The sequence below is a fragment of the Falco rusticolus genome, chromosome 5, assembly GCF_015220075.1.
Source record: "Falco rusticolus isolate bFalRus1 chromosome 5, bFalRus1.pri, whole genome shotgun sequence".
Taxonomy (NCBI): domain Eukaryota; kingdom Metazoa; phylum Chordata; class Aves; order Falconiformes; family Falconidae; genus Falco; species Falco rusticolus.
Genome location: NC_051191.1, coordinates 12,290,124 through 12,434,302, shown reverse-complemented (window position 1 = coordinate 12,434,302; position 144,179 = coordinate 12,290,124). Strand labels below are relative to the sequence as shown.

Here is a 144,179-nt window from a genome sequence, read left to right as displayed (position 1 = left end):
CAATGAGAGCACACCTTTGTTAATAAATATGTGTATGTTTCTTTTGTAGAATTCCAATATTCAGCTTAGAATTACACGCTTCAGATGGTGGACAGTTGCCAGTGCTCTTTACACCTGAAAAAAAGCTGACTGAAACCACTGTGACAGAGATTTCCTTTCTGATTACAGAAGACAGTTACCAAATTCATTTTCTTCCTTTATTTGGTGGGCCAGGAAGAGACAGGTGGCATACAGTATGGTTTATGTTAACCTTTCTACTCTTAACATAGTGATTATAATTTAAAAGAACATGCAATGAAAGAATTACAATAGAAATTCTATGGAATGAGCAATAGTCCATCTACACCAGCCTTGTATCATTGCTGCTGATGCTTTTCCAAATGAAATTGTATTACAATTGTTCTAAAAAGAAAAAAGCCTGGTTTGTAATACTGCTTTTTCTATTTTAATAAATAGATAAGTCAAGTCTTAGCCAAATTATTAACTATAGCTCCTGATTCATGAATATTATCTGACATACATTTACATTCATTCTTACTGTTAGAAACCTTTGAAAAAAAGAGGTTTAGAAATCATGATTTTGATACCTATTCCTTTCACAGGAGCAATTGTTTATCCAGAGTAAAAACCATTGTCATTTGCCAGTTTACTGGCATTTTTATAATTACTGGCAATCCTGGAGCCATTCTAGTTGCGAGGTTTCTGCTAATGACACCTATAACTTAGAATAATTATTTGATTTACCAGTATCTTCTGTCTGCTAGTAGTCTCTCTAAATATCCTCAAGGAAGCTTTTTTCCAGTAACTGCACTGTAGTATGCATCTTATTTATGAAATTTACAGTGGTCTTCTATCCCCGTCAGCATATACAGCATGCCACAAATTTAAATAATGACATTCTATGTAGGACTTGTTGTTGGGCTGAGGTTATTTGACCTGGAGTGCCATTAACTTAACTTATACATTTTAAAATCATGTTTGAAATGCTGCAAAACTAAGATTGTAGTGAATTTAATTTCAAAGTCATTTTGGATGTCCTTTCAAACTGTATGTGGTAATCCTTGATTTTTGCACTGATGCTAAATGTTAATGAACAGAGCCACAGTGTACCATTTCACCTAGAGCAATGAAAACATTAAAATCTCTTTAGAAGACTGAATAAAACTTTATTTTATAAATATAATCCTTGTTGAAGCTCTACCATTTCACTGTACTTTTGAAATAAGGGCACATGGAAAATATGGAAGAGTTCCTTTGAGATAGCTAACTAAAGCTACAAAATGAGCACGGTACAGTATTTCCAAGGAACACGGTTCAAAAGTTGTACGATTACTACTAAGGTTGTTTTATTCTTTACCACATTTGGAACAGGAAGTCTGTGTTGTTCTTGAAGAATTCTGAAAAGCAATGTCACAGTCTGATGACCTCTTCTCCTCATTAAAACGTTCCCAAAGACAGCTCTCTGCATGATGTTTTGTAGCTTCAGCAGCCATGAACTAATTTGTACCTCTTATTTTGATCATGCACTGGTGAAAGAACCAAACAATATTTTTCTTTAAACACAGAGAGGTCTTTCAACAGCTCAGCATGCACTTCTACCCTCTTTTTAATCTTGGAGCACCTATTTATTTGCTCTTTTCACCACTAAATCTTCTTTGCTCCTTTCTGCCCCCCTGCAAAGCTGCTAGTTAAAATCTTCAGTGTTTTTTCTTCATAGGCTTAAACCATTAGAAGGGTATTACCATAAAAAGAGAGACAAGGACTTAGAGACATGGTGCACCAGAATTTGCATTTCTAATTTTTAATCCAATTAAACTAAAATAATATTTATTTAGCTACAACCTTTCTATAATGGTTATAAATTCACTAAAGCTAATGGAAAATTTTCTTCCTGGAGGAAATTAGTTATAGGTGTTCACTGCAATAACTGATTGGTTCTGCATACTGAGTGTCTCCAGATTTTGCTTACAGGTAATTAATATTCAGCTGGTTGATGTGTTTTGCATACCTTCTTTTTTTTTGGGGTGTGCAATTCATATTTTTTGCTCTACACAGTGGATTCACTATATGCAAATTGTTAGAAGGTACTGTAAGGACGTTAGCTTTTAATACATAGGGCATATACGTGGGAAAGAAAGGCTGTGTGGGTTGGCATATTTGCATTACAACTCAGTGTGTTTTGTTCCAACAGCTATGGAATAAAAAATTATGGCGTTATTACTTGCATTTCATTTTCAATCACTACATTTTAATCAGTAATGTATACTTTGCATACAAAGTATAAATTTTGTAAATCCAAACCTATCTAAACCCACAGAGAGCCTGATTCTGCTCCCATTGATTTTGGTCCAAGTAATGAACTCAGCACTTCTTTTACCCTCTCTCTGGCTTTTCTAGTACGGAGAGAGGGCAGACAGGGACCTCTTGGAGAGAAAGTACTAAATCTTGCCTTTTAAGCAGAGAAAAGCTCAGTGTTCTGATTCATGAGTCGAGGGACAGCTGCAAGATGGGGAATTCCTTCCCCAGCAGAACGCTCCCCTGTGCTGCTGTGCCTTCTGTGAGCACACATCCATCAGGAGCCACCCTACGCCTGAGCAGATCCCCTGTCCATGGAGACCACCAGCATACTGCTCCTGGAGCACTACATATGGGCTTCTGAAAGGATATCCACCCTTCTTCAAGGAAGTCTGCTATAAATCTCCATTCTTCCTCTCCTATCCTGGCTATGTCTGTTTACAGAACTCCGTGGTCCAAACTATTCAAAATAGTCATGGGCTGTGGGAATGATAGGACGGCAATGATGCAGAAGCAGCATTCCCTGTAGCCATAGCTCCCAGTGACAGCTACTCACCTGCAGAAGCAGGTGGGAGAACAGGGTGAAGAATTATCTCGCTCATTTGTTTGATATTGTACTGGATGTTTTCTAGAAATACAAACCATTCTGTTATCTGGAAAAAATGAGGCCAAAGACAGCTAACCATTCCTGGCTGCTGCTCTATATTCTACAAAGCAAGGAAATTCCTGGATCTAGGATATGATGTTGCAATCTAGAAGATGCTTTTTGAAGTTTCGTTCTGATTTCTGGGACTGCAAAGAGTTTCTCTACAGTAATGGAAAAAAAGTTGTCACCCAACTCTGGCACTACTCTTGGTGTAAATATTAAAATCCAAATGATCTTAAATTTATAGGAAAACCTTCTACCTTGCATTCTAAGAGGAACAGACATGTAAATACCAATTATATTTTTCAGTATTCCAAATAAATAGGCTGAATTATATTCAGAACATCCCTACTTATTTTAGAATATACTGTGTACATGTATGGATCAGTGAATGATCATCAAGTACTCTCTTATTAATATGTCTTGCTCGGTATTTCTGCACAAAGATTAATGTTTAATTCAGCCCTGTTCAGAATGAACTGAATGTTCTTCCACCATATTCCTCAGGAGACAATTTCATATTATAATATCACTCCTCCTGTCTTTATATGAATAAACAAGCTTTGTTAGAGTATACAATTTATTCATTTGACTTTGACTGGCCTTATGTTTTTCATAAGAAAGGGAGAGATCATTGGATTGAATTTTATGGTGGGTATTTCTGTTTTCTTTTTTTTAAATTAAGGCTGAAATAAACAATATAGCATATGTTAAAGTGAACTCTAGACAAAAATAAAGGCTGCTTTTGCGAACACATCTCCAGTTGAAAATGGGCTGTATACCATTAGACTGGTCACCCCATCACATTCTGGCAGCTCTTCTTATGGCTTTTTTTTTGAACAGCAAGTCTTAATCTTGTTGGAGAAGGATCATATTAGGGACCATTTTAAAAACTGGATAAAAATAAGCACATGTGACTTCTTAGTATGTAATTGTGAGACCATTCTTGATTATCTTTACTGGAAGAAAGCAAACGTCACTGTTACTTTCAAGAAGGGCGAGAAGGAAGGTCCAGGGAAAAAGAGACCAGTCAACTTCACCTCGATCTCTGTGAAGCTGATGGAGAAAATCCTTCTGTAAACCATTTATAAAGAAGTTAAGCACAGGAAGCTGACTGGGAGTAGGCATCATGGATTTATGAAGAGGAAATCATGTCTGACCAACCTGATAGACTTCTACAGTGATATGACTACCTTGGTGAACAAGGGGAGAACAGTGAATGAATAACTCGGCTCCAGTAAGGCTTTCAAAACTGCCTAGCATAGCATGCTCATAGAAAAAAGAATGAAGTTCAGACTAGACAAGTGCACAGTAAGGTGGCCTAAAAAGTGTCTGAAATGTTGGACTCAAAGTGGCACAAAGTCCATCTGGAGGCCAGTCTTTAGCAGTGTTCCTCAGGGGTCATTACTGGGTCCAACACGATTTAACATCTTCGTTAACGGCCTGGATGATGGGACAGGCTGCACCCTTAGCAAGACTGAAGAACGTACAAAACTGGGATGAGTGGTTGATACACTCAGAGGTTGCACTGCCTTTCAGAGGGATCGCAGCAACCTGGAGAAATGGGCCAACAAGAACCTCAAGTTCAAGTAAAGGTAAATAGCCCTGGGGAGAAAAACAGCATCTACTAGTACAGGCTGGGGGATGACTAGCAGGAAAGGAGCTTTCCAGAGAAGGCCTGGGGGTCCTGGTAGATGGTGAGGCAGCAGCAAGCCCTTACAGCAAGGAAGGTTAACGGTCTCTCCTGGGATGCACCACATTGGCTGAAAGTGGAGAGTCTGGATCTGCAACTGGAAAGCCCACAGCTGGAGTGCTGGTTCCAGTCCTGGGCTCCTCAGTGGAAGAGAGACACAGGCATACTGGAGGGAGTACTGCAGAAGTCCATGAAAGTGATGAAAGAATTGGAGCATATGAGCTGCTTGAAAAGGCTGAGAAGGCTGGGACTGGTCAGCCTGGACAAGATTAAATGCCTGATGGCAAGGAGTAAAGAAGATAGAGCCAGACTCTTCTCAGTAGTGCCCAAGGATAGGCCCAAGAGACAGTGGGCACATACTGAAATACAGGAAATTCCAATTAAATGCAAGAAAAAGGTTTTTTACTGTTTAAACACTGGAGGAGGTTGCCTGGGGACATTGCAGAATCACCATACTTGGAGATGTTTAAAAGCCAACTGGACATGGCTATAGCCATGGGCAACATGCTCTAGCTGATGCTGTCCTGAGCAGGGAAGGTGGGCTAGAAGGTGATCTCCAGAGCTCTTTCAAGTTCAACCATTCAGTGATTCTGTGTTTTTTCAGTGCAGGATTATCAAAGACACCAGGAACAACTTCTAGGGTGATGATAAATGTTCTGAATTAGTTTCCACAGTCATGGAATAATCCCAGAGGAGCCCTGTAGCTGGCATCACTTGATGTTTGGATTAAAACTGTTTACCAGACAGGGAGAGGCTGTACTTTCCATCACGAAAACATAAAAAACTCTTTCAGCATTGGGAAGGGTGATGTCAGTGGACTGGTGTGCTTGTTAATAGCCTAGGTAATCCAAAAAAACACTACTAGGTTAGAGAGGTACAACAATTTTACAAAGATTTCTGTAGCTTTGCAAATAAATTTACTCACTGCTAAAAAAAGCCTCCTGCAGCGGGAATAGGCTGGAATTTTGAAAGGGGAAAAAAAAAATTCAACCCTGCTCTGCTGGAAAATGACCCTGTCTCCATCCCCTAAGATCTGGTGTTTATATAACAATCTCTGCTTGTTGTATGATCTTCCAGCCAACTAATACCAATTCATTCTAGATTTAAGGTAGGAATTCTGACTGATTGTGTATGGTATAAATAGTTAAAGGTATTTTGCTCAATAAATTAATTTTTCAACTTTACTAAGCCTCAAACTTGTTGAAACCTATTACTCAGATGAAAAAACACATATAAGAGCATGGCAAAACTGAGGAAGTTTCTGAAGTCTTCTAATTCCCTAGAACTAAGGTAGTTACTGAATGTGAGACAGAAACAGTCCCCAGCTACCTATGACTGCTGTGTAATGGTCATGTTCCCATGCTATTTCCTCTAACCGCTGGGATAAAGGAGTACACTTTGTTTATGAAAGACAGGCTCTGGGGGAAAAAAAGATGCCACACTGTACATCTAAAATGTAGATCAATGTCGCTCAATGGCCAGAAGAGGTGAGAGCTGCATTGAGCACAAGGAAAAGGTAAAAGGAAAAAAAACAATATAAAGGCAATGTCATAACAAGGACCTGCTAGAAATACCCTCATCAGAAGGACGTAGAGGAGTGGGCTTTGGTGCTTTTTTGCATAGGTTTGGTTTGGGGGTTTTGTTTTTTGCAAATAATATAATCATCCAAAAGGTGCCCTTTTATTTGTAGTAATGGGAGACTCGAATTATACACAGGTATGTGCTGGAAAATAATGTCAGGATGATGTCCAATAGGCTTTTGGAACATGTTGAGGACAACTTTCTTTTAGGAAGATGGAAGAAGGTACTGGGAAGCTTGCAGCTTTTTCAGAATTGATTCTGACTGATAGGGAGGATCTGGTTGAGAAGCTGGAGGTAGAAGGTAATTTAGGTTAAAGTGATTACAAAACTATAGCGTTCACTAATCTAAAGAAAGGGAGGAAAGAGAGCAGCAGAATAAGGACAATGGAGTTCAAAATAGCAGACTTCATCAAACTGAGGGAACTGGAAGGTAGGGTCTCTTGGGAAGATATTCTAAGGAAAAAAAGACTGCAAGAGAGTTCACAGTTACTGAAAGGGACTATATTAAAGATACAATGGCAGACTATCATGATGCAAAGGAAACATATGGAGCATAGTAAGAGACCAATATGGCTCCATCAAAAGTTCTTTAAGGGCCAGGTAAAGAAAACCCAGAAAAATATAAATATAAATACAAAAACAGGAACAAGGACCTACAGGTATAGATGTAAAAGAGACTATAAAGGAATAAGATAAAGCATAAATCAAAGTGAATATGAGTTTCATCTAACAAGAAACATAAAATGCAACAAGAAAAATATTTTAGAAATAGGAAGACAGCAATGAAAAGAACGTCTATTCCTTAACAAGGAATGAAAGAGATCAGCAGTATCATCTTTGCTTCAGCACTCACAAAAGGTGAGATTTGATCAGATATTTGATATACACTGCACCTAATAAGGCTACTGACACTGTTTTAAATACCATTCTTGCCAGCAAGATACACAAATAGAGACTACATATAGATAAACATCATGAAATACATGCATAACTGCCTAGGAAAAAGAAAGCACTCACACGTTAGTTATCAAAAATTATCTGCCTGACTGTCAGAAGTTATCAGGTGACAGGCTGCAGACATTTATTGCAGACTGCATTCAGTATGTTTCTCAACACCTTGAATGACTGACTAGAGAACATACTTGTAACATTTGCAGAGAAGTTAAAACTGGAACAGGTTGCAAATGCTTAGCAGAACAGGATTTAAATTTTAAGTGATGTTAATAAACAAAAGGCACAGTTTGAAATCAACATGATGAAATTCAATAAAGGCTAAATAAAGTGCTTAGTAAGGAACATTCAAATGCAAAAATACAACAGGGGAAGAGCTGACTAGTCAACTATACTGAAAAAAAGGCTCTGGGCTTTCAGAGAATCACACATTTAAGTCAGCAATGTGATATTATTAAAAAAGGACATTCCAGGACATATTTTGGGAAGCACCATCTACAAGACATGAGAGGTGCTCAGCATGGGAGACATGTCACCTAGAGTGCAGTGTTCACTTTTGGGCACTGCAATGTAATACAGAGATTACCTCTCCTTTGGGAGGCAGACCAGCAGATAAGAAGAGTGTAGATTTAGAAAACACGATCTGCAAGGTATGTTAAAAGAAATGTTTTGCTTTAACCTCTGAAAAAAAGAAAACATTTAGAGGAAACTTGGGAATATTCTTTCAAGGCATGAAAGGGGTTCATAGCTAGTATAACACCCACTGTTCTTTATGCCCTCTGTAGATCTGATGAAAACTAAAAGGATTAAGGTTTGCTATGGTAAGAACCTTTTAAGGATGTGTAGTTTAATATTTGAACAGGCTACTTGGAAAACATCATTGGAGGTTTTTAGGAGGAGGTTTGATAAATAGAATGACATGAATAAAAATCCCCAACACACTACCTGGTTGATCTCTCCAGTATTGTCCCATACTAATTACCTTGATTCTATTATATCAAGATTTCATTATTATTCTTCCAAGAACTTTTCAGCATCTTCAAAACCAAACTACTTCATGAAATGAGAAACATGAAGAAATTTGCTGTAACAAAGGCCAGCAGCTAAAATATTAGACGTGTTTTAAACAGAACAGAGGGCAAAAGATTAGTACCTAGAAAAAAAAAATGGTCAGGCTTCCCATCTATTAAAGAATCAAAAATTTCAGGGCCTTCTTTCTCAATAGTTACAAGTATCTTCCTTGGCAAGCAAGATTTCCTTATTTTCTCAAGTACAGAATTGGTTATCTTCCTGCCCTAGCAGTACTGTGCATCAGCACAGTACTTTGATAAATCTGTGACTGAGAAGTTTCTGGAGGTTTAGTCAAAATCTGTACTTACCAGACCTCGATTTCTGTGTTGTGCTACTCTGAGTGCCATGTACAACTTCTCACATTAATGGGTTCAGAAGATGTTGGCTTTTTTACTACCTAAGCCTACCAAATTTGAACCGGGCACAGACCTCTCCTACAAGTCCAATATTTTAAAAGGGACCAGGCATGCTCCTGGGGTCTATACCAACCCTCAGCAGGTCCCGCCTATGCTACCAGGTAACTTTATATGAGCGTGTGTCACTTTTATAAACCAGTCCTAATAATCCCACTTTATATTTTTCAGTTTTTGCAGTCCATACCTTATCTTGAAGGTGATCCAACCCACCCTTACCCCAGTAAATATATTTTTCTTTTGTTCAGGCTGAAATAAGATGCTAGTAATATATCCCTGGGCAAATACCTTCATTGTCCTCTTTGAGTTCATTCATCAGATGCTGAAACTGAGTCTAGAGGCAATAACACTTAAATAATATTCTTCCACCATGCAGCTTGTCTAAGATCTCATCACTCCTAGAGTGAGAATGTAAACCTTTCTGTTTTCATGAAGACCCACTAGCATTAAGTCTTAGCAATACCAGCAGGGGAGTGCTATAGACTGAACAGTTTGTTTAGCCTCTACCTTCACAGTATCTCCAATTTCATGGGTAGTTTCCCCAGTAACTCATATAAGTTAGAAAGTCTGGCCTCGGTCATCACCCAGAGACAACCACCTGCTTATAGGACTGATCTCTGTTTCCTTTGATAATGGAAAGACAAACTCTTCCTATTAAAGAGGTCAACTGATCCAAAAGGGACTCTGCTTACAGCAAGGAAACAACTTCTGATGCCATTTGGTCTAACAGAGGCTGATTATTTTTTTTCCTAATTCACTGTGCAGACACCACTAGGTCCAAATTATTTCCTGTTCAAATGTAGTTTGATCAGAACTATAATGTGAACTGTCTCAGTGTGAAATATCTGAAAACCACCCCAAAAATATAGTTTGCCTCATTTAGCTACTTGGAGACCCTAAGGAACTGGTTCTCCCTGGAGTAAAAGTTGGACTTCAGTACTATGTGATTTAGCTATGTGCTGCATAATCTTGGCAAATCTTACATTTCTTTTAAGTTTAAAACCTTAATTACATAACTGCCAGACTTTCACTACCAATTCTTCCTCCAATGAGGCTTTTACTACCCCTTAGCCCTTACAAAATGCAGGGTGCAGAAGGGAAGATTTCTGAGAATTCCTGTAAACAAACAGCAGAAAAGTAATGGCTTATCACAGTCCCGTAGATTCCAATAATGACAATTTTAACCATATATTGAGTCTCTTCCCTTGCTGATCTTGCAGTAGAACTCTGTAGTCCAAGGGCCTGCTCACACATTTTGCTCACAAGTCTCTGGAAGACAGTGGTCAGGACTGGTGGGAACCTGGCTAGTGTGATCCATTTTGTGAAAGAGAGGATTAACATGGTGTTTGTCTGGAGAGAGGAAGGCAAATGTTTTAGGGAATTAAGGCAGAAAATTTTACCCCTGCTTACAGATAACTCTTCCTCAACCTACCTGCCTTCCTGATTACTGCTTTTATAATAGCACCCACTGGGGAAGGCTCAGGGCTCCTGTACATTTATTTGACTTTTCCCCTTTAACAGTAATTGTAGATTTTGCCATTCTGAAGAACTATCTTAAAACCTCTACACTAAAATAAAAAGCCTTGGCAGCATTTCTTTTATCCAAAGATCTCTTGATGCACTGAGAATAATATAGTATAGACTGAGTAGAATAGCTTGAACAATACCTTTGAGGAAGTGCTATCTGTTTCCTGGTCCTCTCAAGTTTCAGATCCAAAGTAACCCAGTACTTCATTAAGGTGGTTGTCACACAACCTATGCTTCTCTGCTTCTTTACAGAGGCACTACTCGATGTCCCTGTCTGAAACTGCTGCTGCTGTTGCCCCAAAAATGTAACTGCCTTTTGCCAAGAGAAATGCAAATCAGCATGTATTGGTGGCGTCCTGCCTCCCTGCAGGGCCTTGGCATAGCTCCATTTAGCTACACCCCAGCACTATATCCCGGCCCACAGCAGGGGAGTCAGAACTAGATGCTCTTTAAAGCTCCCTTCCAACCCAACCCATTCTGTGATTCTATGATTATATTGTAATACCTGCCCTCCCATGCTTTCTAGTCTGAAGCTTTGCTGAGGACTAGGTGGTTCTGTTTGGCTTTGGCTCCTGAAATCAGTCTCAGGCTGCTCCCATAAGCAATGATTCAGCACACAAGCCTGCATGTATGCATTGGTTTGTTTGTAAGTGAATTCGATATGTAAGTGAAGTGAGATAGCTGGGAAGATGGTTACTGTATGTATTAAATATTATTTGGCCCATCTGTAATCATAATGGCAGGTCAGCAATTGTTTCAATACTACTTCCAAGTAATTTCTAAAACCTGCAGGCTCCTTCAGTTCACCAGTGTGTACTGGTCTCACTGGAGCCCACACAAGTCAATACGTCACTTCCTGGAGATTTGAAATTATTCCTGACAAGGACTCAGGGTTCTGAATCTGTGGTGAGGGCAGTCAAAAGAAGCATTTTGCTCCCTAATATGACAGTACAGGTCCAAAACCAACTTGAGTTGTAAGGTCGTATATAAAATGTCAAAGATGAAATGCAGTAATGCTGGTAATGGTAGTGGTACCAAACAACTCCTTGACAGCTTTAATTCTGACAAGAAAGGAATATTTGAGCTACCGGTATGTACCACTTCTAACATCTTCCACCCAAATGTCTCAAAATTAGTTAAAATAGTTGGCAACTAATATTTGGTAAGTATTATGTTCGCTTTACTGAGGCAAGGAATCTGAGATAAATGTAAAGAATTTACATGTCAACTAAATATAACTACAGAAAAAATGTGAAATAATGTCCCACATCCAAAATGAAATTAAATTAATTATAATGTATTATTTAAAGGCAACTACAAAGGCATAGTTGGCTCCTCCAGAAATAGAAAAAAGGGGTGGGGTTTTGTCTGGAAACATTTAATTATAGATAGAGGGAACCTTTGTTCAGTCATGCGAGTCCTGATTATGGTTTTGCGGTAGCAGCCGGCAACGTTCCTGTTGTATATTTTTAGTATTTTACTTTTTCTCCACTAGATGTCCCCGGCATGTCACAGTGCGTTCGGCTGTCACTGATGGTATCTTAGTAATCTGAAAGGGTATATACTTCTTTTGAAGTGCCTGTTATTAAGATATCATGATTAATGACTTTCACTCCAGAGTTCATTTTATCTGGAAGATTAGCAAGACACAGATCCTCAAGAACACAATAATTTAATTCTCTGCTTAAGATACAGCAGCTTCCCAATTTAGGAAGCAATTACGAATCATGTATGCTTTCTTCTCTGAAAATATTTAAGCAATCAAAGCCCTAAAACTAACGAAAATCCTTGCAGTAAAAATCCTTCTATATCAAAAGGGAAGCCTTAGCAGGTTTTTTTTCCTGTTACTCCATTACTTTCAAAGGATGTGTAACAGTTGCACAGACCCATTCACAGTTGACTGAGCTAACAGCAGGAGTCTTGCTTAATTTGTGCTTTAATGGATCTTTAAAGTAAGATGAGAGCAAAATCTGGAATGATCACAAATATCATTTTAAGCCTTTCCCACCTCCCCAGAACGGCCCCTGCAAGAAAACATAGGAAGCTGGAAACAAAGCTGTAATATTACACTCTTAAAGCAGGTAAGCTGAGCTAGAACTAATCTTGCAATACTTTGGCTTTGCTGAAAATGCAGTAAACTTTGTGAAGCTTTCGGGTTTTATGGGCACTCAGCTGTAAGTGCTACAACAGCAGAACAGTGCAGTGGAGGGCTCTGTGATCCTTCCTTTCGGGGATGCAATAAGGATTTCTAAAAGGTGCCAGTGGGTCTCCCAACTGGAAACACTCTAGCAGCATGTCTCTAATTCTCAGGGCATCAGGTAAAACGTTAGTGCTGTACAGATGAGCAGTTCCTGTCCCAGAGAGAAAACACAACCCCAAAGCAAGTACTCAGAATGACCTTTTACTCTGCAGCTCACACACATCCTTGGAACAATGGTAAACACTGGCTGGGGGTCCACAACCTCCAGTGGTTTCACAGCACATCAGCAGAGCCATCAGGGCTTACAGCAACAATAAAAGGCATAATTGTGCCAATACTAACAAAGAATAGATATAAGAAACGGTGAAACAAAGCCAGGTGCTCTTGTTACCAGCATTTACTACACATATTTAGGTATTTCAGTTTCCAGAACTCAAGTGAGATGCTATTTCCTACCAGAAACGGGCTTTTTTGTCTTTTTTTTTTTTTTTTCCTTTTGTGTAAAAGGCTTTAAAGAATTTTACACTCAAAAACCAGCAGTCTTAAAAGTTAGCTGGCTGATAAGGCTGCTGAGAGGCTTTTTCTGATTTTTTTATGAACAGGAATCTTGGAAGGCTTGTGCAAGGTTTGCTTTTGGAAAGGCAATTAAGTGCCTAATTTTCAGCTTGTTCCTCTCAAAATAGTTTCCTCTGTAGCCCAGACGATCGGTGCTGTCCCAAAAACTAGTGAAACAACAACAGTACAAGATTCAGGAAACCAAAAACTGAGCAGTCAAGAGTGGAATAAAAGAGAAAAACTTTCTGCTGTTTGCCTTGTCTTCACTAACATGTAAGCAAGGAAGGGATTTCCCCACGCCAGGGCAAAGCTTCCCCGACCCAGTTACAGCGGCTTTCTGGTCCCCTCACGCATCAGCGGGAGCTGAGCATCAGGCCCACGAGACATTCTCGATTGCTGTCATTTGCAGCAGCTTGTGCCTGGGGTTGGCTACTAACACCTCAAGAATCAGCCTGGATTTTCACAATCTTAAAACTTTTCCACACCTCCCCACTCAGCTAGCCCCACCACTGGGGCGGTGGGCGCCATGTGGGCCAGGCAGAGCTGAGGCCTGGGGTGTTTTTGGTGTCTGGCCACCCCAGCGCTGAGGCAGGGCTGCCATTCTGCTGCTGCGCTGGGCCGGGCCTGGGAAGCCACCAGCCCCACCACCTGCCCCTGCCCCCGCTGGTGTGGGGACCAAACTCCCGCCTCACCACAAGCCTTTTCTCCAGGGAAGAACTAGGCAGGGCAGCCTGTGCCTGCCACCTCCAGCTGTGGGTGAGCAGCCTGAGGGGCAGCAGGCGGCCCTGGGGAGGAACGGCCATGCTGCTGCCCCGCCACGCGCTGGAGACAGCACTGGGCACCTGGGGGCTGCGGCGTCCCCTGTGCCTCTGCCATGGCGGGGCCAGGCTCTGGCCTCCTTGCTGGGCCGGGGACAGCAGCCAGGGCAGGCTGTGCCGCATGGGGCAGCCGGCACGGGGGAGGCAGGAGTGGCAAGATGACACAAGGACAGTGAGGCCGGAGTCATTTCTGTTCTGCTTGCCCTGTCTCACCAAACAGGGTGGCTTCTCCCACCCACAGCAACACGTAGCCCTGACTGCTCCTTGCTTAGGCAGAGAAATCAAACACAAGAACATCAGTATCACAAATACCTTATAAATAAGTAGCCAACGTTGGCCCTGGTTCTTTGTGTTTCATCCGTTTTTTAACTCGGCCAGCTAGAGTGGTGTGTATCCTCTTCTGCTCACAAACAGCTGGAGGCTGCACCTTGTGAAAGGTCTACATGCAGCAGAACTAGTTTGGTACTTCTTCACTTAGGCCTCAAGCAAATTAAGCCAAACAAATTGCAGTACGTGGGCAGGGCATTAGGCCAGAAGTCTCAAGAGCCTGCAGTGGAGTTTTACTGCTGTCTTCCCATGTCACCTTCACGTCCCTGAAGAGCTGCCTGCCTGAGCATCCCCATCTCAGAGATAGTGCTTGACTGTCCTAACTCTGTGGGAGTGTGTGAGAGAGTACCAGCTTCTAGGTACTAATGTTTTTTATACATTCCGCATGCTCGTTGTATCTTATAAAGGCTGACAAAATCTCACAGAGTGAGGTAAGTTACCACAGAGTTAAGGTTTCCCTGAATAATGTACAGAGGTTTACTTTTACCTCCTCTATACCCTAAAATTCACAAAAGCATCCCAATACCTCCAAAACTGACAGCTGAGGAGGTCTGTGATTGGCTAGATTTTCTTCAAAACTAGGACAGAGTATCTGAATTGACACAGTGCAAAATTTCTCTGACTTTTTTATGGCAGAAATACCGTTCAGTGCTCAAGATGTAATTTGCTCACAAGGGATGTTTGACAATGTAAAAGGAGAACATTTCCTCCCTAAAGTTCACATGGCAGGCTGAATAAAGCTCTCTGGGAGTTCCCCTTCTACAGACTTCAAGCAAGGGCAATATCACCAAATATATCAGATCATCTGTTTTCTTCTACTCTTTCCTGTCTGCAGACAGAACTCCTCTTTGATACTCCATAAAGTTTGTCTGGTGGACAAGGTAAAAATCTCAGTTTTTCTTTTTGTCATATGCTGCATTCATAAATTTTTCCCTCCTGCTTCCCAACTTCTCTGCTTTGACATGTCCCTATTAGAAAACCATATGCTTTCTCCATTCCTGAAATGTCCTGATGTCATAAAGCAGAGAAAGTTCATTGACTACACAAGCCCACTCATTATCCTCTTCTACAGTGTTGAGCTCTGCCTTATTTAACCTTCTCATCCTTTTCCAGACTACATTCATCTTGCTGAAAGTTCATGTGTGGTCTAAGCTCGCCATCTAGGCTCCTTAATGGAGACTTAGAAAATTATTCATTTCATGTCTGTTTTTAAACTTCAGAGAATAAAATTACTCACCTAGGAAGGCGTTTTTCTACTTCCCTCCTCCCTCTCTCTCAAGAGGAAGTCAGGACAACACGTTTAGACTGAACGTTTAACATTTCTTTAATGAAAATGAGATAGAATGACTTTCAGTCCCGCTTACCAAAAGCTTCCCCCAAGTAGCTGCTTTCCCCATCCAACTCCTAGTACTTTTTGAAATTGCAAAGGCTTCTCAAGGAGCCTCAAAAGGAGTCATGACATGATTTATAAGGCTTGCTAAGCAGTTGATCCACTGAGCCAAAAAAGGACTGGAAACTATATAGTCTTCTTTCCTGGAAAAGGTTAGTGTTGCCCACCATGTCTGTGCCTCTGCAAAATACGGGATGTTTGGAAAAACAGGATACATTACTTCCAAGAACCTCCACCATCTCATCACTTCACCGCTCAAAAATTACAAACTGGAAACTGAGAACACACTAAGTTAAGATGCACTCTCAAAAAGAACACCCAAATTACTGTAACTCAAGATTCTATGCACAAGCCAAATATCTAACACCGTAATGAGTTTGAAGTTACGCACAAACTGACAAACATCTATAGCTCCAGGATACCGTATGAGGAACTACCAGTATGAGTACTGTTTTGTATGCATATGTGACACCTAGGTGCATACAGGCCTAAGATTTATTAACCCTTTCCTGCAGGAGACTTACACAATGTTTTACTGGATCCAGACCTCAGGAAATAGGACCAGGTGGTCTGTCCTTACAATTTGCTGAACCAGAATTTTTTTTTTCTTCTGCAGAGGCAGTTAGAAATATCATTCACACTTAGCGATTTTTAATTTCTCATCTTTAAACAGCATAAACAATTGAGATAAAAATGTAAATATAAAAATGCAAAGAAGATAGTAAATATTTTGTTATATATATTTTTGTAATAAAAAGTCATGTTTCATCCCGTATAAGCACTCATATAGAGAGTGTTTTGAGAATTCCCAACTATACTCATAAATTGTACATTATCATAAAGCCTTCTAACTACACAAGACTAGTTTGTAGAATCTGTACTATTCTTGTGGTTAAAAGCAGTACAATGTCATGATATTATGAGGCATTAGTATATATGAAGACACAGAGCTCAGATAGGATTCCACAGTTTTATGTATCTTTGTATTTTTTTTATAGCTGTTACCGTTCTTGCAAAGTAAAACTCAGAAAAATTTGCTGTGCCTAGAATTTTAATAAAGTGTTCAGAAAAGTTGTTATTAACACAACCTGATAAATGGTCTGAACCAACATGCTTTCTTCAGTGAAATGTAATACTTTTCCCAGAACAGACAGTGTTCCTATCATAAAAATAATAAGTGCAAATTCAGGAAGATTCTTCATCTGTTGTCCAGAATAAAGTTGGTAAAGTTATTGTGTTACATGCACTCTCACTCTTAACTATGTGTTTAGGTGTTGGGGAAGCTGAAGCATTCTGAATAGTAATTTCTGGATGAAATACTAATTTAAATTTATTTAGCTTTAAAAAATTAAATTTCCCTTAAAAGTTCAATTTCAACAGGTACGTTAGGTTACCTTGCTAGGAGATCCTTCTGCATGTAATTCTCTCTTCTAACATAAAAGCTGCCAAACCATTCAGATGTTCTGCTAGACCTTAGGCAGGTCTCAGACCCTGTATTAAATCATTACAGTCTAGGAGCACACCTTTAAAAGATGCTCATTTTACACATTTTTTTTTCTTTTTTTTTTTTGATGGAGATTAAAATATTCCCAAGAATTAATAGCAGTGAAGAGGAATTGTCAGTAATCCTCTGGGGGTCCCTAAAAGCAGTCCTCGAAGACAAAATAAATGCTTTTCTGAAAGGCATGGCACTGGGCAGAGAAAACCCTTATGATCCTTTGGGATCATAATTGCACATTTTAAGGAATGCAACACAAAAAAATCCACAGGAATACTGCTAAAATCTGCGAAGTGCAATAGAATAGAATACCAATAACAACAACAATAACAAGAACAACAACTGAAAACTAACTTGAGAGATGTATAAAAATCAAACTTGGGAAGGATGGTGTTAACATTTTATCTGAGGGAGCAGCAGCCCCCTACACAAGCCCACTATTTGTTGTTGTCTATTTGTTGTTGAGTAAACCAACAAAGGCCATAGAGCTCCAGGTTTTCCTAACTATCAAGGAATAGGAACACAAAATAGCAGCATCTCATGCCTCAGCACAGAAATACAGAACTGCCTGATTACTGTCGCGTAACATCAGCACCTCTTGGACAATTGCTGGGAAAGTGGAATAGTAAAATACTTACCACTAAACCCTTTAGCATTCACAGAACTCTACTCACTACTGAAAAATCTCTACTGAACTCTACTATACTGAAGAGTATAAAGTAGCCAGCATTACAATCATAAGATAAAATGTAAAAAACCAACATTCATCTACTTTTACAGCAGACCATATAGATTAAAATGCGTTGCTGCAGAAGTACTTCAGGTAGCAACTGTTCAAAAACCATCTTTATCAAGGGGAGTCTCTCCAGCTGAGATTCAGTTCAAGATTAAGAGACAACAGTTTGGGTGCCTATATGTAGAAATGCTCACTGTGTTAGGTATCTAAGCTGCCACTACAGTCAGAGGGTATCAAGGCAGCAATCAAAGAGCAATTCAGTTCACCTTGGAGTAGCTGGGCAGTTGAATCAGTCTACAGGCATCTCTGACAGTATTGACCAGATCTCCATTGAGTTTAAAGGAGTTTGGACAGCTAGCTAGGTGTCTGAACCCCAAAACAAATCCCATCTTTCTAAAGGATTTAAAGCGTGATATTATGGCACTGTCTGAGTACAGCAGTTTCATTCTGTTCCAACCTGTTTCCTCTAGGATTCAGCCCGGTCCCTGGCTTGGAAGAACAACTTAAATGCTGCACTCCAACTAGGATATGCAATTGCTGTTCTTCTACCCTTTGTGTATTTGACAGGATATATTATTTAATTGAAAGATCATATGCTGTGATTTTTTCCTACAAGACTGTTTTATTCAGTGCAGAAGCCTGATGGTACATGTAATAAAAGGAGAATATCAGGCACAGAAAAAGAGGACACCGGACACCTATTTGAGATCTCCTTCCACAGTTATCATACGATTTACAGAATCTTGTTCTGGAGTATTTATCATGTTATTTGCCATTATATTCCTCAATGATTACTTCTCTCTCTCTCCACTTCTCTCTCTTTTTTTTTTTTGGGGGGGGGGGGGGGGGGGGCAGGAAAATTATTTGATTTCTTTTCTGTCTTTGATTTTATTCCAGATCACCCTGAGAAACACTTTTCATGTAGAAGCTGCATACCTCAGTCCAGCCAGAACATTATCAAAAACAGATAGGAAGGAATTGGTCTGTGAGGCATTCTTACTAGAAATCACTGACTTCAATGAAAAATCACAGTAGTCACATTGAGAGAAGCATGAAGACGGCCCTAGCAGTGATTTCTTATATTAAAAAATTATGATAGTGCTCCAAGAACTGTGAAACCAAGCTTTCAGGGACCTCATCAGTCTGCTGAGGCTGAAACCTACAACCCACAACTTCCAAGGAGACCACATTATGTCTTAAAACCAGGCCACAGCTCAGCTGGAAGCTCCTGATATAGAAAGCAAGTAATGAGTAGTTTGATCTCAAAGCCCACTGACTAACACCACGAGAGGGAGGGGTCAAGGTCTTGGGACCCCACTCAAAGGCCTACTTATGTATCATGGATTAAAACATCAGCAGAGAAGTTGTACAATTGGCTTAGGTAGCAGGGACTAGACGCCACTGTTGCAGCCAGGAAAACCAGATTTCTGAACCCTGGCCAGAGACACTGCCCTTCCATAATTTATAAAATGCATTTGGCTCCTACTCTAAAGAACTTCAGTAGCTTCTGCTGTATCAGAATGATTTCATAGAGGTTTTCTTAATCCCTTTTTCAAGTAAATGAACACAAAGACCTATAAATAGGTTTCAAATTACTGTCTCTATCATACACAGTCATAGAGGACATGAAATCTCCTGGGAGTTTGATCTGTGTTAATTAAATAAAACAAAAAAATCTCCATAAGGTCTAAAGCATGCTTAATGAATTAACATGGAGGCCCCGTTGAGCAAAAGCCTTTTAAACTCCAGTGAAACAAATCAACTCACATTTTATTATTATCCACTTAAATTTAATCTGTCGCTTTATATCATGTGAAACCACAGTTTTTCATAAATGCTAATTGAAAACATTACAACCAGAAATCTTCTTCTAAGGGGCTTATACCAAGTGTGAATATTGATGCGAAGAGATAGGCCTGTTTGTCCTTATGAATGAAAGATGGTACTTTCGCTATAATAAACTGTACTTGAGAAATCTGCTGGGAGTCAGCCAGATGCCTAAAAAAATTTGAGACAGGGAGGGGATTCAAAAAGCACCACTTAAAGGAAACCGGTACTGCCATTTCACTGATGCAGTGCCACCAGTTTTGAGGAACGCCGTCACACTTGAACAACAAAAAGCTGGATAAAAGAAAACAAGCTATAACAAAAATTAAAGCATCTCCTCATTGGAATCCTTAGAACCCATACATATTGAAGCCGATTTAGTGATCATCTATAACTTCACCCATGAGTTATATATGTAGGGGAACAGTGGTGCTTATAGGAAAACAATGGAACTGAGTCTGGTAGGATGCTCAGAGCACTCTAGTGAGTAACCCTACTAGCAAGCTGCAGGAAGTGAGGGAATTCACATGCATTCTTTAGCAACTGGTTTTACTCTGCCAAATTTTTTCCAAGCATGCACTGAGGAGAACAGGCACATGATTGCTGCCAGATTTTCTGCTCTTAGATCCTAAACAGGATGGCAGATTAGTAGGAAGAAACATGAAAAGTCCACAGTTTAAGAAGCTGCTTAAAGTCCATATAAGCAGCCTTTAAATCTTGCTTTCTTTATACATTCATCTGACCTGTTTGTCTTGCATATACAGAATATTTTTTTTATTATTTTTTCCTGAAGATTTTCAGACTAATTAATTTCCCAACACTTCAGCATAAATCAGAAACAACATTAGAGCCTCCTGCACAAAATCATAGAAATAACAATTTGAAGGGTCATCAGGAAATCACTTCATCCATTCCCCAGATCTGCTGTGATAAACTGTACCCACATCATTCCTGATGGATGTTCACACGCTATGAATTTTAAAGGATCCAAGTGGTAGAAATTCCTTCACAGAAAACCAGGCACGTCTTAGTAGAGCACATGTGGGCCTTAGCAGAAATCAGTTTTTACTGTTACCTGTTTAGTAATATCTGCTAAATCAGAAATCACTTACTTTATTTTGATATTCATGTCATGTTTATGTTATACATTAAAGTATATGCATATATACATATATAATATTATATATTATATAATAGCATAGTTCTGGTTATAATCTTTACAGTCATATTTGTATTTATAACACAAAAATTCTCCTGGCTATTTAATTAGAAAAATATGTCTCACTATTAGAAATGGTAAGAGTTTTTTTGAAGCTGCACACCATAATTTTAACACAATGACTGCTTTCTTTTAATCTCAAGTATGCTAATTACCAGGGCTGCAATTCTTCAAACAATATTATTCATCTATAAACGACAGTTGCTGTCTAAAAAGAATTTACATTAACACATACCACAACATAGAATAAATAAGCTAAAGTTTACCAAAAAAGGCTGGCACCTATTACTGGTAAATGTGATGGTATTTTACTCATTTGAGGAAATTCAAGACAACTCTGAGTCACTCTCGCTCACATGATGTTCAAGTGCCCACACATGAAAAAGAATGTACACAACTTTTTACCCCACAGACTTTACACCTCAAATGTCTTAGGTGCTTTCACTCTAGTTTCACTTTTTCTCAATATAACACTCCGAAAATGAAATCTTGCCAACATGGGATCATATCCTTAGACCTGTTTCAGGAGGCATCGTTGGCTCAACCATTCCATCACAGGATTTTTCCTCCATCAGGGGATTCCTTACATACTTTTGAGCCACGATATTGTCTTTACCCTTTTTCCTAAAGCTTAGTCAGAATGGGAAAAGCAAAAAATGAAGGAGCACTGCTGTGGTATCTGCAGTTACAAAAATAGCTTCCAATGAATGGGCTAGAAACAGGACAGTGGAAAAGTGACAAAAAGCCACCTTTGTCACCTCTCTCCAATTCTGTGTCATAAGCAGGTGAGAAACTTGCGGAGACAGAAAAAATCATAGCAGTAAACCAGAGTATTTAGGAGGGGAGAAAAACAAGTCATTTCTGAAAAACCAGTACTCAAGTTCTCTCTTATTTTCAGGACTGCTCAGAAGGTGGCGGGGGGGGGGTGGGAATCAACATATTGTGCAGCAGCAGAAATAATATGGTAAAGAAGGAAAAAAGCCAGATAAGGAGGAAAAAAACTAGAGAAAACAATGGGGCATTTCCAGACTTAGAAATCTAACTATGGGTATATTCATTTTAAAAAAGCCAATGGGAGTCTTTAGGCAAGAACAAAATAGTGATTTCTAAAATGGCAGAATAATGGGGAAGTGGCAAACTGAAAAAAAGCCACAAGTTAGGGCAAACATTGAAATTGCCCCTAAGCTGTAGTGAGAAAACCAAACTGGCATGGGTGATTTCTCAGTTACTAACAAGGGAGTGATCAGTAGACAGTTACTCTATTGGGGTCACAGCATTGAAAAATCCCCGTCAATTTCCACATTGGGTAGGAGGCACATGCAACATGCTCAGGATCTAGTGAACATAGTCTCAGATTCAACAAAATAAATGAAACCACAAAGAACAAGGAAAAATTCATATTCGATCAGAAAGGAGAGTGACATGCAAGTGCCAGGCTAAATGCTTTACATTAGAAAATTATTCATATCTTTATTTATGAAAACTGAGTGTAAAAAGAAACCAAAGCAAAATGGTAACATTAAAATCTGACATATAAGATAAACCTGTCTTGTGCATACGTTCATAGTTTATCATGATATTATTTTGTTGTGTAACTCAGGCAACAGCTTTGCATTTAATGAACACTTTCCTAGCCATTGCTACTCTATGTTTTTCACTTTTCTATCTTATCACCCAACAGCCTTAGTCTTACTAAGAATGTGGCACCTTATTTTTTCATATATCCTCAGATAAGCAACGCAAATGCAGAAACTTTCTGTGTTAGGCAGTAGAAGTTAGAGGGAAAAGAGTCACAAAGGTCCCAAAACTACAGTGAGTCGTTTGGGCATGACATAGAGAAAATCTTACAAGAATTTCGGCTAGACAAAAGTAGCAAGGAAGAAACACCATTCTGGAATTCAAAAAGTCATGAAATCAGACAACCTTCTTAAAGCTACAGCAGGTTTTATTTTTAAATTAGCTGTATACATACTGCATGTATACACGTATGTGGATTGTATACACATTCTGTGCATGTACACCTATATATTGCCTATATGCCTACGCAGTTCCAGGTACTCCATCTACATCACAGCTTGGGTGACACTGGACTCTGCACTTACACAATGTGCACACGCACAAAACGAGTGCACGCAGCACAACATCAGTGCAAGCTGTGCCTCCGGAGCCATGGCGTGCACATTTAGGGGCATCTCCTCCACAGGAAAGTCAAGCCCTTGGATGCAAGACAGACATTTCCTTTATGGAGGCCAAGGCTCCAACTTGGCCAGAATAAGGAGGAAAAAACCCAGATAAATCAATAGTTTAAAATAAATAATAATATAAATTATAAATACTATTTTATACAATTTGTAAAATTATAAATTCATAATACTGTATATAATTATGTACTTTATATTAGTTTAGCATAATTTATTAAGTATAATAATGTAATTATAATGTATATAATTAATATCAGGAGTCTTCAACTTGCACAGAAGGAACTGGTGGAGAAGCATAGTTGCATTTAAGATCAATGAAAAAGGGCATGCATGGTCTCCTTTTTAAGCATCACATGTTTTGCAATATGTTGAAAGAATATAGATCCCCCTTTCTTTATATCTAAAAATACATAGTGACATTTGAAAGAAGGAAGTGTGGTCCAAATATAGATGTGGGAGATTTCAGCGTTGTCATCCTGTGCTGCTAAAAACTGTCATAAAATTACTGAACACCCATTGTTCCATATATGCAGAGCCATTACCAGAAACTGAGCAATTATAGGACACTGTGTATTTTCCATACATTCAGGGCATGATTTTGATGTCTTTGCTCATACTTAAAAGTGCTTTACTTCTTGAGTAGCTCCATTTATGTCAGTGGTAGCACTCATGCAATACTAATAAATGCATTCTACAATTTCATTATTTCTTAGTAGTTCTTTACTGTTCTCTTCAAATGTAGGTAAATATAAGTACATCCTTCCATTTTTGTGGGTTTATTTTTGATGTTTTCTTTCAAGGATAAATGGACAGAAAAAAATCACCAGTATATTTTTAGCAGAGTAAAATAGTAAAATGGTTACTTCGAAACTTAGGTAAATCACAAAAAGATAATGGTCTGCAGATAAATTGAAAAGCTAAGATTTTTTCTATTAATTATGATTATTAATTGAAAAAAATGTTCTAAGTGCTTTGGAAAATATGAGACAAGTGACTGCCATTAGGAAAGAAAAAGTGTCTTAGATTTTTGAGAGCCATTCTAGCATTTTGTGATAAATTGCTGAACGCACCTATTTCTATATGACATCTAGTTGTACAGACACCTCGGGGGCAGTAGCACATGAATAAGCTTCCTACCTCCATCAGATTTGTAGAATTTGAACACCAATAAAACATCAGCTGTGGGGGTTCTTTCTTTTTTTAATAGACTTTAAACATAAATTGACCATAGAAGGGATGAAAAAATCAGGACCTGGTTACCTCCTTAGTGTCAGAGATTTTAAAGAACACACTGTCATCTCATTTTTTTTCTCAGTCTTTCATCCAGCTTCCTTTTTCTTGGTTTGAGAAACCTCTGACAGCCTGTCAGAGAGGAGATTACTTTCCTACTACCTTGCACCAGGCCAGCTATTCCAATTAGAAAATAAAGTTCTGGATCTGTCACTGTGCTATTCTAAAACTTCTGACAAAAATCAGCAACGATGATGCAACTATATTGTCCAATGCCATTTATGCATACTTCTTGCAATCGAGAGGTGAGAGGAAGTCAGTGTGAAAGAGTTTAATTGGGTGTGAGATCGTGACGTTACACCAAATTCTACATCTTTCCAAATCCTGTACCAGATTTGCTGCTCTGTCTTTCAACAAAAGCACAACAAAAAGCCAAGAGAAGAGGGATCAAGGCCGCTAAACTGTTCTTTCACCTCCACACATTGGGTTTTGCATGGCTAGAAATCTTTCCTCTAGAAAAGCATGACCCCGAGGGAGGCACCACAGCTTGAACAGGACGAAGCCGTGAGTCTTGACCCAGCTGCAGGATACACCAGACAGCAGGAGAAGGACAGCCACCGCTGCCTCTCCTGTCTCTCTTCCCTTTGCCCTGCCACAGCACAGATGTGGGGATGCACAGCTGGAGCACAGGCAAGAAGCTGCTTCAGGTGAGGGCATCAGCCAGCACCAACAACTGATGAGTGCTGCACTTGCACACGCTGCTGTAACAGTGATTTTTTAGCAGCATGCAGCCAAGAATACGTTTCAGCCAAGAACAGGAGACCTGTGCCTAAACTTAGTCCCAGTCTCATGAAACACTACAATAGCTGGGTAATAACATCGATGTACGCGGTATATCAAATGCAAAATTTTACACAGAATCATGAACTTCACAGCATCTTTGAAAAACAGATAAACACACTGGTATTAGTGTTACTCTTCCCCTTTACACATTAGTTTTCTCATTTCATTAACCCTTCAAACTATGATAGAAAGCGGTTTATGGTAATTAAATGTCTTTTGCTGTTTGTTCAATACAATGATCCCCAACCTGTTCAGAATGTTACTGGGCACCACTGCAATAACAAACATATAATTAAAAAATATTTTAGTTCTCACAGCTCACTGCCATGAATTTAAGTCTTGATTTTTTTTTAAATAAGTAATATATTTCTATCAGTAGCATCTGCTTTCTTGTTTCTATTTCCTGAAGAAATATTCTGAAAAACGTTACCTTCAGTAATGCTGCAGGCACATGATTTGCTGTATGTATTTTCTGTATTGGCTTTTCAGACACAAATCGTGTTCTCCTTCAGTTCTAAATGAGCGACTGTGTCTCCCCTTAGACAAGGTCATGCTATATAAACCAAAGTCGCTTCCTCTTTTTCACAGAAAACTCATTTCCTATTTATTAAACAGAAATGTTAAGCTGTGACTAATATAAAAGCCTAACTATAACTATTTTGACTACTCTCAGCCTCTCAGAGATATTTCACAAGATTACTTTAAAATAAGAAACACCAGGTATTTCTAAAATGCTGTTCCTCTAGCATAATTCTACTAAAGAGGCTATGAAAAATGCTGCAGTATCTTCTAGTAAGTGTCCAGCACTGCATATGATAAAAAACCAAATACATGTATTTAGTCTGATGACTAACAATACTATTCAATATCAAAAGCTAAATGAAAAAGAGCACAGATGGTAACTATTTTCTTGTATGGTCAACGGCATTTAGAAAAAATGAATATATGTAAATATTTTAACATTGACTTAAACTATGGGTATGATTTCTCTCCTTATGCAGTTTAAGCATTCCAGCAAATCAATACACAATTTGTATTACATTTCGCAGACTATAATATTTTATAGATTTTTTTGGTAATATTGTGAGTATATTTGATAAGCACTGTGATGGTTAGATTCAGAAAATATCATGTGGCATTTTATTATTAACACTCGGGAAGCAAAACGTATTTCCTGTCCTGAATATGGTTCTGAATCCAATTTTTATTCTATTGCGTTTGGTATTGAAATGTATTTTTTGTCTATGAGTTTTAGATGTTTTTCTGACCCATACAGGAGCTTTTAGGAAATAAACTCTTTGTCAAATCTCATTTCATCATTAATGTTGCATTTATTGTACACAAAGATGGCATCTTTGAATGGAAAAAGTACTGTTCACTTCATGGAGGTTTACAAATCATTTATTCAAGAGTTTGAGGCAGTCTCTTCCAAAGTTGTTGTGCATATGGTTTTGCCTTGGGCCTGTTCTTTTTGCGTAAGAAACCTATTTACAGGCAAAATTTTTAGGATTTTTTTTGTCTTTGTTTAGAATTCTAAGATGCACTTCAATGTATTCAAGATGTAGTCAGCTCTGGATGTTTCTGAAGTACATGGGCTTCTTTGAAAGATCAGGTGTAGTATGATCAGGCCAAATTCATACCTGTGAAGTATGTTGTCACGTTAGAAAATTTCTGATATGTAGATGTAGGAACCACCATCTGCAGGTAATTGAGTGCTCTTCAGAGCCTCAGACTTTATAACTTCTGAGCTTAGTGCATGCTCATAAGTAGTAACATATCTGTCCAGGAAATCTTCCACGCAAGTGCTCCTACTCTTCCTGTAAATAAGGATCAACATTTAGGTTTTGACATTCCTAACACCTACACACAACTTCCAAATCCAAAGGACAGGCGTATGTAACTACGAAGTTCAGCAACTCTGTCCTCACATTTGGTTTCTAAATTCTTTACTGTAAGCAGTTTGCTTGCTATTTCTGAGTCTTGCCATTGAAATGCAAGTGAACTATATACACATTGACAGTTTACAAAGTGTTGGCACCGCTGTTAGTCCGGCCAAAACCCACAGCCCTTTTGCTGGCCGAGAAGCCATACTGATACCTCACGAGCATACTGGAACCACCTGGGTTCCTCCCGCCCCTGCTGAGAGAGCACTGAAGGCCACATTCCCATCTTAACATTAGGCATAACAAAATCTGATCAAATGTGGGTTATAGACCCTCAGGATGTCATTTTAGTTGATTTCCACCCACGCTACCCTTCACTATACTCCCACAGTTTCATTATATTGCTTCACTTGAAATTCCCTGACTAGATACCCTGCTCCCCACCCACGCATACAAATGCTGCACCTCAAGATGCCGTTCAGTTCGCACACTCTTGTGAAGGAACTTTAAGGGAAAGCGTTCCTCCCCAAAATCTCCCTTTTCCATAGTTTAACTTCACTGCCGAGTAAATCTTCATACCACAACAGCTGTCATGGGAAGCTGAAGAGTAGTAACAGCAAACGGCAGAAACTGGTAAGTCGCTGTTAATAATAGTTAATAAATTTATTCTTTGTAATGAATACAACCACTTTTCGTGTCCAACCCTTCATTCAGCATCAGTAGCAAAATCTCCTAAGCCTTTAAAGACGAACCAGACCTTCTAGCCTGTAATATTACATACAGTCTGCTGTGACAGGCCATTCTAGAGCATCCTCTAACAGCCAAAGCTTCTGACCACTTTGTGTCTCTCCAGAATTTTCAATTGTCTTGACAGTCATGCTGAAGTAGGAAAAAGGAAATATTACTGGCATTTTAGTTGCTATCTATTTTGTTATGGGAAGTTTTTCTATGCTTCCCTACTTTAGTTAATGGTTACTTCCTCTTTATTCAATATGACTAATTTATAAACTAATAACAAAGTAGTTCTTGTTAGAAACTCCCAGGAGGTGTTGCTGCAGCAGATGCTTGAGTTTAACTGCTGAGTCACTGTGTCATCTGATCATTGCAAAAAAGAACTTCTGAATTTACAGGTTTATAGCAAAATTAAATCAAAATCACTAGATAGGATTCTTTATTCTGGATCTATATTTGTAAAAAACTACTGTAAAGCATTCAGGATTAAGAAAATTTACTGCAGACCTTTACAGTGGACTGTCACGATCAGTAGGACAGAGTGTCTGAGCTTCCTATCCACCACCCAGCAGGACTGCATGTTCCTGTCACCCTGGAAGCATCCTTATGCTAGAAAATAGTTTTTCTTAGAGTTCAGATGCAAAAAAACCTCCAGACACACAGCCTTAACTGACAGTCCTCAATGTAGAGAAACATCATAGGTTGTGTAACATTTTTTGATACTCATTTCATTAGCAATCTATGCAGAGAGAGATATTAACTTATTTTTTAAAGCTAAATCAAATGCATAGTAATGACAGTAAACAGGAAGATGGAAATGAATAAAACAATATGATTGCCAAGACAAGGAGATGACCAAGATGGCCTCTGTCCCTCCTAAAATATCCATAAGAACATGAAATTCAATACAGATATTGCAGGCTGGGTGCTGTCACAGGCTGTGTCCTCAGGAGAGAGGCAGGCAGAGGGGAAACTGAGGCAGGGGGGTGGGGAATAGAGAGAGACAGGAATATAACCTGCAATATCTGAGCATTGCCAGTAGTACCTACCAGTCCCCGCTAATTATATGCTTGCCCTAGGCAAACTAGTTGTTCCACTTTCCCCTCAAAGATGAAAACCTAATTTCACCAATGATGTCCTATATAGGTTCCCTTGACTAATATATGCCCCATATGTACTCTCAACTGATTGCCTGCTATCTGAATGCACAAACTATCCAAGTCTGGGAGAAGAGGGAACCAAGCTATAAGGGAAAAATTAGTCATTTTGTGTTGGAGCACAGTCAAACTAGTAGGTTGCAACAAGGCTTTACCATTGGTCAGATTCTACTGTCTGTGCTGTAGCTCCTTCCTCCAGAAATGAAACCACACTGCTCCTGCTCCATCTGACCCCCTCTCTCACCATCCTCAGGGGTATTTAACCACTTAGTGGGAACGAGCTACACCTGCACATCATCCATGTCAATCAACCCACTGCCGCTGAGGCAAGGCCACAGCTGCATGTTATCAGTGCTAATCAACCCACTGCCTTCATTCCTCTACAATTTTGTACTCAGGCAATTCTATCTTTGGTCATGTATCAAGAAGAAAATACTGAATGACAAACAATAAATTATGTCACAAATTAAAAGGTTTTTCTTTGTGGTAAATAACTGCATGTCATGCTAGAAGAGGAACAATATTTATTTCTTCAAAGTCAAAAGGAGAGATTCTTGGAGTGAGAGCTACACAGTGACATACATGTTGTCTTATTCTGTCGTGCAATTTTATTCGTGATGCTTATCACGTGACAGACATACTTTTAAATTCCCTGAAAAAAACACCTGATTCCTGCAATTCATACAAGTGAAGAACAGCTGCACACAAACCACCTACCCCACTGCACCTTCCTTTAAATGAGTAGCCAGGTAAAGAAATGGGAGAACATTAAATAGAAGAAGATATTTCTATAACTAGCATGAGGTCCATGATCCTTTCAGCTCGCTGGGTGTATTCGATATGGGCCTTACTGAGTGAGAGTTTGGCAGCTTTCCTCTGGAGACAACAACCTCCACTGCTTCCTAACACCACTGTCCTCAACAGGCACAACCTGCTGCAATGAGGAAGACCGTAAAAATGCAGAGTGAAAAGGCTTAGGGTTCTGGCTTCAGTAGCGAACTGACACAGGGAACAAGGTGTTACGTACTGAAAGATATGTTGGAAGAAGTCACTGCTGCGGTGTGCATTGCTCCAAGCCCCAGCAGTAGCCATCCCTAACCCACAGTCAGCCACTAGAGGGAATGCGTACATTCTAGAATCATTAACATAGGAAAAACAGATGTTTGCACTTTCCTAATTGTTTGTATTCCTTTTAGAATTCTTTTATCAAAATTGTCATGTACGTAATGATTCTGAAATGTGCTCTACTGAGCCATTTCAAGTCAGAGAAAGTACAGTATTAAGGTTTAAGTGAAAGTGAAATTCCTTGAAGTAAAAAATTGTTACCTGCAATTCAACTTTTTGCAACCCAGCCTGCCTCATTTTCCTTCAGATTTGCAGAAAAACCCAACAATATCACTGTTTCTGAGTAAATCTAAGTGAGAATTTTTCAAGGAACATAACCTAACAGAAAATGCTGACTCACTAAAGAATAATTTTTTTTCAGTAAGTTCCCAATTTCAGTCTCCATGGAATTTCCAGGCAGAGCAGAAGTGTGAATTACAATACCGGAGAAGCAGCTCTCCCCTCCTTTCCAGCTTTCTTGCATCCCAGGTGAGGGGCACAATGAAGCAGCTCTTGGATAACACTGAGTTGGCCTATTTTTCAGAAGCTGTTTCAGTTTGCATAAACAAATGAGAAAACTTATTGAAGCAGGATTTCTTTCCTTTCCTTATGAGGTGAATGCATTAACTAGAGGCAAATTTGCTACTCTGGAACCTGTTTCTCCACGAAATTCTAGTTTCTGGTTTATTCCAAGACTACACAGGACTTTTTTAAGGTCAGAAACTTCTGTATAAAAGAAGATCTTGGCCCCTTTCAGCTTAACACTTCTTCATAGCTGTCACAAACAGTACCATGTTTTGGTTTATTTTCTTTGATGGGAAGCACACTTACAGAAATAGAAGAATTAAATTCTGCCTATAGCTGACCTTCTTTCCCTTTTACTTAAAAAGTCTGCAATTTTAAATCTGAGCTTGTCTGACTTACAGTTTCATCTGGACCAGTTACTCTTATGTTAAAACGGGTAGAAAATCATTACATGAGTATTTGCTTTTAAGATTTAAAAAGTTTTACACAGTCTTGACCCCTGGCCAGAGAGAAGAGCATTCCCTATGTACGGCACTCTAGAGTATGTGGCAAGACTGGTATATCTTCATCAGATATATAAGAAAACTCCTTCAGCCATCAACAGGCAAGCCTAGAAATGTAAAACAGTATAGCATGTAGAGAGCTAAATATCTATCATCCAGACTGTTAATAAGGTTTTAAAGCTAGTAATTTAAAAGCCTAAAAAAAATTCCACAAAATAATTAATAGAAAACAGACAAAAAATATACATAAGCTGCAAATGATAAAATATAAAAATGTGTAATTGGGGTGGGGTGTTAATATCTGCTGAGAAGATTGACCTCTAAAGCACCAAACGAGGCAGTTAAATAAGGCAAAAAATATAGAAGGTCTGGGTTTTTTAATGCAATTAAAGAATAAAATTAAAAATTTGGACTAAGGACAGGCTAGGCTCTCACAAGATCATCTACACATTAAGGAAAATAATTTTTTAAATATTCACGACAGTGTTGCATTACTTGTAGGAGAAAAATACTTCACAAACCCATAAGGTGGCAGCAAACCCCTTTTTAGTTGAGAGTGGGAACTTCTGTTTTGCACAAAGTTGGTGTTTTTGATGTGCTTCAACACCGCCCCCCCATAGTCCAATTAAAAAAAAAAACAAACACCACCAACCAACCAACCAACTAACCAAAAAACAGCTTAGTACACCAGTCACATACGTATTCCTCTAATTTTAAAAGTATTATTTCTCACCAGGAGCATCAGATGCTTTCATACAGTAAAACCAAATGTCATTTAAATCCTCAGGAAAAACAAACAAACAAAACAAACCCACCAAAAACAAAACTCCCACAATGAAAGGACAGAACGTGCCCCACTGTGAACTGACTGGTAACTTCTTTTCATGACAAACCAGCTGAGCTTGGTGCTCTGGCTATTGAATGAGAGTAACTAACAACGTGGCTTATGCAACGGTTCACTGTGACAAAATCCCCTTCGCTTACATTTTCACGTTACTGAGCCCCATGCCATTTTAATACTCAGGATCTCCAGAAAGCATATATTTGCAAGCAGCATGGAAAAATATGCTAACTTTTCACAGTCGTGTTTAAAGCTAAGAAATATCTCCATCTGTGCACTAGCTTGGTTCAGCGTCAGAAATAAACAAGCTGTATTGTACGTGAAATATTCTCATTGCTACTACAACCCAATGGCTGCAACATAGTGTCTGCAGTGCTGACAAGTCTGGAAGAGTCTTATCTACAAGCCCTGGCCTGTCTTTCAAATCTGCTTGATACTGGAAACAAAGTACCATGTGTTTGGGTTTCCCCAGATATATTTAATCTTTTTTTGCACTGAAAATGTGTCCAGGCAGAGTGAGTGGTGCTGTACATCTGTCAGGGGGTGCAAGGCACAGGATTACGGCTAGACTCCTGACTACGCAGAAATCCCAGACACAGTTACTCTGCGTATGCATTTCTAACGTCAGTACACACAGAGTTAGCCTGGAACTTGGGATTTTACACACAGCGGAACCTCTATTGCAATATGTTTGATTTTACACACAGCTGAATCTATATTGCACAAAGAGTCCCATAATTTCATGGTACTTTCTGATTCCATACAAACGCTAGCCTACAGCACCCACCGTACCTAGACCAAACTAACAAACACATGCAAAAAAGTCACAGTTCAGTGTACATATCCATTTTAATTTTGGTCATAACCTACACAAGCCTAACCCCATTACTGGAGTCTATATTTAACAGCAAGAGTTTGTTTCCTCGGTTTCCAAATAAAGGAGTTTTTTATGCTTGTTACCCTGGCAATCTCAGCCTGCAGTTTTGCAATCCAAGCTATGTTATAAGCTGTTCAGTTTGTAAAACAGCAAGAATGAAGGCTTGTATTTCTGAGTTGTTAGAGCCTTCCTTGGCTTCACCGACAAGCTAATGGATGAGTGACTTGTGGCAATCCATAACAGCGAGCCAAAGCAGCCTGCAGAACTAGACCTGAACTAGATCACACTGCCTCATAGTCTGCAGGATTTACAGCTACAACTTGAACAGCTGTCACCTTTTCCTTGCCTGTGACAGAGCGAGGAGAACTGAATCTGCTGTTTCCTGACCTTCTCACAGATGTTTCCTACTCCTCAGCCTCTCCTAACTTAGTTCTTGTACAGTTCAGTAGACACTGTTTTCCCTGCGTCTGCTTCCATAAACAATCACTGAATGTTGCATTTCGTCAGCTGAGACAAAAGAGGTCAGTGCGCGCCATGCTGCTACACAAACACCCAGTGTCAGGACATTCCTCTGACCTTCAAATATGGCATCCTTTTTTATTTGAATTTCATGCATTACTGTGAGTTTTTATGCTTTCCCGATTCTGTAAGATCATATATTACTCTGTCATAATTAATGCACCAAGATTAAATGGCTATGCATTAAATTAAAAGCAGGAAACAGAAAAAGAATGAAACAAGTCCCACATCTGCTCATTAAATTAGTATGATATCAGCTGTGAGCTAAACTTGTCAGAAAATTGAGCTGTTTTACTCAAGAAGATTTATCAACAAAGCTTTTACATGGAAGAACTGTGACCTTTAGTTAGCACTATACTTTATTCTTTGGACTATGTTCAGGAGCTAAACTAACTTTGACTCTTGGGGCAAAACAAAATAAGCAATAAAATATCTTCTCTATGTAATAAAGAAAAATTCTTTGGGCAGCTGGAAGATGTTAGTGCTTTAACACATACATATTTTGGGAATGGTTTAATGAACCATAAAAAAATACAGTGGTCTAATTCTGAAAAGTTTAATATATTAAATACACAAATATTTATACATGGAATAAAATCATGGTATGGGAAAGACATCTTAATTCAGCGCTTATTTAAAGATCTATGAATCAATGACAGGAATAAATTCTCCGATGTCATACAGTTATTCGGTTCCTTTAGAGCTAGAAACAGCTCTCAGGATTGCCTTCTTGGGCAATGGAAAATATGGGCCATTCATACCGCTACTTCTTATACCAGCCGCTCCCTCATACCTTTCCCTTTTCTCCATGTAAGCTGTGACAATATCAAGCTCATTTACATTACCTGAACCCTTAGGAAAATTGAGCTTTTTAAGCAAGACGCATCTTGGAGAATTTTTTGTTATGTACTTTAGTCTAAATGATTGGTATGAACAGCACTGCTGGAGCTGGATTTCTTACCGCGGTAAGAAGTTATCAGCCTCACCTTTTCATTCCATTTCACTTTCTGAGATGTCTGCTGAGTTGTGCCAATTAAATTGTTTTCAGAGCCATGTAATAAACGAGGCTGCTGTGATCCCCCCCACATCAACGTGGGCACAGAAATATGCACATGGGCACAGCTAAGAAGGAAGGGACTGCTTTAGGGGAGTCAGTGGTGATTTAGATCTATCTCAAACTACAGCCTGGTGATGGTGTTTTGACAGCTTTGGCCTAAGCCAAAGGTGTCACAGTTCCCTCTGGTCACTTGTTTCCTCCCATCCCTTGATGCCAAAACTGGCAGAGTGAGCTAATTCCAAGAGGTAAACTTGCAGAATATGACCTTTGTCTAGGTTTCCTGCTGGCTTAGGAAGGCAAGAAAGTTCACTGCAGGGTCAGACCAGCAGAAAAGAGGTTGTAAACCCCTGAAACTAGGAGCCAGAAGGTGTGGGGCAGCTTCCTCCTAACATCAAGTTTGGTCAGCTTGAACTGATGTGGAAAGGGAAGTGCAAAGGGGCAGCGTTTCACTGGGAACAAGTCTGTGGCTTTCAAAAGGCAGGCAGTGGGTAGGGGTCAGGGGAAAGGCAAGCTGTTACCTTACAAAATTTTGACTGATTAGCTGGGAAGCTTTGGGGACCAACAGTTAAATGTAAGTGACTAACTGATGCCTATGATGTTATTTCTTTGGTTTTCTGCTTCACGTAAAAGTAATTACATTCTAATTTTATTCCATTATTTTGTCAAAGTGAAATGCAGCTTCAGTCCTTTAGTACTATGAAAGGGCAAAAGACCTTAGTATTGCTATCACTGATTCAAGCATTGATTAAAATTTGGGGGGGGGGGGCGGGGAAGGAGTTAAGCAGAATGGATTTGAGGAAGAAGAGGCAAAGAAACCAAAGTCATCTGTGTAAGATAAAACCCGCTGGCTAAACTCCTTTGCATTATGTCCACAGCTACATAAATCAAAATTCTACTGACTCGGCACCCAAGTTATCTTTGGGTCCTGTGAGTAACTTGGTTAAACTATTTGGTTAGGTTTCTACAACGCAAAGGAGCTTTCAAGGTTACTTTCTTCTGAGTTTCTACAAATAGTCTTGTGTTTGATGAAAAGCTCTCAAGAGAAACTCACATGCCTAATAACATCTGAGCTAGCCAAACTAAAAAACATTTCTTGGAATCCTATTTAATGGTTACTCCCAGAGAAGATGTTAATTTATACAGTCCTCCTGCCACCTTCGGCTCTCACCAAAGTCCAGAGACCCTTCCAAGCTCAGCTGTTCTGTGACTCCGTCAAAATGAGTTAAACTACTCCGGCCTCAAGGCTGCAAACACCACAGCTAGGGGTGATCTGACAAGAGTGTGATTAACTAAACATCAAGGATAAAAAGAAATTGCTGTCTCTGAATAACATCACCCTAAGCCTGGGGTCTAAGCAAGCCAGATGAATCGCCCACCAGCAGTACTTACTTCCTTCCATAGACTCCAAAGGGAGCTCACAGGGACTAGCTGTGACTCGTACGTTTAACTCCTACACATCTGGAACTGAATGATGAAAAGCTCTTGCTTAGTAATAAGAGACAGCTGTATCTGTCTTCAGAGGGACTACAACAAGTTGTGGACAACCCTGCAATCTGCGTTTATACCGGAGCAATAATCATGATTGGACAGATTTCAATTAGCCTCTGTTAAAGTGGGTACTATCAGTAGCAGCACTGCTGATACTCCACATACAGCTCCCATTGGTAGCTCTTTTCTCCCCTGTAGCTGGGTTTTGTTCTTTTATTTACTTATTCTGGTTTGGGGGTTCTTCTCTTATTATTATTATTCAGATTGGTGCTTCTTGTAACTTCTTGTAACATCTACCAGTAACAGTGCTCTGACTAGGAGGTTGGAGTAGATGAACACCCTTCCATTCTGAATGATTCCGTGCAATATTCTTTTTCCCCTCCATCATTTGTAGGCAGTGACAAATCATGGGTAACTCTGAACGGGAGTGAATGTAACTGAGAATGGTGAGGCTCCCACTCCCATCCGTGCAAGCTGTTCCCTGGAAATCCCATCTGGCTTGCCACATTCATTTCTTACTTTTCTTTATAGGTGGGAACCTTAAAAACATTTAAAAATACAAAACATAGTATTTTGAGAACAGCATCACCTCCCCTTCACTGACCCCTGAGGCACACCAAGATTACGATCTGTGGTATTCTAAGATCTCACAGTAGTTTGATGATCTGCTTCTCACAAGATTCACCTTCCCTTCAAATGAGAAAAGAAAATAATGAATGATTTTTCCCACAGAAAAAAAATCATACCAAAATAGTGATGGCAGCCACGGCAGAATTTTATCCTTAGTTCTATTAGAATTTCAAAGCAGAAGGTATACTTGTGCTACACTATACTAAAATAGGGTTTACAATTTAAATCATAATTATCCCTGAAAGCTAATTCAAAATTGCTGGCATTTTATAATGATCATCCAAAGATGTGAAATTCTGTAAAGCAACTAGAGCGTTCTCAGACTTCACAACAAGACTACTTTTAATGTAATTATAGCAATTAAGACCCTTCTATTAATAACTTTCTTTTCAGATTAACAAGCCACTAATGTAGTACAATATAAAGAGGTTTCTAATTACAGTGACAACATTGTGATTTTTGAAAACTGTTTAATAATGTGAGATAAATGACTGCCAACTTGCATTAAGATGTTTTAGGAATCCTGCATAGACCTGATGTTTGATAATTCTGTTTTGAAGACATGATTTGAATTGCAAATTGTATTCAAAGGAAAGTGTAGCATTCTTCTGCCAGAAGGAGTAGAATCTTTACTTGCAGTGCTGAGCAGACCTTTAAAAGCATAGCAGCACTTGATAAAACAAGTCTGTAATTTGTTGTTATTTAATGTAGCTGGCCATCTGATGAAAAGCACGGTGATGACAGAAAAATTTCTCTTCATAATCTGAGAGGATCAAAATCTTAAGTGAATTATCTGGTTTAAACACAGTATTCTCTCAATAGGAAAGATAAGCTAGTCCACAAGAAATAAATAAATATATGTTATTTGATTTAGCATCAGGAAATTGTAAAGTGTTGGAACTGAGTTTCTGTTTGATTGTTTCAGAACACTGTATCTATTTTTGGTATATACGAAGTTACTCACTCGCTGTATAGGAAGCTCCTGGATTCTTGAATAATTTTTTTTCAAATGTTATACGGGTTTAAGGAAGAGTTATTATTCATATTTTATATATGAATACGAAGATACAGTTACATCAGATTTCTCAAAGAGAAATCAGTAAGATGTAAAGAATGTTAGGTGACTACTTTTCTGATTTTTTAATCTGCAATACACTATTCAGAGTCATGTAACCTTTTCAGGTTACTGAGCCTAGGGTGAATGCTCGCTGAGCTACATGGCATTCACGAGTTTCAGACTGAGATACCAAATCACAACAAGTTTTTGTGAACACAATTTTTCAGAAGTTTATAATATGGCAAAGTTAGATTCAAATTCACCTATTATTCACACACCATGGAAAGAGAAAACTCAGGCTTACTTTCTGAAAAAAATTCAAGTATTCATTGCACAGATTAGAAGTGCTGCTTACAGTTGGATGCATTTTTTGAGGGCATAACTGAATTAACAAAAAGGCAGTTTTACTTCATCTGATGTCATTTGTGAGGCTGGGCTAAACTTGACAAATAGGTTTTATTAAAAAAAAAAAAAAGCCATTTACAGGGGACTTTTGCAAAACCAGAAAAGTTAAAAAAAGACTTTTACAAAACTTTATCTGCTATGCAGAATGAAGTTTCCAGGGATTATAGAAATTTCCCAGTTTATATATTCTAAGTGTGACTACACTCGCAACTATCCCATATTAAAGGGAGTGGATAATTAGCCAGAAGCAGGGGGTGCTCCTTCAGCAGGGCTTCAGCACAAAAAGGGATATATTAGAAAAAGAACATTTCTTGTCAAAGCTCTTCTGCTCAGTGTAAAATATTTTAAGAACATACTTGGTGAGACAGAATGTTTCCTTGCCTTAGAGGTTACAGGATTTGTGTGGGAGATTCAGTATAAAAAGACACAGTATTAGATGAAGATCTCCCATACTACTACAGTTGAAGGTCCTGACCACAAGACTATCCAAAAGGAGATCTGTACATCCACTTCGCTTGTTTGCTGGATGTAGCCATTCACTTCTATTCAAAATGCTTCCAAAATGAGAATAGGCACAAGAATTTTTATCTCTGACAAAAGAAGGCAAAATAATCTCCAGAATTCATGTTTTAGGAAACACCTTAATTATCTGGCATTAAAAATAAATCAACTTCTTTCTCTCCTCTACCGTTCCACATCCACGAGCAAATAAAAGAAAAAAGAAATGACAATAAACAATTTTTTAAAGAAGAATTATACCGGGATGTGAGGCAGCAAAGCTTTCCTCTGAAACGGTTGATGTTTGACAAAGTCACAACAAACTGAAAATAGACTCTGTACTGGGAAGTGTTGGATAGTCTTGGCTGATGGTACTGTATTTTGTCATTCATGGAAAAATGAGCAAAGAAAGAAATTAAAGAAAAAAACACTGAGAGGCAGACATGTACTTGGGCACACTGACTGCTGACTTTCTTTTCTTGTGTACCTTTTTGTATATATTATTGCCTTAGTAAGATAAATGCAAGATGCTATCAAGCTGTATTAAAATACCTTTTTTGAGAAAGAAAGGCAACACAGGGATGAGAAAAGTAAACTAAGACTTCAGTCACCCCATATAAGGGAATGGGAAGAAGATGGAAACTAAATAACAGAGAGCAAAGGGTAAGAGAATGCATACATAGAAAAAAAACAAGCGAAAATGTACGAAAAGCTCTGATCTGATGAACAATGTTGTTCATACTCTTTCTTTTTAATAACGTCTTGTGAATTTTTTAGTCTTTACCAGTAAAACAGTATAGCTGGTGCATATATAAAACAGATGTCAGAAATTCTGCTGTAATTTTACATGCCTAATACAGACAGAAAAGAAGAAACACACTACATGGGCAATGAAGTGAAAACACAAAATGAGATATAATTTCAACTGCTTCTATTTTCTTCAGCATTAATGCATCATATTCTATCCAAAAGCTTTGAGATAGCAATACACCCATTGCTCATTAGAACTAGATGCTTGACCAGTGAATGATTTGTTTTTCAGTCTTTAGCTTATATACTGTAATTATTTTACTACTGCCCATTGAACAAGCCCGAATCTAGACTGCACTTCAAGGTGTGCAGACATACTGATAATCGTTGGGACTCACAGATTTGTTTTTGTACAACAGACAGTTTCCCAGTGATACAGTATAGAAGACATGAATTCTGGAGTGTCTCCTGAACAACCAGCTACCCATGCTTGCCTCTGCCTGACCCATCTTCAAGGTCCAATCCCTAAACTTCTTGGTGTCCCCTCTGGACACTATTTTGTAGTAAAGCTGTCTTGCAGCTGTATTTAATAGTACTACTGCTCCTGTTTCTGCAATGACTTCTCCCTTTATCTGGCCCCCTCATTCTGGAGTTCCATGAGAACTTCTCCACTCCCAGCTACACCATCATGCCCCTCTCCTTCTGCCCTCTGTGGTGTTTGATTTCCTGCACAACCAGTTCAGCTCACTAAGATGATGGGAAACTAATTAATCAAAAGACAAGTGCATTTCTCCTGGTCTACTGAGTTGAACTGGCTACCCAAGGAATCAGAGGAGCACCAGAGGTGGCACAAGACAGGTCATGAGACTGTGCAAAGGGCAGCAGGGAGGGAAGAAGGGAAGAAAGGGAACTGCTGCTTTATTCAGAAACGGTTGTTAGATATGATTATTTGTCTTCTCTAATTGCTCCTCATCTACATAGGTACCTTTATTGAATTATTTTTTTAAGTACATGAAAATCTTTCAATTGTCCCCAAAACACGCTTCTTAATTGTATGCAAGCCAATAAACCATTTAAAGTCACGGGCACTATGTGGCTGTGTGAAGCTAAACACACAGGCAAACCACATAGGACAAGACCTAACAAAGACCTAATGCAGTAAGTGTACATAAGCATCAGCCTGTGGCTGAACTCATGCCTTTGTAGGCTCTTTGTTGCTTTTGAAAATTCTTTTTCATTTGCTGAAAATGCAGTTTGCCCTGATTCTTGATCTGTTCTTGAGACGTCACCTTTTTTTTGTAGTGAATACCACTCCTGCAGATCAGTCCTCTTCAGCCATGCTTTTCATCTGTTTCAGAGCTAGAAAACCTACAAAGTCCTTGAAGTCAAACATACAGTGGCCAAAGTGAATCACATGCCACAGATACAAATAACATGTTTTTCAATTTAAATGAAGGCACAAAAGTAGGGAAATTCCCTGCACCAATGGCTTAAGAATCTCAACCAGAATTCTCACCTGCTGGATTAGGGCCTAAAAAATTTGTATTAAAATAGGGGCAGCAAGTGCTAGACTCATAGCAAAGTCATATCATTATATGACACCACTTAAGTGTGAAGAAGGATTAGAGTGCAGTAGAAAATCTTCCAGGACTGAAAAAAAAAAGAAGGGGCAAGCCCAAGCAGGGAGTTTACCTACTGTAGTTTAGATAATTGTCCTAATTTTGATTTTTTTTCTGTATACCATACATAACAGTAGAAACTATAAATCATTTCCACTGAGACTAGTCCTTTGACAAGCTGTAAGTTACTGGATAAGATCTCAAATTGGTACCTTTCTGGTTGAGCTAAGAGTGGGTTTGATCAGTGACAGAAAAAACAAGAGCATCTGATCTATTGATGTGTCAGCTTAGAGATGTATGACCCTAATGACAACCTCAGTCCACTTAAGAGAAAAATTTCTGCTTGCAGGGCCAAGCCAGAAGTTTTTTCAATGCCTATAAAAGGAGTCTCATATGCAGGAAAGCTGATGATCAGTACTTGTTTCCTAAGACTTAACAGGCTTGCTTTACCGCAGATCTAGGTGGCAAATATCCTAAGAGTCTGTAATTATGAATGGACACATAAAGAATTCAATTACCTATTAATGTTCCCTGGCATTTGTAGTCACAAAAGTGACTTTTACTTACTTCCAATAGTGTTAGACATCACCTCTGCAAGCCTAGGTTGAAGTTATTAAACATACATTATAGCAAAAGAGTCACTATGTTTCCATCCAGCTGGTACTTACATTATCCTTTTCTAGACATTATATACAGTCTTGATGTAAATTCTTACTAATGGAAAATCTGAGAACTGCAGAACATTTGCTGAGCTCTCTTGCATGGGAAAGAAGCCAAAGAATTGCTCATAACATTATATTGTCAGCAGAGCTGTATAGGAAATTATTTCCCATGCCATAGTTTTGGGAGAGATCAAAAATTGTCTTGCATTGCATTGGAATGAAACCAAGAATGTTCAAACTGAGAAACCTGGCAGAAACTCCCCTTGCCCTTTACTTAACTAACTACCCCCATAGTGAAAGTGAAAAAGTGAAAAAAATCAACATGTGAATTTATAACCAAAGTGAAAAAATTCACCATAGTAACATTTTTCAAGTCTGAGCCAGGTAGAGCAGGTTCACATATTGGTCTTCTGTAACTCACGTAAATACCTTACTCCTAGGTGAGATGGAAATATTTTTCCTGTGTTCTCTCACTGTGATCAGAAATTCCACTCCTAGCATCTGAATTCCTGCAGAAAGTTTTGATTTCAAAGAACTGGCCTGCTCTCATGATAAAATAAAAACTGTTTGGGATAAAATTTCCAAATAATTCTAGTTTCAAAATTTTGCTACTGGAGATTGAGAGACCTCTGATGCAATTTTCAACAACAAAAAGGCTTTAAACTCATTGACTTAGGTAAAGTCAATGCAACTAATAGACAAACATCACATTTTTGGATCTCATCAGATGGAAAATACAAGTGTCTAGATAGGTGTCCCAAATCAAAGTGAAATATTAGAATCCAACAGAAATTATAATGAGGAAAAACTGCCTTAACAGAATTCCTAAAAAAAAAAAAAAAAAAAAAGATCATATTTGCCTTTAGCTATTTTTTCACATCTTCAGGTGAAACAGCACCTCTCAGTACTGTCAAAAATCTAGTAACAGAATCACAGAATGGCTGAGGTTGGCAGGGACCTCTGGAGGGCATCTGGTTCAACTCTCCTACTCAAGCAGGGCCACCTCCGGCACGTGGCACAGAACCATTTCCAGTTGGCTTTTGGATATCTCCAAGGAGGGAGATGCCATAAACTCCCTGGACAACTTGTGCCAGTGCTCAGTCACCCTCACAGTGAAAAAGCGTTTCCTGATGCTCAGAGCGAGCCTCTTGTGTCTCAGTTTTTGCCCATTGCCTCTGGTCTGTAACTGGGCACCAGTGAAAAAAAAAGCCTGGCTCTATCCGCTCTGTGCTTTCCCTTCAAATATTTACAAATATTGAAGAGATCCCCCTGAGCCTTCTCCAGGCTAAACAGTCCCAGCTCTCTCAGCCTTTCCTCCATAAGAGATGCTACAGGTTTTTAAGCGTACATGCTGGCTTTCACTGGACTCTCTCCACCAGACCTGTGTGTCCCTTGTACCAGGGCGCACAGAACTGGCCACAACACTCCAGGCACGGCCTTACTAGTGCTGGGTAGAGGGGGACGATCATCTCCCTCAACCTGCTGGCAATACTCCTCCTAATGCAGCTCAGGATACCATTTGCCTTCTTTGCTGCAAGGGCACGTTGCTGGCTCGTGGTCAACCTGGTGTCCACCAAGACTCCCAGGTCCTTTTCTGCAATGCCGCTTTTCAGCTGGTCAGCCCCCAGCATGTACTGGTGCCTGCAGCTGTTTCTTCCCAGTTGCAGGATTTTGCAGTTCCTCTTGTTGAACTTCATGACGTCCCTGTCAGCCCATTTCTCCAGCCTGTCAAGATCCTTCTGGATGCCAGCGTGACCCTCTGGTGTATCAGTCCCATCTCCCAGTTTTGTGTCATCAGCAAGTTTGCCGTGGATACACTCTGCCCCATCACCCATTAATGAAGATGCTGCTCTCATCTACCAAGCCAGTCATCTCAACATAAAAAGTTATCAGGCTGGTCAAGCATGACTTCCCTTTGGGCAATCCATGCAGACTACCTTTTTGTCCTTTATGAGCCTGGAAATGGTTTCCAGGATTACCTGCTCCACCACCTTCACAGGGATAAAGGTGAGGCTGACTGGCCCATAGTTCCCTCAGTCCTCCTCCTTCCTTTTTCTAAACATAGGAGCAACATTTGCTTTCCTCTAGCCTTCAGGCACTTCTCCCAGTCACCATAACTGATCAAAAATTATCAACGGACCTCACAATGATATCATGCAGCTTCCTTGGCAGTCATGGGTACCTCCCATCAGGGCCCACAGACTTAAATATATACATTTTGCTTGTGTATGCCCTGGCATGATCTTATTCCACCAAAGGTACATCTTCCTTGCTCTAGTCTTTCCCCCTGGTCTCTGGGATTTCTGAAGGCCAGTCTTATTACTAAAGACTGAGGTGAAGATGGCTTTCAGTACCTCAGCCTTTTTCATGCCCTGTGTCACCAGGGCCCCTGCCCCATTCAGCAGCAGACGCATTTCCCCTACTCTTCCTTTTGCTACTTGTGTACTTAAGAACCCCTTCTTGCTGCTTTTGACATAACTTCTCAGGTTCAACTCCAGGTGAGCTTTGGCCTTCATGCCTTTGCATGCTCAGGCAGTGCCTCTGTATTCCTCCCAGGTTATCTGTCCCTGCTTTCACCTTCTGTACATTCCCTTTATGTTTGAGTTTGGCCAGGAGCTCCTTTTCATCCATACATTAAATATTTATGGAAACTTACTATACAATAAGCTTTTCAAAGAACAGAAAGTGTAGCTCTGGCTTAGTATTTTTCTGATACCATATTTAAAAAATTTTAATAATACAATTTATGATACATTTTGAGGGTTTTTTTTGGTCTAAGTAAATTTACCTTAATTGGAGATTTAATAATGCAGGAACTTTCTCCAGGTTGGCATGTTTGTAACCACTGATTTTGTGACTGGGACTAAAAAGCAGAGATGAATTAAAGAATTAGCTCCGTTCTCCAATACCTAATTTCTGACTTATACCCAGTAAACGACTAAAAAGCCTAAAAGTTACACACTATAATGCTTGGCTTCTACACTTGGACACCTAAAGCGCACAGAGTTCATGGAGCAGTTCCATAATCCAGAACAGACTCCAAGCCATGAAACACTGAGCAAGCAAAGAACCACAGTCAGCAAGCAGCTGCCTCCCAGCTTATCTGAATCACCCATACTTGATAGAAAACATCTCTGCCAGCGGGGAAACACAGCCTCCTCCCATCCCGGTTCTTTCAAAGAACAAAGCACGGCTCATTCTTTCCTGTTAGAAAAGATTTTTCTTTTATTGCTTTCTTCCCTTCTCTTTTTGCCTCTAATACTGTCCACAAGGTAGAAGATCTAGGTTCAAGTTCCTCTTCTGATTGAAGGAAGCTTTGATTTTCCCAGCAAGTGCCATAACTGTGACGCCACAGCACATTTTTCCACAATTTTGCCACTGTTTCAAGAACAGAAGAGTCAGAGGGACAGAGATGAAGAACAAGAAAGAGCAGGATTGTAGCCTGTGTTAGAGGTTCTTTGGATAACGAGTTGTCCTCAATTGTAAAACTGTAGGCTTACTCCATACTTGGTGAATGTAGGTCTTGGGACTGCGTACCTGCTAACTTAGATATACAAACCACTCTCTCACTACCTCAATGGGCCTCTTTTTCTCTTCTGTACAGTGGTACTATTGCAAAAGCGTAGTTAAAACATTTTGTTTAACTGTGTAGCCAAAGTCTGCCAGCTAGGCCACAGTCCTAACAGATGGAAGCTGTAGTTTGAATCCTCGTCGAGGGGGATTACAATTTTGTATTCCAATTTGGGAACAAGTTCACTATCTACTCGGGCATTACAGAAAAAGTGGGGCAGTCTGTTCTCACTGAATTCTTTTAAAAAAGCAATAGCTGTTATTGAATTTTGTAAGGATCTTAAAGCAGCCTCTATTTCACGTGTGGTCTCAAACTTCCTAACACATTAAACCTCTCTGAATTGTTAAATACAAGAATTTTAGTCCATAGAACTTGACTGGATCAAGCACGAAACCGGTGTCAAATTACTCTGTCATTCACAGAATCTCAAATCTAAGTAAGCAAAAAGTAATACATTTAACGAACAGTGGAGAACTAAATATAGGCTTAGCTGGAAAGCAGATACTCAGTAATGCAGTAAGATTTGTATCTTTTGGTTTAGGCACCCAAGTGCCCTTCTGGGTTTTTTACTGGACCTACCTCAAGACATTCTAGGTAACATTCCCTTGTTCTATCCAAATGGATACAAAAAGGCAAATGTTATTCCTTTCTCAAACTGAGATTTTTTGTAAAAACAAAATTAGTGTATTAAGCCACTTAGAGGCAAGACAGACTCCTATATTTATATTGCACTTAAGAATATACTTACAAAAAAAATAATCTTAAAAGCACACAGTTTCATTAGTTGTAACGTACGAAGCACCGAGTAAACAGTGCAACTAGAAGAATTTAGATGGAAGCTAGTCTGAAGTATTTGCTTCAAAGTTTAAACAAATGAACTGTTTATTAAATAACAGCTTTACTAGAAACAAATTTTCAGCATTGCTAAGTCATTGTAACACTACCCTTTCTCACATACAAGGATAAACTTATAAATCTTATAATACCATGTATTATATGGACTTATAATCTACATATCTAATGTTTTGAGATACATAGTTACTCCAAATGCATTCATCGTTATGGTATCTAAGTGCAAAGAAAATCATAAAACCAGGAAGACAATCTGACAGATCATCCATTCTCTGTTTTCTGGGTTCCCAGAAGTGTGTATGGTAGAAGTATTAGCTTTTTCCCATCTTCTGCCTGTTGTCTCCATGAACTTTGTTGTGGGAAAGTTGATGCTGCGATGTGTCTTATTCTTCCTTCAAAAAATACTAATATTTAAAACAGCTGTTCTGTATTTCCTAGGAAGTTATGAGAAAGCCCAGCTCTCTGCCCTGGGACATTTCAGTGCTGTGTGAGCCTGGCATCTTCAGAATCCTTAAGGGGAAGAGCTATACAGGATCACATTCACAAAATACAAAGTTATTTCTGCCAGGCTAATTAAAGTCATAGAAAACACAGAAAAGAATTAGAATCTTACAATGCCTTCTTTATTGATCAAGGTCTCCAAGTAACTGTGTTCCAAGAACAATCTGCTGGTTTGCAAAATAGAAGTCTCACATTACTGTCTGCATTTTCCATTACTTGCACAAATTTGTAGGCTCCATTTACAAATTCATAGATAGGAAGGCTGTTAAAGTATACTGTATTTTGGCACTAAATTACACAATTGAAAGATGCACAAATCAAAACCAGAACATCTCCAACTCAAGAGGTTCAAGAAAAATATAAGCAAAGAAGTTATTATTAAGCCAGCAGTATCATAGCTTGGGGGGGGGGAGAAGAAAAATGACATGATCAAAGCTATTATTTTGCTATTATTCTCAGGGAGATAAGAATAAGCAAAATATACCTAAATCATACAAGATTTCGTTTCACCTTTTTAACTTCCTAAAATGAAAATATGCTTCTACATCCATTCCCAAATGAAAAGCATATAATGAGGACTATGATACTTTCATTTCTCTGCTTAGCACAGTCAAAGTACCTAGCGAGTCTTTGTAATTGCTGGCATTTTTCACTATTGCATTATATCATTTGACAATGCATTCACTGAACAGGAATAATCTTCTGCTTAGTCCTTTGACTTTAGTCTGAGGAAGCTGTGAACATGGATGGTATTCAAACTATACGGTCCCAGGCATACCAACTCTTCAGGCACTCTTAACTTCCCCTGGTCTTTCATCCCCCAAATCAGCAGGAAGGAACTACTAAACCAAACAAAACAGAATGAGAGCAAGAAATTAAAAACAACATTTTAAACCAAAACAAAATTCATGCAACAGCCCTTATTATTCACCTCTCTTCAGAACAGGCACACACTGAGCACAGCAGCATTACCTGATGGTCTATGTTCTCTTATTTTTTCTGTTACAGCTTGAGACCATCCTCTCTTAGTTTTGTATTGAACTTCTAGGCCAAGGACTGCTGTATAGATTCATTAGTAGGAGCGGTTGGCCCATACCATACACCATGATGCCTGTGCCAGCAGAAAAGTCAGAGTTTTGCTTCTACCCATTAACAGACAACAAACAGACCCAGTCTCATTTTCATTTTGTTAAAAACATCTTTCAACAAGTGATGGCAGATCAAAAAATTAAACACTGAAAGAGAAGTATGTTTGGCCTCCAGGGAAGATGACCTAAGAATTACTTGAGAAAAGCTGGTATTGTGTGAAGAGAAAAATTAGTTTCAACAGATAAATGACAAAATAGTCTACCAAATTATTCACCACCACTGTCTAGGGTAGCTGTAAAGTCTGTATGAACATTTGTTACTTTTTCCAAAGATCACAAGAAATAGGAAGGAAGAAAATATTTATGGAAGTATTCAATCTTGCAAATGTTTGATTATTCTGTCATTTTATGTTACATATGCATGATATATAAAATATATTTTATCAGCGACATCCCAGGACTGAGCACATTCATATGAGTTTGAAGACTAGAATTAAAGTCTACATGTTTTTCACAATATCCATCCAGCACCAACAGGAGAAAAAACTGTCGTTTGGTTCAATAAATAGGAAAAAAAATCACTGCTGTAAAACATGTGGTAACCCATGATGAGATCAGGTTCTGGTGCATCGAAATCTCTTGAGTGGATGCAGGCGAAAGCAAATCCACAGGGGCAAAACCCGCCATTTCCCCCAGGGGTAGCAGGGCTGAGAGGGAGCAGAGTTGGGCCACAGAGACCGCGTCAAAGAGTGGTTCTGTGCAATTGCAGCGTTTGGGCTGGGCAGAGGGTCGGCAGCGGGGTCTGGGCTGGGCAGAAGGAAGGTGGGCAGCGGGGTCTGGGCTGGGCAGGCCAGCAGTAGGCTCCTGCCCCAGCTGCCATACCTCACCCTTGGCCGCCACCTGCACAGCAGCCCTGCTCCCCACCCGGCCCTTTACCAATGGGCACAACCAACTCTCCTGCGTTGCCTCCTCGACAGCTCGGCCCCGCAGGGTGAAACTTTCACTGCTTTTACCGAAGCGTGCCCAGCCCGCCCGCAGCACGGCCCGAGCACGGGCAGCCCCTGGCGGCTGGGGCCCGGCCCCTGCAGGCACGGCCGCGGCTGTGGGCACAGTCGGCAAGGCGAGGGCTCGCCCGCGCTCCGCGCCCCCTCTTACGCATGTCAATAAATCATCGCAGTCCGAGACTTTTCCTTCCGCCCCCCTCTTTCGGCAGGCACCGCGTTTCCAGGCGTCTGTAACTCAAAGGTAAACCGCCGCGCCAGCAAACGCCTTGCCCTGAGCTTATCGTCCCGCCGGGGATGACTCAGGCGCCCTGCCCGCGGGCAGCCCCGGCCCGGCCCGGCGAGGATGACTCAGGCGCCCTGCCCGGAGGGAGCCCCAGCTGCCCCGCCGCCGGGCCGAACCGAGCCGAGCCGAGCCGAGCCGGCAGGGCGGCGCGGCGGCGGCGGGTGATTGGCTGGCGGGCCGGCGGGGGCCGGGCGGGGGCTGGCTGCCGCCCTGCCTTTGTTCGGCTGCGGCCACTGCCGCAGGGCAGCGGAAGTTTGAGCGCGGCGGCGGGCGCGAGGGGCGGCGGGAGCCACCTCACCTCCGCGCACCGCAGCCGGGCACCGCCGCCGGGAGCCGCCCCGCACACCGCCCCGCTCCGGAGCCCGGCCCGGCGGCAGCATGGACCTGGAGAGTAAAGTCAAAAAGGTAAGGTGGGGGCTGCCCGCCGAGTTACCTGCCGCGCCGGCCCGCGTCCCCCTCCCCAGGGAGTGGCGGCCGCGGACCCGGGTCGCTCCCCGGGCGCTGGGGCGGGCGGCGGGGCCGTGGTGCCGCTCCCGGCGGGCTGCTCCTCCCGCTGGGGCTCCGCCGCCCCGTCTGAAGGCGTGAGGGGTGGGGGGCTGCCGGCGGGGTGACCTCCCGCCGCCGCCGTGTCCTCCTGCCGTCGCCGCGGCCTCAGGCGGAACAAAAAGCTGCTCCCGGCGCTCGGTGAGGCGCAGCGCTCCGTGTCCCAGGTAGGCGGGTGGGTACCCCTGCCCTGTCAGGCAAGTGAAAGCGTGTATCCCCTTCCTCCCCCCCCCCCCCCCCCCAAAAAAAAAAAAAAAAAAAAGGCAGACAACCCGCTAGGATGTAATAGTTATGTTCAGGTACGTGCTCTGTGTGTGCAGGTGTGTGTGAAACCCAAATTACATCCATCCGAAACGCTGTTCGTGGATATGCTGAAGATGAATTCCAGACCTTTGATGTCACTAGCCCCCTACAAACGCGTTGTCAGCGTCTGTACGGATTGCCCTCCCGAAACAGTAACTCAGGGTTGTGTTGTGGGTTCGGTTTTTTTAAAGGCATACTGACTAGTTAGTTTGGAGTCAAGCTGGGAAGAAGTGAAGGGTAAGTAACAGGAAGGGATAGGTAGACCCGTTGTATTGGATCACTTTCCAAAACTCACTATTAAAACTTTCATATGCAAAACCGACTTCACGTGGGATGTACTTCTAAAATTTTTAAACTAAATGCAGCACTTAAGCAATGAATTCTTTTAGTAAAAACTTCTTTACAGTATCTGTTGTGACACCTTGATGAAGGCAGAAGGAGCTTTGTATATGGACATAGGTTAAATCTATTATGTAACCCTTATTGATATATGAAAACTAGTCTCTTGAAATGTATGTTGTATGATCATGCATGGCTTGTATTCCTAAATCGTTACATTTAAGGGTGCCAACTGGTTTTAAAGTATGCATATGCACTTTTCTATACCTGTGTGCGTTTCCAGCCTGCAAGCTGGAAACGGACTCGGATACGGAAGTATCCGTGCAGTGTGCAAGGCTACCTGTTAAGTCAAGACTGAGTCCTAGTGAAGCCTGTTACCCTCTACTTTCAGCTTTCTTCAAGTGATGTCACCTGGATGAGGGTCCCGGTTTGGAGAAACTACCTATCTCACCCACCCCCTTCAACACTAGGCCATCAGTGATAGATGGGTGTAGCTAAGTACTATCAATGTCTTCAGAAGCTAGTTATGGACACAGGGTTGTGCCCCTTCTGTGACTGCTTGTGTGTAGTGAAAACAAGTTTCTTGAATAGATTTGCTCATATTTTGTAAGCATGATTTGAAACTTAAACTTGATTTCATGGAGCTTGTTCACTCAAAGTTGGGTTTTTTTTAACTCCAGAAGGGGAGAGATGCATATTTGTGGAAGACAGAAAAATTCTCAATAGGAATGCTCTATTTAAATAGAAAGAAAAAAAGTGCTGTGAAACACTGATAAAATTCTGCTGGTAGTGGAGTCTTGGTGTAAATGAACTTGTGGTTGCTGAACGTGTGCTTTATATTGCACTGTAATTATTGGGTAGTTGTGTGTGTGCTACGTTTATTTGACTATTTTTGTCATATTTTTCTTTGGTAATTTTTTACTCTTCTCTTTCATCAACTTCAAAGATTCCTGAAGACTTTTCTGAACCAGCTCAGACAGACACGGAAGCTACTGCCACAAAAAAACCCAGCAAAGCTCTGATTGTAGGAAGTAATGTACATTTTCTATTATGTTCAGCTTTAGTATTAATACAGCTAAGAGGTGTTTATGATGTGAAGAACTTCACATTTTCTCTGTTTCTACTACGTATATGTTCAGAAAACTTCTGTTCTTCCCCTGTCTTCACTCCTTTGTTCATATCTCCTCACCACCTCTTTCTTTGTAGCTTGGGTGTGGAGCTCATTTCCCAAGATAACAGATAAAGATTTGTGACAAGTCAGTGCAGGGAGAACTGGGAACCTTTGCTATGTACCAGTGTGTTCAGTACTAAATCTTTCTCTCTTGATTACTGATACTTTAAAAATTTGCAGAAGTTTTTATTAAGTATGCTGAAATGAATAACAGTTCACATGAACTCCACAACAGCTGCATGTCTTCAATCTCCATCCTTCAATTCCTATTCTCAACCTGTTTGTTTCCTTATCTCTTACTTCTCTCCCCCTGGCCCCCTGCCTTTTGTAGAACATTCTGGAAAGTTTGCAGTCAAGTTTATCAAAACCAGTAAACTACTTGGCCTTTATAACAAATTTGTCTTGAGATAGAGATGTCCATGTCAGATTTGTAGTCCACCAGCAGTAATGGGTTACTTAACCACACATCATGGTTCTCACCCCTGTCTGTCTTGTACCCTGGACGAAAATAATTTGAGTCCTTTTACAAAATCTGCTTGCTACCTTATGTTAACTTTTTATTTTCTAGTGACTTGTACCTGTTTCCCACCTGGCAAATGGAGGTAAATGTTGGAGAGTAGTGAGTGGCTAACCTGCCTGTTGGGCAGGAAGTTCCAAGAACACTGGGCAGAAGAAAGCAGGAATTGCCATGTTGTCCCTAATTAAGTTGTCCTTCCCTTGCTCTTCTGAACTCAAGTCCAAGGTCAGAAGTTGGCTGTTTCATAACCCTGATGTTCAGCACAGCAGAGGGAAATGAATGCCCAGTGGAGCAGGGTGTGGTATAGAGGCTCAGACACTGCTGATACCGTAGAAAAACTTCTTCCCCTGCCCACAACTGCTAACGTATAACCACAGAGGGTAATGTAACGGAATGTTTTCTGCTTCTAGAAAACTCTAGAGATGTAGTTTCCAAGGTGATGTTTCTGAGATTTCTCCCAAGTATCAGTACTCCATTCTGCAGTTGTGAGCTTCTGCATTGTCTCTTTGGGAAGCTGCTGTAGGTTTTCAAGCAGCTGGTACTGTACTGGAGAGACATGCGCGTGTATGTGAATAGTACATTTATATTTGTATAGTGTGCAACTTCCCTGTAGTCAGGTCACTATGCTTCGTGGACACATAAAATGACTGGCAGATGCCTAGGCAGTGAAGCTGGGGGCATACAGCTGCAAGGCAGTCTTTTCCACTACTGTGTGAATGCAAAGTCTGATACCTTGCTGTCTGTTACAGTTTCCCTTTAAAAGGGATGGGGAGTTTAAAGCTGACAATAGTTTTCTCCTTTTTCTCAGGAGGAATTGGATTTGCTCTGGCATTTGAGAATTGTGAAGATAGCTTTGTATATTAAAAGAGATTGCACAACAGAGCTGAAGCCTAAAAACAGTAGCTCCAGCTTGAAAAGCACTTGTGCAACAAACAGACCACTAATTCTTCCAAATACAATGTATGCTGTGTTCTCAAACCTTGCTTTGAGGTTATAGGGAGAATGAAGATTTAGTGCTTTTGGTTGAAGACTCTGTTAAAACAAAGTTCTGCTAGTCTGGATTCCTGCCCTGTCTGTCACCTCTGTCAACTTGGTAAAATGAATCAGTAGGTCATGGTCCTGCTGGCAGCATGGTCTCACGCTTCAGTGGAGAAAATAAGATTCTGGCAGCGGGTCTGTTCTGCATAAGGTTTCACAGTGTGGTACTTTCTTTATAAAAGGAACTTTGATTGTGATGGAGAAGGGGCAAAAGAGTTTGGGGAGAAGAGGTACAACTTCTCCGATGTGGAATGTCTGCATAGTTCTTTTTCTATGGCATGAGGCTTGGTTTTGTTCTGTTATGGTGGAAAACCAAACGCGGAGTGCTTTAGACATATTAAGTCAACAACTGTAATACTCCGATAAATTAATGGTGAGTAAAGTATGTATAGGAGCAAAGTCAACTTTTTTCATGTTCTGCAAAGCATGATTTAGTAATACCTGCTGGGCTATGCTTCCTGTTGAGGTCACTGTTTGTTTTTGGTGTGACTGCCATGGAAACCCATGATAGGAGAGCTTTTCTGTTTTTCCTTATGTAGTAAGATCAAGGAAAGGCAGTTTTATTCATGGCTGGGTTTTGCCTGCAAGGAGAAGTATGGAAACAAGTGTGGAGATGTTAACAAAACTGAAGTAGTTCCTCTCACAAGGAAACTGAGTAACTGTTTCCTGCATATGTTGTGTTGGGATTTCCCCCGCTCCCCCTCACAGTTTTTTTTTTTTTTTTTTTTAAATACTGACATGAATAGTTTTCTGCAACGCCTATTTGAATGCACACTGCTGGTTACTTTTTGTCCAGCATTACATGGATATCACCTTGGCAAGGCAAATATGGCACTGCTAAATTAAACTTTTTGATGTTTTTCCTGTGGCAAAAGTACTCCTCAGGTGTTTGACCATAAAATATCACGAAATGCCTGGATAGCGAGCTAAGAATGCAGGACTGCGTGACTTCTAAGATCAGGTGAAACTTTATTTGATATGGTGTAAATACAAGCCAAGTATTAAACAATAGTATGGAAGATTAACTTCCTTTTAAATTATATCTAAAAATAAAAAATACTTTATTTAAAGTATTCTGTTGTTAAGGGAGCAAACATCTTTCTGCAAGTGTTCCTGGAAAAGAAATAATTTTCCTTTCCTCTAAGTAAACTAATAATAACAGTGAGTAGCAATTGTGAATTTTATTGGTAAAAGTTATTTAAAAACACATTTCCCTTACCTCAAAAGTATACTGAATTTGCAAATTAATGGTTCTTCCCAGCAAATACAAATTTTACAGATGTAATAGAGTAGATGTAAATTTATGTACTGTATTTAACAAATATATCTTACAACCTATTTTAAATAGATATGCATGTTTCATTTACATATATATAACTACTATATATGTGTATGGGATGTGCATGTATATATATATATGCTTTATGTAGGGCGTATATGTAAAAGATCCCCAATATCTACTTTCTGCTAACACGTGGAATGGGTGAGGTTCTTTGAGGTGCTGGAGACATGCAGGAAGAATAGGGCTGTGAAGATGAAAACTTGTCACACCTGTTACCTTGGGTCTTAGACTTGGTCAAATGAAGAGGTCGGGGAGTAAGGAGACTTCTGTCATGACAGTTCCTGATTACAGCAGGTGTAACTTCACTCTGGTACTGTTGCATGTGTGTTTCTAGTCTTTCTGGTTTTTTTAAAGTCTGCCTAACCCTTCCTGTATGCCTTGTTTTTAGTCTGAGGTTGTCTAGCTGCAGCTTCTAAAAGCACTGATTGGGGGTGGGGGGGAGGCATGTAGGTTTCCAGCTCTGCTTCTGAAAACCTAATATTAGAAGATGCAAGTGGGCAAGAGTATTGATACCAACACAAAGCACACCAAATATTGTGAAAACGCCGCTGCAGCACTGGGTGATGGATAGTGCTGTATCGGAGGTTTATAGGCAGTGCTATAGTGTCAGCTGCATTCAAACCTAGCTGGTGTCATACTGGACTTTGAGTAAATAGCACTTGTTTTCTGTCAGGCTGAGATACCTTTAATAGCTGTTAGTCTTTTGACAGTAAACTGTATAGCAATGCCTTAAATACTTACATCCTGAGCTGTTTGTTATTTAGTTGAAGATGTTGCAATAAAATAAATTCTTAGTACTTGCATACTGTCATAGACTGCTGCAGCATCTTGATTTGGTCTTCTGTTTTTCCTGCCTGGGTCATCTTTTATTTTATTTTTTTTTCTTGGATGCAACCACTTTTTGGCATCCTTCTTTCTGTGCAAATGGACTTCCTTACCCAAGCTTCTACATCTTAATTCCAGTCAACTTTTCCCTAGTTTGCAATGTATATTTAAAAAAAGCTAGGACAGACTTGCCATCAATTTTAATGGACATTTTAAATAATAACAGATATAGAGTGGTTCGTGGGATACTGCTCTTTATTACAGATGAAACTTCTCATAGTGTCTGTAAAAGTCTTGTAAGAGCATTGTCTAGATACAAACATGTATTTTGTTTGGTTTTTTTTTCATTCTGGAATCATGAGAAATAACACAACTCTTCTGTTTTTAAAGTTTAAATGCTGGTAACCTATTTTAATTTCTAGTTTGTTGTGTTGCCCTACTAGAGAAGGCTTCTGCTGGTGCAGAATATTGTCATACAAGGTCAGGTGTCAGCAGTAAAGCATGCACAGCACATGAAAGTTCTCATGTGTCTTGTTCTCATGGTCTTTGGGTTTTTTTGCATACTTGGCTTTACCTTCACATCTTTGGAAGTCCTAAGTACGTTGTGATATGCTAGAAATCAATTCTGTTGTGCTGTACAGGTGTGTTTGTGTTGTGTTGGAAATGAGAAACAGTATCACTTGACGTGGCCCTGCAAATATCCAGATGGATTAATACTGGAAGATTCCTGGGATTTTATGGTAAATCCAGGAGTAGCTTTAGCGTGGATCTCTTCGCTTCTGCCCTTGGAGCACTCAAGAACACAGCAGAAAGATCTGGAAAAAGGATAGTGAAGAGAATTTTAAGTCTGTTCTGGCGCTCTCTTAATGATTGCAGTCCACTAACGACAACTTTCTCGCTGTATAGCCACAACCTTTCAGTTTCTGGAGAGGTCTCAACCAGTGGAAGGACTTCTGATCTTCTGCAGCAGCAAATACTGGTATTGTGTCTTACTGGCTGTGGCAAAGTAAAAGACTAATACAGCTCACTCATCTGGTGCTACAGAAGTCTCCTCAAGGAGAGGAAGGAAGAGCAGCCAAAACCCAGGTTAGCTCTGGTCTTTTGGTGGGACTGAGGAGGTAAAACAGATCTGGTGGGAAGGAGACTAGAAATGCCAAGTGGAACTTCTGCATTTTGTTACAGCTTCCTCTTTTACCACCTTCTTACCACTGTACTCCAGGGGCTTCTTTGTAAAGAGGCAGGAAGGTCAGAGCAACTACCTTTATTTGAGGGCTATATATGTACTGGGTGTGATTACTATTAAATGGTAACTATTAAAATAAGGTCTTCCAGTGGAACTCTGCCAGGATACTCTTTGTATTGTTTGTGCTCAGCTGCTTAGCGGGAGGGAATAGAAAAGACAGAATTGGACTCTAGTCACTGTAAAGTGACTATATATATATAGTGATAATATAGAGAGACAGTGGGCAGAAGCTGCAGTGTGAGAAATTAAGGTTAAACCTTAGATTTTCTTTCCTCTCTGTGGTCCAGTGTTGTAATGCGCTATTGAACCAGCAACTGGCCACGGCCCTGGGCAAATATGATTTCATTGCATCTGTTCTTTGTGAGCAATTGGGTGACCTCCAGAGAGCCCTTTCAACTTAAAATAATCTATGCTGATTAAAAGCAAGTATAGGCAAGCTTTAAAAACTACTGTGCTTACATTTTAATTCATCTAACATTTCCTGGGGCTTATTTTTGTTTTTCCTGTGACTGTCAACAATAATCTTGTGTTCGGTGACGTTACACTTCTTTAACTATTAAAAAGCTAATCCTCCATTCATCACAACATTTTTTTCAGCCGTGCTGTGCGCTGTGGCCCAGTTTGCTCCATGAAGGAACAAACTTCCTAACAAACATCCATATTTTACCACATAAGAGGAACAATAGCTGACAAAGTATAATTGCATTTGTATCAGTCTGCAGACTAAACTGGCATTTTCATACCATCCTGTGTGGGGAGATGTTTTGTTGTCTGATGTCTGAAGTGTGCTGTATTTACAGGAATACAAATTCTGAAATTAATATTTTAAAATTGCAGCAAAGCAGGACTTCAACATTTGTTGGCAGGTTTAATAGAAGGGAGAGACGGGACTTTTTGGACTTTTATTCTTGGTCATGTTCCTGAAACTTAATGATAAACCCTGCTGATAAGGCAGGTTTAAACTATTTCATAGCAACTGCTGTGTTTCTCTTGCACATCAGAACAAGACACTTAAATAGGAACATTTGGATTTGTAAACTGACAGTAAGCGCTTTTCTACACATGACTTCTTAATGTAAAGACAACCAGCTTTTGGCACTGGATTCCAGTCTGAGGTGAAACGGGGCAGTCTTTCACTAATTCTCACTTAGCTGTAACCATTTAAAATTCTTTGTCCTTAAGGACTATTTAACCTTGAAAGCAGCTTGCAATGGATGATCTCAGTTGTATTTATATAGTCTTCTGTAGTCGGACTATGTAAATATGTTAGGTATGTTAGTAATACCAGATGGTTTTGGATAGCTTTTTCTGTAAAATGAAAATTTTCAGTAGACAGACAGGAGCCTTCTTCTGGCAATATTTCAGTTGACCTATCTATACCATTTCTTCCATAACTCCATTTATGGGGAAAATTGATTCCCTCCTGTTCCCAGGAATGCATTCCCACTCCAGTGCACACTCAGCCTGCTCTGCCTCTGGGTGCTCAGCGTGGGGGTGGCCATATCCTTCAAAAGACATGGGGAGTAGATGCATGCTGCAGCTTTAGGCTCTTTGAATTTTCCAAATTACAGCAGAATCAGACACTGAAGAAGAAATGGTCACTTCTGAAGCTGATGCTTCGTTACCATTGAAGGATGTCTTGTTACAGGACTGTGGAGCCGTATTTGACATGCGCTGACCTCCAGATAGTCAAACTCAAAAGCATTGTGTGCTGTTGTTTTATATCTTTATTTTTGGCAAGCAGCCACATAGTTTCTCTGTCTGAACAAAAGCAGAGGCTGTGCGTGCATCTGGAATTGCATTGAATTTGGTTCTCAATGTGCCCCTTAGTTTCTAGCTAAACCCTTTCCATAAGGTGAGCAGACATTGCATATAGAAAGGTCGCATCCTTTCTGTTTCGCAGCAAACTGAGAAAGGTTTGCTTTGAAATATAGATCTTGTTTGCTAATTCAGTTTGTGTCAAGCTGTATAAGCATTTACTTAATGATGTGCTCTTTATTACTGGGGAGGGAACATGTATTTCTGAAGGAATCTGCTTCTGGAGAGGTGTTTTTAGCTGAAAAAACCCTTAAAGGTTAGGAAGCTTGGAAATGGATATGTTTTAAAGGTGCAAAAAAAACCCCCCTTCCTTTTCTTACATTTCAGATTCTGTTTTGAGAGTTCTTGAAATGTTAAGGCTATTTCTTTGTGTACTGTACAACAGCGCTCTATACATAAATGGTCCTAGGTTTCTAAGGCTTAATCACAACAGTAATAGAATTACCATTATTCTCCTTTCTTCACCTTCCGTTCTTCTTAAGGGGAGAGCTGAAGCATAAAGAAATAATGCCAATTTGTAGCTAAGTAGCAGCAAGAGAGAATGGGTTAATGTTGGTGTTGATTATTTGGGGGGGGCAGGGGCAGGGATGGGGTTTTGGTCGTGGAGGGAGCATTTGTTTTTTAGGGCACTGCAAGCACATCTTAAGTGTAACTGGTTTTAGGGAGGGTAACTTAATAAAACAACCAAAAAACAAAACCTGTGTCCCCCCAAAAAAAAACCCCAACAAACCACGCGCTTGTTCTGTGTTGCTTTAGCTTCCTCTTTCTTTTTAGATAACGTCTTGGCCAATATTGTTCTCCTCATGTGTGACAAGAGTGCTCAGTTGTTTTCTTAGGTACAGTGTCTGTGCATGGGGTATGGTGTGTATATACGTGAGGTACATACAGTGGGGCTCTGCATTCCAGATGAGAAAACCACTGTAAGCACCCATCTTCAGTAAAGATGAATTTTTATTAACATGTTAGCTTTATATATCCAACACAGACAAAAATTTGATAGTTGATGAAAGAACTTAATTTTTAAAATTATGTTTATTTAGATGTCTACTGGTCTGAGTTCAGGTTAGTGTCTGTATCATGTGAACTTCTTGAGCCCTTAGGCTGTCAAAGATGTCACCATGATCACAGCATGCTTGTATTTCTTCTTCCAGATAAGAAAGGAAGAAATAATTTCATGTCCCTCTGTCCATCCCTGCAGTTGCAAGCAGTAGGTTAACAGCTGCCAAAGTATCTGACCTCCCTAAATAGACCTTAATTTGCAGGAAGACTTTGTAATTTCCTCAGGGATATCTAATGACTGTGGAGGCAGTAGTGATCCTTCAAATTATAAAATAACAGAAAGCACGGGCTTCTCTGAATCTTACCATGCTCTCTGTGTTGAGCAGGTGGCTTGTTAATAATCTGTTCCTTCATTTTGGACAGAACAAGTTGAAACTGGAGGTGTTTGTATCCTTGTACATACAAGAGTAGCAGTGTGACTTCTCAGAGTAAATCACAAACGTCTTAATAGTAAAACTCTATCACCACATCTAACCCTGGCATTGTATTGTTGTCAGAACTAAGATTAATACCAGAACTTGTCAGCTATAATTTACTTTCTACTCATGGTAAAAGCAAATCTATAGGTGAGTGGCCTCCTTCGTGACCATCCCTCCCACTGCATCTACCCACAGCTAACTGGGACCATTCTCACGTTGCTGGAGCAGTGGATGGGAGTGTGGGAATGGGTTCCCCCTCTGCATGTTGGGCATGAGCTGCCACAGTTCCATGTCCTTCATCTGTCTGATTTAAAAGCAACATTCCCCAAAGGTTTAAAGAGCCGGAGTGAGGAGTTTAAAATTTGTATTAGCTGAATGTATAAGTTACGGTGCTTGGTGTCTTTATTTTTTCACCTCAAATTTCCATTGGCTGTTACTCAGATTTGCTGATGTGTTGATATGTTGTGTGAATACTTGGCCTTTACTCTGTACTGGTTTTTATAGTCTCTCATATTTCCTCTGCGTTATGAATTGGTCATCTGTCCTTTTAACCTTTTCACAATGAAACCCTCTGCATATCATTTATGGTCATTGCTTTCACTAACTGTGCTGTTTCTCTTTCTCCTCAGAAAGCAAGCTGGTATTAGTCCAGCTGAAATGTAATTGTAAAGAGTATGTTCTGCTTTCAGTTGCTATCAGAGTAGTCTCAAGTATATGTGGAAATTATTAGACTAATCACTTAAATGTTTTTTTTATTATTCCTATCAGATGCCCAGCTTAGTGTATGTGAACGTGGAATCTGTTTACTTCTTGATCTCTTGTATTTTGCCAAGTCATGTACTGCAAATTACTTTGTCCTGACAGCTGGGTTAAATGTCCTTTGACTTGATGTCTTAATGGCCTCACTGGCTGTGGTTTCACAGCCACAGACCTAAGGAAGGGCTTGGAAAAAAACTGCTTCTTGCCTCGTGTGAAGTTTGCAGAGCAAGCTAGGCTGGGGGTGAGGGGGCAAGTCACCAGAAAAATACTTGGTTTTGGCCAAGGCTAACTTTCTGCCTGCTAACTCAACCCTATGAACATGCTTGTACAAACACTGGTCACTTCCGTAGGCACAGTGGAAAGGTGAGTGTGCCCCACAATACTGTCCTGATGTCAGTTTAGTCAAATGCTTGATCTGTTGTTTTCATTGTGGATCATAGATTATAAAGGCAGTAATAATGCAGCATATGTCTTTAAGCTCACTGTAGTCGTCTTGCTCTGTACACAGATGGGCTTGGGCCACGAACAAGGATTTGGTGCCCCCTGCTTAAAATGCAAGGATAAATGTGAAGGATTTGAGCTTCATTTCTGGAGGTAAGTGACACCAGATGTCTCTAAGCTATGAATCAGCACTGCAGATCTTGGCACATGTATGCAAATGTCTAAGTAACTGCTTTTTTTCTCTCTTTCAATTGAACTATTCAGAAGCTTTAAAGAAGCTGTGTCTAGGTTCAGGACCAGGGCTTCTCAACTGCTTTACAACAGTGTATAAGTATGTAATCACTTATAAACATGTTTCATCTGCACTGAAGTCAGTGGTAGTACTTCTGCTGAAGTATTTGCTTTATCTTAATAAACAATTCAAGTAGGTTTGTAAAAACATCTCTGTCCCTACAGTAAGAGAGATGAAAGGGAAGAAGTGTGCGTCATCTTAGTAATAAAATGCTTTCTCAGCTCCTGACCAAATATGTATGCTTTGATCTGAGATTTTAGGTAAAATTATCTATGTTGAAACGTTGCATATGCTACAAATGACTTGGAGGGGGAAGAGGTGTCATAATTCAAATAAGTTAGATAGTACTTGGCCTTGGATGATGCACTGTTCCTAATCCAGTAAGATTTGATGACAGTAACAGTAAATACTCTATGTTGTGGTATATGCCATTACTTCTGCAGGAACTTTGTATTCCATTAAGACCTTTATTGTTCTGCCAAAACAGAATTAATATACATGTATATGTCTAGCTAGCCTAGTTCACTGATCATACTGGGTGTGCTTTAAGATGCAGCTTAGCGATTCTGATTTTAAAAAAATAAAAATCTCTCAAAGGGAGCAGTCTGGAAAGTACTTAAAAATAATTGTTAGTAACAATAGTATGTGCTAGCAATGAAAACTATTACGTTTCACCAATGCAATTTAGCTACAGTCATATCTCTGTCTGCAGTAGGGTTTTATTTTGTGGGTTTGGTTTTGTTTTGTTTTGTTTTTAAGGTAGGCTTTATATCCCAGCCATAGTGGCAGGTGCAGATAAGGCCTTGGAGATTTTACATCTTTGCCCAAGAATTTGACTTGTAGCTGAGACTCGGTTTAGAAGAAAACCAAACAGACCACAGCTGATGAGGATGTAGCTTCTTGGTTATGTGTCTGTAATATGTAGCTATAGAGATAAGTTACAAATAATGGCATGGAGCAGGAAGCAGTGATACACTAATAAATAAACATGACCATCCAAAGGTAAAAAAAAATTAAATTATTAGTTTATGGAAGGCTTTTAATACGCACTCAGTCACAAAGGGGACTTGTGTAGAGGTACTGGTAAAATAAAACTGTACACAGTTAATGTGTGTAGGTAATTCAATAAGACAGAATAAAAAAAACGCAGGAGTAAACAGCACTGCTTATCCATGGCTAGATGAGAAATTATGTCACTTTCTACTTGAAAGCTTGTTGTTCATAGTCAGTGTGATAGATGGGGAAATCACGAGTGAGGAAGGAAAAAAAACCACCAAAGATTAGTCCAGTTAACTTTTTTGAACTCTTCCTTTTTGTCCTCTCTTTTCTTAGTTCCCATTGTTAGACTTTGTAATTACTAGCTTATTCTTTAGCCGAGAAGAATTTGGGATGAAAAGAAAGAAAATATCTAAAGCAATTTAGTCACATAATAGCATGATTTCCAAGTTAGAATGTGTATGCTTCTGTGTGTGTATTTGGAGGGTTTTGCATGTGTTTCTTCTTTATGCACATTTCACAGTGCCTCTGTGGGTAGGGCTCATTGTGCCAGGTCCTGAATACATAGCTTGTCAGAGCAGCATCTCTTCTAGAAAGCAAGAGCTTGTAGACAGCAGTGGATTAAAAAGCAAGTAAGAAAAAGGCATAAGGATAACTAAATAGTCACTGGTTTTAATTTGGAAATCTAATCTATATGGGGTAGACCTGGTAAATAGGGTACCTGGAAGCAGCCTGAGAAGCATCATTGAGGTGTTAGACCCAATGTGGCACATACCTCTGAAACTGTTGAAAAGTTAGCTATTGAGGCAATTGAAGAATGGGTTAGAAAATAGCTGTTTTTCTAGGAGAGCTGCTACTGTGAACAGCAACAGTGTGAATCTGAAGTCTGAAATCAGTTTTGTGTAAGCAGTTTTCAAAGAAAAAAAATTATATTAATATGCTTTGCATGATACAGGGATTTGAGTCCACCGCTTGAACAGAAAGGGACTTATCCCCAAATACCTGTTCACTTAGTCTTGTTAGCCTTAAAAATCAAACTAATTTAAGCAGAAGCAAACTGTAGCACAAGTAGACAGAATACTGTCTTTATAACATGAATGATCAAAATTATTTGAAGTTTAATCACTAATTTTCACTATTACTCACCTGTAAAAGACAGGTGTTGAAGTAGGGATTGTAGTTAAACTGTTAGATGTTGGGGGAGGGGTGGCGCGGGGAGAAAACTATTGTGGGTTGACCTCAGCCGGGAGCCAAGCGCCCACAGAGCTGCTCACTCCCTGTCCCCTCACAGCAGGGTAGGGCAGTGAAAAGGGAAAAACAGCAGTGAGAAAACTCACGGGCTGAAATAAAGTCAGTTTAATAGATGAAAGCAGGCATTAGGGGGGAGCAAGTGATGCAAAGGCAATCACTCGCCATCTCCCGCTAGCAGACCCATGGCCAGCCAGTCTCCAGGCAGTGCCCACTTTGGCTGTCAGCAACCCTGCCTTCTTCACCCTCTGGCCCTGCCTTATGCTGAGCATGACATTATACGGTATGGAGTATCCTCTGGCAAACCTGACTCTGCTGTGCCTTCTCCCAGCTTCTTGCACACCCCCAGTTAACTTGCTCAGGTGCGGGCAGAGTCCAAAAAAAGAGGAAGCCAGTACAGTAAGCCAGGCAGCAGTTGTGCTTGCAGGCTGCTGTCCTTGCTGTGGTCTGTGTGAGGACTGCCCTCTCCTGGGGGCAGCTGAGGAGATTCAGCAATTCTCGGTCTGATAAATGAAATCTCAGTTGTACCTTGGAGAGCTAAGGTGTTAACTTCTTTCTGTACAAAAGAGCCTCAGCTCTGCCCTTGAGGGGACAGATTGGAAAGCGCACGAAAAAAAATAATAATCAAAGTATACCTATCTAGTAGCAGGGCTTTGTAGAGTTACTACCGCATTCTCCTCTGTACTGGAAGCATTTGGAAAATATTTCTTCCGGAGTGGCAAGTGTTCTTCACTTTGCTATAATTCCTGGCACAGTGTGTGGGATGGTTATATAGGTGCAGAACTGTTAATTTAGGCTAGTACAGAACTGGTGGTAAACAAAGTCCTTAGTAAAATTTGTTCCTAAATTTTGAAATTCTAAAAGCCTCGGTGTTGCAAGCCGAACACAAAGTTAATACAATGAGAGCTGCAGTCTACAATGGCAGCTGAAGGGTGAACAATCACCTGCTTTATCTCAGTAGGTTAATAGCTTTTGCTTTTAAAATTGTCCTCAGAAACATGCTTTCTTCCAAGTGTAGCAACAGGTAGGGTCTTTTCAATTCAGGTGTTATAACTCCTTTCAGAGTTCAAAACGGTTTCCGCAGAGCCCGCAGGACAGGCTGGCTGTAAGGGATTGCTACTCGGATGCGGGTTTCCTTTTGGGTTAGGGTTTCCCACTAGAGGGAAGTGTGGGACAGGAGTCAGAAATTGCTGAAAGCAGGAGGGAAGGTTCTGATTTATCTTGGTCGTGTGTATACCAGAAAGTAGTAATTGTCTCTGGTGTGGCTTGCCAAGATATTAAAAAGCTTCTGGAGGCAAGAACCTTAAGCTTGGGAACGACTTTTTTCAGCATCTGCCTTCTCTGCACAAATACAATCCCTGGAAGGCAGGGAGAGCTCTAAGTGAGCTTTAACATTTTCTGATACTACAGCTGACAGCTCAAAGCATTTGCAGTTGCTATAGCCGCATTATTAGCGAGAAAATATAATGAAAGGAATCATAGAAAGAAGGTCTTTCTGCATGGAGGGCACAAGCCGGGACTTGCCAGGTGTTTGTTGAAGCCTTCTCTTGCAGCTGCTACCTTCTGGTGCCAGGAGCCACTGCAAAGCCAGCGTAGGAGGGGTCATGATCAGAATTATATTTCTTCTCCATACACCAAACCACAGAAAAGTAGGAGGATGGCTGACACTTGGTTTTGGAGAAGGAGCTAGAAGTGTTTCATCCTTGCTGCCAGTGAACATCCAGGATGCAGGAATTCACCAGCTTGGGAAAGAGGGTGGACTCTATTTACCTTTGTTCTTCCTCTTTCTACCCACCCAAAATGTGGAACCAAGGCATAATCTACTGGATCTGCCTTTTACAGTAATATGCAACTTCTAATTCCACAAATTTTGAAGCTTCTTCCCTATCTTCCATGTTTTGAATGGGAAAAGCTTCCCAAATTGCTGAGATTTGACTGGAGGAATATTTTTCTCCTTTGCTGTCTTGAGACGGTCCTGAGAGCTGTGAACACATAAGCAGGAGTCCCTAATACCCCCTTTAGTAGGGATCCTGCTGAATATCCTCAAGTGAAGGGAAAACCTTTCTGAGAATGCAGATAGAATAAGAAATTCTCACTGCCTGTCTTACTGATAAGAGCCAAAGGAGATATGTGTTTATGTATAGACTTAACTTTTTTTATATAATAGCAGCTGGTTTTCCTGGCATATGTAAGGTATTTGCTTTAACACCAAAAATAAAAATTCAGCATCAGTTATCAGATGGACTTGCGAACTCTTAAGTTTTAGGCAATAGGATGGAGTTGCTTCGTAAGATAGCTATATTCTAGTCAAAGAAATGACTGGCTGATCTATTCTGAGTAGAAGTAATTGGCCATATTCCCTCTGGAGAAGGGAGAGTGATTAATGAACAGGACTCTGATATAGCAACTTTGTGGCAGAAGGCATGAATAAATTGTGAACAGTACTATGCAGGAAGAGTTATGTATGTAAATGTCAACTGGGTATCTTTTAGGACTGGAAATTTTTCAAGAAAAGGGTTTATAAATCAAGACAGGAAACTTTTTTTCGGTTGTTAGCAGTGCATAGATACTTTCATGTGGCTGAGATCTAAGGGATATTTGGGGAGCAGGGGAAATAGCAACAGTTTAGGGGATTTTCCCTCTTACTGAGAGATGCTGACATCAGTTGTGACTCAACATTCTTCACATAATTTCTGGATTGTTTTCTCCTGCATTTGGAGACTTAATTATCCACAAGCTCTAATGTCAGGACCACTACACTTGTAATTTTGTAACGTAGCCTCTGTAACAGCTCCTTGCAAACTCCAGGTAGGCAAAGGGTCATTCGCTTATCTTGAAAGAGCAGGGAGACCACATTAGACTGAAGTGTACACTATCAAATTCTTAATTAAGTCTGGGGTGGGAGGAGATTAGTATCACAGTAGTGCTGGTTTTCAGTGGGACCTGAGGACAAATTGTATGTTTTCACTTTGCAACTATCTGTTCATCTAGTTATCAGGACAACAGGAAATCGCTCATGGGTACCAAACTTAGTGAAACATACTAAGCCTTCAAGGTGGGACTGAGGATGATTAAAAACAAATGAGTTGGTGTTCTCCTAGTTGGAAACAGAAACTCAAAGCTCTTTTGCATCCTGAGAGAATACTACTAGAAAATAGTTATGCAATTTTGTGAGGTAGTGAGAGCAAAAAAAAAAAAGGACGATCTTGTCTCTGCAGGCTGTCAGTGCTGCTTCAGCACACCTGGGTGATGTACAAAGTGGGGGGAACTGCACAAACTGTCACACTGCTGCTGTGACCATGCAGACAGAACAACAATATGAATTGTATTTACTGAGATCTGTCTTGCAAATGGAGTAGTTCTGGATTGCAAGGCCGTACTTAAATGAGTCTGTACGGGTTAACCAAGAATATCAGTTCATTCACCAATGTTATGGGATCACATCCCATGAAGAGGCAAGACTAAAACTGAGGCTTACTATTGCTAATAACTTAAGCTGAAAAAGTGAAGAAAATATCTGGTAAGCTATTGCTCGACTGTACTAACTGCTTGAATTTGAGTTGCATGTGTGCTGTGAGACATATAGCTGCATGATGGTCATGATGTAGTAATGAGTTAAACCTGTAAAGTGTAAGGTCTGATTTTTGTCACCTCAGATGTCAAAGAAGACATGATTGAGAGTTGGTAATAAGGTATAATCATATGTATGCCTTAAGATGAGCAAAGTGAATATAAATTTCTTTATTAAATAGTCTCTTAAGTGTTGGCTAGGTAAAGGACTCATACAGACTGATGCTGAGTATCTTGCAAAATTTTGTTACAAGTGCTTGAGGTGCATAGTACAGCATTTAGGTGTAATGGGTAACGCTACTTCATGCCTGAATGTTTTGGTAAGCTGGGAGACTGCAGAGTGTTTAGTGTTTGCTAGGTATCCAGTTGAGTACCAGCTTTGAAATTCTGTGCATCTTTGCTGTTGTGGAGATGAGTTGGAAGTCATGCAAGCTGTCAGACAGCCTAAAGTTCAATTACTGATTTCTTTAGGTTTTTATGGGTTGCAAAGTGGAGTTGGTTCTGCTTAATGTTCTTATTTTGCTTGTTGTTTTCTCAGTGGCTTATTTCTGTTGCAGTGTTAGCTATTTTCATGTGGAGTGGACTTAACTTCAGTTAACACAACTTGCAGTTGTATAATCGCATGAGCAGGGCAGCATCCATCACACGCTGAAGTGATAGTACCCCACATCATAAAGTGATGTACGTATGTGGTGCGTATCTTTGGTGCTGGCTGTGTGTCACTTCACATAACCAGTTGTACGCAGGTCCTCCTCCTTTCCTCCTTTCCCATCACCTAATGGGCCTGCTCTAGTCATGGCATGTTCTTGTCTGTTCTGTCTTGACTGTTAGGTGCCTTCAGGGGTATGTATCTTGCCTTCAAGACTTTAGAAAACAAGATGCAGAACAATATTAGTTTGATGTGGTTTTGGCAAACAGGGTTGAAAAGCATTTTATAGGTAGTGATTTTTCACTATTCACTATGTGAAGAATCAATAATGAAGTAAAATACTACTTTTCTTTAAACTCTAGAGATCCAGAAAGTTGACCTGTTTTCTTGGTATAATAAGAACCTTCAGTTAACATCCAGCTTCACTAATTTCCATGTACTGTGGCTGACTGTGCTTTGAACTGAAGCTCTGGGGAAGCCATTAATAAATAGGAAAATAGCTTGTATAATCCAAGGTTCTGTTTATTATATGTGAATTGTTTAATTATGCTTAAGGTAATAAATTACTCTCTAATATCCCATAATCAAAGAAGTTCAAATGTGTTGCATATGAAAGAATACCATTTATATCTAAGTAAAGCCTTCTACCTTTTAAGGATGTTATCTGTGAAAATTCTTTGTACAGCGTGTGCCAGAATACCTCTGACTTGGTTCAGAGCTGTTTGAAAGGTCTTGTCTGTGTAAGCATTTTGCTTTTCTTTCATCTTCTCTTTTAAATGTTGAACTTTGAACAGAACTTGGTGCAATTGCACTGTATATATGGCTGTATGTGGGTTTTTTTCCTTTCTAGGAAATATTTGTTTCTACTTGATAGCAACCCTGGGTTAACCGCATGATCATGCATGCAGTGAAATGCATACGAAGAAAATAGTATAGTATGCGTGTTTTTGAGTATATAAAGAGAACCTAAAAAACTAAAAGCCCAAATAAATGATTGCTGGAGGGAACATGTTGATGCATTTAAGTGAACTCATGGGTGGGTAACCATAATAAATCTGGCAAGTGGGATGATAGTGGACATGTATGTGTGTGATCAGTACTGAGATGCAACTGAAGGAATGATATAGCATCATATTCAAAATGCATTAGTGTAGTTGACAGATATCCATCTGATCACAATCTCTGTGAACAAAGAATATAAATAATACAACAGGAGAAATGAAGAATGTGCTAAAGAGGTGCTTGACATACTGCAGAATTAACTCTGTACTCCATAACCAAAGCATAACAAGGTTTTGAGTTCCCAGTGATGTTACTAGGTGTGCAGCTGTTGTGGGATGTAATTTTCAGCTGAGACTGTAACTTTGTTGCTATTTCCATAAATTTCAGAAAAATATGCCGCAACTGCAAATGTGGTCAGGAAGAGCATGATGTCCTCACAAGCAATGAGGAAGATCGGAAAGTTGGGAAACTCTTTGAAGATACAAAATACACAACCCTTATTGCAAAGCTGAAGAATGATGGCATTCCCATGTATAAACGCAATGTAATGATACTGACTAATCCAGTGCCAGCCAAGAAGAACATATCCATCAATACTGTGACTTATGAGTGGGCTCCTCCTGTTCAGAATCAGACGCTTGTAAGTCCAACTCACTCTTTCTTCATGTTCAAGGCAGGAGTTGATGGAAGATAGAGAAGCAGAGCTTACCAGAAGGATAAATTTGCTTGTTGTGATCTTCTTTTCTTCCTCAAAACTGAAAATGTGGTGCCTGTTCAATGAGCCTTGCCTCTGTCATCTTGCAGATGTGGATGCTTGTCTATGGAACTTCTTGAGAACCAGGGAGAGGTGGTTTTTAATAGATAGGATTAAGTGTTATCTGCTAACTCCCTGGAGTCCAGTTTCTCTAACCTGCCTTATTTTAGTAAACTTGAAAAATTTGCATGGAGTGTGGGCTTAAAAGGAAAAATAATTTAAAAAAACCCCACAAAACAAAAACCAAACCCACAACAAAACAACCCCGCAACAATGTATGTTATTGTTTAACGTTAAAGGGAACACTCAGTCTTGCATATAGCTTTTACTGTATATGGTAAGAACAAGGTTAGTGTTGACATCTAAAAAAGCAGCTTTCTTCCAGTATGTTTTCAGCTGAAGTATGAGATGGTAGATAGCCTTCTGAACATTTTGCTTCACTTCTCAAACTTTGATTGCTAATTTGCTCTACTGCAGTGTCTTGTGATCCGTGCCACAATTGCGTTACCTCTGACCTACCTCTCAAAATACCCTTTTTCAGTGATTTAATCAAACCTTGTGCATCTAGATCAACTGTTACTTAACATTCAGTTAGCACTTTGATTTCTAGGCTTGTCCTTGCTTTCTTAAAACTGGAGCACTTTTTTTTTTTTTCCTTTATTTAGCTAGAATTATTTATGCAATGGGCTGTGTGCCCCAGGCAGACTAATTCAGCTTCTACATTTTTAAAGCTATACTGATTATCAGCAGTTTTAGATAGCTTTGAAGACACAAGGTGCTGTGTAAATGTTACTTACTCTGAGAAGGAATAACTCTGTTCTGCATGTTGTAAAAGGCTTAAAAAGAAGCCTATCTTTTACTCTGGGAAGAAGCCAATTAATGCAGCTGCCGTATTTTATCTCCATCTACTGTGTTTCAGAAGCTTAATATTTATGGAAAAAACCTTGTTTTGACAAATTTTACTGTCGCTAACAACAGTAGAGATTATTTTAGTCATGTGTTTTCTTAAAAGGATGGGTCTATAGTTGAAATGGCATCTGATATCTAATTCCTCCTGGTTCAGGCTAGACAGTATATGCAGATGCTACCGAAGGAGAAGCAGCCTGTTGCTGGCTCAGAAGGCGCACAGTACAGGAAGAAGCAGTTGGCTAAGCAGCTGCCTGCTCATGATCAGGATCCTTCAAAATGCCATGAGCTCTCCCCCAATGAAGTTAAGCAGATGGAACAGTTTGTGAAGAAGTACAAAAACGAGGCACTTGGCGTAGGAGATGTCAAGCTCCCCGGTGAGGTGGAAAAGAGAGGCACTGAGAAGGATAACTTGAACAATGGTGACAGAGGCACTTCAGCTGCTGTAGGAGTGATGGAGGACAAGTCCCCAGATCAGAAGGCATCTCAGTATGTAAGTATAAGAAAGGAAAGATAAAATAAGAAGGTATATTGTCATCCATGTGCTCTCTTTGGTTGTTTAAACCCAAGTAAGTCTTCTGTTAACTTGGAATAGTGAAAATCTGGGGAGGGAAAGAAAGAAGGGGAACTGGAAAATGTTGTGAATGCCTGCACAGAACCCTCGTTTCTGACCATATTTAGGACATTGCAGCAAATAACTTCCTAGGTGACCTTTCCATCCTCATTGCAAAAACACCTTAGCTTGGAGATACAGTATAGTAGGGTGGCTCTTACAGAATAATAATCAAGAAACTTCTGTAGTCCTACAGACTAATTGCTATGCTTTTCTCCTCTTGAAGAGTTTAATTTTAGAATCCTGTTTTCTCCTCTCTTGGAAGAGCACCAAAATTACTCGCTTGACAAATTGTTTATTATTTCTTAGTTTCATTTAACTTTAAAGTAACACTTCTCCCTCCCATGTCCATCAAACCAAACGGTATAACAGCTGTTTTGACTAGCCTTCTTTTCATAATCAGATCAGTTTTATTTTTGATGTATTTTTTCCTCTGGCATCTGATTTGTGCCTTGTAATAGCTCAACAAAAAAAAGGTGTGTAAAATTACCCAGTTTTCCTTGATGTTTCTAAACTGTAGCCATAATACAGTATTTCTGACATATTTTGCTAACTACTTCTCTGCTACCAATTATGAATACAAAATAGGGGTAGGATTACTGAAGTAACTAGGCTAATTTAGTGAAGGTAGACCTTCACTTCAGAATTGCAAAAGCTCCTATAACTTGATTTCTAGCTGTGTTGCTATCATATGTATGAATCACAAAAATTACTTGTGTCCAGATTACATACAGAAAATTAATGAGTTCTAGATGGAGATGAAGTTATTTGTTAACATGGCTGTAGAATATAGCTTTCGGTGTTATTGGGGGGTGTGGTGTACTTGGTGTGTCTTTGTGTTTTTTAAACTGACAGTGTATTTCTTCTAGCGTAATTAATATGGAATATAAAATTAACACTTTAGCTTTGAACATGTGCACCTACCATAAATAGCCGTATGCTGTGCCATTTGGTTACCTGTAGCTACTTTTTAGATTTAATTATTCAGTTATTTTTGCCATTATCTTGTCATGGAGATTCTAAGATACTAAAACATTATTTTGTTGTGGATTAAGTTGCTGTCATTCTGCATTCATGCAGCCTCTTCTGCTGGGTTACTTTGGTTTCACCGGAGCAATTCTTCACTTTTCTCCTCAAGACAGACCTACAGAAATACATACCTTGCATTGTACCCTGCTGGCCAGCTGGCCTGGACTACGTTAAGTCAAGGGCAGGATGCTCTCTGTCCTCTTGAGCAATTGCATCAACAGGTGTTTTGTTTATACATTACACCTATTTATTGCTTCAAAACTTTTCTTACTTGAGCACCTGAATATACCTCCTACTGTTTAGGCCAGGCATACCTCACCACTGTGGGCTGTGGTTTAGGAGACTTAGAAGTGTTTAATAGTGTAAGTGAATATTTGAGTTGCTTATCTGTTGTCAGGTACTGAGTTTACCCTGGGCTAAATAATCAGCGTTTAGAGAGATTATTTTGAAGCATTTTTTTTTGTCTGATTTCTGCAATGTGACTTAGTCTTAGTTATGTGCTATAACATTATCTCAACATCTTTTTTTTTAACAGTTCAAAATAAACCAATACAAAGAAGAGCTCTTAAATGCCTTGCAGAAGAATTGTCATCCTTGTCTATGCTTTTTTCTATTAGTTCTGCATCTTTGCTCTCCATGTTTTCTTGTATGTTTTTGTTCAGACTGAATCTGAAAGCATATATTCCCATAGCTGTAGTAAATAGAATGTCTTGAAAAATTATATTTCATTGTAGGAATGGATTGCAATTCCTTTAAACATGATTTCAAAAAATCAACAAAACACAACCAACCAGCTCTCAGCTATTAATGTAAATATACATGTAATAATTGCTTCTGTTTAAAAAAAAAAAAAAAAATAGATCTGTTTCACCGTGACTGAAAGCTGAATAACAGAAAAATGGATATTCAGCATATTTTAGTCTTGTAAAGAAGCAAATCTCTTTATGCACCTTTCAACCACCTAGGCTGGGGATGTTACAAATGATAGGTAAATGAATCGGCTTGCTCTTATCTGGGTCCATGCAACTACTAAACCTTCCAATTGGCTTCTCTTGGAGTGTGAGGTCTGAAGTAGAAAGAAGAGTCAAGAAGCTTTATATACATACATATTTACACTTCCCCTTTCATGCTGTGCTTCTTCCCCTTTTGATGTCTTCCTTTGTATACTTTGAAATCGCTTGTCTGAAATATGGGGATCTGATCAATATGCCTTACAGCTGAGACACTTTTTATTTTTCCATTTATTTTAATTTTTTATGTGTATATACACACACACGCCGAGTTAGAAAAGCCATTTATGGCTGGGCTTGTCGTGATGTAAATCATAGCGTAAACCTTCCCAGGATGTTCAGCCCAGTCTGCTGGAGTACAGGAAATGCCAAACTGGTGGTTAAAGTGTACATAAAAATTCTTATTTCAGTAACCTAAACAACCTGTGTTTTTTGACTTGATGAGAAAACCCTGCCTGTAAGCAGATGTAGGACAGAAGACAGACTGTTAACTTTTTGAAATGACTAGTAGTGTAGCTGTGTTCATAAACTTTGTAGTCCCTTTTCCATAATCACGCTCCCAATTCCAAGATCGTTAATCATGGACTGTTGGACAACAGCCATGAGTGACTAGCATCTCTAGAACACAGCTTTAAACAGAATGAATTTGAAATACTCACAAATGATTTTTTTTTTCCTCACCAGTGGTACAGATTCGACTTGATCTTCTCACGACCTATAAGGACAGCTGTTTTCTTGTCATTTGTTCTAGTCATAGTGTAGCTGGTTAGCTTTGATGGAGGCTCTTTTTTCTTCAGTATGTAAGGCTTATAGAACATAACATCCCGTTTTAATTGCCTGTTTGTTTTTTTTTTTCTAAGAATGGACTGTAGCTGCAAGAAGGTGAATATGGCGAAATACAGTAATCCATTTAGTAACACTAGTGCAATGTCAGTAGAATGTGCATCATCTTGAACTGCTTAGTTAAACCTGTACTGTGGCATCATGTCACGCTACTGTCTGATCACGGGAGGGTAAACTAATGCTTTAATTTTGGTCTGGGAAGGTGGAATTAAATATGTCAGTAATATGTACTTGCTTTTAATAGACGTCTTCAAAGACTTATTTAATTTGGCAATAACCTCTTTCCAGTCCTGCTATCGCTGCAAACTGAACATGAAAGAAGGTGACCCAGCTGTCTACGCAGAACGTGCTGGATATGACAAACTGTGGCACCCAGCTTGTTTTGTCTGTTGCACCTGCAGTGAACTTCTAGTAGATATGATCTATTTCTGGAAGAATGGTAACCTGTACTGTGGAAGACATTATTGTGATAGTGAAAAACCCCGCTGTGCTGGATGTGATGAGGTAGGAAGTATACCAGACCTTTGTTTTAGCACACATTTGCTCCCATGAGAAGTGAATATGACTTAGTAAAGTATTTCGGTGTAGGGACATGATGTCTGTCCTACAGCTTTCACCAGTTTTAGCTGATCATAGTTGCAAGGAACTCAAACTGATACGGACACTCAACTTTGAGAAAGATCCATAGTTTTGCTTTGGGTTTGATGGGCAGTTTGTGTGGTCTGCAGGGACATAAGATGTAATACATGAGTACAAATTCTTCTATGAAGTCCCAGTTACATAGCTGTTTGTGGAGGGCACTAAGTGGAGGACCTTGCCAAAGCACACCTTGTGTGACACACAGTGAGCAAGCAGCCTGCCTGGAGCCTGTGGCATCTATGGGCTCTTCATAAACAAAATGGGGACTTTTGGGAAACGGTCAAGTAAGTGAATGCCTTTTGTTTTTGTTGTTGAAATTACTTGAAATGGTGGAATCGTGCGTGAGGAGCTCCTTGGAAATTACAAGGCATCCTGAGGCTTTATTGAAAGGAATACTATTCAAATGACTATATCAATATTTGTTTGTATCTTACTTACAGCTAATATTCAGCAATGAATACACACAAGCGGAAGGTCAAAGCTGGCATCTGAAACACTTCTGCTGTTTTGACTGTGATTGTGTTTTGGCTGGGGAAATCTACGTAATGGTAAATGACAAGCCAGTCTGCAAACCCTGCTATGTGAAGAACCATGCTGCGGTAAGACCCTTACATGTGTGTTGGCCTTGTGAAAGAAGGGAACATACATCTACGGAGCTTGAAACTCGTATGTAACATTGGGAGAACATACGAGTTTCAAGCTCCGTAGATGTATCTGAAGAGTACAAGTGGAATGTAAGCTTAGGCTTAAGTCAATTATCTTTTTTTCCCCTTTGAAAAAAACACTTTGAATCTACTAAATACTTGTCTGCTTTTATAAACTTGAACAAAAGCCACTGGTGGGAGGAGGCTGTTTTGAAAATATCTTTGCCAGTGGTGAAGCAGGATTTTGTAACAGGAGGAGTAAAGTAGGTGAAGATAGTAATGCTGCTAAACATGTAGTTTGTGTCTATCTTAGTTCATTGTGACCAGTGGGATTCAACTTCAGCTAGTGGGCTAAAAGCCTGTAGGCAACTGCAATCTAGGTGCTTTCTTTGTATTTCTAACCACATGAGTTATAAAGGACAGTGACTGATGGGATAAAGCTAGAGATTTGGGAAAGGCTGGTAGTTCTTGATTCCTAATTACGCTAGGAACTCTAATCAGAGATGAAGGTCCATTCATATCTACCAATTAATTGGCTGTTAGTTTGGAGTTTGATCTAATGTGCATCTAGACTATTCATGTACTCAATGGAGGGGAAAATTATTATCTCTAGCTGGCAGTTAATAATCCTCTGAGGTTGGTGTGAGGAATTATCTTTTGGAGAGGCTTTTCTTTCTCTTAAAACATTAACTTCCTTTAAATATAAATGTTAATTTTTTGACAACCAGATTTTAAGATAAATTACATCCAAGACTTTCTGGTAACCTTTAATCCTTTGGCATTGCTTTACAGCTGCCAATGCACAGGAAGATTTGTAACTAATCTGTAGTATAGGGGTTAATACATGAAGATCTGTGCTGTTTGGCACAACAAGCTTTTATCATTATTTTGGCATTGGGAAATCCTAATCATCATAACTGTCTACTAACTTCTTGTGTGTGTTTTATTATTTTGTGTTGTCCTCAGCTCCATTCTGTTTGGAAACTCTGCTTTGAAAATAAAGGAAAATCAAAAGCTGGAGAGTTATTTCAAAGGCTTTTTTAACACCTGTCTCATCCAAAAACATTTTAAGAATTCTAGCTTTTACTGGACTTGTATAGGATGTGTGTGCCTCATTTAACTTTTGTCTTGTTTCTAAACAGATCTGCCAAGGCTGTCATAATGCTATAGATCCAGAAGTTCAGCGTGTGACATACAACAACTTCAACTGGCATGCTACGCCGGAATGCTTCTTGTGTTCCTGTTGCAGCAAGTGTCTAATTGGCCAGAAGTTCATGCCGGTAGAAGGGATGGTCTTTTGCTCAGTGGAATGTAAGAAAAAGATGGTGTCTTAAGAGAAGATTCACACAGAATCAAGCATTGCTGTGTTCCAAAGGCTCTTGCATTTCTACTGTAAAATATATAGTATCAGGGCATTTAAAGTTATTGAAAGTATTAAATACCATTTTCCCAAAGATTTTTTTTTTCATTACTAAAACTTGCTATGTAATCTCTGTTTCTTAGCTGTAATAATACTTTCTTTTTTGGAATATTGTTCCTGAGTCTAAAGTCAAATAACTCTGTATCCCAGAAATGTAAGAAAACTGTGTTATGAACTATATCCACTTTAAAGGAGGTCTTCACCGTGAAGGATCTTTTTGCTGTGTCTTGTCTAATGGAAGAAGAAAATGTGAAAATGCTCCAATTTTATTTGTTTTGTATGATAAATGTAACACTTCCACTTTTGGATTTTGCTAATTTATCGTTCTTGTAGTTTCCCTGCTTTCATCGAGCACTTTACACAAAATGACCAGCTTTACTGCCACATACAACTTTGTTCACTAGTCCTCAAGTATGCACAAGTATGCAGGGAGAAAGAAGCTTAAAAAAAAGTTGCCTGTAATTATTTGCTTGTTGACACACAGGTTCTTGAGGGGGGATAGTGACTACTCACATCTAGTTTGTAAAGTGACCATAGCAATAGAAAACTGTGTTGGCTGGTGTGTGTTTCTTTGTTCATGTCTGGAAAAGCTTTCAGTTTATGAATATTGAAGCTACTTTACAGATATTTGGGGCAAAGTGGCAGAAAATAAGGGGGAGGTCTTGCTCGGACTTAAACAAAAAAAAAATCCACCACCATTGGTGGGTGTCGCTCTTAGCTTTTCAGAACTCACTTTTTTTTTTTTTCATGAATGTTCTTTTCATAAATTGTGCCTTCTATCAGAGGGATGTGGCACACAATACTGTATACATTTCCAAGAATGTAATTCTGCAAAACGATCATACATTGTGCTTTTAATTTGTAAGTTCTTAACCAAAGCGCATAGTCTTTCTGAGAAAACTTCCGGTGGGGGGGGTTGGGGGGCCAGCGGGCAATCACAGCTATTAGCTTTGCTTGCTAGATAAACCAAATGTGTGGTGCTTTCTTTCCCCCCTCCCCGAGAATTACAGATCTGCACCAAAACTTGTTAGTTATCTTTATGCCAAACAACAGCAAATGAGGAGTCTTTGACCTTAAAAAAAAAAATAACAAAAATCTATGCAAGTCTTGTGTTCAGCTCTTAACTTTGATGGTGGCTGTATTATAACACTTCTAAATAAAATTTAGTGTTGTTCACTTAAGTTGTCTATTAGTTCTGTTCTTGTTGAATCTCCTTGAGGGGGGGTGAAGAGGAGGGGAAATGTTTCCATACTTCTTGAGTTTGGGTTGTTGCTTTTTTGTTTTGTTTTATTTAATAATGTCAAAGCTGAAGTCCTGTATTACTGTAAAGTGCTTATAGCTGCAAAACAATGGATCTTGTTCCAAGAAATATGCAACTTGAGAAATCAGTGTGGATTTGCTTTTTGGTCACACAAACTATGGTTCTCATTTCTATTTTAAGATCTAGCACAGGAGGTTTTGAATTCACACAGGTAAGCTAATGTGCTGAGGAAATAGAGTACTGCAAAAATAAGGCACAGGTGTAAGGTACTGGAGCTTGAGAACAAGCATTAAGGAGATTTTATGCTGTCACTGCCATAATAAAAATATTGGCAGTTAAGTGTTGAGGCTTTTTTTTTTTTTTTCATATTTTTTGGCTGTTTTGTCAGGGAGGTCCCTTTGGATCTATTATCTTAGTAAGCTAAGAACAGAAGCTGGAAGCTTTTGTGTATTTCTGTAATAAAAGTACGTTACAGATGCAATTTTGAGCTCAAAGTACAGCAGTTGAAGTTCTGTGCTTAAAAGTAGAATGCTGTTGAAGAAAACCTTATAAGCACTCATTATAACAGTATATTTTTCAGAGAGTTAACTGGCTGGAAGAAACAGTCTGAAGAGGCACTTAGCTAGCTCTATTTATCATACCACTGCCAGAGCGATTTTAACTCTTCAAACATTAAGCACCAAATGAAGACAAAGATTCACAGCAGAAAGCAAGTTTGGCTTTGTCACTATTGGCATGTGTAAAAAGGAAAACCTTAAATTTACTTTTGGGATGTAACTTTCTGTCTGTCTTCGCTTTATGTTCTGTGTCGCATTTTACGTGGCTACTGTGACAGCATAGGTTGTTATGACTCAAAGTTTGAGGTTTTTCAGGGTAGAGTTCTGATTTTAGCAACCGTCTGTGAAGAACAAGTAGAGTTATACAGTAGAACCATTAACAGTAAGGATTAAACAGACGTGGGGTGCAGCTTAAGCACCGAAGGTGCAGCTAAGGGTGCCAAAGAGCATGCCAGACCTAACTGGGAGATCTGGGAACTTGATACTTGATATTTTTCCATATGGCAGTAGCAGTCAGCCTTTTCAAAGAACGCCTAAAATTACCAGTTTTCTGTCCACTTACGCTTCTAACACTCCATGAAGTTTTGAAGCTTGCCTAGCGCCCAGAAATTACAGACAGGGTGCAATGCAGTTGAAGTTATTGGTAAACCCTGCATTATTCTCATCTTGTTGATAACCTTAGCTGGAGCATCTAGGTATCACCTGTTGGTTGACTGCTGAGCTCAGGCGCCCAGGAGGCCCGTTGCACAAGCATTGCACGAGCATTTCAAGACTGCCTCTTCCATGCCCTGCGAGCAAAGAAGGTCAGGGGCACTCTGAGCATGTGTAACTAACACTGCTTTTCAGGAGGTACAGGTGTTTATGCACATGACAGGATTTTAGCGCGCTTATCCTTTTCTAACCACTTCATGTTGTAAAGCTTGTGTATATCACTCCAAACATAAGTGTATTGGAGTCTTTACACTCTGGATGAAAAAAAAAAAAAAAAAAAAGTGGTTAATGCTATTGTAGCTCTTATGGTACAAAGAACAGCGTTTTCTTTATTTTTTCATGACTTAGTGCTACAACAACATGTTTTATGTCAACTCCAGGCAAAGCATTTCCTTTCTCTGGGAAGAGTTAAAGTCAAGGCCAGCTCAGTTCTATCTAAGAAGCAATTTTGGAGGACACCTTAGCAGACAGACACAGTTAGCTTTGGATTTCATGAGACTGTTACTACCATTTTATGGTCCAAATCTAATACTGTCTTTTATGTAAGGAATAGTTATCCTGTGGGTCTGTAAAGTCCAGGCTGGCAAAGTCTTTGCAAAAACTTTAGAACAAACCCAAATAAATGTGTCTTTCAATTAGTTACAGAAGCTTATACATTGTCGGAATAACCTATAACTTCTATTGACATTGGGATTGCATCTCCAGCTTATTATGATTATACATGTGCTAGAAAGAAAAGAAAATCTTACTTTAAACAGCTTTTTGTATGTATATTTTATCTCTGAAAATTAATGTCTGTGTCTTAAAATACATGCTAATGAGCAATCAACACAGCGACTTCCCCTTTTGATGCAGAATCCTAAGTTTTGAGAGTTATGGAACACAGTTGATGGTGTGAAGTGAAATTCTCTGGTTTTGTTGAAGTAATGACCACTAGCACAAAACTACTTGCATTCAGGCCAATTTGAGGTGCTTGGAACCTCTAGACCATCCGTTCCCAGAACTGGTGAGGTAGGGGTGGCAGGGTGGTAACTCTTGATTTGACAGCCTCTGCCAAGTTTAGCATGGGTTTAGGATGCTAGAGCTAGCAATGGATGGCAAAGACAAGGTTGCCCATCCAGGAAAGGGTCAACAATTCAACTGCAGCAGGCTCTTCAAGGGCACAGGGGCATAATGGCTGACCTGTAAGAACAGGATGAAGGGAGCTAGCATGAGGTTGCAGCAGTTCAAGGGCAGGGACTTGCTCCAGCAGTTTGAGAATTCATATATGATGTCCTCAGGTCCTAGGTGTGGTCTCCCACCACAGCAGAGCCCTATAACTTGTGGCATTCCAGTGGAAAACCATCACAAAAATCACCTCCACAAGAGCAGTCCACTGAGTCACTGAGACCAATGTGGTCTTCTCCTTCTCCAGCCCAAGCAAAACACCGTGAGAGAAGATTCCAGTCTAGTGCACAGCACATCAATATACATGAATGATTTTGTGTGTGGTGGAAAAGGATGTGATAGGCCATAAGAAAGTCTCTTGCTAGGCCTCCACACCTCTTTGTGTGTCAGGACTGTAGCATGCCCTGTTTTATCCTAGAACTGACAGGAACCCAAGCCTGCTGCTGGTGTAAGGCCTGCTGCTCACTTACTCGCCACACTCCACTGAGCACAAACAATTTCAGTACAGTTTTCTGCGTGAAAAATGAGGAAGGTGTGTTCACCCTCTTTTGTATCCCTGGGTGAGTGAAATGTTTGCTTCCAGAAGTGGAAAGTCTGGGTTCGAGGTTGTCCTCAAGCATTTCAGCTCCAAATTGTGCCTCGCAGCTGGGAGAATGTCCCAACCATCACGCTGTGGTGTCAGCTCGGGGCAGGCACTCTTCACGCCAGCTGTTGGAGGTAGGCCATGGCAATTCAGGATATCATAGTCAACGTAAACTACACATGAGGCAGTCAATACCTGGGTTTGAATGTTAGCTGGAATACACTATTAAAGTTGTATCGCCGTGTCATTACCAGTCAGCAGTGAGTAGCATCACACAGAACTAGATTCTTGATGTTTTCATGTAGAACGAGATTTTGTCTTAAAAGGAGCTGCTTGCTAACGGTATCAAGTTGGAGACTCTGACAAAGGTTGTAAGTGATCAGCCACCTTCATGTATTGCACCTACTACCCTACCGCTTCAACGTGCTAAGGCCAAAAGGCTAGGGTCAGGACCTTCTGAGTCTGCCTTTACTCAATCCGTCAGTAAATAAGTAAATTGAGTTTATTAATTAAGTAAAAGGCTTAAGAATGATACCTAATAAAACTGAGTGTACTGCCAAAGAGATCCCAGTAATAGGTGTTGAATGGAAAGCAAATCATCCAAAGATCATCAACAATCCAGGAGAAGCGAAGAGAAAAATATTCAGTCAAAGTACTAAAAATAACATGTTCATTTTTTCAATGTCTTTATTAACAAAATTATGAAGAAAGGAGCTTTAGGGAGCAAAAGTCTGAAACCAGCTGAGCCAGGACTAGACTCAGACTGTAGATTGCCACCCTGTGTTCATTCACTGCTTCAATCACAAAAGGTGAGGCAGGTATTTCTCACCTGGCACTGGTGAGCACCTAGGTGTACCTGCTGCCCTGTGCCACCACCAGCGCAACAGTGCTGGGTTTTGTGACTGCTATGAGCAATCACAATAAAATGTAACAGATCAGAGTTTCCCCAGCTGCCTCCCCTCCAAACAAGTGAAAAAATGACCCAAATCAGAGAACGTTTCTGCTACAGATTAAGCCCAGCATTGTTCAGATTTGGCTTCAAGCCTAGCATTTTTTTAGAAAACTTTTGCACCCCGTTTATGAGAAAATAGTCAAGTTTCATATATTTGTTAACTTCTCATTTGTTAAAAAAATACAGCATCACAATAAAATATCAAGATTATTTATTGGTTGCCCTGGAAGAGTTATTTACATGAATCAAGACTTGAGAGCAGTCCCATGATGTTCTGCAGTTACCCAGCAGATGCCGTCTGTGCAACGCTGAGCACACGTGCTGCATCCACAAGGCAAGACCCTGGGAAATACTCTGCAGGGAAAAAAAAAAAAAAAAAGTTTTGAACTGAAAGAGAAGAGATGTTCTGAAGGTTTTAAGAAAGGAATAAGATGAGGAAGGGGATGTAAGTCCAGGAGTCTGTGCAGGAGTTGAAAACAGCGTGATCATGAGTTTAGATAGGAGGAGGAAGCACAAGGGAGGTATTTTAGGATGCACATGAGTAGGAAAAGGGGGAATAAAAGTGAAATAAGCCAGGGGAAATAATGCTGAATCATGGAGGCACCCTGGAATAATTATGACTTAGTATGAAAAAGTAGAAAACTTAAGGTGGCGAAGGGCAAAAGAAGGAAAGTTGATGATGCCATTTAATTGCTATGGGTAGAAAACAGACCATGAGCTTAGGGAAAGCCTGCAATAATCAAGGTTGCAAGATAAGGAGAAGAGGACAGGTGGTGAGCAAAGGTTGTTCTTCAGCAGTAATCCACACTCCTAATGATGCATGATTATGACATGATTAAAGTTGTGCCCCATTTAAATAAAAAAGCAAAATGTTTTTTTGTGTGATAATAAGCTAATGTTCTATGCTGAAGTCTGCTGTCTGAACCTGGCACTTCCTAGGAAGCAGATCTGATTCCTCAGAATCAGATCAGAAGTGAAACACAGGGATAGCAAGAGAAGATACTTTGAAAAGTCTGAGTTGATCCCTATGTTCCCAAACAAGCAGAACACTGATGTCCATTTAAACTTTTCCAAAACCTAAGGGCATCCAGGCCAAGTGTTTATGCACTAATAACAGTTAAGCAAAATAACAGCGAAACAATCACCTTTCTTTTAACTGTCAATTCAGGGTTTGAGGGCTCATAACATCCCAGAAAGATTTAAACTGAAGAGAGACCTCTGCAGTTCATCTAGTCCAATGCCCGGCTGAAAGCAGGGCAGACTTCATGGGTAATACCAAGTTGCTCAGGGCCTTGTCCAGCCAAGTTATAGTCAACAACCTGCTTATTCCAACAATGGGGGCAACTGAGTTCTTTATACCACATAGCCTGCTCTGGTTTTCTCTATTGCATGTCACAAAATTGTACCCACCAGGTGCTATTTCTCCCTCTAGCTGAGATCATTGCTTCGTTGTGTTTTCCCAAATTAAGCCCAGATCCCCTAGTAAAGAGGTGCAGCTGGATCCTGGGACTGGGAAGAAGCATTCCCGAGTACTTGAACCAAAGCAGGTTAGCTCCCAGTGGTTTTGTGATTAATTGACAGTCTAGTAGTATTATATTAAGCTGCAGCAGGAGTTTATCCCTTACAGACTTAAGAGAATTTAATTGGGAAACCATACTTATAAATGTATTTACGACTTCTATCCAATTTAATTGGGAAACCATACTTATAAATGTATTTACGACTTCTATCCTCATCTGCATTTGACTAGGCAGCAGAGACTCCATACAGGCAAGAACTCCAGTCTGAGGTTTTTCTGCTGTTTAATACGTACACTCTGACTAAAGCATTTCCCATGGTCAGGGAATTCATTAGATGTCATTTGCCCATGTGAAATGTCTCTTGTCTTTTAGAGGCAGAGGCTCAGCATTAACAGACAAAACTTGTTTTGCAAGTTTCCAAAAACTTGTGGGAACTTAATATTAGATCTCCATCCCTCTGCCAAATTTGGCTGAGGTTACAGAAGAGACTCATCTGTCGCTTTCTCACATGCACCTCCTACACTGAAAATGCATCCACACATGACTCAGTCTGAAGAGTCTTTCCGAAAGTACCTTAACTAGCACTTTAGTGTGGTCTGCACCCATTTCAATCTGACACTAGAAAGCTTCAGAACAGGCTGAAAAATCCGTGTTGAGAATTTTCAGCTTTTCCTACCGGTGTGTTTTGGTGGGGTGACTCTCTGTTCAGCATGCTGGTTATTCTGGCATGAACCTTTTCTGCATTTCAAATTCTGGACCTAAAAATGACAAGTTCTGACAGCTAAGTTTTAGGTACTGACACCTTTATGTGGTCTCCACATGCAAAGAAAAGACTGAGATTTTGTAGGAATTTGAGTCAATGGAAGCTATTGAGGCTCAACTTTCCTCAGTTGAGTGTAGATATTCATCAAAGAAAATACATTTAAAAAAACCCAACAAAGCTTAAAGTTCTGGTTGAAACAAGCTGTGAGGCATTTTTAATTAATAACTTTGAAAGTGTGTTCAGGACAGAAATCAAGAATAATCAGTAAAAATAAAATCAGTAAACAGCTCATCAGTTCTTAGAAAACATTTTAATGACCTTCCAGAATAAGCAGCCAGAACATTGTGGGCAGAATACAAACAGCATCTCTCGCATTCCAGGAATTCAATGCACGTTTTTCAGTTTGAAAACTCTATGATATGCATTCAGAGTTTTTCAGGCTGCTTTTGTGGACTTGCATCTATTCCATCACTTCTTTCTTTTCTTTTTTCTTTTTTCTTTTTTAAATATGTTGGGGAAATTATCACTAAAACCGAATGTTCCTCTACAAATTTCTTATTTACAGCAAACAAGTGGACTCTTGTCCCCTTCTAAATTAATCATAATGCATGGAGGGTATCAATATAAGTTGTTTGGAATGTTTTTTGTGTAACACTTTCTTCCTGTCTAAAGGCATCAGGAGTCAGCTTGGTTTAGCAGTAGACTGCAGGCTGTGACTGCAAAGCAGAAACATCTAAGTCCAGTCCTCTGCTGAATGCAACGGGATGTTGTCTAAATTCCATGGGCACTCTGTTCCTCAGCTAACATCCTATGTAAGGCGGGTGTAATAGCAACATCACAGTGATATTTTGAGGCTTGGTTCACTCTAACTGGTGAAGTTTATTGAAACTGTAAACTTTCTAACTAACACAAATGGTCTTAATAGTCTTTTCCGAAATACTTTCTATTTTCCTCATTTTGGCATTCCCATGCAAAACTGCTAAACAGAATCTGAGGTTTATATTTATGAAGCCTGTAATCATTCCATGAAGTTCAAGAAATCTGGCAGTGATCTGGAAAACTTAGGAGGCAATAAAAGGTTACCAGCCGGAATGCAGAGCTGCCTTGTATGGTAGTGGAGAGTAGAACCAGCACATATTTTGATAATACAGTGCAGCTCTTGTCTGGGGGGTGGGCCTTGGTTGTATAGCTCTGCCTGCATCTGAAATGCATGGCAGTGTAAACATTCTTCTAATAACACAGAGGTTCTCTTAAACATTTGTAAATAGTTCAGCGATTTTGAGAAACGGGGTGGAGCCTGGAGATGGCTAAAGAAAGAAGCATTATTCTCATGCTGGTTGAACTCACTTTCCCAAGCCCAGTTCTGCTCTTAATGTAAACCACTGCCACTTGCCTTCAGGCACAGTTGTACAACGTGCATCTGACCAGACTTGGAAGGCACACTCTGTTCCAGAGTAGGATGGGGCTGCGCTGCATCCAAACTTGACCCAAATTTAATAACCTAGACTGAGGATTTGTCTTGACTTAGCAATAAAAAGGTGCAGTACCGGCTGTATTGCAAGTGGTTTGGAGGAAACGCTGGTCTTGTGCTGGAAACTACTTATGGTGGAAGATGTAGAGGGAAAAACAAAATTGTAGGATCAAATTCAGTAACATTTTTGCCAGCTCTGATTATGTCAGAAAAGCAATTATGTAGTATAAAGTGTGAAGTCCACAGAGGATAGGAAATTCTGAATTTCAAGCATGCTTATGTCAGTTAATCAGTTCATTAATTAATGGGTTTCATTAGAATTACAGTAATGCAATTCTGGGGAAAGATAATAATACCACACTTATTTCAGTGGGAGTTACAAAATTAATGGTGTTCATGAAGGACCAGAACTCCTGAGGTATCATTTTGGGGCTGGCTTTTCTTCCTTTCACTGCTAACCACTTACAGAAAGCCATTACCTTTTCTAATTCTGTGGTGTTATTTTTCAAAGGAGGGTGGAAGCACTAATGTTTCTGGAATCTTCTGGAGCCAATTAATAAATTTAAAATAATTTAAAGGTGGAAGGTGGTAATCTAGGTGATTGCCTGCGTTCTCAACATTCCAGTTTCGCCGAACCCAGTAGGGAGGTTTTCTTGGCCAGCATTGCCTGGTCATTGCGCACGGGCCTTGAGGCTCCCTTCCTATCCTGCTTCTCAGCTCCCAGCTCTGAATCTTGGCTCAGGGTGTCATCACTTGTATTTCAGAAATATCTTGGTGCTGTTGCTGCAGGTAACTCACTACTTAGTTCAGCCAGTTGAACTTGTACACTGAGTTAGGTCCAGCTATTAATTTACTTACCATAAGACAACATTTTAAATAATTTAGAAATAAAATACATTTTAAAAACCTCAACATCCTTTAATCCCAAATAATCTAAAATGGTCTCATTAAGATTGCCTGATTCTAAGTATCGTTTGCTATGGCGGCACTATTACTGCTAACGATTCAGAGAGCATCTGTGGGGTGAGTAGATCTGTGCTGGAAAGGTTGTATCTGCAAGTTCTTCATCTTTCAAACTGATAAGAACAGGTTCCCACTGTCAGAGATCTGGGGGAAGGGAATAGGATGTGGAATTTAAGACTCCCATCTTGAAGGAGCCTGCCAGCATTCATTCTACGAGGTGGTACACAGGTCTCAGTCCCATTAGCAGAGGTAATAAGAGGGGGGAGCTTTGTGGGAGGGGTCCCCTAGAGACTCCTGTAACAGGACAGGAATTAGAAGCCTCTGAGGAATGTCAAAGCCCCACCCCATGATCTACCCCATATCCTTCACTTTACATGAATATGGATAGGGCTGTCATCCATAGATGAAGCAATGGTAGATCTGAACAAGCTCATCTAGCAAATTATTTTCAGACGATTCTGTACTTCACGTAAAACGGACAAGAAATATGAAGGTATAACATGTTTAGGCACAGCTCTTTTACACCGAGCCAATGCCATCACCTCTGCTGGTGGTAACACTGATCCCTGCAAGAACAACTGTCAGAAGGGGAGACGCAGACATGAGACCTGGCCAGCTGCACACAGGTACCACTCTGCAGCCAGTAACTGCCTGACAGTACTCAGGTCTAGGAGGGACTTCGTTCTTTTGGGCTTAACTCGGAAGTTGTTGTGGGGACAGAATTTGCTTTATTAAGGACAAACAGCCAAAAAGTTCATTGTCCAGAGTGTCTACGTGCAGCTGACAGTTGCTCTTGTGTTAAATAGAAGCTTGCTAGACGTTCTTGCTGTCGGGCCTGTGCAGCAGCTTGCTTAGAGCATGACATTGGAGCTGTATGCATTACACGCCTGGAAAAGTAGCTTGAGACCCTTTGGACATAAGTGATGATGCAAAGTCTGGTGAATAATAGTAGAAAACTGTGCAGGGAAGAAGCCAAAAGTGTTTCCTTTGGAAAACGTTGCTTTTGGGTCCCCAAAATGAAGTGTCTCTTAGTCTGCCAGACTGCACTAGGTGTTGACAAGGAAAGAGCTATGAGAAGATGGCAAAACAGAACAAGGAAAAAAATGCTGAACCTTTGCTGCTGGTCTTTTTTATTTAGCAGCCTAGACACGACCTGACATTAGATTGTCTTCATAGTCCCTCAGCAGTGTCAGCACCATCACATACAGATGATGGGCTAGTGAAAAGGAAACAGCTGAACTGCTGTTTCTGCAAGTTTCTGAGGTCATGCTTTAGATCATGTCTTCTGATATGTAGGCACAGAAGCAAACATCTAAAGATCTGTGTTTCAGTCTGATTCAAAGGCCCAGATTTATGGGATGCTCAAGTCTGATGGCTCTGGTGTCAGAAGGGATGAGAAAATCCAAACCACTGAATTTCAGTTTTGACATAAGACTGTAACCCTCCTACTACAGCAAGAAATTCTTTCTCCCTTGTGAGAGGCCAGAGCTGTATGCAGGACTTGTTAAGAACAGTATATCACAAACAGATAGTCTTTGACATGTCATTTATTACATTTTTGCTACTAATGCCACACCTGAGATGGTGGAATTGTCCTGCAGGTAACAGCAGCACATCTCCTTTGCTCCCACTCATTCATTCAGAGTGGTGGAGGTGGCTGTTTGTTAGATGTGTTTGAATTCAGAGCTCACTCAGCTTTCAAGACCAGAGTGGTCTGTAAGACTGGCAAGTCTGAGAATTATCAGAAATACCGACATCCACATTTTACCTTAATAAGCATGTCAGGATAAAGTCACTTGAACTAATAAACAATGCGTCACGTCAACATGGACCAAGGTGGCAATTTCCCTTCCCCTTCATGTAAGGAAGTGATACAAGTGTAGAAACTGCTCCATCCCATGTGAAGTTTCTTGTTTGCTGGTGCACTTCTCTAGCATGCTGACCAGTCAGCATCTGCCAACTTAAGCAGATATTTTGCTTCCTGCCATGGGTGGGAGAGTAAAGGTCTAGGCCACTATCTTAGACATTTCTCAGAATGAAGCTATTTGCGGTGGAGCCTCACAAAAATCATGAGTCATCTTGGATGGGCAGCACTGCCAAACACGTATTGTGGCAAATGGAGTTGAAGAAGCAAATGCAAAGTCCCATTTTATATAAGTTGTAAATAAGTCAGTATGTAATAGTCTTCAAAATCTGAAATGTTTTCTTTCCTTTGTTTTGACTAGATTTGTAATAAGTCAAGCAGTATAATGAAAGTCATAGCAGAGGTGCTTAAGCCAATCCTCTCCTTGGCCTAAAACAACAGTAATGTAGGCGAGAGAAGTATTTTGCTCTTTCAGGTCATTTTGGAACCTAAGCTGGGTGGCTAAGTGAGTCCAAATCTATTTCTCTGGAAATTTGTCACAAATTCAACATGTTTGTTTTGGCAGGATGATAACATGCTACTCACCACGTTGAAAGCCAAGGCATAACATTGTTAAGTCACTTCTATTTTATCTCCATGATATGTACATAAATAAGAGTTTAACCTCTTATACTCAAACTGCAATACAGTTTATACAGGCCACTTCTGTAGATTGCTGTGAAATAGTATTGTAAAATATGGTAAATACCAAGTGAAGAACATGTTGGCACTGCTTAGACACAAGACTTCAGTGACAGCAGGGTTTGCTTGCCAATTTACAGGGGAGTTAAATGGCCTCAAAAAGGTGCTCTGTGTTCTTGCAATATCTTATTTTTCCATGTACACTTTATACCTTGCCAAGAAACAACCAGGCATTAATGTTGCAATTAAACAGCAAAATGGATAACACTGGCAATTGCGGGCAGCTAACTCTGGTGTTCCCACTGGCCCCCTGAGTGTCTCCTCCCATGGACTACATAGGAAATTTGGATTCCTAAAATTGTATGTCCTAAATTACACCTACAGCAGATGCCTTAAGTAAGCTAAGTGGGCTTAATAATTGTATGTGAAATCTATTCCCACTTCAGTGACTATGCTCTAAACATTCCTGCTTTTTTCAAGAAAATCTCCAATGAAAATAACTTTCAGATGCTCAGTAGCCAGCCAGATGTGAGATGTGCCAGCCCTTTTTCGACACCTTCACTTCCCTCTGGTAATGACAGCAGCATGGACAACTGATAAACAAATCCTTTCAAGTCTGGCCTTCAGATTTGGAAGGTGTAACTGCACATCAGAGCAATGATATCAGTAGGAACTTCAAGTCCTAAACACCGTTAAAGGTACAGTGTTTGATCCTCCAAACTGATGAGCACTCTGGACATGCTCCAGCAAAACACTTAGAAAGATTGATGGCACCTGTCTTACATTTAAGAATAAGCTTGCTGTTAAATGCTTTGCTGTGTTGGGTGGAAACAGATAATGGCAAGATAAAGTTCATGTCAACTGATTTTAACCACTTAAAAGTAAGGTGACAAACTGATGCTGATCATCAAAGCTCAGCCTGTTACTGAGGAGAGGATGTAAGCACCTCCAGAGGGTGATTCTATTTCAGACATTTATTTCTGATTGGACTGAATTGTAACCACACGTTCCTCCTCACTCTCTCTTGATGGAAGCTGTGGCTTAGACTAGATCCCTGACTTCCAGGGAGTCCAAGTCATTCAGGTTAATTATCTGTTCATTTCTGCAGAATTTGTACTGATTTCACATTTAGCCCACATATTTTACAGATTACATTTAAAACATTAAAACTTATCAGCTGAAAATGTTGATATATTTAAAATACAATTTAAGGCCTGCATCTGTCTGTTATCACATGTAAGCAGAAGCAGAAAACAAATACTATCAGCCTCTTAAACTCTTTTTTTTAATATTACACAAAGGGTGAAATCACTTGGCCACCAAGTGTCAGAGAGGAATAATTTCTTTCTCCCTATGTATTACTGATTCTGCAGATTGCTGACACAGTCACAGTGATGAAAAAGGTAAATTTATACCTAGTTCGCTGATGGAAAGAATTCAGGCAGGGAGAGGTAGCTGCGTGTTAGGAGGAGAGCTCTTATCTAGACATGGAGTCTCAGCTAAAAATGAATTAATAACTTGTTGAGACAGAAAAGCACAGCACTCTAGTTCTTACATATTAAAGTGTTTTCACAACCATTTGATCATAACTGAAGCTAAAGATTCTGAAGAAGGCAGCCGCCTAGCGTTGTGGAAAACTCTGTATTTGACGTTTGCCAAAGACCTCCTTGTGTGGTCCAGAGATCCTCTGAATGCTAATAAAAATCCTAAAAAATGTTCTAATAACTAATGTCTTTGTCTCTGGAAGTACACTTGGTACTGAAAGGAAGACACAGAAAGCTTAATCATAAGAAACTAGGATGAGTAAAATGTGGATAGAAGATGTAAATTTTCGTTTGGTACATGGCTAAATTTTTAATTTACATTTAGTATCAATAAAATAAAAATTTTATCACAACCATGACACATTATATTTTTTAAGGTGCTGAAGTATGAGATAAGGCAGTTTAATGATATGTTCCCACAAGCACAAGTTAGCACATCTTAATTGCGTGTCAGTCAAATCACAGTGACCGGTTGTATGCATGGTCCTAGCCCATTACAAACATACAGTCAAACTGGTTGCTTAACCAATCTTCATGACTTTTTACAAACCCATTTTACTTTGCATTTGCAAGAGGCTAGAAGTGCACTTGGGGCAGACATACTACCAGTTAATGAAACTGGTAATGAAACCAGTTAATGAAACATAACAGGTCACTACCAGTTAATGAAAGCCAGTAACATCTTGCAGTCAAGAAGGCAAAGGGAATTAGAAATGGGAACCTGAAGAACTACTGACTCTTTCACCAGTGGATTTTGGGGGGAAAAAAGGTAAGATTTTCCCATTTACTACACTTCTCTTTTTTAGCTGGCAAATAATTATGTTATGGTGTAAGCTTGAGTCACAGTTTGATTAAATCCTGTGAAACCACAGGTCAGTCTGCTGAAGGAACAATTCACACATGGTTAGTTATTAGGAAGAGTAACTCCTGAGTAAAACGGCTTCAGGAAAGTGATTGATCTGCATCCTCCAGCTTTTTTTTAATCATAGACTTCCCTCTTGAATCAAGACTGAAAATTCAAGTGTCACCTATCTTTTCTTTCCTGTGTTTTCCCTCAACCTGGCAATATGTAAAATAAAATTTTCATTTGTAGTAATATTGTGAAGATACTTTTTTTTCACGAATTTGGACTATATTTCTAGAAATCATTGAGATTCACACATATTTCTTCTTAATATAAGATTACGGTGTGGTTAACTTTGCTTCCAAGCTATTTACATCAGCTCCAGGTCTTTGAGTCACACTGAAATGTATTTGTTTGAAGGAAATCTGCTGGTGCACCTTTGTTTTCAAGAGCTGCGTTTCTCACCTGAGCGGTTAGATATCTGATCTGAGCTTACATGGATACTTAACGCTTTTTCATTTAAGACCCTTAGTACATATTAAGTCATTCCGAGATGTCGATCTAAATTGAATTTTCTCATTAGGAAGAAATGACAAAACTGAAGTATGCCCATCAAAAAACCCACACTGTACTAATTACAAAAAGTAATGCACTGTCCTGCAGTATGGTTATCCTGTATGGACCCGAGAGCTCACTGGGATTCCTTGTGAATGCAGCAGTCAGTGTAAGATGTAGGGCTGGGGCATAAGTATCTGTTTGCTTTACCTGTGGAATAGATTCAAATATTCCTGGGAGGGCTCTCAGGCTCTACCCAAATGAATGTGTTCCATCCTGAAGATGGATAATACTGATAACACACAGATGTTGTTTATTTGTAGAAAGCCATTTCTTAGATTTTAGAACTATCCAGGGTGTACTGAGGAAGAAAGATTTTCCAGTGTGGTGCAGTGGACCCTTGTTAATGAAGCATTTGACCCCTTCCATAAGCTGCAATCCCAACAAGTGACTCACAGTCTTAAGAGGTTAGAACCACACAGAATTGCTTTGTTTGTAAGGCCAAGAGATTCTGGGAAAAGGCGTCTCTGGAAACTACTTGGTAGTCACAAAACCCACGTAACATCTAAGAGAACTTCCACCAGCTGATGGGTTAGATCTTTAGGTGCTGTCAAGAAGTGTCCCTCATAACATTATGGCCTTGGGATAGTTGTACTAGGCCACAGTAAAAACCCATTTACGCTGACATCTTGTCTCCAGCAGCGATGACAACTCACTGCCTACAAGTGTGAGAGCAAGGAAGACAGAAGATCCTTCACTGAAATGCATTCTCAGCCTTGAGTCATTTTCAAACAAAATTAATTTCCCTGAGATCAATATGGGTAGGTTGTTGTGTTCAGGTTTGCTTTTATTTGGTGATTTATATTATTTATATTTATTGACCTATATAACAGTATATAATATTTATATTTACTGATCTCTTGCCCATGGGCTTGCCCAGTTCTCCCGTAATGCTGTGCAAACTTTTAGTATTCACAGCATCCTGTGGCAAGCAGTTCCCAAGCTGAACTATTTTGTAAAAAACAGTAATTGCTTTTCTTTGTTTCACACCTCCCTCCTTTAACCTAGAGACAAGAATATGGACATTCATGGCAGTTCATTGCGATTTTTCACAGTGACGCTCATTAAGGAAGTAGTAAGCTCTCCAGCTCATTCAGCTTTTGCTCTGGTGAGTGCCGCTTCATTTACACCTGATGCCGCTTTCCTCCCTTCCCGAGGAGCAGCCAGGGTCAGTTCCCAGCTCTCCCACAGGCAGCCTCTGCTCTTCCATGGGCACTGACCTTATCTGCATAATCAAGTGATGGAAGTGCTGGTAGTTTAATCTTCTTACGCTTAAAATTTCCACATTCTTAACAATAGTTTACTATCTCCACCCTTTACTTATCTTGTATATGTAGACAGAATTTGCCTGCCAGAAGGTCTGCTTTCTTCCTAGTATTGGCAGTCCCCTAAATCCAGAGCAAGAACAAATAAACTTGGAGACTGACTTTAAAATTGTGACAATTTAAATAAATAAATACATCTGTCTTCTTTCTATGTTGTTTTCCTGCATAGTCATGTGTATCAGAATATCTTTTTTTAATTAAACAATAGTTGAGACTTTCACGTAGCACAAGAAAATGGGAAAAAAAGCCTGAAGAACACTAAAAATCTTGACAGCTATAATAAAATCATTAATATTACTAACTTCAATTAGTGTAGTTTTACACTGTGCCTAGCACAACAGGCAACTAATACCATGTAATATTTTTACTCTCATACTGTTGACAGCTGTGGGCCTCACAGAACCGTAGAATGGTTTGGGTTGGAAGGACCTTAAAGATCATCTGGTTCCGACCCCCCTGCCATGGGCAGGGACACCTTCCACTAGACCAGGTTGTTCAAAGCCCGATCCAACCTGGCCTTGAATGTTTCCAAGGTTGGGGCATCCACAGCTTCTCTGGGCAACCAGTCCCAGCGTCTCGTCACCCTCACAGACTCAGGAGCGTTATGCTTCTGAAGAGAAGGAAGTGGAAGAACAAAGCACACTTGTGTGTCTTGCAAGTAACTTTCTCCTTGGTCTAGTTGTATTCATGATCATTGTTTTTTTCAAGGTGTTACAGCTCACATTATGAAATTCAAGAACATTTACTTTAGGAGTATTTGAGATGAAGCTACACTAAAAGTGTGATCACACTGGTATGTCATGGTATCAGAGTCAGAGTAAAGGATTTGGGAATGTGCTTCAAGTACGTTCTTCAAGCACTTCTTTAAGTCTTAAGTCAAAAACACATAGCTTTGAGCGTGAATTGTGATCTGTTCAGAAACCTACTGGCTTCAGCAGAAATGGAATCAGTCTTCTCTCAGATCAAATTATGCGTGTCCGAATTCAGATCAATAGATATGGTTTCCGTCATTTTTTCTTTCCCTTAATAGATAAAAATAGAGGGGTGAAAAAAGATTTCAACATATCACTAACTCACCTTCCCTGGAACCATTCCCCACAGACGATTATCTCATCCTTATAGATCCCAATGAAGAATAATCTGCAATATCCCTTGATCATTTGTTGTAACTCATTGACCATGCACTGCTAAGTGAAGCATGCTGTTTGCTGGAAAGCACTCTCAATTTGGTAATTTAATCTTAGCAAGATCTGCTTAATAAAGAAATTGTTCATGGGAGCTTTCATTGTAATGCCTTCATCCCCACTAAACTGATTAGGCAGTCATGCTTTGCATTTACCTAACAGATTTGTCCCCATCTCAAAGTCGAAGCCTCTGAACATCCTAGAAAGTTTTGATTTAAAAGAAGCATGAATTACTTCGTAATGTACCTTCTCAAGTATGTAGCTTGATGAAATAGAGGTTTTCTATGTTTTCTTCCAAACATACTCTTCTTCAACCAAGGCTCTTAGTAAAACAGCACATTTACAACCTTCACAGTGTGGCAGCACAGAAATGCCGTGAGGGACATCAAGGGGGCCCGTGCTCCCCACCCCCCCACCCCCCACCCCCACACCCCCGGCAGGTGCACTCTGTATGCAGCCAGCCCACCTGGCTGGGACACAGAGCCCTGTTACAGCTTACCACAGGGGACACTAATGAAAATTTCTTGCAATAAACTTGAAAAAAAGAAAAGCCCTCTTTTTTACTTCACTGTTGGTGATGTTTCATTTCACGTCATTCAACCCAGCTTAGCTTCACTGAGCACCAAGGTTTTTCACTGCATTTGAAACCTTTCTCTAGCTAAACACAGAGAGCAAAAACATTTAGAAACAACCAGCTTTGAAAACTATGCAACAAATGCAGCCATAGCGATGAATAATGTTTGTTGGCATTCCCTGAACATATTGCAGATCATTTACAGGTCTCAGCAAAATGCCTACAGAGTGCCAGGACCAGGGAGTGAATTAGTGCTTCACGCTGATGAAGCTATTTTCTTTAAACAAAATGCAAAGTTTAGGAACTGCACGAACTTTCCAAATGGCATTTTCTCCTTATCTGGACAAGAAGCAGTAACTAATTATTTCTGGTTAGTTATTCTTAGCTTCTTATGATTTCTTTCAGCTCCACTGTCATTGAACAGTCTCTATATGTATTTTAGGTCTGTTCCTCAGATTACTGTCCTTGAGCTGCTTACCACAGTCCCCGCCTTCTTTCTGTTTTTTCCCCCTCCTGTAATTTACATGAGATATGTCTGTAATCTGGCAGGATGCACTCTGTCCAGTAGCCAGGCATGTTGCAAAACTCTCTTATTGTTTTTGTGCAGCTTAGCAAAATTATTTGAGGAATGTCCAGTGCCTTACATGTTAAATGGTAATCTAGGTATCTGCTGGAAGGGAGCAATTCTTCCCGACTGATTCTAAAGAGTATAGCTTGTACTTTATTTCTAATAAAATGGCCGTTTCTGCTCATGTAGAAGAATTATTCAGACCAACTGGAATAATAATGTGACATGCAGCTACAGTCCAAGCAGTCAGCCAACCAGAGTACGATCCTTTATCATAGTTTTGCATTGTTCTGCTAACTGCATGATGCCAAAAAATAATAATAATAAGGAGAAATCCTTTGTTCCCTTTCACTAACGTAGAAGGTCACAAAACAGACAGTTCCTTCTTGATTACACTAAATAAATAAAAGTCTGATTCACAGAGGGGAAACAATCATCTGCCAACTGCCAAACCCTGTAAAGGGTAAATCTGCTTTTACTTTGTGAGCCAGATTGATGAGTCACCGAAGCTATGACTAATACCAGCAAGAATTAAAATGTACCCAATAGTATGACCTCCCTTTGTACTACAGAAGGGTTACTCAACAGCAGACCCCTGTCCAACAGGTGCTGCTGGGGAGCGGGGACGACCCCAGCATCTGCTCTTCAGAACCATGGGTCCTTGCTATCACACCTACTAACGTGCATTTACTGCATTCACAGGCATAAACTCAACGTGGGAGTTGAATAATTAGGTTCTTCATTTGGGAAATTAGCCACTATGGAAAGAAACACTCCACCCCCACCCTGCTCTGGATGAGCTGCCTTCAGAACATGCTGTAACCAGAGGTTCCTCCCAGAGCCAGGGTGACATGCGCTTGGATGATGATGAGAGGTTTTTCAGTAAGGAAAACCCAAGGAGGCCAGTTCAGAGAAAGCCATGGGTTTGGAGATAAAGATTAGGGTTTGAATCTGGATATTCTTGGTGAACATACACTCCAAGAGGCTCACAAAATGAAATGGTCGCTCAGTATTTTGAAAATTATGCAAGAAAAATGTGTCCAAAAAAAAGGGGGGGTTGTTCATTCATTTAATTTCTTGAAATGGATGAATTTTCTAGTCCGTTACAGTCATTGAAAAAATTCCTAGTGATGGCAAGTGGGCCAGGATTTCACCAAATGTACTCATCCCAACTGCATATTTTAGTAACTCATCAAAACTATCTAATGCTCTAAGAATTATTTTTTTTTAAGTACAGCTCTTACCACCAAGACACACCACAGCCCAAAAGAAATTGTCTTCAGAGAGATGAGGAAGATATTTGTCATTCTATAATTCATCAATGCTATGTTTAATTCCTAGAATTAACTCTTCTGCATCCTCAGTCATACATGCTCAGAGTCCCTGGATAATACTCAGAGAGTCATCTGAAGTGAACTGAAACAAGAGGAGGGAAAAATAACAGTTGCCTATGGATGAAAGTGGTTGTCAATCCACAGATAAGCACCTCTGTTGTCAGCCTGGCAGGTACCTTGCTGTATTTGGGACCCTAAATTTGGCATTTATTTATTAAAAATAAAAAAACCCTAGAACATCACCACAGATTAGGTTAATTCTCCAGTCACCTGATTAGAAATAATTCTGGTGAGGATGTGCCAGTCAGAAAAAGAAAGGAAGAATGACACTGTACTCAAACACTTACATCATGGATAGGGAAGAATGTGAATACCTGCAGACCTTTTTAGCCCCTGCATGGTTCCAAAAAGCAGAACAGCTTCAACCTGTTTCAGACTGAAATAGTTGCAACTGCTACTTAAAACTGGTTAGAGAAGGTACCTCTATCTTCTCTACTGCACTGTAAATGAATGCTGTAGCCTTTGGACAGTAAAGCTACCAGTGCTGAACTGCAAAACAGTATCCTATTTTTTACTTAATTGTATTTGGTTTTATTTAAAATACTATAAATGATTCATTTTTCTGATGAAGCAAAGTGTTTAATTTGATTCAAATATTTTAAATTAATTTGCACAGCTCCATACATTTACTAAGTTTGCCGTGAGTCACCTTCCTCAAGAACCCAGAAATTTCATATTAAAAATACTTTATATTTTTTTAATGTTATTGTCTGTAGTTGAATGAAAAAACATGGGGTTACAAAGTAGGTCATTCCACTTTTTTATTAGAATTACAACCTTTCACATTCAATCACTGTCAAAACAATGACAATCGATAAGTAATGAAATATAAAGAAATATGCAGAGAAGCACAGTAAGATATTCAGCCTAAACAGTCACAAAAAAGATAGAGGAAGTTCAGATACCAAAATCACCTGTCTTCCCAGCATTTGTTTGGATAAAAATCCCTGGTTTGTTTTTTTTTTTTCTTGGTGATTCCATCAGAACAAATTAGTGTATGTCCCTTGGGAGAGCAGGGTTATAAACTGCAGTCATAATCTCTGCCTGTGAAACCTCTGAATAATACATGTAATTTGTGACTCACATGCCAAGAATCCCAATTCAGTGTGTCTGTCAGCAGTACTAATTGTTCAATTTTTTAAAAAATAAATGAATGAAATACTATTAATCAGTCATTTAAGAGTTGTAAAACTCTCAAAAGCACAAAAGTGTGTGTGTGTGTATATATATAAACCTGCCCAAATAGGGGATGGAAGTCAGTGAAGTGGGACTGAGTCTCTGTTTGAAACTCCTTACCTGACATTGAGCAAGTAGCTAATTTTTCTGCATGTCAATTTTCCAGTTACAATAGGCTCATAATAATTCTCTGCCTTGGAGAAGTGTTGTGACAACAAACCCATAATTATTTGAGAGTTTTACATACACAGTGGTGAAGGAAGCCATAAAAATAAGTAAGCAGATAAAAGTGATTCACTGGCTGAAATGAAATTATGCTAGTTAAGTTCATTTCAAATTTCATTTTCTTGGCTATGTATGGGAAATAAACCGTGGGTTTACCGTTGAGCTGCTGACCTAAAGAGAAATAACTGAAATCTTCCTCCAGTTTCCATTATTTTAATCTTATTTCTTTCTAGACCTCAACGTCTTGGACTCAATTTTTCCACGTCTCTTTGGAAATTTCAGAATTGTTTCTGTCCTGTCCCCAGTTTCCAAACTAAACGTCTGGACCCAAGCGTGGGCCCGTGCTGCTCAGGAGGGCTGGCTGACAGACCAGGCTGTGACATGACAAGACCATGAGCCTCTGCAGGAGCGGGGCTGTGCCCCCCACTCAGCCTGTGGAGAGGCCCTGGGAGATGTGAAGAAACTCAGGGCCTGGCAAGGGGGATATGTTTGCAGAGGCAAGATGACAGACACATAGAGGAATCTGACTTGAACGTAGAAAAGACCTAGGAGTGTGAAAGGACGGAACCCAAACCGCCAGTAACAGAGAAGGTTACGCCCAGTGTTACAACTTTGTCTGAACAGTGACATGCTTTTACGTTATCTAGAGTGAGAAATAAAGTATAGGGTTTAGAAATTTTAGGCTACTATTTGTTTCAGCTATTGTAAGACTCTAAAGAGGTGCATTGTAAGTCCAGATAACACACACAGGCTGGAGGGCTTCAAGTCATATGCATGACTTTGGCACCTGATTACTACCAGGTTGCTATGGGTGAGAGGCCCCCAGCTTTCACCAAGAAGCAGCAAACAGAAAGCAATGCACCAGCTTCTAAATGCAAAGAGCAGGAGAGTGCTGTGAATCAAGGGAAGCTGAAGAGTGAGCTCAGTTTACGAGGCCCAAAGACAAGTGGCCTAAAGGTTAATGCAAGCAGCCTCATGGTTTCTTTCCAGCAAGCTTGAGAAGTTTACTACAACAGATACAACAGCAACAACAATAACAAAAACTGTAATAATAGAATCATAGGATGGTTTGGGTTGGAAGGGCCAAAAAAAGATCATCTAGTTCTGTGAAACAAAAATTTAGCTGGAATAGTTTTCTTTCTGCAGAACTGTAAATTGAGTCTCTGTGTATAATATGTAGCAACCAGAAACCGTAATAAAACAAATTGATCAGAGAGGAGAGTCTGGAGTAACATTCACAATAGAAGTGGTAACAGTATAAAATCTACTGCTAGCAGTGAAATGATTGATTGATGGTGCATGGTTTTCTCCAAGCCAAGAGAGGTTGTAAAGGTGACAAGCTTTTATGTTCTTCAAGCTTTATGCAGTGCTGGTGTAGAGACTTTGGGAACTACCTTCAAGACGTGCTCTTTGAGAGAGGGCAAGGGGCACAGAGGCAGCAACAGTACGGCTATTGTGGATATAACAGCCTAAGTCAACGAGCAAAGTGCTGTCTTAGCATCGTGTGATTATCTCCCAAAAAGTTACCAAGTCTCCTTACAGTCTGGCCTCACTTAGGAGAAGGATAAAGCCAGCGAAAAGCCTTGAAGTTTCTTACTCTTGGTGCTTTCGTTTCTCGCCGGTCTTTGAGCAGTATGTTGAGACAAGCTGGTTCTTTTGGGTTGCTTGGCAAATGAAAATAGGACAGAAAGGGGAAAATAGTGTGGCATGTCAGATTCCTGGCTTGAGCAAATGAAATGGAAACAGGGTAATGTTAGCTTTCTGAATATGCTCTAGATCACAAAATTGTAAAATTGCAATGACATTGAAAAGAAAGGTGATAAAATAAAGAGTTGTCACACCTTAGCTGAAGGTTTTAGCGGGGGGGGGGGGGGGGGGGGGGGGGGAAGACTTAAGTCCTTAATGTGTTCTTAAAAAAATTAACTGCAAAGAATGAATTAACTGCAAAGAATGTTCTATCAGAAAAGTTGTTTTTTACAAATGTAGTGAAGAATCTAGAGATCAGTGTGATGCCAAACTGAATTAAGCTACTGATTTATGTAACCATCACATGTGATTCATTTTATTGTACCGTAAAAGTAGTAGGGTGAAAGTTGAAGTACATTTGGAGCAAGAATAGTGCTGCAGATGTATGAGAAGCCACTGGTAAAGAATACAAAGAATTCAAATGAAAGTCTACATGTGAGAAAACAGGAAAACAGGAAATGTATGACAAGGGCTCATTTGAAAGACTACCACAGACCTAATGCTGAAAAAGCAAAGGAGAGAACTGACCACACTGAAAAAAAGCAGCACAGGTTTATGCATTGACATTTCAAAGTCCAATACTGTTGTATTGTATGGCAGGAAAAAAGAATGATTAATAAGGTTCAGATTAGTGCCTTGGCACAAGCAGAAGGCAGTGGCACAGAAAGAAAAAGGACATCGTAAAGCAAACAGAAGAGGTAGCAACAGCAGATATGAAGTACTACCCATTTACCTTGAGCAATACACAAAAGAGAAAGTGCAGCTACTTAAATCCAACTCTGAATAATATGATGACAATATCAATTAATAAGATGTTATGCATTACTGTTGTTATTGATATTTATTATTAGGCTGACTCCTGCCAAATGATTTTTCTACTGTATTGTTTTCCTGCAGATTTGATCCCTAATACAATTTTCAAGCATATGTGTGCATGTGCAGATTATAGCAGCATGGGAAAAAGAGCTGCTTTACTTATAAAAAAAAAAATATTTTTTTTGCTATCCGATGACATCCATCAGATCCTGAGCATATTTCTTCTTTACACTCTGAGAAGCACCTGTCAGAATGAAAACAAGCTCTCAACAAGTGCAAGCTGTTGCTGGGGAAGAAGCTTGGTTATAGGCTTCTGCAAGGCAAGCATTGGCATCGACTGCTGGAGGCATTGTATATTCAAAACCCGTGTCTATACAGCAGAAATAGCCAGGATTAGAGAGGCGGGCAAGCAATGAAAGTCTGGCATGGAGGGAAATGCCAGAAGAGGCTTCTTTTAGACCAGCTGCCCACTGTAAAGAGAGAAAACTGGCCCTTTTTGTTCCTTACAGACTTCAAGATAACAGGATTTTTCATGCGCTCTTTGCAACCAAACCAGATTGCCATTGGGAAGTACCTGACCTGTCAAAATCAATAACCCAGCAAGATCTCTAAATAATTGTGTCAGTTTTGGAGCAATATAATTTATTGGCCCAAATGCTGCATGTGCAAAACACTGTATAAATATGAGAAGATCATCTACATATTAATTTATGCTCTGCAAGGTAAAGGAACATCTTTTGGCTGCATAATGTGCTCAATTTTAACAGCATCATGCCAGTCTTGATAACTAATGTGCAGTTTATCAATTCGGTCATGAGCACTCAGCCTCTACCCGCTATAAACCACACTCCTATACCAAAATCAGGGAAATATTCTAAAATTCCTGATGAACAGGAATCGTGTTTCAATAATTTTGTTTCATTTGTGTAAGCCACTGGTACATCTGTGTGTGTAACTGCTCCCAAGTAACAGACAATGTGAACCTGGGAAAATTATGAATTTACCAGCTCTTCAGCATAAGGGGTAAAGACTTCCGTGTTTTAGCTGAAAAAGCCATGGGTTTATTTGCTGATGCTAACCAAGATAAAATTTATACAGGACTGTCTGAAAGTAAATGTTCTCTTTGCAGAGGAGAAAGACAAATCACTGGAGAGGGATTATATATGAAATGCCAGAGCCTTCACACTGTTATGAAGAGTATTCTGAGGAATGAGCCTTGTCACAAGCACTTCACAGAAATCCTGCCCAGCTGAAAAATACACTGACAGTCTCTTGCTACTCCTTGAAGAAGAAGAAGAACTTTGTTTTTCCTGTGTTTTATTTCAATAACCTCTAAATCGGAATAAAATGATGGACAGACTGTCTGAGGCATACAGTCATGTCCCCATCCCTGCATATTGTGTGGGGAAGAGCAGAATGAGGTGCTGATCAAAAGGAGGCAACATGGACAGTGGAAGTAAATATTCTGCCAGGAAAGGACACTGCAGCATAGAAATCCCAACAATACGTTTTCTTCTTTCCTTTCACCCTGAAGTTATTATTTGATTTTTAGGGGAGGGAGACTTTTCCCCAATCTCACCATGTGTTGGCCCAAGACAGTTCTGTTTCAGAGCAACAGACACTCGAACCTTGATGAATGAGCATACAAAAGGAAAGTGCAACAGCTGAGACTACACTGAAAACTGAGGACAAAAAATAAAACAGGCCCTGTGAGCTCAGCTGCTTTGCCATTTGCTGTAAAACTCAAGCCCAAGTGTTTTTCCTACTAGTCCAGCTGGCGGCCTTCACTAACCATTCCTACACCTTGGCTCCGCTGGCGAGTGTGAGTCAGCTACCCAAAGAGCAGGAATGCGAGCCACAGCGAGGAGCTGAGCACTTACCAGAGTGCACTTGTAGCTGAGACTGAACTTAAACCAGGCAGAAAAGAAAAGCTGTTCACTTAACAGTGTCTTCTTATTTCATCTAATTTAAACATCCCTGTGGGAAAAGTTCAACCCGTGAGCCGGCAGAACGCCTTAACCACAGTTCACTGGAGAAGCCCTATTTATGTAGTAACACACAGATACTAGAAAAATCACCATATTCCTTCATGCATATAATAAGAATGATGGTGGGAACGATGTGGTTGGTGACCACAAGAAGAACTGGAAAATCATAGAGCGGTTTGGGTTGGAAGGGACCTTAAAGATCATCTGGTTCCAATGCCCCTGCCATGGGCAGGGACACCTTCCACTAGACCAGGTTGCTCCAAGCCCCATCCAGCCTGGCCTTGAGCACTTCCAGGGATGGGGCATCCACAACTTCTCTGGGTAACCTGTTCCAGTGTCTCACCACCCACACAGTGAAGTATTTCTTCCTAATGCCTGATCTAAATCTACCCTCTTTTAGTTTAAAACCATTACACCTTGTCCTATCGCTACAGGCCCTACTAAAAAGTCTGTCCCCATCTTTCTTACAAGTCCCCTTTAAGGATTGAAAATCTGTTATAAGGTCTCCCTGGAGCCTTCTCTGCTCCAGGCTGAACAACCCCAAGTCTCTCAGCTTGTCTTCCTAGGAGAGGTGCTCCAGCCCTCTGGTCATCTTTATGGCCCTTCTCTGAACTTGTTCCAACAGGGCCATGTCCTTCTTATGTTGGGGGCCCCACAGCTGAATGCAGTACTCCAGCTGGGGTCTCACGAGAGCAGAGGGGGAGAATCACTTCCCTCAGCCTACTGGTCATGCTTCTTTTGATGCAGCCCAGGGTACAGTTGGCTTTCTGGGCTGCAAAAGCACATTGTTGGGCCATGTTGAGCTTAAGGAAGAACAGTTCTGTCCTCTTAACCAATGTATGGGTTATAAGCCAGCAGCTGGCAGAGCCAGCCTTGGGATTTCTGAGGGCTGCTGGTGGTGGGACTACAACATGAGCTGTCCATTTCTGCTCCCTGGCCAGTGGTGGGACAATCATAAAGAAAATTCCTTCCAACTCTATCTCAGCTGTCAGAAAGTGAGCTCAGAGATGGTGACGTGCATTCACTGCACTCATTTCTGGCATGGTTATTTGGCAAATTGTGTATTAGTCAGATAGGATCCTCAGTGAGAACCAGCTGCTGCAGTTTCACTGCTGCTACTTGCACCGACTCAGGATATAGCACTCATTTGCAAGGTACGAGTACATCCAGGATTTTTAATTCACCCCAGAAAGAGTTTCAATAGAGTTATAAAAATTCCATGAGATGATGGAAATTGATCTCAAGAGCCAGATGTTAATAGATACTTTTTAGTGAGAGATGCATTGTTTCTCTGCAGGTTCCATAGCATACTATGCCCCCTACTAGATTACAATATATGTATTCAAATTATAGTCTAATTCATGGCACAGATAAACAATGAAAAGGGACAAGTAGTAGGACAGCAGCTGAATCCATAAGTCCCTAACTGCAGGTAACAGGAAAATTTTTAAGGGCTGAAGCATCCTAGCAGTTAGTGATAGACATCCTGTGTACTCTGGCAACCACTCAGTTTGATATATTTCTGTTCCTTTCTCCACTAGTCTAGCTTTCCCTGATTAATTCTTTTTCATCTTCCCAAACTTTCTCAGCCCTATACAGCAATTCATTGTCAGCACTAATCTATGCTGTTAAACACACATAAGGCTCTATCTTTTCTGTGAAAACAATCACAAGAAGAGACGATCACATTACTTTTCAATCTTTTTCAGTTGCTTTCATTTGGCAGAGAAACAGAACTACTTTTTCATATTATTTCCCTGCACTCTTAAAATACATGAAATTGCAGGTGTTGATTTTCCCTGTGCTCTCTCCTTATTTTCCGTTTCATCAGCCCTCCCCATCACATGACAGTGAATGATTGCAGGGTCTCCTTTTTGCATTCTGCACATCCTGACTTATCCCAACCATATTGCAGTTGCACTGCAAGCCCTGCATCAGTTTCCTGGGGGGCGGGGGGGTGTCCCTGGAGCTCACACACTACAGAGTTCCTCCTCTGTAGGGTCCACAGGCTGGGAACATATTTCATTTTCTGGTGCTTCTGTCCTTGGCAGCCTTGACTCCCAGCACATTCTAAGCAGGAAAGCTCTGGCCTGTTAGAAAGACACCTCACACCTCTTCCATTTGCCTCGGTGCCACCATCACCTCCCTTAGTCTGTCTTGGGTATCCAGTCCTGCTGCTGAGACTTGACTTAAAATAGAAGGAAACTTCTTTAGTCCTCCCGCATCCAGGGTCATCCCACAGTAAGTCAAAGGCAACCCTGTGAAGCCTTTCCACTTCTTGGGCCCAGTCCCTGAGGTCAGGCCCCTTTCTTCCTCGGGGCATGGCTTACAGGGCTCTGGGCATCACCTCGGGTTTCCATCAGCCCCTCCAACTCACTGTGAGCAGGACAGAAGACCAGAGCACCACTCCTGAACACAGTGTGGTACCTTCCCAGCTGTCACCTCCACCTGAGCAGATCACTCTGGTCCTGCTCCCAAAGGGCACTGCCGGTGCACGTCCCACCCAAGCCCCACCTCGAGCCTGCTGGATGGGGATGGGGAGGCCAAAGGGACTGCCTCCGACCTACAGGGGGCTATAAATCTGGCTCACACCAGAGGAGACACTACGTTTCTACCTTTCTCCCACAGGGAATTGGCATTTTGAGTGATAAACGTTTTCTAAAACTGTGAAGGAGCAAACCCTGCAACATTTTCATGTTGCCTTTTCTCATTAAATCTCCTCCCCTTTCTGACCACACCCCAAATGGAGAAAAGCAAGAAGGATTTTAACAAACATTTTTTTTTTAAACGAAAATGCAATTTCTCCTCATGTCAAAATGAAAAATAATCTATGTAACTCCAGGGGTTTTAAAGCCTTTCTATCAGAAAACATCTTTTTCTTGCATTAGCTAATTCAAGTGATCCTTTAAATAGTCCTCCAGAGACTCCAATTCCCTTTTAGGAGAGTTTATCTATCTTTTATGACTTTGCTCTCATGAAAGATTAACAGCTGCAAAAGTCAAGGGCCATTGTGATCATTTAATCTGACCTGCATCGCATAGGCCATCAAATTTTACCCAATAATTCTTGCACCGAATCCTATTAATTGGAGATGAAACATCATATATCTTTTAGCAAGAAATGTTCTTTCAATTTGAAGGCAGTGAATGCTGAGAAGCCTGCTGCAGAAATTTGTTCCACTTTTTTTTTTTTTTTTTATCCTGATGTTCTCTGAATTTTCACTAGGGCTGATTAGGAATTTTTCAATGAAATATTTTGTGCTGAAGAAATGTGGGTATACAAATTATCAAAAGTGTAGTCCTTGAACTTTGCTTCACTGTTTTACTCCCGGAAAAGAAAAAAAAAAAAAGGAACAACAAGTAGCATACCCCTCAACACATTAGACTTTTTGTTCTGGTTTGCTTTGTGAATGTTCTTTCCCTGAATATTGGGACAACGAGAGAACTAGCCTCCTCATGTTAAATGTGTAGAGCTAGGCAGTGGCAATGCCTCTCATGCTGTCTTAGCCAGACCACACATCCTCAGACACGCTGAGCTGGGACCCCCACCCTCATCAGGTACCAAATACTAGCACAACCCTACAATTTCTATCAGGCCAGTGTTTCTACTTAAAAGTGCCATAAAGCCCATTTATTGCCTTCTGGGGTTGGAAATATGGCTTTGGGACCAGGAAACGCTTCCATTGCTTTCAAATAAGCCACCCAAAATAAATCAATCCGGCAGAAGGTTATAGGCTCATAGGGGCAATCTGCTAACGTTCTGGAGAAGTGTTTGATATCTGTCTGTTGACAGATAGATGGCAAGCCAGAGAGGCACTGGTAATCTACAGCCTGAGCTACACCGATTAGTTTGACCTAGCAAAACAGTGTAATGTACAGACATTGAAGTGATGACAGTAGTAGAGTTGTCATTTTGGATTCCTTAACATCCTTTTCCAACGGATTATCTTTCCCATGGATTGAAATTTAGGTACAGCACCATGAATTTATCAGAGTGGCTCTGACATGGCTTTCCAATAATTGATTTATTCCCTGTATATGGTATAAAATGTAATCTTCTAGACAGAACAGGCTGAAAGACTTCAAAAGAACTTTTTTCCAACAGATAATTTAGTTTTTATAAGCTGATATTTAAAAAAATTATCAGTTTTGCATCAAATAATTTTCAAAGAGGAAAACATTCAGATGAGCCTAATTTCCTCTTTCAAAACAGAATATTTTGTTTGCATATTCTGAAGACTCTTTATTTTGAAAATAATTTTTAATACCTAGTAAAAAATAAAAAAGATTTTTCAAAACAATATGCCAAGAAGCTTTGATCCAAAACATTCTTTTACTGTTAATTTTAAGAATTTTTAGCTTATGCAGCTATGTCAAATTTCCCAATATTACAGTCTTCTGAGAATCAGAATAATTTCAGACCTCATTATGACTACACTTACCTATTGGTAACAGAAATTTGGACTACATAAATCTCACAAACGTGATTACATCCATTTTATGGTAGAGGACAGTGTAAGTCACTTCTTCAGATTCATGCTCAGAGACTTTTTGGACAGGCATGAGAACTCAAGCACACTCCTCACCTTTCTCCATTGCACAAGGTTCTCACGGCAAGTGTACTCCTCATCTTGTCATCTTTGCTCAGTGACTAGCAGAGGGAGTATGAGTCCAGATCCAAGTGCCTATGAAAACACATGATACAACAGCAGAATGAGACACAGAACCTGTGAGTTCAGGAACACAGGCCCAAAATTAGAAAATTCACATTAAAAATACCGATGTAAATCAATTTTAAGCAATGCTTTTTCTTTGCCACTTCATGCAATATTTATTTTTCTTCTTTCTGTGGTAGTAAAAGATCAAGAAACTGAAGATTTTGTGAAGTGCTCTGAAAACACGATAAATTAAAGTATCATGCCAAAAGTGTTCACAGCCTAAACACACAGAGAGCAAGCAGATTAGAAATGATGACAGTGAGACCATGAGAGCGTTCAGCGTTAAACCAATAAATACATTCTGATTACAGCTACAAGCATACTGAACTTGTTTGCCCTTTCAGTTACGCTGGTGGCTCTCAAATGACTTTGAATGGGAATATTCCTGTACAACATAGGTGTGAGTAACAAGAAAATCATGTTCGCTGTTTTTTAGGCTGGAAGAAAAGAGGTGATTTTTGCAGATGGCAGGCAGTGACCATCAAAACCGAACACTGAAATGAATCCTCTGACATGCTGAACACTGTTAGGATAGATTTGTCATTCAGCAGCGGATTTTCCTTTCTGTATCTGGTATTTCTAATAGCTATTATACCGGGCAGGTCATTCTCACAGTCTATTGTTAAATTTGAATAGTAGTTACAAATTCAAGCATTTTCAAGAGCTTCCTGTTTTTTGGCAGTTCATTTTTTTCCCTTTTGTAAAATAAGTTCTGTGAATGTTTTTATGGTGCTCATTGTCTCAAGTTTTTAATCTCCTATTTGAAAAATGTAAATGGTTATAAAGTTCATTCTCCATTCCAAAAACTTGCAATTCATGTATGTGTGCTGTGGAACTCTGAATCTGTGACATTCTGCCGGCAGAGCAAAAGTCTGCTTCATTGTGAATGTGCTTATTGAGAAGTCAGTGTTTGGCTGACCCAGAGAAATCCCCCTTTTGATTCTCAAAACATCAGCTGCAAGGCCACTTCACTCCAGGAACATCAGCACAGGGTCCTGGAGTTGGTTTATCGATGGTACTCACGTTGTAATAAGACTTTAGCACCTCTCTGAACACCATATCTCACAGGTGCGTGGTGTTTTGTACAAATACTGCCAGAGCACAGACCTGCTGGGCACAGCTAGAACAGGGACGTAGCAGCAAAACTTGCTACTGCCACCACTGTCATTTTTTCAGTTTGACTTTGGGGACTTCTCACATCATTTCCTACAAACCTGGCACCCTGGCTTTCTGACCTAATCGAAGCACTTGAAGCTGGGAGCTCAAAGTGCTGTTGAAACATATGGTTTATCCATGGAAATCACTGCTCTAGTCAGTAATGCTACAATTACAATTGATTTTCACAAAACGAAACTAACCCTTTGACTTGCATATCTTACCAGTTTATCACGATTATTCAGCCGATAAATGTTCCTCATTGCGTTTCAAACATCCAGATACATATTACGCTTGTTGTGTGTCAGATACCATTTTTCTAAGTGCAATGGAACAGGCTATAACCAAATCACCATTTTCTCAGCCTTTCTTCTACAATACTTAAGCTTAACCCGTCCGCAAGGTTTGTACTTGTACAGCTGCATATTATGGTGCTACACAGCAGATCTGGCTTAAAGCTCACTGATGCTTCTCTGTGCTGTGACATCGACTGTTTCTATTTAAGGTAACATGACAGCCTCATTGCAATTGCTTATGCAAAGAAATACTACTAGAAAATTATTTCACTCAGTTGACTTTTAACACCTTTTCAGATATGCAAGACTACTTGACACTGAGTTGTCAAGCACCTACACAGAGAATAACAAGGGTCCATGCAGCATTCAATTTGAGAACCTTGGCTGAATCACAGGATTAGAATGAAATACCTGTCTACTTAAACACAACAAATTTTGTACAATAATAATTCACCAGAATAATGATTGAAGCCTTTTCAAATATTGAATAAAGACATCCTTAAGGAGGAAGGCCATGTTTCTCCTTAAGCCTCTCTATACGTTTTTTCAGTGACCAATCACATTTATTTGTGAGGGCCTTGCATTTCGGTGCAAGAAAAATGCCAAGCATAGGCTGTGTCAGAGCGGCCTGACATAGTGGCTCTTTGTCTGCCTCACGTGCTTCTTCAGTGGGGCTGAATACCTTCAAGCAGCATGGCCAAACTCAAACTCACATCCCTGAAACTCCTTCTCTGTCCTGAAAAGGAGGAGGTTGCAGGGAGGCTGTGTGGAAGCTGGTGGAGCAAGACCTCCTCAGCTTGCTCAGGGAGGGACCCTGGAGATCCCTTCCCTGCCACGCCATGCTTCAGCTCTTGGTATGTCTGGCAACTAGGCAGTTTGGTCAACTGACCTCTGTAACTTGCAGAAGGCATTTAATCTGTCCTATTGCCCTATTCCTAAATTTTCCATCCATGATGACACAGGTTCTGAATGATACAACCACCAACTTAAATTAGAACTATTCACATCTGGGCCATACTGTTTTAGGGCTTAGATTTTCTAGATCTGAATGCAGCAGGAAGATGTGGGTCCCAGGGATAATTCATGCACATGACACAGAAGGCTCCTCGTAACAGGTTAGAACAGTCCAGTACAAGATTACCTGTTTTCTATTTTTTCCCCTGAGAAAAGCACTAGCCTTGAAAAATCAGTGTGTGTTTTTGCCACACGTGATGCCACACGTCTTACTGAAAGATATTTCCAGTTACTAAGAGGCCAAACCTAACAAGAGCCAACAGGAGAAGAACAGACAAGTTAAAAAGAAAAATGTACCTTTAAATTTTATTTTTTTTTTAGATCAAGATAGGTAATTATTTCAAGAAATCATCACATAAAGCAGTGGATTATCAGTGTACTCACATCTGTAATCAAGTTTGGATGCCTTATGGAAATGTATGCTTCAACCTAGGCAAGCTGTTGGATCAGTTAAAAAATAAGATTAAACTTTGACTTCTGTTATAGAGGACAGGTAGGGTAGTCTGAGGTTTTCTTCTGTCCCTAAAAATCCATTTATTTTTTAAAATCTCCTCAGTTTTTTATTTTCACTGTTTGAATTTTTACACAAAAAGTTGCTTAACCAAAACTTTGGGTAACAGCCATCATTTATAAACAGTATTGCACAAGAAAGAAATAAAATGCCCCACTTAAACATAACCAAGTAAAACTATAAACTAATGTCTCATCTCTTTTGGCTTTATAGAGTTGTTTATTTGCTTCATAGTTGTGACTCTTGGGGCTGTTAATATGGCAAATATATGAAACAAATGCATTTTTCTTAACCCCTAACTTTCACACAGGTTTTGCTTTACTGACTGACTTTTGCTTGTGATAAATTGCAATTATCGCTTTCCACTTGATTTCTGCATGTTGCAAATTTGTATAGACAGGATTCTATTCCCTTGCTGGAGGAGTGGCAGTCCAGAAGTAGTATCTTGTTCTCCATCATAGCTTGCCACTGGGAAAGTCCATCCAAATGGATCCTAACAAACTGGAAATAGGTAATTGCTCCTGACATCAGTGCTTCAATGTTGGTGTTTTTTTTTTTTAATGTTAGTTAATATCTGGGGAGTCCTAGCTTCCAGAACTACGCAGTTGGTCCAGAAAACAATGAATTCACTTTAAAGAGAATTCCCAGCCATCAGAGAGTTCTGACAACTTGACCTAAAGCCTGAAAATTCCAGGCAGCAAAAAAAACCAACCAACATTGCTTTGACTTTAAGCCAGTCTGGTACTCTTTGTTGCATAACTCACATTTTTCTAATCCCGAGCATGGACAATACTGTACATTGTCCTTTCTCGTGGGGTCCTGGTTTGGGATGGTTGATGGTTTTGCATTGGGCTCTTCTCCTCGGTGTCATTTTGACTGCAGAGTATACAAGTGCTCTCTGAGTGTGGAAAAATATAATGGTTCTGCTCTTTGCAGGCAAAAGGTAGGTTGGAGTAATGATGAGCAAAGGGTAAATTCTTGCCCTTATATGTCCAGGCTGTTTATGGAGAAGCAACTAGAAAAGCTGAGGCATGTGGCAGGAACCAAGCCTATCCTGGCTTGGGGGAGTGCGTGCCGGAGCCTGCAGCTGGCTCCTCTGCAAAGAGCGCGGTGCACATCACTCCCTCGGCAGAGATGGCTGAGTCATGGGGACAGAAGCAGCCCCAGGCCAGCCCTTCCAGTACAAGCACTGTAGAAGCAGGCAGCCACACACACGCTGCTCCTGCTTCTGCTATGCAGTGCCTTGCTGGACACCAGCACAGCAAGAGCGGCCATAGAAAGGGTCTCCGGAATCCTGCTTCCTAGAGGCGATTGCCAGGCGGAGGCAGGGGCACGTTTGCCTACCTGATAATTGCTTTCACAGACACACACATCTCTGTCAGGCTGCTCATGGCAGTGAGACATTTCCTATTCCACCCTTCACTGATTTTTTTTTTTTTTTTTGGTATCTGTTACTAACTGGACAGCAATGCAATAAATAAATAGGAGCTTTAGACTCAAGCTGTGCTAGCCCTCCTCAATAGGCAACAGGATCCCTGAACATCTAAATGTCTATCACTCCTCTAAGACCCACAACAGCCTCTTAGTCACAGTGACTAATGGTATCTTTGACCATAGGATTATTTTTTTTAATGCATCTGAGCTGTTTATCCCAGGCTAAAACCACCCCAGATCCGATGAGTGCTACAGTCCGGCTGCATGCTGCTAATCCCCCAAGGGGAAGTGTCTCCACAAGTGTTTAAGATGATTCCTCTCGCTAACATCTAACACCAGTGGATGAGGTGATTTTAGGGAACTTCACAATTCTCTCCCCCGGGGATACAGCAGGGACAGCCTGTGCAGGATGAATCAACGCCATATGTCAAGCACTGTTTGTATATGTTTCAGTGTATCCAGGCAAAGTCTTTTAACTTTCCATGCTAGAGCCCGAGCAGTACTTTCCTGAATGTCAGCCAGGAAAATTTTGTAGATTTGGCAGCAGGACTGTGGGAAGCCTGGTTGAAGACCAGCCCGGAGTGCTGGAGCAGAGGCTTTATATAAAGAGAGAGAATCCAAACACCTTCCTTTGTTTCGCCCTACAAACGAATTCAAATGGAGCCCTGAGATCGCAATCAGGCCCTATTGTATAACACAGACCTTTCCATTACTCCATTACAGCTTTTTGGCATGTAGAATTTCATTATTTTTCAGCTGGAAAACTAATTAAAATGGATTCTTTTTTATTTATCGGCGTGTTAATGCTTCGGTTTTCTAGTCCTCCACTGGCTTCCAGCCATTTAATTTTGGTCCCTAGGGCAAAGCCTGACAAATTAAGATAAAGCCATTACTTAATGTTGTCCACTCCCCCCTCTCCCCGAGAAAAAACAAGAAGTATTTCCTGCTCTTATTAATTGCATGAAGTCAATTTCCGTGGTAAAATTTCAGCAGGATCAGAGTCTCTGCACCCAGCATCTCTGTGCTGCTCTACTCTCTGCTCAGCTGCAGCGGCGGAGGTAGGGAGGGCTGCTGGGCTCCTGCTGGGCTTTCCCCAGTGCCCACAAAATCGCAGGGTAAATGGAGGCTTCGCTCAGGTGCTTGACCTTTGCCACTTGGGGGTCACCCTTTCCAGTACCTCTAAGGTATTTTTGCTTGGAGAGTGCTGTGCTTCACCTCCAAGGAGAAGCCGCCCCCGGGGAACCCGGCCGTGCCAAGCAGGTTAGTCAGAGCTGTGGTATGGGCGCTGCCCAGTTCAAGTGCATTCAAAGCAGCCAAAATCTGCCTTTATTTTTTTTCCCTCCCCAAAGTGTAGATCACAAAAGTTCACGTACTTGTCAAGCAGAATGTTGATTTAACCGATACTGTTTCTCCATCCTCCCCAGCTGCAGATCCTGGTGCAATAGGTAACAAACAGCCCTTCCCATGGCAACACGATTTAATGCCCTCGCATTAAGGGGAACGGGAGTTCTCCAGTGAGCAAACCAGCCCGCTGAGCCACAGCTCGGGAAAGCAGCCAGGATGATGCAAAAAGTTTAGATGGGAAGCAGCAAAATAAACAGCAAGGAAACAAAGTGATGTGCCTGCAGTTGCGAGGGGACAGACAGAAACAGACAGCAGCATCGCTGTGTTTCCCTCCCCATTTGGTGTCCCTGGTACAAACCTCGTGCCCCTGGGCCACCAGAGCTCTGCCCGGCATTGCTTCACTCTTCAGTGCTCTCTTTATAACATTCTTGCGTTTAAACAAGGCTGACAACATTGAAACCCAGCTCAACAGCAGAAGCTCCCCCAAACATTTTCCTAAAGCAGGCTAGTTTAGGGAAAGGCTTGGCTAAACAAGGAGACAGCATGCTGAGCGCTGTTGAACTCTGTTATCTAAGATTTGTTGCCATGTTTGGGACAGAGAGCAGAAATTGTGAAATGCCTGTTGACTCGCTGGCAGTGGCACACGGCTGGCACACCGGGCCAGGCCATACCAGTGCCCCAGGGGATGAATTTGCTCTGCAAGCCTCTCCAGGCTTGGGACGCCGCTCCACAGGCCACACTGGTGCAAGACCTCGCTAGGAGCCAGGAGCAGCTTGCAAAAGCACCAGCATGTCTCTGCTGTGCCAGCACCTTTGTCCCCCGCAGACAGCCTCCTCCTCTGCCATGTGTCTGAGTCCAAGCCACCTCCTGCTTCCAGGCAGGGTCTGAGCCCCATCCCGCCTCTGCTGCCCAGAACGGCAGAAGAACCCAGCCCAGAGGTGCTCCCAGCCAGGGCCACCCCACGGCTTGTCCATGCCACCACTGAGGCTCTGTCAGATTGCCTGACACTGCAAGCAGGAGGGGAAGCTGGGGAGGAGACAGCCATGCCCCAGCAGCATGGACTTGGGCGAGGAAGCTGCTGGAAGCCCCCTTCTCCCACATTACTGGGGCAGGCACAAACAAAAACATCCTTGAGGGCAGATGTTTGGAAAGGAAGTAAAGTATGCAGCTCAGCTTCTGCTACACCATGCCAGCCAAGGAAGCAGCCGAGTGAGGCATACACAGGAAAAAACGGTTCACCAAAGACCTTCGTGCTGCCCGAGTGAACAGCAATATACCCCTTGTTTACCTTACGCCCCCAAATCAGTTATTCTTTGCTGGTATTCTTTTAAGAGTGCTGTTTATTAAAAACTAGACATAGGATTTGAAGATGCCCTTCTAACTATTCTTTGAAAACTCCAGCATTTTAGGAGGAAATTATTATTTTATATTTCTAGCTTTGCACAGAAATTCATTGCACATTCACAGTTTATCTCAACACAAAGCTGTCATCTTCTCCTACCACCTATCACTGAATTCCATACAGCTGAACTGTACTGGGCACATACATTGTTAAAACAGCAGACAAGGTTATGAAAATTGCAAAAATGCATCCTGATGCCATTTGGAGTGATTCAATGGATTAAAATGCAGAAGTGAGCAACAGTGAGAGTCTGGAACACATTTACTGCTAAAGCACTTCAGATAGATTGTTACCATTATGGAAAAAGTCATAATGGCCAGTGCTATGTGACAAACACCATTTAAATCAACATGATTCAAGTATTCCTTTTCACTAGCCATCCTGAGAATTATACTGAAAAGTGTTATCTTCTTGAAATGTTTTTGAGAAAGATGTGAATGGCCAGTTTTGCCAATAGCTTAAGCAGATGCAGTTTCTGTGCACTTTGAAGTCAATAGGGAATTCAATCTTTTATTTTTTTTTTTTCACATGCAAGTTTTAAAAACCCAGCTGTGGCTGTTGCCCTCCACAAGGTCAAGGGAAATTACATGTTCTTCTTATGTTAAAGAATTTTTAAGACATTTATATGGGGATATTCTTCTGCTTGCTTAGCATGAAGGAGGGACTTGAATCAAGTAGAAAGGTAAGATGTAGTATGTACTTCTTGAAGTCCCTAAGAAAATCACTAATTGACTGTGTTTACCCCATTTCCCATGGACAGTAGAGTTTTATTGAAACTTGTTCTGTGGTTGCTCCACTGACACTTCACCCTCTCAATGTTCTCTACACAATGGTACCATAGAGGAACCACTCTCACGGGTCTGGATGTGAAAGCTGTATGCTTTCTGAGATCCCACTGCTGAAATGCTTGGGATGTGAAGATGAGGTAAAAGTGGCGACCTGACCATGGAGAGCTGGTAAGTGAAAAAGCAGTAATAAGGAAGGATGTGAGGAGGAGAGTTGTACTGCTGTGGGCAGTAGCTGGGAAAAGAAATGAGGAAGGAGGGAAATGAGCCATCAGCAAGGTGACTTGTGAGCCTATTGACCAGGGAAATCATCTAGAGTAGAGGAAATGGGGCAGACTTGATTTCTGATCATTACGGTTTGTCACACGCAGTGTTGCACAGATTCTTACTTCTTTCCCACCCTCCCCCTGCCTCCTTGCAGTAACACAGCTTGAAGAAGAAGGATACAAATGCACTCCTGCCTTCTCTCCCCATGCCCTCCTCTCACAACAGATGGATTGAGAGTAAGGATGCTCCCCTGGCAGTACTCAGTGCAGCTATACCATTAAGTATTTCTCTATATATAATTACTAATTACTCAGTCATGAGACAGATGCCAAGCTGTTTTGCATTTGCACGGAAAGCCCCTGCGGAACTTTGGAGTGAAAAAAATATATATCACAGCTCAGTGGTGTTTGGGCATCCAGGGTTTAGGCAGCTGAGCAGGAGAATTTAAAATCTGGTTTCCAACTCACATATCTGCAGTCCATGATAGAGTTTTCCTGTAAACTCTCCAAACTTCAGAGCGCTTCACTTTGCACTGCTAGCTAATATTTCATTAACTTAGGTGTTTATATGACATTTCTAAGAAACCATGTCATTCTAAGCTGAGTTGATTAAAGACATGTATTACTAACACTGACATTATTTTGCTTCTATTTACATTTTTGTTATGTGAAGAAGCAAGCCCTGCTGAACTGCTAAAAAGGTGAAAGCTTTTCTACTACCGAAATGTCACTTCTAGCCACTGTTAAACATATTTCCATTGGTTTCTTACTCTATAGGAAGACTAGCAAAACAAAGCATCTGCAATTTTTCCGAGTACACCCAAAGTCACAGGGGAACTGGGAAAGAGAGACAGCATCTCGTTTGCAATCTTGGGAAACCTTATAGCCCTGAGGGACACAGTCTTCAATAGGATCCAACATTTTATCTTAAGATCAGATATTCAGATGGATCATTTAATCTCAATTGTCACTGGCCATAAGGATTAGGAGAATAAAACATATAATAAATACATTGCAGGAAGAGGGAATGATGGCAACACATGCCAGCTCGATCCAGTTTTCATGGGCAACCATAGCAGGAAAGATGTAGTATCCTGGGATGCTGGGAAGTTGTTTAAATGTGTTAACATCCACATGGCCTTGTATTCTCCGCTGTGATAACTGCATTTGGGGTTTGTGTGGAAAGCACAGCTAAAAGCTTTTACAGTGAACCCTTGTTTCCTCCTTGGTGGGGAAAGGTAAGCTCCTAACATGAATACATGTGATATTAAAAGTAGACAACCACACTGTAAATTGCACTACAGGTAAAAAAAATCCAGATAAAATTAACAGGCAGGTCCAAAGTGCAGTATTTATCCTAAGAGGTTAACTTACAGGAAAAGACTTCTAAGGTCAAGAGGTATGATTTATTGCTGAATAGTTTGTGGCCTACAGAAAAATGCACAGATGAAAAGACAAAGACATAAAATATGACACTGTCAAGTTCACTTTCTGATTTCATTTTGTTCTAGTACTTATTCTCCACAGGTTACAAGTGATTTTGTGGGTGTTTTAGAAAATTTAGACATTCTCTTACCACACAAACTCAGGTTTCAAAGAACTTTCTCAAATACGCAGTGTTTTGTCTCCTGACAATTTATTCTTTATATATTGGATGCTTATTTCTTTTTACTTCATTGTGTTAGTGCTTATTTATTATTATTGATTTTAGTATTAATAATATATTATTATGGAGTGCTCAGCACTCAGCAGGAACTGCGCCGGTGAGCCCGCAGTATAATGGTTTCCCTTCACCCACAGAACAACACTGTGAGAGGAAAGTGGGTTAAAAACCTTGCTGGACCTGCCAATTTGCTTTGTGAGTGGCACGGGGTGGTACCCCCTTCACAGAGCCCATATCCTGAAGTGATTGTAATGCTACACCTGTTCCCTGTATAAAACCATACAGTGTCTGCTTCTTAAATGGTGTGCACAGTTCTGATTCCCTAATCTTAAAAAGCTATAGGAGATCTGGAAAACATGCAGAGAAATGCTACCTATATGATCCCGGCCATAGGGAACAGCTTCTGTATCAGGAGTAAGGTCAGTTAAATGGACAAGCACAATTCAGCTTGAGAACAGAGAATATTGGTAAAGATCTAATAACAGTCCCTAAAGTCACCAGTGATGGAGAGGATGAACAGGGAAATGCCTTCCCGAGCTACGAAAATGCTACTGCAGTTACAAGTGTACGGGGGTTTGGAAAGCAACTAAACAGATCGCTGGAAGAAAAGACCACTGCAATAAAAGGCCACCGTGTGCTGCGGCATGTAAAGGTGCTGCCTACAGCTATGGAAATCCCTTGGGTTTTACAAGCTGGAAAAATGGGAAGCGTGCTGGGCAAGTACTGTCCCACATTCGCCCCTACATGTTTCCCTTTACATCCGTTTTGAGCCAGTGGCAGGATACTGGGCTGGGCAGATCTTTCATCAAGGCCAGCAAAGCATGTCTTACATTCTTACATCCGCTTTCTGGAACCGGCTGAATGGCACACGTGCCTTCCGTATAGCAACTGAGTAGCTGACAGCAACAGCATAATGACCTAAACTAGACTTTAAACAACATTTTTTGGAAGGAAGCTGTTGCTCAGATCAGATGAGCAGTCCTGATTGGCATCTTCCATACCACTCCCGAGCCCTTTGTGCCACTCGTGTAGCTGCTTAGAACAGAGTATCCTTCACGGGCCAGGCCACTGCTGTAGGCTGGGGGTGCTGCCAGTTTGAGAGGTGGAAAGATCTATGTCAGAGATGCTTCTGCCATCCGAACATTTTGGATGCCAATGGTGTGTGTACCACATGGGTGGCTGCAGCATAAGATCAAGAAATCTGCTTCTGAGTGCCCAGGATAGAGCACAACAAAGAGACTGACTTGCAATTGCATAGCTAAACCTTTTCCTTTTTTTTTTTTCTTTTTTCTTTCAGATCTACATGGTTAAATTTCCACTTATCCCAAGTTGAAAAAAGAGAAGGAGGACAAAGATGTTGTTAGCATGATGTCTAGCTTAACAATCTTCTCAGAAATATCCCTGATGTCAAAAGGAAATAAACAAAGTAGGGCTACTTTAAATAATTTTCAGCAAGAGCCTGCAGCAATGACTTGGTATGCTGGAGAGTTAAGTATACAGAAATAAGTTACCCCTTCGAAAGAACATTTACTTACTAATCCTATGGATGTTAGAACTTTCTGATAAAGGACTTCCAACAACCCATACAGAATATTTAAAGAAGATGAAAAGAGATGTGTGGGTGTTTAACATCTTTAGAAACAAATCTTTTACAAATATTTGAGTAATTGAATGCCTCAAACCGGGAGAGAAACTGGGGAAAATATGACTACAAGTGCTTTAGTGCCAGAGCTATCAAAACGCACAGCAGTACACTCTGACTTCACATGAAATTCTCCATATTGAGCCCCCAGTCAGACAACTGAGATTACAGACTGAATCAAACCAACACATTCAATGGACCCAAACCCTCAAGCTTGCAGAAGAATTCAGATGTGATGCATCATAGATACTTGGTCTGGATGCACAAATCCAGCAGAAATACTTACCAAGCAAGAACACCTGATCAACAAAATCATTACTTCCTAACAATCCTTCATGATGCAGAACAATCCTAATTTTAGGCCTAATTCCATTCCAGTTAAAGCCATACAGCCACCTCCCAGGAAATGTTTGGTTTCCCTAAATTTAATAAAATGGAGATCCACAAAGTTATTGAAGTCATTCTCCTGAACAGTTTCTTTGGTTATTTTTCAGCCCAGTGTTGAAGAATTATTTGTGAACAAGCCATTCTTTTTGACTTTGACTCACCAGCAGATGTAGACATGCATAATACTTCTCCAATTAACTGTTTTCAAGACTTTTTTTTTTTTTTCCCTTCTCAGTTGGTGACTAATGTAATTCAAAAGAACTCGGCAGTGTTTGCTCTCTGTCATTCAGGGGTGGCCCTATCTTTCATTAGAGTGCATTTGGGTGCTTTTAGTACTTCACCCAGGCCTAGATTATATTGTGTGTGGCACTGACGAGACAGGATGCTCTGGGCTCCTGAGATGGGCAGGGAGGTGGGGCAGTATCTGTAATGCTTGGAAGATGCACTATGTGCAACATGTCAGTAAAGCAATAAAGTCATTTTAATGACTCTGCCCTAAATCCATTTCTCCATCTGCTGAGCCTGTCAGCACTACCTCCAAATCTCAGGTTGGGGTGACTCTGGTGAGTACTCACATTGCCAGCAGCCTTAGGGCAGACCCTCCACAATGACATCCCCAGCTCAGAGTCCAGTCTGTCCCCACAGCTATTTTGTGCATTTCAAGAACTCATGAGCTTTTGAAAGCATATACTTTCTCTATATAAGGCCGTAAGAAGACTTACATGCCAAATTTTTTCAACACGCAAGACAGATTTTTTTCCTGTTCATTGTGTCTTCCAAAGCAAACCCAGCAGAAAAGTGTCAAGATGATACCCTTTTGCTTTCCCAATTGCAAGAAGGGCAACGTGTTGGCTGTAGGAGCTGGAGCAGGCACCCAAAGCAATTCAGAGAGCAGAAACTGACAAAAGCTGGAAGCATCTGGGTTCTTTCCAGCTTCTAAATCTGAACCTGTACCTGCAGTCGCAGGATCTAAATACTTCAGTGGTGAATACCTCCTTCTGGAAAATCCCCATTACATAAATGGAAACAAGTACGTAGACACATGCGAAGGTACATACCAGTAGAGGAATGATAAGTACTCATAACTGTATTTGAAAATATTCCTTATTACAGTTTTTTTCCAGATGCACAGAGCAATCATTTTCCCCAGAACAAACCATTTGACAGTTTCTATGGTACATTGCAGTGGTGTGCGTGTAGCTGTTATCATTGAACCCTGGGTGTTTCCTCAAGAATGATGTTTACTGTCTTGTTCATAGCAAGTATCTCTGCTTATAAAGAATTATGGAAGAATCACAGTAGAAAGTGAGTAGGTTTTTCCTGTGTGTGCTTTACAACACATTGTTGTGCATTTAAGCTCAATCAGACCAGTTAACAAAGTCATGGAGTACTGATGAGAAGAAAACTAGGCTTTTATAATTTGAGTATTATTGATAAAATGAGTGACTGTAGAAAACCAAGGCATTTAGAAGGGGTCTTTAACCTGAACTGAAAAGCCGGGAAGCAGCAGAAAATAGCTGTAGTAACTCTCCTCCTCAGGTTCACCCTGGTGCTGTTTTCTGAACGATTCATTTAGATATCCGCACAGGCAAACAGTGCTCTATCAACGAAGCTGTATGTTTCCTTGAATTAAGAACAGACACACCCAGCAAGAGCTTACCACCCCCAAAAATGACAAATTAGACTGGTTTTTTTAAAAAACACATGAACCGGATCCTTTGTTAAGCTTATAATTAATGGGTTTTCTTCATGTATCTCCCAGGTGCTATGAAATCGCTCAAAGCTAGTCTCTGTTTCTAAAGTGTAAACCTGTGATGTTCTGGCACAAGCCATTTTCTCTCCAAGCCGACCCCATATTTGCTTGAAAGCCTCCACCAAGGAAAACCTCCTCTCCCCCAGGGCTCCCTGAGCAGCTGTGGGCAGGCAGGAGGCTGCCCAGGACACCAGCTTTCTAGGGAAAGCTCCAGCTGAATGTTTTCTGCAAAACAGAGGCAATTTTAAACGGGAACTGGCAGGTCCCTTGAAGGGTGATTCCTACCAGCAGCTGCTCTGAAGGTACCGAGGTGGCTTCAGTGAAACCCATCTGCAGCCCTGACCCCTCCAACAGTCCTGGGAGCCCTGACACCAGCCCCACCACCATGCAGCAGAGACTCAAACAGCAAAATATAATTACAAATAACCATATGTACTTAAGGGGTAGCAAAAGCACAAAATGTAAGGAAAAGCACCTTAAAGACGAATGCTTCCCAGTGATGGTCAAAATGATTGCAATGTATGAAGCCCATGAATCATTTTGAGATCTTCAGTCAGATGGATAAAATATTATTATTATTCCATGTAAGTTATTACTACATTGCATTTGAAATGTCTTTGTAATTTCCTGTCAAATGCTACCCTTAGGTCTCCTCTATATTACTGCTTTCCAATTATCTTTTATTTTTCTTCTTGAATATATGTTTTGAATTATTTTTTCATCTGATGTATCAGCCCACAGTTCTCCGGATTGAATCTTATTTTGTTATTTCCTGTCCACATTTCTACAACTAGGAGTTTATTGTTTTGGAAAGCCAACCAAAAAAAAAAAAAAAAGGCAAGAAAAAATAAAAAATACCATGAAAGGATCTTTATGTCATATGTTTGTATTTAGATCTCAAAACACATAGCCCTTGCTACAAGCACTTTCTGAAACATCTTAGGGAGATGTCCTAAATTCACTATCATTCACATAGTCTTGTACACTCAGATTAAAATAATAATGATTAAAAAAAAACAACAAAAACCCTAGACTTTGTAATCATATATTGCTGTCTAATCACTCTTTGAATTGCAAGGCACACTCAAGCCAAAAGGAGGTGGGTAAAATCCAGCTCTGCCAGGCTAAGAGGTGGAGAATTTGAAGGTCAATGGTGCTCCAGGAAAATTCTTCTTGAAAAAAAGGAATCACTTCATCTCAGAGCACCACCATAAACCTATAGAGAGATGAACCCCTCCAAAAAGGGTGAGAAACCCCTCAGGAGGAAGGTCAGGCAGAGCATCCAGACATGGAAGAGGCAAGCAAGCATCCCAGGCAGCACCAGCAAGGAGACCAAGAAGCCCCTCAGCCACCAGCTCTCCACATCATCACAAGCAAAACCGTCCCTGAGTGACCACAGAGCTGGCCTCTGCTGAAGGCTGCGGATTCAGAGCACTGGAGATTTCACTTATTGATCTTCCCTTAGGTGGGGGGTACATGACATTTTTTCACATAGAAAACCCCCAAACTTCCTCATTTCTACATGCAGCACCTTTACTCAAACTTCAATGAGGTTGTTCACAACCAAACCCGATAACTAGTCTCATGGGAACTTGTTCACTGCTTGACACATTTGGCATTATCATCATCCTGTTCTCCTTCCCTTCAGTTGTTTTGCGGTCTTACACTGCTCATCTCAGCAGAAATTTTAAGTAGTCTTTAAAAAAATCCTTTCCATTTAACTGGTAGTGACTGAGGATACAGTCCTAACTTGAACTTTTAAAATATTTCTATTAGTGAAGAAGACAAAGCAAACAAATAATAAAAAATTAAAAAAAAACAAAAACCACACCAGTAAAGCCTCCTGAAATACGATTTTTGCTGTTTTCTCAGAAAAAAAAAATCTGCTGTAACTTTTATAGGGCTTTAAAATCTATAATTAGATTTTCTAAAATGGATGCCATTTGCAGGCAAATGGGTAAAGAGTATTTAAAAACAGAAATTTAATTCAAAATCTTCAAGGGTTATTAAACTGTCACACTCTCTTGTCTGTGCAAGAGATGACAAGAGCTATATAGTGAATTGCTTTCATGCCTGCTTCTCAGTCATTTTAAGTAAACTGAGGGTAGGGTGGACTATTTGCCTTTCTCGGGTTTCTGTTTGCTTTGTTTTCATCAATTCAACAACTTCTGTGTATTCTTTCATTTTCAAAGCCACAAGTTCCCCAATGAAGTGGACTAATTTAGTCGCATCAGAAAGAAGAAGATGTTCTGAAACCTCCAGCTGGCTGTCCTGGGAATCACTGCAGCAGTTTAATAAGCCTCAGTTGTCTCTTACTAATCTAAAATAAGACTTGGCACATGATATTTGCCAGCTGTTGTACATTTACCAGCTTAACTACATTTTTTAATGTCGATGAAGCACCATGAAGGACCAATTCGTAGCCTTATTTGGATTAAACTTTACACCACGCCATATCAGATGTCTTTTTTGTTTGCATGTCTGTTTGCTTTGTTCACTTATTTTTATTGGACCCAGATATCAGCAGTGTCTTGTAGTCCTTTAATTAGTACACATCGTTATATGCCTGGAAAGATGAGATTTAATTCTCCTGCAGTGGGAGACAGTTTAGAATATTTGGAAGTCAGAATGCTGACATGAGACCCTCTCTCTCCACCCCAAAGGAATTGCAAATCCTGTTTGTAATTAATTGTCATACCTCACAGACTTTAAAGCCTGCCATACATCACAGCTCCAGGATTTCTAAGGTGGACGTTATTCGGCTTTGCATGGGAAACTTGCAGCTGCGTATCAGTCGTATTTTAGCCACAAACCACTCAACTGCTCAGCTTTACACTTGGTAAATCTTCACCCCTTTCAGTGAGCTTACAGAATGAAACTCTGCTCATTTTCTCTCCCTGAAGTCCTGAAGAACGACAGAGGCCATCAACCCACAGCAGCTGCGGCGCGGGGGGAAGCTCCCTCTGCGTGTGAGCACTGGGCGCCCGCTTGCTCCCACGCTGCAACGTCCCTGGCCGCAGACAGCAGTTGAGGCTGACATTCTGCTTCTACCAGGAGAAGCAAGACTTCAGGCCTTGCTCATGTTGCTTGCCCTGACACTCATCTCCAGAGTGATCCGCAGGATAAGCTCAGGGCTTCGGCATGGTGCTGGCTGCGGCCCTGGGGGTGGCTCCTTCCCTGCCAGCAGCACCCTGGTGCTCCACGGCTCCTGCCGCCACGGTGCAAGGGGAGCCCGGCATCCTTTTGCCTCCCTTCTGCCAGTGCCTCAGAGACAAAGCCACTGCGTTCATGTCCTTCATCCTGTTTGTTAGAAATGCCTAAGACAGGCAACCCTCAGCACGCTGCAACTGGAACATACTGATTTCACGTTGCAGAGCAGAAGGAATGGGCTGACGTTATAGTATTTGTAGACTCATAAACACAACGGTCACACAGATCTAACCAGAAGTACCAAAGCTCACCAAAACTGCAGGTTTTGAGATTCTGGGTTTAGCATTTTAAATGAGACTCTCTTTATTGGTAATGACATGAGAAGAAAAAAATAAGTATGTTCTTTCAGCTCAGTTCAGATCCGAAATCATCATACCTGCTCACAGAGCAATGGACTTGGGAGAAGTACAGGATTCAGAGAACACCCTCCAATGTAGCTGTGTCTACAAAAATAAAGTTTAACCAAAACAGACAAGAAAGTAATTAAAATGGTCCTTGGCAAACTTCATTATGCCATATTCTTCATTTTCACTCTAGGAACTTAAAATTTCACAGATAAGACTGTCTCGTGTGAATGCAACTGCAAATATTTTGGTGAAAGTAATTATTCTGTCCAGGTCACTAATGAATATTCATTCACAGTGGAAGATCTAATAAGAACATGGTATCTTTTTCAGGAAGGTCACAGCAGTTAAGGTAAATGTAACAGTTCATTATTGAGACTCAGACGACCATCTTTTTGTCTTGTGGCTGTTACAGGAAATGAACTCTGTCCACATTTATTCCATACTTTTATTGCTGTTTACAACAGCACAGAAGGAAGAAAATCTGTGAGCAGCTGTAGCAGTGTGGCCTGGGGACAAAGCCAAGACGATCTGGTCAAAAGCAGCTTCTTTTCACTCCCTTGAACAAAATCCTAGGCTTGCTTGCAATTTGGCTTTGTGATAATAGTCACAGGGGAAATTCCCAGTCACTGGCCATCTGAGGGCATGACGACGAAAAAAATTTCCTATTCACCAGAGATCACTTCTGGTCCATTCTTCCAGATCTTCTCAAGATATAAATTATAGCAACTTAGAATATGGAATTGTAAATTCTCATCTTTCCTCCTCTGCTGACCAGTAATAGCAGTTCTGTGCCTTTGACAACCTTCATGAACAAGCAAATAAATCACCTGTGAGATATTACACCAGTTTGAAGTAGAAAATACATCTCTAATAAAGCAGATTCAAATCTCAGGCACTATTTCCCCCTGTGCAAAAAAGAGTTTTCCACTTAACATCTGTACCATCCGTGTGGTGAAGTCACTCCAGCCAAAGTAACTCATTCTGCCGAAGCATTATGCAGCCTTTCCAATATACTTCTCTGCCTAGTATCCTCTACTTCCAGTTAACATAACCTAAAGGTTTAGGAAATAGACATTCGTTCTGTATTTGAAGAATACTCATCTTTGTCAAAAACCTCTAATTACTGACTGTAATAATAAAAAAATACTACTGATCACAAACCTCCTATCCTTAGCTTGCTCGCTTCCCATTCACACTCTGATTTCTGCTTGCCGGTTTGATGTGACCTCACACCAAAATTTAGGACAGGATCTTAAAAGAGAGTAAGAACATGTGAGACACCCCCCAGTTAATCTATGTTCAAACTGGACTGGAGAGCCTTACCATAAGAAACTTATTGCATCTATTAACTTTTGAGGTTTTGGCACACACCTGCTATTAGGCCACTTGAATTGTGCTGTTTTTTGTCTACAGTGTCTGTGAACAAGAAGGTATGCAGCGTGTTCGGGTGACATTTTAGCTTATTTGGCAAAAATATTTTGATGCATCTGCCAACACAGAGAGTGCTGCTGACCATGGAGTCAAGTGTCAGACTTACACACTATCAGTGTAGCAATAGGAAAAATATTTTCTTCCATGGAAATTGCCATGATTTTTTTTGTTTTGTTTTGACCTTGTTAGAATGTTTTCTTTTTGAGATCATTTTGAATTCTTGCACTATAAATCCAGTCTTCCATTGCTTATAGAAGATGTGGAAGCCATACTCTACGGCATTAAAATTAGTGCAAGAATCACTCGGTATTAATCATCTGTATGAATACTGATAGATAACAATAATATTCTCAAGTTATTTTATTTTGGCTTTTTTCTAAGGTGAATGAAGGGATCTAAGTCAGTGAGGGAATTTGGGAATATTTACTGTATTTCCTTGTAGACTGGATTACACAGTAACTATAGAAAATGAAATGGCTGAAAATCTCCACAGATATACACTGCAAGGGCAACAGAACCCAGTTTTTAGATTTAAAAGCCCGAATTCCAGTATATTTGTCATTTTATTTACACAGCCTGGGAACTGGAACACAAAGGAAGATTAAAAGAGTTTTAAAAGCTTTTGGAATTGAAGATGTGCTTGAGAGACACCTCCTAAACAGAGAGGCTGACACAGACAAGCTGCGTGGGGGGGATTTGGTCCTCTGGATCAGGGAAAGGTAAGTGCAGATGAGAAGATATGCAAGCCATCTACTGCTTTTAAGATAAACTTTTTCTGAAATGTTTTTGTTATAAATAGGGCAGAATTATGGAAAGAGGAAATGTCTTTACTAAGTAATTTCTTGATTAAGTGCTTTTATATCATACCTAAGGCTGTCAGGCTGCACCCAGGGTTGGTGGTAAATAGCTCCTTTTCAAACAGGCAAGCTGTCAGAAGTGGGCTCCCCCACGCATCGATACTGGGCTCAGTGCTGTTTAATAAGTTCATAAGTGGTCTGGATGATGAAAGCAAGTGTAACCTGAATGAAGCTTGTGGATCACACCAGACTGAGTGGGGAAGTGGACGCTTTGGAAGGGAAAGCCACCCGGCAGGAAGAACTGGATTGGAAGGAAGAATGGGCTGGCAAGAATCTTTTGAAGTTCAGTAAGGACCAGTGTAAGGTCTTGCACCTGGGAAAACATAACCCAGGAGTGCAGCACAGGCTGGGCTCTACCTGGCTGGGGAGCAGCTCTGTGGAAAGGGACCTGGGGGTCCTGGTGGACAAGAAGCTCGGTATGATTGAACAGCGTGCTGCTGCGGCCAAGCAAGCCAACAGGATGCTGGGCTGCATCAACAAGGGCATCACCAGCAGAGACAAAGTAGTCATTACTCCACTCTACTCAGTGCTTGTCAGGCCACACCTGGAATGCTGTTTTTGTGCCCGCTATGCAAAAAAGATGTGGACAGGCTGGAGAGGGTCCAGAGAAGGTCCCCAAATATGATCAAAATTTCCTGCCGTGTGAGGAAAGGCTGAGAGATCTGGGTTTGTTCAGCCTTGAGAAAAGGAGGCTTAGGAGAGACCTTACCACCATATTCCAGTATTTGAAGGGTAGCTACAAAGAAGATGGAGACCTCCTTTGTACAGAGTCATATAGCAAATATGAGGGGTAATGGGTACAAGTTACTTCTGGGGACATTTCGATTGGATACAAAAGGAAAATTTTTCACAGCAAAAACAATCAGATGAGGGAATAATCTCCCCAGGGAAGTGGTAGATTCCCCAATATTGGATACTTTCAAGATTCAGCTGGACAGGGTGCTGGGCCATCTTGTCTAGACCGTGTTTCTGCCAAGAAAGGTTGGACCAGATGATCCTTGAGGTCCATTCCAACCTGGTATTCTATGATTCCATGATTCTAAACTTTATCCTGCTAAAAGGTATTCCCATGTTTCTTCTACCCTTGGAACATCATGGCCACAGCAATTCTGCAATAAATACTTTCTTTAAGAAAAGGCAAACCAGTTTTATAGGGTACTTGGTCACACACCTGTGTCACCCCATACCCTGGAGGAAATGGCATCCCCTGTCCGCAGGAAGCCCCTTCCAAGGGACAAGGAGGCCGCTGGGACATGTTCAGCTCTCACACCACAGCGATCAGGGTGTTGTTTCATTCCAATTAACACCAGCTTCTGTTTAAGTAAAGAAGAGAGCATGGCTCTGCGATTGAAATGCAACTTCATAATGCTACTTTCTTTGCTACAGATAAAGCATATGTTATGGACACATAATGGAAAACAGAACTTAGTAAGTTGTAGTTCATTACAAAAAGACATAAACATAAAAACTATGTCAACCAGAATCATTGCATACAGATGAAACAGCAGAGGTTGTGGTCCAGGGTTGACTCACAAGCTGGGTCAAACACAAGCATCTTAGTATTTATATCTGTCCCACAACACTCAGTACCACTCCCATGATCAGGACCTGCCCCGTGTCCCAGCAGGAGGGATTTTTTGAGGAGCAAGTGCTCAAGCAGGGCTCTTTGTCACTAAAAAGAGCATTGTTAGCAGCCCTGCCAGCAGTTGTTTCACCTGATCCCCTTGCTATCAGGTCCCATGACATCTGAGAAGGCTGATGAGTGAGCAGGTGGGAAGTCCATATGGCAGCCCACCAGCTGGTTAATGTTATTAAATTGCCAAATATTCTTTCCTTGAAGTTTCCTTCAGGGAGTTCAAATGGGAAGCCACAGAATCTGAAAAATCTCTAAATGACAATTTGCTGAATCAAAGCCTGGAAAAGCATTAACCTTTAGCGTTGCTTGTTCTTGGACATGTTTTCCTCCTCCCTTTGAGAGTGGTCTATATGGATATGTTGAGAGACCCATGGGATATACGTTTGGGAAGGCGAGATAAGAGTCCCTAGAAGACGTGCTGTGAGAGCGAGGCATATGATTGATGAAGTCTCATGTGTGAGAATCAAGTGGTTCTTTAAAATTGGCTCTTTCTAACACCAGCTATGATCTAAATGTGAAAAATGTAGAACACAAACTTTGTCGTGTTGTTGAAGGCTGGCTGATAGCTAGGATTGTAAAAGTCCACCAGTATCTCCTCCTTAAAATGTTCCGGCCTGGGATCCAAGCCCATGGGCCAACTCTGATCCTCTTTGGAGAGCTGTACTGTGCAAGCACTTCAAACTGACCCCTCTTCTGAAACTGAGGAAGACTAATCTTGAATGGTTTAGGCAATCTATAGTCATTGGGTAGCTCATCCTTTATCAGCCGATAAAATGTCCCCTGACATAGCCTTGCTTTATCTTTGTCTCTCTTTCCTCTTCCGTTATATAGTGGTGACAGAATTCCAAGTGCAGTCCGTGGTCCTTATGGTCAGGACTGCTCTGGGCTGGCTCTTATCTGCCTGGAGGAACAAGCAGGTGGAAGAGCTTTCCTGGATTTACCGGGGCAGAAAGAGGGCAGTGAGGAAATTGGTAGATCTGTACTCATTTAGCATTCACAGCATTCACCAGCTGCAAAAAGTTCACCTCCTAACCATTTCAGAGGCTGCCCAGTCCATCCTGGAAAAATCCACCCTGACCTTCCACCTCCAGTAGAGCTTTTGCTCCACAGCAACCATCACTCAGGTGGTCATCAGTCACAGTCTGACACTTGGCACAAGCCAAGGCCAGAGATCTCCAGGGAAGATAGAAGAAGGTTTGGTAAGGAGAGGAAGAGGATGATGATTTTTTTAAAACAGAACAGAAACCAATTGTATTAGAAACCTTTTCAGTCTGAGGAGGTTTTCCCTGCCCCCAGCTGCTTCTTCCTTCTCTACCCTTCAGTGCCCCCTTTAAGGGTACCAGTTGCCAAAGCGTTTGGCATAACTGGGTTCTCATGAGGGGAGAATATTTTTACTGGGTGTTCAAGTCCTTTAGCTGCTGCGCTTACAAGAGCTAACAGCCTTGGTCTGCACTGCCTCTGCAATTTAAGCAGAACAAGCATGAGTTAACAGCTTAGAAAAGTCTGGGTTTAGTCTTCTCCTGAAGTTTGTGAATTTTGTGACTTTGACTTGGCTGCCTTCCTTTGAAGGCCATGTTACAGTGTCTACCTCATCTTCATGCCACCCAAACAAGCCAAATTCTGAGCAGGTCATATTCAGTTCTTCCATAACTATGCTAGTATCTTCTTCAGTGGGTTCCTCCAGATCTTACTAACAGTTACTGTGCTTTCCCTTGGCCAGCTTCAAGGGAAGAGCATGTCTCCACCTCTCTGTTGGGAAAAGTATTTCATTCATACACAGGAGCCTCATTACAATCTATTTCAATGAGCCAGAGGAATATCCATAAAGGGATGAAGACAGGAGAAAGATTTAGCCTTACATGGCAAGAAAGTGAAAGGCAGGCAAGAGTCCAGTGAAAGTGCATAAGGAACATTGATCTGACAGTCCCATGCTGCCACCATGAAAAGACCGAAGCTGAATCTTGAGTTTGGTACCATGATTATCAAGAAAGCCTAACATCCTGTAGTATGTTTAACCGTTAGTTCTCCTATGTTTGTTAGAAGATATTTATTTCTTTTTAATTATATTTAATGTTAAAGGCAAAAACTACTTGTAGGACTCAAAGCTCAGCAAAAGGATTGGGGAGAAAAGGACTGAAATATTTCTTGATAATGCTGAAATGTCTCTGTCTAGCTACCAGTGTGAGCATTGGTAGTTACACACCACAGGGTCTGCCTAGCTCTATCATTTCCCCCAGTAAGAAATACAATCAGTGGATGAAGCTCTGAAATTTTAGAAAGTTATTTGGATTTTTTTTTTTAAGATAAGGCAGATTCCTCTCCAAGCACCTCTGAATATTGCCTCCAATATTCAGCAGACCTAAGCCTTGAGTACTGATGAAAACGAATGTTGCCATTTGGGGAATTCTCCAATTCCCATGTCTTATAAAACATTTTTTCACTTTATAAAGGGGATTTTGAAAACTGGTGCTGAGCAATGAGTGTGGGGCAATGGAGGGATGGTCAGTACTGTGCATGGCAGCATGGGCACATCAATGCCACCAGCTCCTGTGGAACCGTTCCAGTCACCAGGGTATGCTGAAAATACAGGGGTGTAGCCCACCTGAGTTCCTGTATAAGAGGAAAGAAGTATTGAAGTGAAAGGAGGGCAAAACAGCAAATGATAGACCGTATTTGCCAGATCTGAAGAATTTTCTTAATTCATTGTACACATATGTTTATAATACACAATTTGGCTGACTTGATATGCCTTTACTAAGAATAGAAATTGTCGTGTCCTTAAAACTTGTTTAAAAAAATACATGTTCTCATATGCTACTCCTGTTGCAAAAAAAAATGAGCAAAGACTAACAATGTGTGTAAAAACATTAAAGGGCATCTGCTGTATGTTCTGTCTCTCTTTGCAGTGTATTTTTTCAGAAAGCAGGTTTAAAGGTGGACAGTTTAAGATACGTAATAGCATTCCCTTGGCCACTGAGTTGTGCTTGATACATGTAGTGTAGTATATGTAAATGCACATGAAACCAACACATGAGCTCTCCACCATCTGCAGCCTGGCTCTAATTTTTTCCATGCTTCCTCAGTTCTGAGAAGGAAACTGGAAAATCTCTGATCTGCTCCATCTGTTTCCTTCATATGATGCCACATGCTGATCCCTGAAGAGCACAGGCTGCACTGCAGCACATCAGTAAAACTGGCTCAAATGAACTTGAGTGAGTTTTGTTATAAAAATCATGATAAACCGTTGTAATTCTTTATTTATCTTACAGTTCTCCGATAAAACTGGATAGGCTTTTTGTGATTTTGGCAATGTTGAAAGAAAATGCAGCACAAAGAGAACTTTCATTTACTTGCAACTCATTTCGGCAGCTGACAGTCTTGAAAACCCAGACTGGCACGAAGCTTGGACAGCAAAGTAGCCTTCCTTTTTATTCATTCACACGGCAATCCACAGCCCTAAGGAATGCTTATGATTTGTAGTGTACCTCAAAGAAATCAGAATTTCAGCTGGAGCAGTATCTTCCTTTGATTACTGCTAGCACTAAACAAGCATCATATTCTCACCCATGCTGATAAAGGGAGTTCAAGCAAAACCCAGCTGTGCCACCAGTGCCAAGATGTCCCTGTAGCATCCTGGGAAGTGCCTGAGGCCAGCAGCCTGGGAAGGCAGCCTGCCACCAGACCTCAGCCAGCCTGGGAAGGCTTTCTCCAAACCTTCCTGGTCTGCTCATCTCAGCTGCATCTCGCCCATGCCAGGAGGACTTTCACCCAACCAGTCAGCCAGGGGCAGTGCTCGGGAGTTTTTCAGCGTTATTAAGAGTGCAAGCAAACCAAAGTAATACAGGAAAATCCCTGGGAGTTTTAAATAGAAGAAAAACATGCTCTGATGCTACAGATTGAAGGGGTTTGGTTTTATTTGCTTTTCCTGTCCTACAATGGCCGGTTTGAAGGAGTGAGGCATGTAGCCTTCTGTGCTTTGAAGTAAGCAGATACTGCTATTTCTGATAACACCACTTGGAGTCTTCGATACTTTCTCATCTCCCAGACCCTGGAGGCAAGAAAGGAAGTCTGGAGAAAGGAAGACACTCCCTTGGTCAAGGAGGATCTGGTTAGAGATCATTTAAGCAAACTTGACACCCACAAATCCATGGTCCCTGATGGGATGCATCCCTGAGTGCTGAGTGAGCTGGCAGATGTTACTGCCAAAACACTCTCCATCACCCTTGAAAGATCATGAAGAACAGGAGAGGTACCTAAGGATGGGAGGAAAGCCAGTGTTACTCCAATTTTCAAAAAGGGCACGAAGGAGGACGCAGAAAACTAGATATGCTGGCCTCACCTCCATCCCTGGAAAGGTGATGGAACAGCTCATCCTGGACATCAACTTTAAGCATGTGGAGGAAAAGAAGGTCATCAGGAGTAGTCAACATGGATTCACCAGGGGGAAATCATGCCTGACCAACCTGATAGCCTTCTATGATGGAATGACTGGCTGGGTAGATGAGGGGAGAGCGGTGGATGTTGTCTACCTTGACCTCAGCAAGGCTTTTGACATTGTCTCCCATAACATCCTCATACTTAAACTCAGGAGGTGTGGGTTAGATCAGCGGACAATGAGGTGGACTGAGAACTGGCTGAATGGCAGAGCTCGGAGGGTTGTGACCAGCAGCGCAGAGTCCAGCTGGAGGCCTGTAGCCAGCGGTGTGCCCCAGGGGTCAGAAATGGGTCCAGTCCCACTCAACTTATTCATCAATGACCTGGATGAGGGGACTGAACGTACCCTCAGCAAATTTGCTGATGATACAGAATGGGGAGGAGTGGCTGATCCCTCAGGAGGCCGCGCTGCCATTCAGCCAGACCTGGACAGGCCGGAGAGTTGAGTGAAAAGGAACCTAATGAAGTTCAGCAAAGGCAAGTGTAGGGTCCTGCACCTGGGGAGGGACAACCTCACGCACCGGTACGAGCTGGGGCTGACCTGCTGGAAGGCAGCTCTGCAGAGAAGGACCCGGGAGTTCTGGGGGACAGCAAGGTGCCCATGAGCCAGCAGTGTGCCCTGGTGGCTGAGAAGGCCAATGGGATCCTGGGGTGCATGAGGAGAACCGTGGTCAGCAGGTGGAGGGAGGTTGTCCTTCCCCTCTACTCTGCCCTGGTAAGGCCATACCTGGAGCACTGTGTCCAGTTTTGGGCTCCACCGTTCCAGAGGGAACTACTGGAGAGGGTCCAGTGGAGGACTACGAAGATGATGAAGAAATTGGAACATCTCCCTTATGAGGAAATGCTGAAAGAGCTGGGCCTGTTTAGCCTAAAGAAAAGAAGACTGAGAGAGGATTTTATCAATGCATGCAAATATCTTAAGGGTGAGTGTCAAGAGGACGGGGCCAGGGTCTTTTCAGTGGTGCCCAGTGACAGGACAAGAGGCAACGGGCACAAACTGCAACACAAGATGTTCCACCTGAATATGAGGAAGAACGTTACTTTGAGTGTGACAGATCACTGGAACAGGCTGCCCAGAGAGGCTGTGGAGTCTCCTTCTCTGGAGACACTTAAAACCAGCCTGGACAAGATCCTGTGCCACCTGCTGTAGGTGGACCTGCTTTAGCAGGGGACTGGACTAGATGATTTCCAGAGGTCCCTTCCAGCCCTGATCGTTCTGTGATATATCTATTTTTTTTATATAACAGAATTAAAAACTAGTAATTCTGAACTCTGTAAGGGAAAAGAAATCATCACATTCTCATCTGCTGCCATGGGAGCGTTTACAAGTGTGTGGCTGAAGTGAAGAGTGGTGTCCAGGTGCGTTGCTCCTACCAACAGAGCTTCCATCCACTACAAATTTTACTAGTCATGGTGTAAACACATGCATATGCATTTAGCAAAGGCAAAGACATTACTCTTGAGTAATACTGTGCTTTGAAAAGAACTGTGTCACAGACATCACTAATCCTAAAGGAGGAAGGATTTCCATCCATGTATTTCTTAAAATTACAATAAAGGATGTTTGTTAACAGATACGCATAGACGTGGGTACACACGCAAGCAATGAAATGCATTTTATTCTTCCCTTACACAATACTGGACTAAACAGCACTGACGTACTTCAGAAAATTCCCATACATTTTCTTTACTTATTAATAATACCTTATTATACTTACTCAATACTCCAAATGAAATGCAACTTGGTTTCTTCCGTATTTGGCAGGCACTTGGGAAGAGCAAACAGCCGTATATAATAGCTGTTTATTTTGAGAGAAAACTGTAATTTTACAACAATCAATGCTTAAAATGCCAATAACTCAAAATATTAAGATACAGTGTGTGATCAGCACTCCGTGCATTAAGGCTTCACAGTAACACTAACCGCACTGTTTTGCTATTGAATCTGGATCACTGACTCTGCCAGAGTGACTTCTGATTAACACAGGTGTAAAATGAAATCGTATTACCTGTTTTTCACTGGTTAGTACACAAAACTATATTTTCCTTTCTGGTAAATGTTTACTCCTTTTGGAAGTTCATTGTAAAATCTGGCAGCTAACAGCCATTCTTCAGCTGAGAAATTTCTCTTTTCTCTGCTGCAAATTATTTTCATGGTATTATTTTTGCTTTCCTATGCATTTTAAGTTCATTGATGGCAAAGCACCTGAAATGAACTTCCCAAGAAGTTAGCCTAGAGAAGTTCCAAGAATCTGGCGTGGTGCACGGGGCACAGCAGCTGGAGCAGTGTGCAGCAGTGGTGCATTTTGCATGGGCTCTACACTGACACTGGAGAAGCGAGCTGCTATCGCCACCGTTCCAGTGGAATTTTCTGAAGTCTCCTTTTCAAATAAGGAAAGCTGAGGAAAGAAAGCTGAAAGTCAGCACTTCTAGATAGCACCTCTGTATCAGAAGAGAGGTTTCAAAGCTATCGACTGAGCAGAGAGCTTCCCATCTGGAAAGTAATACATTAAGGAACTAGCAGTTGAAATGGCTTATTTAGTCGACTCTAATAAGGGCAGAATATCCTATTATCTAAACCCCTGATTTAGGGAATATTTGGCTACTTGGTATGAAGTAGGAAGAAAGTAAATTCAGCAGTAGAGTCTGTGGCCAATATTCTCAAACAAGCACTCTGAAGCAAAAAAGCATGACTCACCTCTGCTGCTAAAAAATTTGTCCTTCCCTCTTGGGACACTGTCATTGATGTCACAGCTGCTTCTGTGTGGCATTTTCTGGACCATTGCTTCTCCTTTTTCTTTATGGCTGTTGGAATAGTTCTGCTGCATTCGTGGTCAGGCTGAAGTGCATGCAAGGAAAAATGCTGGAGCAGTGGAGAGGAGGCATTGCAGGCTGTGTCACCCAGCCTGGGGCACCTCATTCACCTACCTGGGCTGGCAGTGCAAGTGTAGGAAGACTTCTCCCCAGGAGGAGGCTCCTAGCTCTTTTTGTCCTAACACAGATTTTATCTACACGCTGGGTTTGAATCAAGCTCAGCAGGCTCAATGGAATCCTTCCCAGCCTCTCACGAAGAAATGCTTAGACTACTACATTTACTACTCTTTTTCTAGGCAGCAGATAGTGGAGGAAAAGGCGAGAATTCTGGAGCTGGATTAGAAGGCTATGGGTTGGGAAAATGACTTAACACAAGGAAAGAAAGAAATCCATCTTTGTAAGACTTGAAATATTAGAGGAAATACTGACAACTTTAGCAACTATATGAGTTGACTTTATATATATATATATTCTTTTCTAGGGGACACTAGCTGAAGGATTGATTTCCTGAAATGTAAAGGAATCAGCAGAAGTAATAGGAAGAAGCTTCACTCTCACCGAAAGAAAAAGGTTATTTGATTATTCATTCAGTGTGATTTTGTTTGAAGTAGATAGGAACTAGAAGTATGGGAAACACTCTGAAAATACTATTAAATTATTTTCTCATTATTTTTCCACAGCCCTTCCCGTAATTTCGCTGATTAAAATTCCACCAAGTGCCTGTAAGAGCTGCCTGGCAATTTACAAACTAGTTGAAGAGGCTTTGGAACCATGGGGTTACAGATACTATTCTTTGTCCAATTGAAGAATACACACATCAAGTGCTGACTGTTGCCAGTGTGAAAGTGATCAAAATAAATATATTGAAATTACTACTATAAAAACCTTTTTCTATTTTTTTCCTTCGAGTTGACTACAAAAAAAATATACTTTTAGCATGCATAGCTAACGATCACAGAAGTCTCTGAAATTGCTTTTTTACTTCTATGCTTTTGATAACCACTTTATTATGCAGAATCCTACCAAACCAACAGATTTAGAATGTTTTATTTAATTTAGTTCTTACCAGGAATTTTTGTAATACTACAGCTAAGCAGTCAGCTCCAGTGGTATAGAACTAATTCACTGTTTGCCCACTGCCTGGATGTAGAACAATAAAACAAAACAAAAATAAAAAACCCAAACAAAAACTCCACGTTTTTTTAAGACCTGTTGTATTTGGGACACTGCTAAAAAGAAAAGCTTCAAAGCTCTTAGTCATATGTTCAAAAAGGGCTTTAGGTCTATGTGGAAAACTAGTGTTTATTGTTCTTTATGGATTTTCTAGAAGCTGGAAAGACATGTTGCAATTGCCTGGTCTGGCTCCTGCATAATATGAGCCATTAGATTTAATTTAGCAAGCTCCATAGTGGAGTTGGAAACTACCATCTGAACTATAACAAGTGATTGTGAGATGCAAGTTGAGACTTCAAGCCTTCAAGTATAACTTAGGTAGCACCTTCAGCAAAATCCACTCAGTAACTGCATGACGTTATGTCATGGTTTAACCCCAGCCAGCAACTGAGTACCATGCAGCTGCTCACTCGCTCCCCTCCTTTCCCCAGTGGGATGGGGAGAAGAATCAAAAAAAATAGGTAAAACCCATGAGTTGAGATAAGAACAGTTTAATAATTGAAATAAAGTAAAAATAACAATAACAACAAGAGCAATAACAATAATAATTGTAATGAAGAGGAGAGGGAGAGAGAGAAATAAAACCCAAGGGGAAAAAAAACAGGTGATGGACAATTCATTCGCTCACCACCCATTGACCAACGCTCAGCTGGTCCCTGACCAGCAACTGGCAGCTCCCAGCCGACTCTCCCCCAGTTTATACACTGAGCATGACGTCCTATGGTATGGAATATCCCTTTGGAGAGTTCAGATCAGTTGTCCTGGCTCTGGTCCCTCCCAGCTTCTTGTGCACCAGCTCACTGGCAGAGCACGGGAAACTGAAAAGTCCTTGACTTAAAGTAAGCACTACTGAGCAACAACTAAAGCATCAGTGTCTTATCAACATTATTCTCATACTAAATCCAAAACACAGCATTCTACCAGCTACTAAGAAGAAAATTAACTCTATTGCAACCAAAACCAGGACACTTTATTTCCGTGGTTTTTTCTTACCTAATTACAGACTTACAACTGTATATATAATATGTAATACTATATATTGGCATATCAGTCCATAAAATGAACAGAGTAAAAATTACCAAGATATTATTGAATATGTTCATTTTTAGAAAGATAATGAGCACCTTGTGGTACTTGAAGTTGCTGTTCAGTTAAACAGGAATACAGTTCCTGTGAACATTTGTCAGAATTAAGACACTAATGGCAAGATCCTGCAGCTGGTGCAAGCCAGCACAGCTCTAGGGGCTTCCTTGGCTTGCAGCTGTTGAAAACCTGACTTTTATTTTTTTTTCTGGGATTTTCTTATATTCTGAAAGATGAAACCCTTGCTACAATGGCAAAGAAAAAACAAAGATTTTGGAGAAGCAAAGAATGTTACCGTTTTTTTTCCTGTCTTGTCAAAATGCCTGGATGAAAGGAGGTTTCAAAGCTTGAGCTGCAGTTTTTCTTCAGTACCAGGAAGGCATACTACCACAAGCTATTAGTTCTCCTGTTCCTGCAGCTAGTGCATGCTTTTTGATATTTTTTTTTCCTGAAGTCATTAGCACATGTTGTCTTTCCACTATTAAAAAGGTACAGGCTTTCAAAAAGGGCAAATGATCAGCCATCTCACTTGGATTTGGATCCGATGTCACATACTTTCCAGACACCCTACCCTACAGCATGAGGAAAATAGGCACTTAGTAGACATACTGCTTTATATATGAATGCATTGAGTATATATAGTCTACAAGATAGTAGATCTAATTAAGAGTTTCTGTCCTGTGATACCAATTGCCACTGCAGGAAAATGGATAGGACAATCTGAACACAGCTGAGACATCTTTGTTCTGACAAAGCGTTTCTGCCCAGATGCTCTGGCCTATGACACAGAGTGCTCTCCCTCTTCAAGAAATCTGGAGCGTTAGACCCACAAGTGGCCAGCCACATCTTTCTTCTGTTTGGGTGAGAGCTACTGTTGTAGCCCATCAGCCACAGAATGAGTAACAAAGGGTCATCTCAGACCTCCTGCTGCAGAGTATCAAACTGAAGCAGAAATGATGACCAAATAAAGGCTGTAGGAATAGCCAGCCTGAACAGAGTCCAAATATCCAGGTCCGGTATATAGAACATCTAGCAAACTGTCGTTAGGTGAGACCTCAAAGCAATCTTTAGTTTCACAGAAAAAAACCTAAGAGGAAAAAAATATTTTGACTATTAACAGGCACAAGCAGCACACTAACCAAGAAGTTCATATTAGATAAAAAATGTGAAATGCCACAAACTTGCTCGGCTCCTGACACAACTCCACTGACTTCAGCCTAAGCCAATGGCTACTCCAAGTACCTAAACTTCATTTCATGGCTTCTTTGAACAACTTGAAAGTATTAGAAGTCATAAATATTTCAGAGGATTGCTTCTAAACTGGGCCTTTGAAAAATAAACAGAGATCAGACTAACAATACTGCTGTGTGAGGAGGAGGACCACAAAGGGAAAGGTTTCCAACAAGGACACAAGGCTTTCAAACCACACCTCTGCAAGGGCATGTTAATTGTCACCATGAGGCTGGTTTTTTCTCAAAAAAAAACCTCTCAGGGTTTGCTTGCTGGCCACTTCAGATTCAAGTAAATTTTGGGGGCCAAAATCCTGAGTTTGCTTTGTCTTACAGCTGTGATTCACATGGAAAGTAGATAAATCTGATAGACTTATTTAGCCTTTGTTCATTAAGATACTGGACAATATTATTAATATTTGTTAAGCTATGCCTTCTGTGAAATATTGCCAAAACAAACATATATGGCACACCAATGCAGGTAAATAAATCCCTATTTTACATCGCCCATAATTAAATTAGGAAGGATGTTTAAATAGTAGGTGTACCTAGATCAAATTAAAAACACAGTGGCAGTGACACACAGAAAACTTAGGTTAGTTTTACAGTTTTTTATTAGGTCCTTTATTTTCTGTTCTCCTTCAGCTAGTGATACTGCTTCAGGTTATGTGGCATCATAAACGAAATAAATGATCAAATAAACAACCTATTAATTAAACTGAAATAAATCAGGATTAGATATCTTGGGATTTTGTTTGTTTTTTATAGTGCTGCTAAGTGACAATTACTTACACTAATTCATGGAACTCAAGTGACATCAACTGAATGACTGGAAGGGTGTTACAATCCCTCCTGCATAACATACAAAGTCCCCAGAAGAGAGGTGGACAACTTCAATTTGTACATTTACACAGTTATAGGAGCCACATCTAGGCGTTCCTATTCATTCCAAAGACGTTGCGACTTTTCCTGATTACCTATTGTGTTAAACAAAAGTTGATAGTTTAACATAGTCACTTCCATCTTAACCAAAGATGAAGAAGAAGAAGCCACTTTAGAAAAATAAATCAGCAGAAGGAAATTCTTACAATCTGCACGAGTCACAGGTTTGGTGGCTTTACTTCGTATCCAGTCTCCTATGTGGGGAAGGAGATGCTGGCATGGAGCCTGCTGGTCACTTCATTGTGGCTGAGAGTTAAAGAAGAGACTGCTGTAACCAAAACCTCACTGTTCACGTTCCCTTATTTCGCCTGCTAATTTTCAGGTTTGGTTTTAGCCTGAATTTCCGGTGTTCTCTGCAGTTCGTGCATTGCTCAAGGTCAGGCAGTGTTCTGCTAAAATAAAAGAAAAGCGTATAATGGCTATAGCTTACCGCAGGTGGATTGCTGTCCCCTAACTCCTGCCTTGTGCGTGGGAAAGCTTCCAGGCCAATGAGACAAACAAACAGACAGAAACTCAAGTAACATAAAGCCGGTATACAGAAATCTGTGGGTGAGGCATCTGGAGTATTCAGCTACAAAACAGAGGGAAGGAGGATAGTAAAATACAGCAAGACTGCTTAAACCTGAATGGTGTGAGGAACCCTGAAGACAAAGGGGGAGAATGGACAAAAAGCCATCACTTGGATTTGGCAACCTTAATTTTGGTGTTTCAGAAAGCAGCAGTGTTCCAGTGGAGCACATCAGAGAGTTTTTTCAGATATTTTTTATATATAATTGTTTTATATATATTTATAGAGATAATATTTTATATATATTTATAGAGATAATATTTTATATATTCAAAGCATGGATGCATTTTCACAAACTATTGCCACTTCACACTTCCAGATGGCCAGGGAATCCAGGCAATATCTACCTACTCCAGGATCCCTTCCTAATGGATCTACTTGAGGGTATCATCTACGGTGCAATTGAATACTGCTGAATGCGCTGAATACTTTCAGCACTGGATCTGAAGAAGGCACCTGAGGCAGGAGTTAGGTGGGATTTCACCACCTCAGCCTGCTCAGATTGCACTCAGATGGCATTTTGCTTTGAAGACATCTCTGCAACCCCCTCTTTTACAGCAGAGTCCCTTAGGGGTCTCATCCTCCACTGTTCCTACAACAGCCACAGCATTTGCAGGGCACAGCATCTCTGTGTGCATTGCCTATCTAAGTCTGACTGGCACCCAACCCAGGGGGGGTTCAGGTTCAACCTGGGGGGAGATGTCAAAGCTTCCTATCTCACTCTGACAACCTTTGAAAGCATAAAGGCAAAATGTCTGTAGATAGCAATTGGCTGGCTTGTACTGAGATAGCTGGTACTCAGGTGAAGGTGTTCATAGTTAGAGAGGTGAATATGTGTGATTGGTAGCATTTACTAGCCTGATTAACTTGAGGTTTTTCTGATTTATCATGGCTCTTTTTATAGGAAAGAGGAAAAAAAAACAAAAAACAAAGAAAGAATAAGAGTAAACAAAAATAGGCTCAGAAAAGAGAAGCTCTGTAAGGTGATGCTGTACTGTGACTTCCCTCAAGGAGCACATACATGGGATGGGCACCCACACTGAGCATCAGCCTCATGCACAGGCTGTCCAGCCACCAAGCTTGAAACTCAGCCTTTGGCCCTGAGGGAGGGTTTAAGAATGAGGGAGTGCTCAGTGCCCATCTGGCATCTCTCACTGCCATCCCTGATGCAAGGAGCAGGAGCCACTTCCCCTCCCCAGACAGTGGGTGGAAGGACCCAGCTTGGCAGCTGGCTCTTGTACCATGGACGGAGGGTCCTCCAGGGTCAGGAAGAAAAGCAGCTAATGCAACCCCTTGGCCCTGCAGCATTCATTTCCATTTATCTTCCCCCTCAGCATTGACGGTGGGGACCCTCCACGAGGACCTGAGCTCTCCAGGTATCCTACAGAGCTTTGCTAGCTGATCTGGGCTCCTGGAGGCAGCTCGGCAGGCTGGACACCCAAACGCCAGCCACTGCTCAGCAGGACCAGCATGCCACCTGCAAACAGGAGACAAGATATAATATCCTGATGACAAAAAAACGGCAGAAGAGAGAAAAACACAGTGAGCTCCACTTTCATTCAGCTGTGCTCATAGAGCTAGCTCTGGCTCCTCTTGGTGGCCCAGAGGTGAGGGCACCCAGCACTGCTGTCCCTGGAGGGGAGCACCACGATGGCCAGGCCCTTTCACTAGCAGCGTCAAAAAGCAGAAAAAAGAAATAAAAAAGAAAACCTCCTGAAAAACAAGGGTGAGGAACCCAAGAGGTGAGTAGCTTGAGTCTGTAAATAGAATTTTCTGTGGGGAGAACTCAGAAGTGTGAATAGCTAAAAGGCACTGAGAATTTTAGTTGGGCTTTTTCATGCGTAAGAGTTGGCATCTCAATAAAGCCATAAACTTCAAGTAGCTCTGTAATGTCCCTGTTTTGCTTATCACTCTTATTCTGCAGTGTTCATTCATGCCAGTGATCCTCTGAGGGCTCATCTCTGCATCACCATTAAGCTTCAAAGGGTTGGCTCTGTATACAATTTAAAACCACTTTCTGTAGTAAAGCACTGTTACTAGCTCAAGCAAAGGGAATGAACATTCAGGAGAAAAGCAGCCGTGTAATGTGGGGTTAGAATCAGCAGGTTAATTTTCCTTTGCACGGATTTTTTTCCCCAAAAGGTTTTAGGGATGTTGATGTTTTTGCTACGTTTTTCACTTGGAGTGACTCATAGCTGTGGCTTCCTATAACAGAAGGGATTCCTATTTGGACTCCCTACAAGGCACCTCCTTTCTATTTACGTATAAATCAGATGCAGGAAGAGATTAGCAGCGTCATTCCAGTAAATGCAAGCAATCCAGGTCCTCTGACATTCACATTTAGCAGGTTTGCAAAGAGATACGATATGAGCTGCACAAATGACTCTGGGAAGGGAAAGGCAGTTCATTTTCCTTTTCCAGAAAACAAACCAACAATCAAACAAACACACATACACACACACAAACAAACAAAACATAAAACTAAAAAATCAAACAAACAAAAAACAAAACAAAAACACACACACAAAAAAAGAACTATTGCTTGAGCAAGGAATTATGAAAGGAATTATGACTGAAAACCCAGTGGAAATCCCAGAAATAAAAGCAAACCTGTACTGACTTGAAATGCACCTGAAAGAGGTATCAGGTCTTTCTGATTTTTCTGCTTTGGATACAAAGAAAAAAAAAAAATGAAGTCAACCTTACAGGCTTTGATGGGGATGAGCAGCCCTATTAAAGGAGCAGTTTAAACCTAATAAAAGTCACTGAAGTCCGTACATCAGTCATGCTGTTAACAGTCTGGACTTGAAGGTAAACAGCATTAATTCAGCATGGGGCTGACTAGAGTGCTGTGAAATACCTGCAGGGACCAAGAGAGGAAAAGGGACAGAAATCAGATTGACATTGGAGTAACGTGAACTAGTATGTCCAGATTAAAATATCAGAGATATTTGAAAAGCAGCCACGAGGAGCTCCCCCAGCCTGGCTGGAATGGATTTGGCTCAAGGGCAGAAACCTGGCCCAGGCAGCTACCCCCTGCCAGAGAAGGGCAAGCAGGAGTCACTGGGAGCTCTGGGTGCGCAAATCCTGGAATAATGTAATTCTGCCAAGAGCAGAGGGGGCCATGTGGCTGTGCAGCCGGACCCTGGCAGCGGGTCCAGGAGGTGTGAGTGCTGCACAGCCAGAGGGAAGAGTCCTCCTCAGCCCACTGCTGCCCTGCCCTGCTACACTTAGTCTGCAGTCAAACTCATATTAAGCCGGTAACTCTGACAAAAGCGAGCTTCCACACCAGACAAATGTGCACAGCAGTGCTTCACCTGCATGGATATAGGAGCTCTTTACATATATTATATATACTGCATACACACACACACACACGCATACACAGAGTATTATATAATTACCTAATTAAATACATACACTGAGTATTACATGACTGTATCTTGACCATTTTTTTTCCCCTGTTCCAAATCCCCAGGGACTGATCATGATTTCACTTCCATTGACGTTGAGCTGGAGCCAGCAGTTACACCAG

The 144,179-nt window shown here is 40.6% G+C and overlaps 1 protein-coding gene and 2 long non-coding RNA genes across 4 annotated transcripts; 1 reads left to right on the top strand and 2 right to left on the bottom strand.

Annotated features, from left to right (window-relative positions):
- Positions 1-46,352: 46,352 nt before the first annotated feature.
- On the bottom strand, positions 46,353-48,364 carry LOC119148908. The gene is made up of 2 exons (XR_005104530.1): positions 47,225-48,364; positions 46,353-47,094 (listed from the first exon to the last, which is right to left on the bottom strand). It is a non-coding gene; the product is annotated as an uncharacterized LOC119148908 (long non-coding RNA).
- Positions 48,365-48,518: 154 nt separating this feature from the next.
- Positions 48,519-77,240, top strand: TES (testin LIM domain protein). Of its 2 annotated transcripts, none has more exons than XM_037389593.1 (7): positions 48,519-48,585; positions 60,512-60,597; positions 68,589-68,841; positions 70,019-70,354; positions 73,645-73,860; positions 74,436-74,594; positions 75,782-77,240. In XM_037389593.1, the coding sequence occupies exons 2-7, from the start codon at positions 60,512-60,514 to the stop codon at positions 75,971-75,973; spliced, it is 1,242 nt and encodes a 413-aa protein (XP_037245490.1). In that variant the 5' UTR covers positions 48,519-48,585; the 3' UTR covers positions 75,974-77,240. The 2 variants fall into 2 exon arrangements, with proteins under 2 accessions (XP_037245490.1, XP_037245489.1); XM_037389592.1 differs by lacking the exon at positions 48,519-48,585 and adding an exon at positions 48,884-49,032.
- Positions 77,241-81,484: 4,244 nt separating this feature from the next.
- On the bottom strand, positions 81,485-113,206 carry LOC119149104. The gene is made up of 3 exons (XR_005104573.1): positions 113,052-113,206; positions 107,137-107,235; positions 81,485-81,644 (listed from the first exon to the last, which is right to left on the bottom strand). It is a non-coding gene; the product is annotated as an uncharacterized LOC119149104 (long non-coding RNA).
- Positions 113,207-144,179: the final 30,973 nt, after the last annotated feature.

Coding starts and splice junctions, on each gene's coding strand:
- TES (XM_037389592.1), top strand. CDS start 49,006: ATGGACCTGGAGAGTAAAGTCAAAAAG. Junction 68,842..70,018: donor CTGTTCAGAATCAGACGCTT/GTAAGTCCAACT, acceptor CTCCTGGTTCAG/GCTAGACAGTATATGCAGAT. Junction 73,861..74,435: donor GCTGTGCTGGATGTGATGAG/GTAGGAAGTATA, acceptor TCTTACTTACAG/CTAATATTCAGCAATGAATA.